Source organism: Rattus norvegicus, chromosome 2 (genome assembly GCF_036323735.1).
Source record: "Rattus norvegicus strain BN/NHsdMcwi chromosome 2, GRCr8, whole genome shotgun sequence".
Lineage (NCBI taxonomy): Eukaryota > Metazoa > Chordata > Mammalia > Rodentia > Muridae > Rattus > Rattus norvegicus.
Genome location: NC_086020.1, coordinates 223,236,139 through 223,380,317, shown reverse-complemented (window position 1 = coordinate 223,380,317; position 144,179 = coordinate 223,236,139). Strand labels below are relative to the sequence as shown.

At 40.1% G+C, this 144,179-nt stretch overlaps 1 protein-coding gene across 1 annotated transcript; it reads right to left on the bottom strand.

Annotated features, from left to right (window-relative positions):
• Positions 1-46,068: 46,068 nt before the first annotated feature.
• Positions 46,069-137,943, bottom strand: Dkk2 (dickkopf WNT signaling pathway inhibitor 2). The gene is made up of 4 exons (NM_001106472.1): positions 136,979-137,943; positions 51,699-51,849; positions 50,451-50,606; positions 46,069-47,883 (listed from the first exon to the last, which is right to left on the bottom strand). The coding sequence occupies exons 1-4, from the start codon at positions 137,198-137,200 to the stop codon at positions 47,633-47,635; spliced, it is 780 nt and encodes a 259-aa protein (NP_001099942.1). The 5' UTR covers positions 137,201-137,943; the 3' UTR covers positions 46,069-47,632.
• Positions 137,944-144,179: the final 6,236 nt, after the last annotated feature.

The window sequence follows — 144,179 nt, the reverse complement described above, 5'->3', positions numbered from 1 at the left end:
CCTTCGAAAACAAACTGGAGAAAGCGTACACTAGCAGGTTAACAGGACACCTGAAAGCTCTAAAACAGAAAGAATTAAATACATCTAAGAGGAGTAGATGGCAGGAAATAATCAAACTGAAGAGCTGATGTCAACCAAGTAGAAACAAAAAGAACTATACAGTAAATCAACAAAAGCAGGAGCTGCTTCTTTGAGAAAATCAACAAGATAGATAAACCCTTAGGGAGACTGACCAGAGGACACAGGGACTACAGTGCCCAAATTAACAAAATCAGAAATGAAAGGGAGACATAAAAACAGAAACTGAGGGAATTCAAAAAATCATCAGATGTTACTATAAAAGCCTATATTCAACAAAACTGGAAAATCTGGATGAAATGGACAATTTTCTAGACAGATACAAGGCACCAAGGTTAAATAAGGATCAGATAAACCATCTAAACAATCCCATAACTCCTAAAGAAATAGAAGAAGTTATTAAGTCTCCCAATCAAAAAAAGTCAAGGACTAGATGAGTTTAGTGGAGAATCCTATCAGACCTTCATAGAAGACCTCATATCAATACTGTCCAAACTATTCTACAAAATACAAACAGAACAAACACTGCCCAATTCCTTCTATGAAGCCACATTATGCTTATACCTAAATCACACAAAGATCCAACAAAGAAAGAGAACTTCAGACCAATTTCCCTTATGAATATTAATGTAAAAATACTCAATAAAATTCTTGCAAAGCTAATCCAAGAACACATCAAAACAATCATACATCATGATCAAGTTAGCTTCATCCCATGGATGCAGGGGTGGTTCAATATACAGAAATCCATTAACATAATCCACTATGTCCACAAACTCAAAAAAAGCACACGATCATCTCATTAGATCTTGAGAAAGCATTTGACAAAATTCAATGCCCCTTCATGATAAAAGTTCTGGAAAGATCAGGAATTCAAGGCCCATACCTAAACATAGTAAGAGCAATATACAGCAAACCAGTAGTTAACATTAATAAATGGAGAGAAACTTGAAGCAATCCTACTAAAATCAGGGACTAGACAAGGCTGTCCACTCTCTCCCTTCATATTTAATATAGTAAATTGAATCTCCTAGCCAGAGCAATTAGACAACAAAAGGAGGTCAAAGGGATACAAATTGGAAAGGAAGAAGTCAAAAGATCACTATTTACAGATGAAATGATATTATACTTAAGTGATTCCAAAAATTCCACCAGAGAACTCCTAAACCTGATAAACAACTTCAGCAAAATGACTGGATATAAAATTAACTCAAGTCAGTAGTAACTTTCCTCTACGCAAAGGATAAACAGACTGAGAAAGAAATTAAGGAAATAATACCCTTCAAAATAGTCACAAATAACCTAAAATACCTTGGTGTGACTGTAACCAAGGAAGAAAAAGATCTATATGACAAGAACTTTGAGTCTATGAAGAAAGAAATTGAAGAAGATTTCAGAAGACAGAAAGATCTCCTATGTTCATGAATTGGCAGGATTAATATTGCAAAAATGGCCATCTTGCCAAAAATAATCTACAGATTCAATGAAATCCTCATCAAAATTCCAACACAATTCTTCATAGAGTTAGAAAGCGCAATTTGCAAATTCATTTGGAATAACAAAAAAATCCAGGATGGGGAAAACTATCCTCAACAATAAAAGAACTTCTGGGGCAATCACCATTCCTGACCTCAAGCTGTATTACAGAGAAATCAGGATAAAAACAGTATGGTATTGGTACAGAGACAGGCAGTAGATCAGTGGAATAGAATTGAAAACCTAGAAATAAACCCTCATACCTGTGGTCACTTGATCTTTGACAAAGGAGCTAAAACCATCCAGTGGAAAAAGATAGCATTTTAAACAAATGGTGCTGGTTCAACTGGAGGTCAGCATGTACAAGAATGCAAATCAATCCACTCTTATTGCCCTAAACAATGCTCAAATCCAAGTGGATCAAAGACCTCCACATAAAACCATATACACTTAAAGTAATAGAAGAAAAAAGTGAAGAAGAACTTCAAACACATGGACACTGGGGAAAATTTCCTGAACAGAGCAGCAATGGTTTATGCTCTAAGATCAAGAATCAACAAATGTGACTTTATAAAATTGCAAAGCTTCTGTAAGGCAAAGGATACTGTCAATAGGACAAAACATCTACCAACAGAATGGGAAAAGATCTTTACCAATCCTACGTCTGATAGAGGGCTAATATCAAATATATACAAAGAACTTAAGAATTTAGACTCCAGAGAGCCAAATAACCCTATTAGAAATGGGATATAGAGCTAAAGGAAGAATTTTCAACTGAGGAATATCGAACATCTGAGAAACACCTAAAGAAATGTTCAACATCCTTAGTCATCAGGGAAATGCAAATCAAAACAACCCTGAGATTCCACTTCACACCAGTCAGAATGGCGAAGATCAAAAACTCAGGTGACAGCAGATGCTGGTGAGGATGTGGAGAAAGAGGAACACTCCTTCATTGTTGGTGGAATTGCAGACTGGTACAACCACTCTGGAAATCAGTCTGGAGGTTCCTTAGAAAATGGGACATGTACTACCTGAGGACCCAGCTATACCTTTCCTGGGCATATACCCAAAAGATGCTCCAACATATACCAAGGACAACACATGTTCCACTATGTTCATAGTAACCTTATTTATAATAGCCAGAATCTGGAAAGAACCCAGATGTCCTTCAACAGAGGAATGGATACAGAAAATGTGGTACATCTACAGAATAGAATACTATTCAGCTATTAAAAACGACTTCATGAAATTCTTAGGCAAATGGATGGAACTAGAAAATATCCTGAGGCAACCAAATCATAAAAGAGCACACATGGTATGCAATCACTGATAAGTGGGTGTTAGCTCAAAAGCTTGAAATACACAAGATAAAATTCACAGACCACATGAAGCTAAAGGAGAAGGAAGCCCAAAGTGTCAATGTTTCAGTCCTTCTTCAAAGGGGGAACAAAATGCTCACAGGATGAAATTTGGAGTCAAAGTGTGGAGCAGAGACTGAAGGACAGGCCATTAGACTGCCTCACCTGGGGATCCATCCCATACACTGCCAACAAACCCAGACAATGTTGCTGATGCCAAGAAGTGCATGCTGACAGCAGTCTGATACAGCTGTCTCCTGAGAGACTCTGCAAGAGCCTGACAAATACAGAGGTAGATGTTTGTAGCCACCCATTGATCTGAGAATGATGTCCCCAATGGAGGAGTTAGAGAAAAGACAGAAGGAGCTGAAGGGGTTTGCAACCCCATAAGAAGAACAAAAATCAACCAACCAGATACCCCAGAACTCCCAGGGACAAAACCACCACCCCAAGTGTACACAGGAATGGACCTATGTCTCTAGCAGAGGATGGCCTTGTCGGGCATCAATGGGAAAAGATACCCTTGGTCCTGTCTAGGCTCAATGCTCCAGTGTAGGGGAATGTTAGGGTGGGGATGTGGGAATGAATAGGTAGGTAGAGGAGCCCCCTTATTGAAGCAGGGAGAGGAGGGATGGCATAGCGATTTTCTGGATGGGAAACCAGGAAAGGGGATAGCATTTGAAATCTAAATTTAAAAAAAATTCAATAAAAGAAAAAAGAAAAAGTCATAAAAAAAGAAAAAGACAATGTTGGTTTATTTTACGTGTATGCTTGTGTGTCACATGTGCATGTGCCTTCACAGGCAAAAGTCAGGCACTAGATTCCCTAGAACTGACACTACAGGTGGTCATGAGCCACCTTGACAGTACTGAAAAGTGGTCCATCTCAACCCTGAGCAGTCTTTCAGGTCTTAGTATTTACTTCTCTCAATGTAGTCAGCAAATTCTCTAGAAAACCTGCCTAACTCACCTCGACCTAGGTAATTTAGGAGCTATCCATTGTTTTTTACTTTTTTATTTTTATGTTTTTGAAAACTCCCTGGAAAGGAACTTAAACCTTCACACAGAGACTCTACCCAACCATATCGATAACTCGGCCCCTTTCCTATTGTTCCTCAAGCGCTGTGTACATGTGTCTGTGAGCAAATGTAATTATTTGAAAAATTCTAAATCTAGTTAAGATTCAAGTAAACAATTAATGTTGGGAAACAGGAAGGTAAAGGGAGAAATGGACTGTTTGAGGACTGGAGTCTGAGGAAGGTTTTGGTGGATAATATTTCACAGAATGAAGTGGAAAATTAAGCCACAAGAATGGTCATTCCGTGGTAAAATGTGGCATGCCACCACACGGTTGCCACACTCTCTTCCTACCCGTTTTTTTCTAAAATGTTTGTCATTCATATTGGCATTATCCAGGAAAATGTTTATGATGCAGCAAGCTGAGATGGAGCTGACAGAGCCTATTAATCATGACAAATATATCAGGAAATAATTTTGCTTTCAAAATGAGGTTTTATTCCCAGATCGTTACAACTTTAATTCTTTTTGTTTTCGATCTGAGCATTATAAATGGTTGGGTTAATTTTCATTTTCTTGTGTTTTTTCTGTAGCGTTTAACGTCTGTAAAATGTATGACTGCTATTTGGAAATAACTATTTTGTCTCCTAGTTAGTTATGTTGTAAATAATACATTGATCATGTGTTTAGTAAATGTCAGCCATCTGAATTATTTCTCTTTTTCTTTCAACAACTTGTTGTGGTCAATGCTGCTGTTATTTCCCATCTTCCCTAAACAGGAAAATTCACTTGAGAAAAATGACAAATTCATTGTCATACTGTTAGAACATGGCAAGACCACAATTAAAACCCTGCGTTACTTGATTCCAAGCTTCATTATAAGCTACTAAGGAGAAGTCAAGCTTTCCTTTAACCCACTTAAGTGATTTCTCTGCAGGTAAAAGTGGCAATGGGTAGACTTCACTAATAAGAATCATGTAGCCACCAGCAAGCCCCACATGCCAGGAAAGCAAGAGGTTCCCAGGACCCAATGGGGATGAAATTACCTGAAATGCCCAACAAAGGGGAGGGAGACTGTAGAGACCATATCCAGAGGTTAGGCAAGACACCCAGATTGGGGGATTGGACTACCCACTCATCTCCAAATTCTTAACCCAGAAGGGCTCCTATCTAAAGAAAATAGTGGGACAAAGTGTGGAGCAGAGACTAAAGGAAAGGCCATCCAGACACTGCCCCACCTGGGGATCCATCCCATCTGCAGACACCAAACCCAGACACTGGCAGATACAAGAAGTTCTTGCTGACAGGAGCTTGTTATAGCTGTCTCCTGAGAGGCTTTGACAGAGCCTGACAAATACAGAGTTGGGGGCTCATAGCCAACCATTGGACTGAGCACGGAGACCCCAAAGGAGGAGTTAGAGAAAGGACTGAAGGAGCTGAAGGGGTTTGCAAACCCATAGAAAAAACAAGATATCAACCAACCAGACACCCCAGAGCTCCCAGGGACTAAACCACCATCCAAAGAGGGACCCATGGCTCAAGCTGGATATGTAGCAGAGGATGGCCTTGGTTGGCATCAGTGGGAGGGAAGGCCCTTGGTCCTGTGAAGGCTCAATTTCTCCAGTGTAGGGGAATACCAGGACAGTGAGAGGAGATGGGATAGGGGGTTTCTGGAGGAGAAACTGGGAAACGGGATAGATAACATTTGAAATATAAATACATGAAATATTCAATAAAAAATTACAAAAAAAGTCATGTTCTAGATATTAGGAATGAGTCCTATGGCTGAGGTTATTGGTTCACTGTGCCTGAGAGGAAGACTGCCCATGGCCATGTGTGCGGTTTAAGGTGAACTGTATCTGAAAAGTTGAGTGTCATCTAGTAAGCATATAGATATATTTCATATAAAATTGCCATGACATAGGAACCTTCAGAAGTAAAGACTAAAAGAAATGAAGAATATATTATGAAAAGTTGTACAGAAATATGATTGAAAGACAGGAGACACTATCTAAGAACAAATTTGAAGAATAGACAGCCTGTTCTCAACTGCCAAGAACCCTATTTTAGGACAACACATTTCTAACACTAGGACCTCGGAGCAAATAACCTTGTAACTTCAGAAAGTATATTATTGATCACACACTGAACATCATCTCCTCTCTTCTCCTGTTTCTATTATTTTTGCTCTTTCCTGTTTAGAATCAAAGACATCAACACTTCTATTTGACAATCTAATTGCTTTGCAGCTCAGTAGTAAGGACTGGGAGGTGTTTGGAAATGTACCTTTCTTAACAGCAATGTCATAAAAATTCCTCATAGGTAAATTTAAATATCCTAATACATATATTAAAGTTTAAGAAAGGAGTTGATCCTGCCAAGGCTCAATGTCCCAGTGTAGGGGAATGTCAGGGCAGGGAGATGGGAGGGAGTGGGTGGGTGGGTAACAGAGCACCTTCATAGAAACAGGGGACATGGGATAGTGGGTTTCTGGAGGGGAAACTGGGATAACATTTAGAATATAAATTAAGAAATGCAATTTAAATATGGCAAGAGAAACCAGCAAAGATAATACGCAATAAACTCTTAAAAGGGGGTGTATTAAAAACATATTTTATTTAGCTGAAAAAAATAAAAAGCATCATTTTAAATACTTAATAATTAGAAATAACTAGTAAGACATTGCATGTTCTATTTTCCACACTACATTTTCAAACTCTACTGTGTATTTTTTTTAATTATGAAGTGTTCCAACTCACAGCAAATATTCCATAATCCTGTGACACTTGGGCTTCTATACAGGAAAACATGGGTCTACATATATTTAGCTACAGTGGATGCTCTCAGGTGAATAACAGAAAAAAAATAGGGGTTCCTGGTATAACTTTTATGTGAAATTTCCCCTACAAATCCATCTGAATGCCTGGTCTCCCTACGGTGACGCTATCTTGAGAAGCTGGGGAACTTTTGAGAAGTGGGCCCTATCTGGGCTACCTGGGCGACAATTACTACTGGAAGCCAAGACTTAGCACTTACAGCCCAGTTATGCTTCTAGTCTCTCTGCTCTCTGTAAGAGATGTGAATGAATGGTGAAGAGCTGCAGATTCATCCTCTCCCTACTGCCATGGACTGTATGCCGGCAAATTATAAACCAAAACAGACCTTACCTACTTCACACGGATTGCATCAGGTTTTGTGTCACAGCAACAGTAGCAGTCGCTAGTCCTTACTTCAGATGTAATGAGAAAAGTCTTAGGAAAAAAGGGAGGTACATCCTAAGACTCTAGAAGAAAGAGAACATAGGGCTTGATGGGTCTTTGGATTGTCATTAGTTGCATTGCCTACTGGCTCCCCCTTTAAGGCTGGTAAAGTGATCTACATCCCTTAGGATTTCATAGATATTCCAGGCCATGCTGCCTCACAGCACGGAGCTGATGGGCACCATCACAATGAACAACTATGTGATAGAAAGATAGAAAAATGCAACAGAATGTGCATTCTGTTGAGAGGCAGAACTGGAGACACAACTACAATGGTGAGGATCAGGCAGATCTGAGTTACCTGCTCTGCCACCTGAGGACATAGAGATGCTAGGGTCTGTGCTCCCTCTGGGAACCATGTCTGGGTTTGAGGTTCTACTGCAACTGGAGTCCACCAGCTGAAGCCATGTAGATATCCATGAACCATGTGATCACAGAGTGGGGACAGGGGAAGGATTCTGATCTGAAGGGCCTGGGCAGCCACCTGAGCCCATAGTGATGTCAGAGCCCCTGCTGCCACTGAGGGCCATGTCTGGGTTTCAGGTCCTACTGCAACTGGGATATGTGTTGATGTCTATGGTTCACATTACCAACAAAGGTCATGTAGATGCCTGTGGGCTATGCTGCTGCTGGGCACCATATTGATGTGAGTGACTTGTGCTGCTACCCAAGGCTATGGTGATATCCATAGTCCAGGTTGCCCCTGACAGTTTCGACTAGGTCTGTGGTTCTATTGCCATCAGGGACTGCGTTCATGGTCTGCGCTATCATGACAAACCATGTGGATGTTCTGTGCTCATGATCTGTGTTCCTACTAACAAGAAAAGCAAGAAATACTTTTGCTGTATCATGGATGATTTCAGATACCTAGTTGGGAAAGAGAGACATGGAAGGCTTCTGTGACAACTCCTACATCCCATGCCCCCTCAAAGTAACAGCCTAAACAGAAGCCGTCAAAGGAAAGTGCAATAATTGATGGCTTTTGGCAGGGCATGGGGCATGGGGAATGACTTTGTTCTATTTAAGGGGCAGGCCACTGAGAGTTTGATCTTCCTCCAGTGGGTATATGTGTCAGCAGCCATTTGCTGCTTCTCTAAAGCAGAGAAAAAAAAACAAGAGAAAAGTCTGTCTGCAAGGGAGAGTCAGGGTGGGTCACCGTCTATTGGCAGGTTTCCTGACCTACTTACTAAGGCACGGACTGATAAGAGGAGGTATAATTGAGACTCAAGGCAAGGGGATGAAAGCCTGTTGATCTTGGTGGAAGGAATGGTGAGGCTTTTGGATTGGAACAAATGTCTTGCGTGTATACTTCGCCATTGTTTCCATTAACTTGTGGCTTTGCTTCCCACGGTACTGGGTAGTATAAAAAGGCTATGAAAAATCCACTCTCTATGGACAGGATATTAACCTACTGCCTCCCATATCTGTCTCTTGCATATTCTTTCTCCTTTTCTTGTTATTCCTCACTCCTCTCCTCAGAAGACTGTTCAACTTCAGACTGGTGGTGCCGGTACATATAATACTGGCCATGTAATATGTATATGTACATGTAATACATAAAATAAAGTGGACTTGTTCACTTTTTTATTTTTATGTTTTTCTGGGGAGCCCCAATATTTTCAGAATATTTATTTTTGCCAGTGAAGTATGTTTGTTTGCAGACAAGCCATGTGTGTGTGTGTGTGTGTGTGTGTGTGTGTTTGCGTGTGGTATGTTTGCGTGTGTGTGTGTATGTAGATAGATAGATTAGATAGAACACTCATATATGTATATACTTATACATGTATATTTGCATACATGTACATATATGTGTGTGTATATATACATATATGTGTATAGATGCACATATGTAATATGTGTATTATATATGTATAGCACTATATGTATATATACATACATGTATATATGTGTATATTAATACATATGTATACATAATACACACACACACATATATATATATAATAAAATCAACTAGTTTGTGTCTGCAATGAAGAATTAAAATCAATTATATTCAGGGTTACTATTAAAATACATATGCTAATTTTTGTCATTTTCTGTCTTTGCAATGTCTGTTCGTTTCCTGGTCCCCTATTTACTTACTGACTTGACTCTCTTGTCACTGTGACAAAATATCTGACAAGAAGATCTTGGAGGAGAAAGGGTTTATTTGGGCTCATGGTCTGAGGTTTGCTGTGTGACTGTTGCGGGGATGTGTGAACAAACTTCTATTCATCCCAGACTGTCACCCGAGGAGAGACTGAGAATTCAACCCAAGTCAAGCTTCTTGTAGCAGTGAGTTCATTAGTTACAAAGGGAGGATAGGGAGGGGCTCCTTAGAGCAGCTGCATCACTGACAAGCTCATCCTAGCATGGGTGGTGACTCATGTGATGATGGATAATCTTCATTGTCAACTTGACTATGTCCCGCCTTAACTAAGGTCCAAGCAGCTGAGCACAACTCTGACTGTTTTTTTTTCTTGGTTGGATTATTTGAGACTCACCCTATATCTGGATCACTTGAGGTCAGAAGTCCATCCTTAAATCTTGGCCACAGCTTCTGGAAGCAGTCCTCATAAAAGGACATGGAAGAAAGAATATTTTTGACTTTTTTTGTCTGCTTGCCCTTATTCTCACTGGAATGATCATCTATCCTGTTCCTGAGATAACCATTTGCTGATGTTAAAACTCACATTTTCAGGACTATGATATAGAGCAAAAACTGGCAGCTCGCTAAGACTTTCCCAAGGCTTCAGCACCACATTAGGAGGACTGAACCATCCAGTCTTGAGGACTGAATAACTACCAGATTCTCCTAAGGGATTCCACCAGGAGACAGCCAATGTTAGACTATGTTAGAACACACAAATGCACATGCACATGCGCGCACACACACATACACACACACACACACACACACATGTAACAGCTAATGAAAGCTTCATTCCTAGAGCACCCTAAACAACAGCAGAGATTTCCTTACAAAGACCTCTGACCTCACAAGTCACAGATGTTTTTCTAACTTACAGTAGTAGATACAATTCTTTCTGTGGATGGGCCTTAAATTCAAGTGGAAAGTTGCACATATAGCAATCATGGCACTATTACATCAGTAGGCACATGTTATATAGTCTGTTCATAGTATAGCACATGGCATATACATGGCATATATAAGCAAGATTGCCAGTGAAAAACTATCTCCAGAAACCATAGTGCCCATGGAACTAAGCTAGGCAACAGAGAAGGGGCTTCCAACACAGTCCAGAGCTGATTTCCCTATGTCTTATAGAAAAAGCAAGTGGTTTTTTTTCAATATGGATGTATCATCTAGATCTAGCAGGTGATTAGTAATTAGTAGCAATTGCCTTCATGGGTTTGGGGATTTCAGGAGTCTCTTTGGTCAATAACTCACCATGTAGCAGCCTGCTTTGTATACCAAAAGGTTTATTTAGTAATATTGTAATTTCTAGAAATGTTTTTGAAAAGTGTATGACTGCTTGTTTTTAGAATGTGGACAGGGTCTCTGAAAATTCTCTCCATCTGTTCTAAGTCAATGAGCATCAGTTAGTCTTGGACAGCTTAAAGAATTATAAACACTAAACATGACTGAGTTCCAATTTGTATCAATTCTTTCCTCAATGCTAGGTACAGTGGTATGAGTAGAGGATTCTGTCCCATCTAGCGCTCCATAATCCACAGCCATTTCCCATGATCCTCTAGTCTTTGCATTCTAAAGTACTTCCATTTCCATAGAGCCACTGTCTATCTTCTTAGCCCGCTTAGTCTCAGTGAGGCCAGCTTGTGGTGGTCAGCCCTAAGGGACAAGAAAACTAACTGGAGTAATAACTAAAAAGAAACAAACTACCTATTAGAATACAGAAGTAATCAATGGAAAATAACCACCCACAACTTCAGTATTTGAGGGGGAAAGAATGCAGATAATATCTAAAGAAAGAGCACTATATTTGTTAATAAAGCTAGGAACAAAACAAGGAGTGATAATACTACAGAGTAAGACCAAAAATAAGAGAAAGAATAAAAAGAAAAAAATAGATGAGAGGAAACAGAAAGAAACAAGACAGTTCAATAATATTTAAACAAAAAGCAAACTAAAACAAAGAAACAAGCAAACAAAAACAAAAAGGAAAAATGTTTAAAGTGAGAAATTAGAAAAAATAAGAAACACGAAAGAGAAAAAAAATGTTTCTAATTAGGGCAAAACGTGGACAAAGAAGAAAACAAAGATTAGAATTAAACATTAAAAGCTTGCCTTGGTTTAGACAGCTGTACCCTCAGTGCTTGTGAGCTTGAGGCAGGACCATGAACATGAGGTCAACCTTGGTCTCAACCACAAAATGCATCTCAAAACACATCTCAGAAACACCCACCCCAAAGGAATATGACACACATGCTTGTTGCTGTATGTTATACAGCAACTACAACGCTCGTCAGCGGACGGTCAGGTGAAGAAATATCTACTTACTCAAGAAGTAAAGCATGGAGAAATAAAGCTAGCCCTTACTGGAAGCTTCATGTTACCTGGTGAATGTTCATAGTGCTACAAGGTGGTATGCGTACTAATGGAGTTCAGTTTTTCCCAACTAGGAATCCTGTGTGCTACAATTAACAACTGGCCTGCCAAACTGCTCGCCGAAGCCAATAGTGGAACCAATGTTATGAGAGTAATCAGACCCTTTATGATTGGGTCTAAGGCCCCACACCATGATACTCAACACATACTTGGCACTGTTAACATGGCCAAGAACCTGTGGCCAGGCAGGTTATAGATCCTAGGGAATAACCTAATACTATTATCTTGCTCACTGGATATAGTATGAAGATAATTCCTAATGATTTATTGATAATGCCTGTGTATTTATGCTCTCTTACCTCTCTTTAGAGAAGCCTCTAGCAGTAAATGACAACTAACATGGAGACCCTCAACTGTTGGATATAAGTAGAATAAGAAACGAGTCCTCAAGTCCAAATGAGATACACATGCTACCCTTTCCCCCAAGGCTCAGGTATCTTCACAGAAAAGGGGCTGTAAATTCTGTTAAGGCCAGAGGTGGAGGTGCTTGTGTTTATAGGCTTGTGTGTGTACTTGTGGGTCTGCTTGTGTTTGTGTATGTGTACTTGTATGTGTGTGTTTGTGTGTTTGCTTGTGTTTGTGTATGTGTACTTGTATGTGTGTGCTTGTGTGTGTGTGCTTGTGTTATAAAAGCAAAAATAGGACCATGAAAGCAGAGTGGGGAATCTTAAAGTTGGGGGTTGGAGGCAATGTAATTCACCATCCAGTGATTTAAAAGCAGAAAGGAGGACTCTTTGCAGGCAGATGGAAGGGTAGTGGGGGGAGGGGTGGATAGGAGCAATGTATGGAAACAAAAATGCATGAAAACGGAATAATGAAACCTATCTTCTCACAAGCTGGGGAATTTAATTTCGAAAATACAGAAAAGTATTCCCAAACAATTCTTTCATTAGAGATTGAAAGAGTAAAAGGCAAAGAGTAAAAGTAGTTACAACATAGAAGAAAAATACATAGGGGTCATAGAGTTGGTTCAGTTGTTAAGAGAACTTGGTTTCCAGCATCCAGAGGACAGTTCACAACCAGTCACTTGTAACTTCCAGGGGTTCTGACACCCATGTCTGGCTTCCACAGGAGCATGGCACACACACATGCACACATGCCACAGACACACACATACACAACACATACACACACACATACACACACATACACACGCACACTAAATAAGTAAAACCTAAAAATTTTATATGTAAAAAAGTCTCCAAAGAAAAAGAAACAAATGAGCAACAAAAATTCTAATGCCAGGGAAAATCAAGCAAGCAAACACACACACACACAAAAGTGGATACTTGTTCTTCTGCATGAGCATCATTAGTGTGAGCAGTCAACTTTTTTTTTTGGTTCTTTTTTTCGGAGCTGGGGACCGAACCCAGGGCCTTGCGCTTCCTAGGTAAGCGCTCTACCACTGAGCTAAATCCCCAGCCCATGAGCAGTCAATTTTAAGCTCAGTCCACCGGAAACAGACTTCTGTCTACCATGGCTTCTGCTATGTATCCCTTTGTGAGAGTGAACGTTGCCTTTTCTTTCTCCTTTTATGTTTTTAAATTAAATTTCTTCTTTGAAATTTTCACTCTGAGTTTACAGGTTAAGAAAAAAAGAAGCAAAAAGAAACACATCTCCCCATGTTGCGAAGTCTCGACAGCATTAGGCCGTGGAATGGACTAGAAGACCGCGTTCTCCTTGACTGGTTCCAATACCACCAACTTAGGAACCATGGACGATCTGGGATTCCTTCTCTTCTCCTTCCATCCAGAAGCCTTGAGGATGTTTACAAGTTCTAACCAGATTGTGTTTAGTTTGTGCATAATCCTTGGAGCAGATCCTGGAGAATGCAGGGCTGCTGGTCGGAGCTGAGTTGAAAGCAGAACCATCGCCCTCTGCTGGATGAACATTTAGCGTCCCATTACTCGCAGGGCACGGTTACTCACTCTCCTGAGCTCTGAAGTTGAAGTGGTTTTATGACAAGCTGATAACACAATATCATCAATGCTAAATCCAAACGTCCAAATCAGAACTAAATCCCAAGTAGATTTATTTTAGAATGAGAAATAACTATGACATACAGTCACACGAATAGAGGGTTTCCTACAGCGGTGTGTGTGTGTGTGTGTGTCTGTGTGTCTGTGTGTCTGTGTGTGTGTGCATGTGTGTATGTACCGAGTTTTGCCTTGATTTGTCACACCTTCAGACGTTGCTCTTGTTTCCTTGAATTCGAAGTTTTGACATTGTCCTTTAAGAATGAATAAAAGCAACACCTACAGGGATTGAAACGTTAAGGTTAGTATTTATTTTTCCTATTTCATGATTTTAATGTGGTTAACATATTAGTTTCCTTATTCTTTCTCTTCATAAATCTAAGTATGTCCTTGATACTTGATACAAATAAATTGAGATTTATTTTCTATGGAAAAGGTAATTCCAGAAACAATAGTCATCATCCCTTAGGGCAGCTACTTCTAAGTTTCTTTGGGTTTTGTTAGTGACTCATCAAATACAGTCACAACTTCTCCAGCAGAGAAATGGTCAATACTAGCTGACAATTTGATGAATGTGAAATTATGACTCTTTAAAAAGATGTTATGAAGATCTTAAAGGTTAAACTTTAAAGGGATTTTAACAATAAGTACCCTTAATTTTCTAATTCATGGTAAGGACATTGAAAGCCTGACAAAACCTATCAGAACTGACTGAAAGTAGTTAATAGAACTTCTCTCTCTGAGGGGCACTAACTTGAGTCAGGTGTACAATTCTTCAAAGCTGTGCTTAAGGACTGGCTGCACCCTTAGTCTAGGTGTTAAAACCTGTGCCTGGTGAGTTTCCCTCACATAGGCACGGGGGGGGGGGTGGGGTGGGGGGGTGGGGGGGAGTGTCCTCTGGAATTTCACTGCTACTTCCCTTTCTAGATATAGTTGTTTAGTTCTCTTGGAAATGTATTATAATAAAAACTCAGTTCTTAGCTGGCAGACTAGTGCCATCAGAAGGTGAATGCCGGCCCTCAGTCACGATGCTCCACTCTCTGCAGAAGCTTCTACTGCCACAGTGGGAAGTGCCAAGAATCAAATCTCCCTGAAAAAAAAAGCTGAGTGGGGAGCATCAAGAATCCTGAGATCAGGAGCAAACTTGAGCCTCGGGACCACAGGTAAGACCAACTTTTCTGCTGCAAGAGACCTGCCTGGTGAACTCGGGACACACAGAGGCAGAATTCCTCTAGGACCGGGCACTTCTTGTGTTTACTGGGAGTCCCACACCCTCGGATCCTGGCCCGCAGCAGCTCTCTGCTCCCAGACACCGTGGGAGAGAGACCCAACCGCCTGGTCAGGTGGGCACTCCTGAGGCTGCAGAGCGGAAGAGACCACCAACACTGCCCACACCTGCCCACATCCCTGGCCCAAGAGGAAACTGTAAAAGGCCTCTGGGTTCCCGTGGGGGAAGGCCCAGGAGCAGCAGGACCCCTGCGCCTGAGACACCGCCTGAACCTGAAGGAACAGACCGGATAAACAGTTCTCTGTACCCAAATCCCATGGGAGGGAGAGCTAAACCTTCAGAGAAGCAGACATGCCTGGGAAACCAGAAGAGACTGCACTCTGCACACATCTCGGACGCCAGAGGAAAACACCAAACGCCATCTGGAACCCTGGTGCACTGAAGCTCCCGGAAATGGCGGCGCAAATCTTCCTGGTTGCTGCCACCGCAGAGAGCTCGAGGGCAGCACCCCGAGAGCGAACTTGAGCCTCGGGACCACAGGTAAGACCAACTTTTCTGCTGCAAGTGACCTGCCTGGTGAACTCAAGACACAGGCCCACAGGAACAGCTGAAGACCTGTAGAGAGGAGAAACTACACGCCCGAAAGCAGAACACTCTGTCCCCATAACTGGCTGAAAGAAAACAGGAAAATAGGTCTACAGCACTCCTGACACACAGGCTTATAGGACAGTCTAGCCACTGTCAGAAATAGCAGAACAAAGTAACACTAGAGATAATCTGATGGCGAGAGGCAAGCACAGGAACCCAAGCAACAGAAACCAAGACTACATAGCACCATCGGAGCCCAATTCTCCCATCAAAACAAACATGGAATATCCAAACACACCAGAAAAGCAAGATCTAGTTTCAAAATCATATTTGATCATGATGCTGGAGGACTTCAAGAAAGACGTGAAGAACTCCCTTAGAAAACAAGTAGAAGCCTACAGAGAGGAATCGCAAAAATCCCTGAAAGAATTCCAGGAAATCATAAATAAACAAGTAGAAGCCCATAGAGAGGAGTCACAAAAATCCCTGAAAGAATTCCAGGAAATCATAAATAAACAAGTAGAAGCCCATAGAAAGGAGTCACAAAAATCCCTGAAAGAATTCCAGGAAAACACAATCAAACAGTTGAAGGAATTAAAAATGGAAATAGAAGCAATCAAGAAAGAACACATGGAAACAACCCTTGGTATAGAAAACCAAAAGAAGAGACAAGAAGCTGTAGATACAAACTTCACCAACAGAATACAAGAGATGGAAGAGAGAATCTCAGGAGCAGAAGATTCCATAGAAATCATTGACTCAACTGTCAAAGATAATGTAAAGCAGAAAAAGCTACTGGTCCAAAACATACAGGAAATCCAGGACTCAATGAGAAGATCAAACCTAAGGATAATAGGTATAGAAGAGAGTGAAGACTCCCAGCTCAAAGGACCAGTAAATATCTTCAACAAAATCATAGAAGAAAACTTCCCTAATCTAAAAAAAGAGATACCCATAGGCATACAAGAAGCCTACAGAACTCCAAATAGATTGGACCAGAAAAGAAACACCTCCCGTCACATAATAGTCAAAACACCAAACGCACAAAATAAAGAAAGAATATTAAAAGCAGTAAGGGGAAAAGGTCAAGTAACATATAAAGGCAGACCTATCAGAATCACACCAGACTTTTCGCCAGAAACTATGAAGGCCAGAAGATCCTGGACTGATGTCATACAGACCCTAAGAGAACACAAATGCTAGCCCAGGTTAATGTATCCTGCAAAACTCTCAATTAACATAGATGGAGAAACCAAGATATTCCATGACAAAACCAAATTTACACAATATCTTTCTACAAATCCAGCACTACAAAGGATAATAAATGGTAAAGCCCAACATAAGGAGGCAAGCTATACCCTAGAAGAAGCAAGAAACTAATCGTCTTGGCAACAAAACAAAGAGAATGAAAGCACACAAACATAACCTCACATCCAAATATGAATATAACGGGAAGCAATAATCACTATTCCTTATTATCTCTCAACATCAATGGCCTCAACTCCCCAATAAAAAGACAGATTAACAAACTGGATACACAACGAGGACCCTGCATTCTGCTCCCTACAGGAAACACACCTCAGAGACAAAGACAGACACAAAGACAGACACTACCTCAGAGTGAAAGGCTGGAAAACAACTTTCCAAGCAAATGGTTGGAAGAAGCAAGCTGGAGTAGCCATTCTAATATCAAATAAAATCAATTTTCAACTAAAAGTCATCAAAAAAGATAAGGAAGGACACTTCATATTCATCAAAGGAAAAATCCACCAAGATGAACTCTCAATCCTAAATATCTATGCCCCAAATACAAGAGCACCTACATACATAAAAGAAACCTTACTAAAGCTCAAAACACACATTGCACCTCACACAATAATAGTAGGGGATTTCAACACCCCATTCTCATCAATGGACAGATCATGGAAACAGAAATTAAACAGAGACATAGACAGACTAAGAAAAGTCATGAGCCAAATGGACTTAACAGATATTTATAGAACATTCTATCCTAAAGCAAAAGGATATACCTTCTTCTCAGCTCCTCATGGTACTTTGTCCAAAATTGACCATATAATTGGTCAAAAAACGGGCCTCAACAGGTAAAGAAAGATAGAAATAATCCCATGCGTGCTATCAGACCACCACGGCCTAAAACTGGTCTTCAATAACAATAAGGGAAGAATGCCCACATATACGTGAAAATTGAACAATGCTCTACTCAATGATAACCTGGTCAAGGAAGAAATAAAGAAAGAAATTAAAGGCTTTTTAGAATTTAATGAAAATGAAGGTACAACATACCCAAACTTATGGGACACAATGAAAGCTGTGCTAAGAGGAAAACTCATAGCACTGAGTGTCTGCAGAAAGAAACAGGAAAGAGCATATGTCAGCAGCTTGACAGCACACCTAAAAGCTCTAGAACAAAAAGAAGCAAATACACCCAGGAGAAGTAGAAGGCAGGAAATAATCAAACTCAGAGCTGAAATCAACCAAGTAGAAACAAAAAGGACCATAGAAAGAATCAACAGAACCAAAAGTTGGTTCTTTGAGAAAATCAACAAGATAGATAAACCCTTAGCCAGACTAACGAGAGGACACAGAGAGTGTGTCCAAATTAACAAAATCAGAAATGAAAAGGGAGACATAACTACAGATTCAGAGGAAATTCAAAAAATCATCAGATCTTACTATAAAAGCCAATATTCAACAAAACTTGAAAATCTACAGGAAATGGACAATTTCCTAGACAGATACCAGGTACCGAAGTTAAATCAGGAACAGATAAACCAGTTAAACAACCCCATAACTCCTAAGGAAATAGAAGCAGTCATTAAAGGTCTCCCAACCAAAAAGAGCCCAGGTCCAGACGGGTTTAGTGCAGAATTCTATCAGACCTTCATAGAAGACCTCATACCAATACTATCCAAACTATTCCACAAAATTGAAACAGATGGAGCACTACCGAATTCCTTCTATGAAGCCACAATTACTCTTATACCTAAACCACACAAAGACCCAACAAAGAAAGAGAACTTCAGACCAATTTCCCTTATGAATATCGACGCAAAAATACTCAATAAAATTCTGGCAAACTGAATCCAAGAGCACATCAAAACAATCATCCACCATGATCAAGTAGGCTTCATCCCAGGCATGCAGGGATGGTTTAATATACGGAAAACCATCAACGTGATCCATTATATAAACAAACTGAAAGATAAAAACCACATGATCATTTCATTAGATGCTGAGAAAGCATTTGACAAAATTCAACACCCCTTCATGATAAAAGTCCTGGAAAGAATAGGAATTCAAGGCCTGTACCTAAACATAGTAAAAGCCATATACAGCAAACCAGTTGCTAACATTAAACTAAATGGAGAGAAACTTGAAGCAATCCCACTAAAATCAGGGACTAGACAAGGCTGCCCACTCTCTCCCTACTTATTCAATATAGTTCTTGAAGTTCTAACCAGAGCAATCAGACAACAAAAGGAGGTCAAGGGGATACAGATCAGAAAAGAAGAAGTCAAAATATCACTATTTGCGGATGATATGATAGTATATTTAAGTGATCCCAAAAGTTCCACCAGAGAACTACTAAAGCTGATAAACAACTTCAGCAAAGTGGCTGGGTATAAAATTAACTCAAATAAATCAGTGGCCTTCCTCTACACAAAAGAGAAACAAGCCGAGAAAGAAATTAGGGAAACGACACCCTTCATAATAGACCCAAATAATATAAAGTACCTCGGTGTGACTTTAACCAAGCAAGTAAAAGATTTGTACAATAAGAACTTCAAGACACTGAAGAAAGAAATTGAAGAAGACCTCAGAAGATGGAAAGATCTCCCATGCTCATGGATTGGCAGGATTAATATAGTAAAAATGGCCATTTTACCAAAAGCGATCTACAGATTCAATGCAATCCCCATCAAAATACCAATCCAATTCTTCAAAGAGTTAGACAGAACAATTTGCAAATTCATCTGGAATAACAAAAAACCCAGGATAGCTAAAACTATCCTCAACAATAAAAGGACTTCAGGGGGAATCACTATCCCTGAACTCAAGCAGTATTACAGAGCAATAGTGATAAAAACTGCATGGTATTGGTACAGAGACAGACAGATAGACCAATGGAATAGAATTGAAGACCCAGAAATGAACCCACACACCTATGGTCACTTGATTTTTGACAAAGGAGCCAAAACCATCCAATGGAAAAAAGATAGCATTTTCAGCAAATGGTGCTGGTTCAACTGGAGGTCAACATGTAGAAGAATGCAGATCGATCCATGCTTATCACCCTGTACAAAGCTTAAGTCCAAGTGGATCAAGGACCTCCACATCAAACCAGACACACTCAAACTAATAGAAGAAAAACTAGGGAAGCATCTGGAACACATGGGCACTGGAAAAAATTTCCTGAACAAAACACCAATGGCTTATGCTCTAAGATCAAGAATTGACAAATGGGATCTCATAAAACTGCAAAGCTTCTGTAAGGCAAAGGACACTGTGGTTAGGACAAAACGGCAACCAACAGATTGGGAAAAGATCTTTACCAATCCTACAACAGATAGAGGCCTTATATCCAAAATATACAAAGAACTCAAGAAGTTAGACCACAGGGAGACAAATAACCCTATTAAAAATGGGGTTCAGAGCTAAACAAAGAATTCACAGCTGAGGAATGCCGAATGGCTGAGAAACACCTAAAGAAATGTTCAACATCTTTAGTCATAAGGGAAATGCAAATCAAAACAACCCTGAGATTTCACCTCACACCAGTGAGAATGGGTAAGATCAAAAACTCAGGTGACAGCAGATGCTGGCGAGGATGCAGAGAAAGAGGAACACTCCTCCATTGTTGGTGGGGTTGCAGACTGGTACAACCATTCTGGAAATCAGTCTGGACGTTCCTCAGAAAATTGGACATTGAACTGCCTGAGAATCCAGCTATACCTCTCTTGGGCATATACCCAAAAGATGCCCCAACATATAAAAAAGACACGTGCTCCACTATGTTCATCGCAGCCTTATTTATAATAGCCAGAAGCTGGAAAGAACCCAGATGCCCTTCAACAGACGAATGGATACAGAAAATGTGGTACATCTACACAATGGAATATTACTCAGCTATCGAAAACAATGACTTTATGAAATTCGTGGGCAAATCGTTGGAACTGGAAAATATCATCCTGAGTGAGCTAACCCAATCACAGAAAGACATACATGGTATGCACTCATTGATAAGTGGCTATCAGCCCAAATGCTTGAATTACCCTAGATGCCTAGACCAAACGAAACTCAAGACAGATGATCAAAATGTGAATTCTTCACTCCTTCTTTAAAAGGGGAACAAGAATACCCTTGGCAGGGAAGAGAGAGGCAAAGATTAAAACAGAGACTGAAGGAACACCCATTCAGAGCCTGCCCCACATGTGGCCCATACATATACAGCCACCCAATTAGACAAGATGGATGAAGCAAAGAAGTGCAGACCGACAGGAGCTGGATGTAGATCGCTCCTGAGAGACACAGCCAGAATACAGCAAATACAGAGGCGAATGCCAGCAGCAAACCACTGAACTGAGAATAGAACCCCCTTGAAGGAATCAGAGAAAGAACTGGAAGAGCTTGAAGGGGCTCGAGACCCCATATGTACAACAATGCCAAGCAACCAGACCTTCCAGGGACTAAGCCACTACCTAAAGACTATACAGGGACTGACCCTGGACTCTGACCTCATAGGTAGCAATGAATATCCTAGTAAGAGCACCAATCGAAGGGGAAGCCCTGGGTCCTGCTAAAACTGAACCCCTCAGTGAACTAGACTGTTGGGGGGAGGGTGGCAATGGGGGGAGGGTTGGGAGGGGAACACCCATAATGAAGGGGAGGGGGGAGGGGGATGTTTGCCCGGAAACCGGGAAAGGGAATAACCCTTGAAATGTATATAAGAAATACTCAAGTTAATAAAAAAAAAAAAAGAATCCTGAGATCAAGGAAGGCAGAGATTAGAAGCAGCTTATTCGAAGGATATGGTATAGCAAATGAGAAGCCGCCTCCAGGGTAAGTCTCCAGGGAGTCAGGTGGGTAAGACAGAAGCTGGGCTCTCCCACTTATTTCGAATGACAAAGGTCAGCTTTGCATGGGTTTGGTAGCTAGGAAAGGACATAGAAGATGCAATAAAGTGGGAGGAAGACTTGAGTTTCTCAAAGGAATGACATGCATTTATCATGCAGAGAAGTGTGTAGAAAGGAAGTAACAGAACAGGAATCTGAAGGGTGAAAGGATATTAAAAATCCATGATTTTAAGAGTAAACTGGGGCTGACGAGATGGCTCAGTGGCTAAAGGGGCTTGCCTCCAAGCCTGATTAAACCCGAGTTCCATCCTTGGGTTGCACATGTTGGAAAGAGCGAACTGACTTCTACAAGTTATTTTCTGGCTTCCAGCATACCCAGTGCCACACACACACCAATGTGTGTCTGTTGCCCACACAAACATAAACTAATTAACCAGGGAAGAAAGAATAAATGGGTTGCCATTGCAACAGTAATCAAAGGCGTTATGCAAATGAACTGTGGGGAAGAAAAGCGCTCTTCTGTGACATGAGAAACCGATTGTAAGAAAAGTCTGACCACAGAGCACGGGATACTCTGCGGATCCTGCTTCAGACTAACAACCCTTCACAATCCACAGCACTTCATGGCTCAGTGAATTTTGAGGAGGAGAAATAAGCCATGCTTCCCAGAGTCTTTTGCTTTGATAAATAGGGGGATGCTGATGTAGAGAGAGAAAATAGAGTGTTGGCAGGGGAGAAGAAAAAGTTTCCTTGTTTGATGTTAGGCTAGCAGTGTTTGTGAGATATTCAAGAGACAGGATCCCAAGACACTTGGTACACAGTGAGATTTCTTAACAGGAGTCACAGCTTGTTGACCTGTGGTTGGTTAATACATGTTACAGTGGCCCACCTGACATTCCTTTTTTAATCTTCTGTGAGCCACTTAACCCCTTCTATTTGAGAAACTACTACTAATCCTGTGTTGTTTCACATCATGCATGGTTTCTGGTTAAATTCAATGGCTCCAAGACGAACACATGAAATTATGGAATTCAGAGATTAATGGAAGGTGCAGAAACTGGACGGAGCAGAATCATCCTGACTGAAGGAACCCAGACACAAAAGAAGCAAAAAGTACGCATTTTCTCTCACCAGTAGATGACTCTTTTGAATATTCTCTCTTGCACATGGGTATTAATTTTGAATCTACAGATAGGTGTGTTTCATTTGGAATACCCATAAAGGGCAGGACATTACTAAGCAACAGTTAGAGATGGGTGTTATAAGGATGAGAGAACACACTGGAATAAGGATGAAATAGGAAATAAAGGAACAGGAAGTGTTAAGCTAGGGATATGAAGCAAGGAATCATGTAAAGGAGGGAATATGGGGAGAGAAAGTAGCATTAAAGACATTTCAAAAAGACATATGGAAACCTACTATCACAGCAGCTATGTGCTCTCTCTCTCTCTCTCTCTCTCTCTCTCTCTCTCTCACACACACACACACACACACTCACAACAGAGAGAGAGAGAGAAAAGGAGGGAGAGGGAAGGGAGGGGAGGGAAAGAGAGTTAACAAATGGAGCTGACCTACAACTGGGCAATAATGTCCTTGTCAGACCCTAGAAGTTAACAAATAAAATGTCGGTGTCAGGAGTGGGTTACTTGTTTGGGTGTTGTTGGCCAGCGAGGTCTCATAGACCCAGAGATATTAAAGGCTTTGGCCATTTCTTCTGGTTATTCTCCAGTACTTAACGGTAAGATCTTATTGATGAAAACACCACATAATTGAGTTATAAATAGAAAAATCTCAGCCAAACACACACATAGAAGAGCGCTTGGCCAAGAATGAGGAATGATGGCATCCGATGACTTCAAAGTACCTGTGTGTTAAGATCTCATCTTGAGGCAATGTTCCAGTACACTAGTCTTCCTGATTCTAACTTTTCCCCACTAATTCTAGCCACAAGAATAATCTAATCAAGTTATGTTAAGCTATGACACTCTTTCTGCCAAACATAGTCACATCTCTTATTTCATTCAAAATAAAAGCAGTACACTTACAAAATTCTCATGTAGAATGCTGCCAGGTGCCTCACTCTTACAATCTAGAATACCCTGTAGTCATTTCTTGGGGAATAGGCCTGATCCTCTTTTTGTCTCCCTGTAACCTACTCTGACAATTTTGTTCACATACTTAAATCTTATATATGTATTTTATTGTAAACCACTTATAATGCCATCAGGAATAGTCCTTTTTATCTATTAATTCTTCTTTAAAATGAAAACCACTGAACAAATGAGTACAGTGCAAACCTCACTGTGCCTAAAACTAGATCTTTCTTCAAATTATAATCCAATCTGTATCTTATTTTGAAATCAAGTTGTTTTCATTTGAATTGGTGTCATTAGCTTCTGACATATCCCTGACCAGGCATATTCATCAAACAGATGCAATGTAAGGCAAAATTCCTTGAACTGGATTCCCTCTGAAAATCTGCAGAATTGGAAGAATAAAGATTTACAGGTTCTTCAGATACTTTGGGCTATGTTGAGAGAACAGAAGCCTAAATATGAGACCAAGTATTCAGGGGAAGAACTTCCTCTAAGATGCATCACCCCAAAATGCTGCAAACTATCCCAGGAAGTCAAATGAGATGCACTGAACTTCCAGCTCACAATTTGTTGTACAGTATACATTTCTTTTTAGATAATTTTAGTGGTCCTTTTCCATCTCTGATATATATGAAATTATGTGATTTGTTTCCTGACTAGTTACCTTTCCACACTAGTAATGGACCCCTTTACAGAACCTTTGAGATTTTTCACTATTGTTTTTATATAATGTGTTTGGGTTGGTACATAAATAGAACAATAGAGACCATTATCACTTTGCCGTAACCTAGCTTGAAATATGTGCAATATATTAGAGGCAGAGCGTGGAGAGGAGAGACTACAAATGATCAGGAATCATTCACGCTTGCCACCTTCAAAGACGTCAGGGAAGAGATTCTTCTTTCAGAATATTAATTTCCATAGTAACCACACGAGTATTCTGTAGATGGAATCCATGAATTAAAAGAAAAGAGAGCCCCAGCAGGGCAGGGGACACGATAATGGAAAGTGTTACTTTTTAAAAGATGAGCAGCTGGAATCTCCATATCAGGCCATTCGAGCTAAACCCCCATGTATTAATGCGCTAATACATTCTAAAGGTTTTCCGGAAGTGTTTTAAAGTGCAGTCACACAAACCCTTTCACTCTGTCTGGGAGCTTTCAGGTGCCTAACCTCTAATAAAGATGAGGATGGCTCCCTCTTCCCCACACCCAAGGGGATAGTTCTGCTGAATAAAATTTCTCAGCTTATCCATCACATCTCCTTGAGGACCCGAATGTGAAGGCTGCACATGCAATCAGTCTATCTTTCCAGGTGATAACTTTTATGTTTCAGTCTGCTTTCCAAAGATAGCACCAGGCCTTGCAAAGGACTTCTTCAAAGTCCAACTTCACAACCACCATGGTCAGAGTAAAACCAGGGTCCTGACCATCACTTCTCCAGAAGTGACCACCAGAGTCCCTTCCACTCATTCGGAGATGGGGCCTGTCAGTAAGAAGGAAAAATTGTGTCCCCATAGCCCATTTTCCGGGCTGAGGCTTTTTTTTTTTGACAGAACAAAGACTGCCATTTGGGCCAAAGTTGAGGTCTTTACTAATGCACCGGGAGCTTTAGTTCTCTGGGAATAGTGCCAAGACCACCAGACGTATTGAGCTCACAGAGTTTTACCATCACGTCATCAGAATGAGCTCCAGTCCCTCTGGCCAACATTGGATTCTGACCAACATGAGCCAGGTTAAAGGTTACCAACTTCAGGATTGCCTTGTTCCCCACCCCCTCTATATACTTCACATCGTTCCAGTAATTAAACTGTGTTTATCGTTGCTTAATGTGTACCAGATTTCAGGCTACTGACTGACAAATGGATGCTCTGCTCCATACAGTTATTTTACTTGAATTCTTACAATCTTATTTAAGAAGGCTTATTCATGGGACGCTTTGAAATTAGAATTAAGAAGTAACTCTAAAAGCAAATTCTCATGTTTCACTCTACTGAGCCTTGCCTTTCCGAAAAATGAAGTAGACATAGTGGCTTCATTACTTTTGTAAATTACAGTAAGGCTGATGGGAAGAAAATATATAATTGATTTAATGACACTCCAGTGTCAGTAATGGTATCTGTCTCTATGAGTATTAACACATCTCAGAAGTATTTTGTGTTGGTATAAAATTGTGGGCCTTAAAGGGGATAGGAACTCCACAGGAAGACCAACAGAGTCAACTCGCCTGGACCCTTAGACTCTCAGAGACTGAACCATTAACCAAAGACCATACATGGGCTGGACCTAGGTCTCTCCCAATTCCTATGTAGCAGATGTGCAGTTTGACCTTGATGTGGGTCCTGAATAACTGGAATGGAAGCTATCCCCCAAAGCTATTGCCTGTTTGTGGGATATGTCCTACCAGCTGGGCTGCCATGTCTGGACATAATAGGAAGTGCTTAGCTTTGCAGAGATTTGAGGTGACAGAGTAAGGATTACCCAGGGACATCTATTTTCTCAGAAGAAGTGGAGAGGTGATGTGGAAGGATTGTGGGAGGGGGCAATAATCTGGATGTAAAGTGAATAAATAAAATAATTAATTTAAAAAGTAATTCTAGTATCTCATGAAATGTAACTGCTCTGAACAATGTAGTTTTCTTATAAAATAGCTGTAGGAAATGAACATCCTCCATAGTCATGGATTTTACTAGCAATTTTTATTATAATAGGCAACAGATTTATTGAAAACCTATATCTTAATTGGAAATACAGATGGAAACCAAATAAACTGAGAATGTATGTCCAAGAACTGACAGAGAAGCTACACTCAAGATGTTTCAATATGGCAGCCTAAACAGAAAACAAACAATGATGGTAGCAGTTTGTACTAAGTAGCTAAGGAGGAAGAAGGGAAGTCTCAGAGGCTCCTACCCCAACAGAAAAATATCACAGGCAACTAGTGACTTCTACCTGTGGAAATTAGCCTCTCCCAGGATGAGCCCCATAATTGGCCACTCAATAAAAAAAATAATCATTCCTGAAATCATATATACACAAGCTTCACTAAACAAACTCAGAAGGCTATTTTTATGGATTTCTGCATATGCACAGACATATACTACACATGTAACAACAATAAGCAAAATTAGGTTATCCATTTAAGAGGGAGTGAGAGGAATTTTATGAAAGGGATTCGGGGAGGACAGGGAGTGGGGAAAGTGATATGAATATATTTTAATTCAAAAATAAAAGTAAAATAGATACTGGTAAAGATGAAAATAGGCAAATAATATTCTATTAAGAAAGTCAGATAAAACTATTTATTTAAGTAAAGTTAATTCCTGAAAGGTCAAAAAATAGATTTATTTTATTTTATGTGTATGAGTGTTTCATTTGCATGTAGGTATGTGTACCCAATGTGTGCCTAATACATGAAGAAATCAGAAGGGGGCTTGAGATTCACCCCAAACTGGAGTTACTAATAGTTGTGAGCTGCCATGTGGGGGCTGGGAACTTAACCTGGGCCTTCTGCAAGAGCAGACAGTGCTCTTAACTATGGAGCCAGTTCTACCCTCCCAATAATTGTTATATTTGCTGTTTTGTTCTCTCTCTCCCTCCCTCTCTCTCTCTCTCTCTCTCTCTCTCTCTCTCTCTCTCCCTCCCTCCCTCCCTCTCTCTCTCTCTCTCTCTCTCTCTCTCTCTCTCTCTCTCTCTCTCTGCTTTTTAAGTGAGGGAGTTTTTCTGGAATCTTCTAGACAGGGTAGGACTTTTCAAGCCTTTGCTATTCCTTTTTAGAGGTATGAATCTTGACATCTTATTTCTATTTTCAAACCACTGTGTGTGTTTCTGAAGGTATGGATGCTCGCACAGAGCTCCCCTCAGGAAAATCTCTCTTCTCAGAGAATGTCTCCTTCCCTGGGGGAACAAGTTAAGTGTTTTCTAACTAGAACACATTACTGAAGAGGTAGGGTCTCTGGCTTCTATTCCCAACTGCATCCTCAGACCATTGAGTGACCTTCCATAATTCAACTTCTCCATGACACGGAGGACATTGCTAACCAAAATCAGAAAAGAGATAGGACATCTGCTTAATGTTTAGTCCAAACATCTTGCCTGAAAGCTATAAGCTTGAAGAGAGAGAAAGAGATCAGCACGTGATGTCATTGCTTCCACCAAAATAACAGAAAAAAGAGGCTAACTAAAACAACTGTACTTCCTGGGGGGGCATTGTCAGGTACTGAGGAAGGCATGGACAAAGAAGTAGGTGTCAGGCTGCTTTCCCAACGTAAAATACAATGTGCGCATCTTGTTTTTCTGACAAAGTGAATTTATAAAAAAAAAAAAAAAGCCTTCTAGCAAGGTGTGATGTGCATTGGGAATGTTTGATGAAAGAATACGGGGAAGTGATTGGGGAACCTGGCAATATGGACTTGATTTGAATCCTTGGATGAAAATCCTCCTTTCTGGGCCATTTCCATGACTTGTAAGATTAAGGTGATGACATTTGCATTCTCCAGTCCAGGATTATCTAGAGGGGAAGGAGAGCTCAGTTGAATTGCTTTAGTGAATGCATAAACCATGACATTTCCGGAAAGATAATTCTGATTAAAGGATCATAAAGCCTAAGTCCATTCGCCTCTCAGCATGGGCAGCAGAATTATACACAAGTGTGACATTTGCCTGAGTTGAAAGAGGAAATTCTTCTTCATCATCATCTGCATCCTGGTTCTGGGTTGAGGGAAGCCATAATTTTCAGATGGTGATGTCACATCCATTCCCACAACAGAGATTAGACCATACCACAAACACAGATTTATGCTTTCATGGGAGAAAGCTTATGTTTTCAAACATTTGTCTTTAACAATGGGCTACTGGCAGGGAAGAAAGCTACCAGGCACACATAAAAGTATGTACTGTGTTCTCAGTTGATGGACAGCCCACAGACAAAGGTACTGATTACTTGGTGGATTCCATTTCTGTGATGTACATGCATTAACTATTCCATCCAAGTCATAACTCAGTTAGTGTCATAGCACATTTTAGTAGGATAATTACAAAACTGTTTACCACAGTGAATGGTAAAACTGTAATTAAATATCAATGGAATTTCTGTGTCAAGAACTTAGAGTTTCCATTTTTAAAATCCATATTTAATAATTGAGGAAATGGAAGCAAATACATTGTTATTTTACCCTCCTTCTCTGTAAAAATATAATTGACTTAAACATCAAAACTTTTAGCTTTGAAAGTATTGCATTACATATTTTTTACTGCTAAAAGTTATTAATGTTTTATAATATCATGACTTTGGACATAGTGGTTTCAAAACAAAGTACCTTAGGAAGTCATTGTCCCCATTTCAGTATCTGTTGATTCATCTGTGCTTTTTATTATTATTTCCTTTCCTTATTTTTTGGTATGAATGTATATGGTATGTATGTGTGTATGTCACTGAATATGTATGCAGATGTGATTGCACTTCTGTGTGGTACCCAGAGGTCAAAGTCAGGTATCTTCCTAGTTCTTCATTCTTTTTCTTCTTTTGAGACAGAATCTGCCATGGATCTTGGAGTTCACTTGTCTTAGACTTGCCTTGCTGGCCAGCAACACTCAGATTTCCTCCAGTACTGTCACACAAATCTGGTATTACACATTCATGTTAGAGAACTCATCTATTGATGTGGTTAGAATACTAAGAATCTAAATTGAGGTCCTAGTCTTGCATGGCAAACACTTTAGAGGATGGGTCATTTCCTCAGATTCTGCTTTCCAGAAATGAGGCTAACATTTGGTTCTCATCTTTCCAAAAGTCAGAAACAAATGAGAAAACAGTATCAATGACAAGATTTCACTGCTTCATTTAAACAAATATTTATAAATTTTCATCCTCTGCAAGATTAGGATGTGCTCTTAACCACTTTGCTGTCTTTCTAGCCTGATTTCTTTAACATCCCCGAGATGTGACTTGAGATTACATGAGTTTACTTTGGTCCTCCAGAGGTTGTAAAGTAGAAACCAATTTTTGCAAGATGACCATTAGTAGTGGGCTAAGGAAGAAATTTGGAAAAATATCCATCACGATAGCCACAAATAATATAAAATATGTTGGTATAACTCTAACCTAGCAAGGAAAGGATCTGTATGACAAGAACTTCAAGTCCCTAAAGAAAGACATCGAAGAAGCCTTCAGAATATGGAAAGATCCTCCATGCTCATGGATTGGTAGGATTAACATGTTGAACATGGCCATCTTACCCAACACAATCTACAGATTCAATATATTTCTGATCAAAATTTCAACACAATTTTCTATAGACATTGAAAGAGCAATTCTTAACATCATATAGAAAAACAAGCCCAAGCTAGCCAAAAAAATTCTGAATAATGAAAGAACTTCTGGAGTAATCACCATCCCTGACCTCAAGCTGTACTATAGAACAATAGTGATAAAAAATGCATGATATTAGTATAGGTTTAGGTTGATCAATGGAATAGAATCAAAGACCCACAAATAAAGCCACACACTTACAGACACTTGATTTTTTATAAAGAAACTAAAACTATACACTGGGGGGAAAAGCATGTTCAATAAATGGTGCTGGTCTAACTAGCAGTCTGCATGTGGAAGAATGCAAATTTATTAATATTCATCACCCTGCACAAAGCTCAAGTTCAAGTGGATCAAGGACCGCAACATAAAACCACATACATTGAATCTAATGAAAGAAAAATTGTGAGATAGTCTTTAATGCATTGGCATAGGTGAAAATTTCCTGAACAGAATTCCAGTGGTTCAGGCTCTAAGATCAACAATTAATGTGACCTCGTGAAACTGCAAAGCTTCTGTAAGGCAAAACAACAACAACAACAAAAACAAACAAACAAACAAACAAACAAACAAAAAACTGTCCAAAGGACAAAATGGCAACCTCTTGATTGGTAAAAGATCTTCACTAACTCTACATCCAGCAGAAGGCTAATTACAAAATTTATAAAGAACTCAAGAATTTAGACTCCAAAAAAACAAATAATCTGATTTTTAAAAATGGGAAACAGGGCTGGAGAGATGGCTCAGTGGTTAAGAGCACTGACTGCTCTTCCAGAGGTCCTGAGTTCAAATCCCAGCAACCACATGGTGGCTCACAACCATCTGTAATGGGATCTGATATCTTCTGGTGTGTCTGACAGCTACAGTGTACATATATATATATATATATATATTAAGTAAATCTTTAAAAATGCTTTTAAAAATGGGATACAGAGCTAAAAGGAGAATTTTCAACATAGGAATCTCAAATGGCAAAGAAGCATTTAAAGAAATGTTCAACATCCTTAGTCATCAAGGAAATGTAAATCCAAATGACCCTGAGATTTCACATTCCACCAATCAGAATGGCTAAGATCAAAACATTAAGTGACAAACATGCTGGCTAAGATGTAGAGAAAGAGAAACACGCCTCCATTGCTGGTAGGATTGCAAACTGTAAGACCACTCTGGAAATCAACCTGGTGGTTCCTCAGAAAATTGGAAATAATTCTACCTGAAGACCCAGCTATTACACTCTTGGGTATATACCCAAATGATGCCCCACCATGACATGAGACATGCTCTACCATGTTCATAGCAGCCTTATTTGTGATAGTCAGAAGCTAGAAACACCCCAGATGTCCTGTAACTGAGGAATGGATACAGAAAATGTGGTTCATTTACACATGGAATATTTTTCAGCTATTAAAAACAAGGGCATTATGAATATTTCCGGCAAATGGACGGAACTAGAAAATACCATCCCGAGTGAGGTAACCCAGACCCAAAAGGACATGCATTCTATGTACTCACTGATAAGTGGATATTAGCCCAAAAGTAAAGCATACCCTGATACACTCCACAGTCCTTAAGATGTTCAAGAAGTGGAAGGCCGAAGGAGGCTGCTTAAATCCCACTTATGAGGGGGAAAACAATCATGGGGGCAGAGGAAGGGAGTGACCTTTGTGGGACAGGGGAGTAGGAAGGGAAAGGGGGGCAGGATCAGTTTGGGGGGAGATAAGAGAGAGACCCACAGGACCAGGAGAATGAATGGAAATATGCAGTAGCTGGGACTAAGGAGTGGGAGGAACTTTAGAAAGTCCCATAGATCTAGTATTGGGGGAAACTCCCAGAATTCAATGTGGGTCACCTTTGCCGAAATGCACAAGAGTGAATGGATATGGAATCTGAAGGCACCACCTCCAGCAATCAGACAAAAACTCCAGCAGAGGGATGGGGAGAGTAACCCATCTACAATGTTCAACTTAAAATTGCCCCCATCTAAAAAATATACAGGGACAAAATGGGGCAGAAGCTGAAGGAATGGCTGAACAGAGACCTGCCCAACCTGGGATCCATCCCATGGGCTGGCACCAGTCCTTGACATTATTATAGATGCTATGCTGTGCCTGTCCCCTGAGAGGTTCCACTAACACCTAACTGAGACAGATGCAGACACTCACAGCCAAGCATTGAACTGAGACCCCTAAGAGGTGGGGGAAGGACTGAGAGAACTGAAAGGGATGGCAACCCCACAGAAAGATCAGCACTGTCAAGTAACCTGGACCCCTGGGAGCTCTCAGAGACTGAGCCACCAAACAAGGAGCGTATGTGGCCTAATCTTTGGCCCCAAGCACATATGTAACAGAGAGATGGCTTGTCTGACCTCAGTGGGAGAGGATGTTCCTATTTCTAAAGAGATTAAGCTTAACAAAGGACATACAGAATCTTAAAAAGAGTCCCATAATGTTTGCAATGATGTAGGGTCTGTTTGTTTGTGTTAGACATCTGAGATCTTCCCTGAGTAAAAGGAAAGTTACATGGGTAGCCTGGTCCGGGGAATAATTTGCTTAAATTCTAGTAAAACACAATTTTAATTATTCTGTATATTATAATGTAATTATATCATTCTTTCCTTCCTGTTTTTTCCTCCAAACCCTCCCATATTTCTCTCCTTGCTCTCCTTCAAATTCGTGGTTGCTTTTTTCTTTAATTGTTGTTACATGCATATATGTATATACATATATATTCCTAATTATAACCTGCTAGGCCTGTATAAATGTTACTTGTTTGCATGCTTTCCAGGCTGACTGTTATTTGATAGCAAATGGGTGTGCCTTTCACTGGGGAAGACGCTCAGCATTCCTTAGTTGGCTGTAGCTTTTTGTGTAGAGTTAAGGCCTCCTAGGCTTTCCTCCATCCACATAGGCATGTGCATTGTTGTTTTAAATAACTACATGGGTTAGGTATAGAGCAATGGACTAGGAGGGAGAGATAGAGCTCCCCAAGAAGAGAAATAGAATACAAAGTTATGGATAAAATTGGGTGGGTAGGGAGGTGGGGAGGAGCTGAGGGAGGAGAAACACACTTAAAATATATTGAAAACTATTTTCAATGAAGAAATAATATAAAATAAAAGTTTACAACACCGTAGGGTCCTGGAGAGATGACTCAGTGGCTACTAGAAGTCTCTTATAAGAGACCTGAGTTTGGGTTTCAGCATGCAAATGTCAACTCGCAACCATCACTGACCCCATTTCCAGGAAATGCAATGCCATTTTCTGATCTCTATATACTTCTGGATGTGCATGGTGAAAATACATATACTCAGGCACATACAAACATGTGAAATATTTTTAAGTATAAAGCAGCAACAAAACTCAACAAAACTTCTCCTTTATTATTACTTCTATTGGCATAAATTAAGGGAAACTATCTCATGTTATACTGTCGGTTAGTTATTCAATGATAGAAAGAATTGACAAGTTCAGTTTTCCTGTATTGGATCCTGAAAAGAATAATCTCCCTTGCATGCCATGATGTCATATGCTTGCGATACTCCTGTGACATAGAAATAGAAATGCAAATGTTTCACAGAGTAGGAAAACACAGCTCCTTTTAGTTTGGTGTACTAGTGTGCGGCAGTGGAAAGCTCTTGGGAAGGCTGTTCATTGACAACTGTATCTTCTGAGGTCACTAAGGAGGATTTACCGTTTTCTCGATTATAGACCAGAACACTGAGATGTGAGTGCAGGATGGCATTAGCCAGAGATTCAGTAGATTTATAAGGTTTTATTTATAAGCAGATTTATAAGGTATCATTGACAGGTGAACTAACCTTATCCGTACATGATTTGCAATGGGCTCATGTATTTAAGAAGCAAACGTGAGCTGCAAATATTATATCAAAATTTCACTTGGTAATGGAGAAAGATTAAAAGTTCAAAATGGGATTTCTACTGAATTCAGGTTGCTTTCATATCTTGGTAAAGCAAAAATAGCTAGAGTTACACAATGGTTACTGAGAAAAAGTGAGGTCAAGAACAATGTCAGTATGAGAAAGAACAGTGTAGGAACAGTGAAAGGAACGTCATACTCCAAGGGGGGAAACGTGTCCAGATTCAGAAGCCTGAGAGAGTACTCTCAGTGACTAATGTTGTTTCAGCAGATATTTAATTATTCTGTGAACTGTCAGGAGGAGGACTTCACACACATAGTCATTGTGGGAGTCAAATGAAAGTCTACCAATACAAAGCATGTCACAGATCAAGGGCTCAGCTAATGTCACTGCAGCAAGAGCTGCAGAGTGTGCTGTGCTGAGAAATGGAACCTGAAAGCAGAGAAGAAAAGGCTCACTGGGGTCAGCGTGGAATAGTTTGCAGGGGAGTTAAACCTGCATCTTTGGGACTACTAAGTGGAGTGGGAAGTTCTAATGTTCTTGGTGGACCATAGATTTGAAATCTAATGGATGAGGGAGGATCAGCCCCAATGTCTATATGCACAAGTGCCAGAAACACAGAAAGAACGCCCAGGTCTCCAGAGATGGACGTGGAAGTGCTAAAATGCAGGGAAGCAAGAAGGATAAAGGGCATGTGTAGGTTATTAAAGTGGCTAGAGAGGAGCTAAGCACCTCTCTCTACTTACGGGACCAATTTGCTCCATTCCCTCCTCCCAAATCAAATCTTACTTTCTCCCAGGGGAATCCTTTGAAAAGCAACATTTCAGAGGGATCTGTCTCTTGTTTTATTTATTTTCTCCTCAGAAAATATACATTATGCACATTGGAAATACATTGACTCTCTCTTTCGCTCTCTCACATTCACAGACCCCAATAATGAATGCTCCAAATTATGTCTACATGTTCTTGAAGACATTTACATTTTTTGCTTCCTCATCCAAAAAACTTGAAAAATAGAAGATTATGAAAGGGAAAGGCTCACAGGCACATTAGTGGAAATGAACGTTAGAAAACATTCAAGGATCGTCAAATGTAATGACTTTCCAATTCTTTGCATATTTTAATGGTCATAGTGGTATAGCCTCATTTTATTATTGTACTTTTCCTGCTTACAAAGCATCACTACTCTAATTTAAATAACATAGTCTGGCTTTCATAGTGCACTATAACTCTTATCCCCCTAATCCAAGGCACAACCACAGTCTGGACCATTTAGAGGTCATGCAGATTCAGTTCTCTTGGTGCTACATTTATAGATTTGCTGGATGATACAGGAAGACAGTGTTGTGGAAGTTTAGAAAATAATAATCAGATAGTAGAAAGTAGAAAGTAAAGCCAGAACAAGACACAGGAGTTGTATGCACACAGGTAAGAATCTTCTCTCATAATGCACAACATCAGAGTGCAAAGGACCACCATTTTACAGAGGTAATAATACCTGGTGATTCTTTGGGAGTAAGACATGGTCATAATGTTTGTTGCTCCTATCTAGGTAGAAATATCATGAGCAGAAAAGCTGAAGCAGGGAGAGTTTGAGGTTCTAAACATCAGAGAACTGAGCGTGGCTGGAGGGACAGGAGAACAACAGTGGTAGAAGCAAGGACAGGAAGATTGGCCAGAGTGTGCAACATTTAGAAGCCAATCAGGGGTGATGGAAGATATTGGAGAACTGGTAACAAAAATATAATATTACAACCTTTCCTTAATATTCAAAATGGGGAAAAGGCTGCATTCAACATTAGAAAAGAGAAAATCACTGTGTGTAATGGCACATGGTGGGTGAATGAAAGGGTGAGGGAGCGAGAGAACTCTGCTCTCTAAGCCCTACTAATGCCAAGCAGAAACTCAGGCATTTTTCTGCAGCACATGGTATTTCGTTTTGAATTTCTGCTTTGTTTTCCTTTGTTCTTTGGGCATATCTAAAAAAACAACAATATTTTATAGGAGAAACATGTAGTTGTCAAATGATACGAAGTTTTTTACAATTGGCATATAAGCCAGAACTCTGTAGACAAAATTGAAAATCCTTGGAAGTCAGACAGAGCCCTGGTTTTGAATATTTAATGACTTTATGATGCTATATCTCAACTTTCATAGATGGGGAAGAAGGACAATGAGAAAGTAAAAGTCAAGGGTCAGGATTCAGTGTGGCTGGTGTCAGGCAGGAAACTTATGAATGGCAGGGACTGAGTAAGTGCAGAGGGACAGACAAGAGAACTGTATGACAGCATCAGGATTGGGAACAGGAAGCAAGGGGGGCGTTGAATTATCGAGGAATGGAAACACAAGAGGTACAACCATTGGGCCCAGAGCAGCCCATGCTGATACTCAGTTGGTGCTGCACACCTAACAACTCCACCTAACTACACAGGTCAGGGCTAACTCAGAGGACGTGACTACTAAGTCCTCAGTTCTCACTGTTAGAGCTTCTATGGGCACCTCCTGTTAGCCAACATCTGTAAGGAGCTTGAGGAACAGGAAGTCCAGAGCATGAAGCAGATGCTTGTCAATCTTCCAGGATAGAGAAGACAAAGGTAGAAAATCCAGATACCTTTATTATTTCCACATTACTATTTATGTTTCAGGTATGAGTGATTTCAAAAATTCTGATACCTCTGAAAATGATAGCAAATTAATGAAAAAAAAAGAGTTTTATAGTTGGGCCATTTAAAAAACATACCCCAATTACAAACTGGCCAAAACCAGTTTAAAGTTTGACTCATTTAACATGCATATTGTTAGAAAATCATGTCAGACAAGCCTTTTCCTTTTGATTATTCACGTTATTCTTTTCCAAAATAAAACAACATCAAAGTCCAAGGGGGTCGCAGAGACTGAAGCAACAATCACAGAGCCTACACTAAGTTATTTACAGTCTGCTAGGTCCTCTACATATATGTCATGTTGTATAACTTGGTCCTCTTATGGGCTCCTAACAGTAGGAGTGGGGAATGTTTCTGGCCTTTTTCCTTTTCTTGAGACCTTCTGGATTGCCTTGTCTAGGCCTGATATGAGGGTTTGTACATAGTCATATTGTAACTTTTTATGCTGTTGTTCCATTAATATCCCTAGATGATCTACTCTTTCCTGAAAAAAAAGTGAGAAAAATGAAAAAGAAAGAAAGAACAAGAGAAAGAGGCACACATGTGTGTGTGCTCATACACACACACACACACACACACACACACACACACACAAAGAGAGAGAGAGAGAAAACAAAACAAAACAAAGCCAAAAACATAGAAACAGGACAAAAATGTATTCTTCTGTACACCTTTCAGATTTTCATGAAAAGTATTTTTCAAAGATATTACTTTTAATTTTTTTGTTTCTTAAATTATGTGCATATATTGTGACTGTGTGGGAGTATGTGCACATGAGAGTATGTGCTCACAGAGACCATCAGAGGGTGCCAGGCGCTCTGGAGTTGAAGCTTGATGAGGTTTCCAGCTGCCTGAGGTGAGTGAGGGGAATCTAACTTGGGTCCTCTGCAAGAGCAGCACATGCTCTTAATCACCCAGCCACCTTCCCAGGCCCCAGCCCATAATGTTGAGGGAAGTGGCATCTGAACTGAGGAACATGTCCTCACTTCCTTTTGTTACTGAACTGGCTTGGTGAGTGAGGAAATGAAGACAGCACAGTGCTGTTTCTGAGATAAGGAATCACCAGCCTCCCAGAACCCGGTGAGTTCTCTAAGTACAGTCCACAAAGAAACCAGAAACAGTAACTGAAAGACAGCCTCAGGTAAAGTGGGGCCAGAAGTCTTTACATCACTGGGTCTCCTGTGACCCCAGCTCTTGTAGCCAGTTCATTTGGCTTGTTGAAGTGTACTGAGACTTTGTATGAGAAAGTCTGCAAGTTTGAATAGTTTCTTGGAACACATTGATCTGCTCCTCTCTCCTAGGTGGTCAATCTCTTTGGCCTGTTCTACTGTTAACCTGAGTGGGTTTGCTACAAGGCTTCTTTCTGTACCAAGTACCTATTCTTTCTGTAACCTGAAAACAGCTCTTTTGTGTGATGTCATACTAGTTGAAGACATACTTCTGACCCACACTCTGTACAGCTCCCCTGACTCTGCCCCCAATCTCTCCATAGCTAAGGTTGATTTTTAATCCTCAAATGGAATCCCAGAATGTATTGGAGTGATTATTACCATAAGAATTCCAGATCCCTTGGAATATATAAAAGAAAGCCTCTCTGGGTTTTTTTTCTCAAACATCATAGAAGAATCTTGAAAAGTTGCAAGGAGGTGTGTTAAAGCAATAGAGTTTGAGACTCCAACAGACATTACTTGGTCATACTGATGTCTAAATCAGATTTAAAAATGGCACACCGCTGGGCATAGACTCAGCGTCTGTTGGAACAGAAAGAACACAGCTGGCAGGAATGATAGGCAAGGTAGAAAAAGAAACGGGGGACAAAGTGATCTCAATTTCAGTGTTTGTCTGAAACACTTAAGTAGGACTTAGAATATCTTACATGTGCTATGCTGATCTGATGGTCTCCATCTGTTATGAGGCTCCAGGGACCGACTGGCCATTAAACCACAGGACGAGGACTGCTGTAACAGGTGCAGTGACGCGGGAAGGTGTGCAGCAAATAAAACAAGCTCATGGCATCTGTAAGGAATGGTGACCCCCCAGGAAACTTTAAAAGCTTGTGTGCTGTGGTACTCATGACGTATGTGTGAGAGGCATGATGGCAAGTGCATTTCTCATGAAAGTACTTCAATTACTTGCATATTGTTATTTCTTTAGACTCCCTAGGCCCAGCTCTATACACTTACTTAATGCTCCAAGAGAGCTATGATGTGCTTTGACAAATTGGCTTTAATGCAAATCATTGGCCCGATGTCAATGGGAATGTTGCCTGAGCTACACCCTTTGCTAAAGTAATTTTCTAAACCTACCGCTGTGAGACAACTAGCTCTCCTCCTGAGTTTTCCCTGACACCCTTTGACATCTGTATCAAATTGAAATTCCTTATTAGCACCCTTTAGGATTTCCAGTCTTGCGTCAATGCATCTCTTTTTTATATCCACTTGAAACTCTGCTTGGTCCGTGCTCTAACTTGGGTTTCTTGATTTCCCTGTATCCTCTGGCCCCTCTTGCATGCCTCTGTTTTTCTGCAACCACTTCCCTCAGTGTACATAGCAAACTCTTTCTTGATAATGGGATCCATTTTGCATAGAATCTTTTAAGATACCATATGGCTGGTGAAAGATTTACTGAGGGCAACTTTCTAAACATTTACTTGTACTGAACTAAGGCAGTTATTGTTATATATAAAATATGTAGAATATTTATATACTAAATACACAGTAGAGATTTTTCTTAACTCCTCTTAAGAGCAGATCTTCTTCCTATGTTCTTTTTTTCCCTTTTCTTTTTTTTTCATCCTTATTAACTTGGGTATTTCTTATTTACATTTCAATTGTTATTCCCTCCCTATGTTCTTGATTATCAGACCTGACTCAGAAATTTCCTTCTTTCATCATTTGCTTTCAGCTAGCCTACAGCTAGTCCAGGAAATCTCCATATCTTAAGTCCAGCCATTTCTTGTGAACTCTGCCTTTCTTCAATCTTTCCAGCAACCTTTCCAGTGACCATAACCTCCTGCTTATGTGTCCTACCTTCCAGCCTTTGATCAGCAGTCTGATCCTTGTAAAACATGTCTGTTTATTTCCTCCCCTTCCAAAGCCTTTACCGGCTCCATCTCTTTCAAACTAAACCTGATGTTGCAACACAGCTTCCTGCCAATCTGACCCCAATCCAGCTCTCATTCATCTCATCCCAAGCCTGCTCCAGTCAACTGCATCCCACTGACAGGTGTATGCGATCACCCTTCTGCTGTCTCACTGGTCCTGTAGATCTTCAGTCAGTAGCCTGTCAGTAGTCAGTAAAGCACTCTTAGGCTTTGTAAAAACTGGATACTAAGAGGCATTCCTTGACTAGAGATTTTAAGATACAAAGACCAATCATTTTTCTTGTCTTCTCTCTCTGACTCTATTCACAGTGCTCATTGTTGTCTCCTAAAAATGTTAATATATTTATTATTTAGTTTGTTTCCCAATCCACCCTGATCAAATAGTCACTAAACTATACAGATGAGATCATTGACTTCTTTAGTTGTCATGGTGCCTGCTTCCCATGAGATCTGTTTAAAGATTTTATGGTAAAGGACAACTGGAGATAGCAGTGCCTTCATGAGTGAGTGAGGGTGAGTGGCCTCCAAAAAGCAGAGAACCTCACAGTACCTCCTTCAGGGCAAAACCTCAATGGCCTAAGGACTCTCAACTAAGACTCACCTGGTAATATTCCGTGCCACCACCTTAAAGATCAAATTCCCCAACATAATCCTCTTAGGAGCATCTAACCTATTAAACTCCAGAAAGAGGCTACTCTGGGACTGTTGGAATATGTGCTTCTGAAAATGGTTTTTCAAAGTAGTAGTTAACAATTTTAGTTCAGAAATTCATTGATTTGTGTTTATAATTAGAACAAATGTAGGGATACTGGAACACATGTTTCCATAGAATGAAGCACCGAAAATCACATAGAGGTACGGGACTGAAGATGCCAGCTTGCAACAGATTTTGAAGACTATGCCATTCAATCAAACTTATTCTCACATAAGCACGAATTGTACTTGAATATGTCAGGAATGGAAGAATTGAACACTAAGAAGGATATCCCCCATGGCAAATCTTTAAACTTGACTAGTCTGATATAATGGAAGGAATAAATCAAACACTACCCATTCTGTAGAAGGAAACAGAATCTACATAGAGATAGATTCTCTTCTCATCATACCATGTATTCAAATATAGAGCTATACTTCTGGTTTGGTAAAGTGGCAGCTGTAGATTCTTGTCCAAAATCCATAACTACACCAATCTGGAAAACCAATTGCTTTTCCAGTACCCAGCTTAATTTCCCTCATGGTGAGTGGGTCTTAAGTATAATTAGAGAGCTACTGATTCCTGACTGCCAAGACACATATGCCACTATTGCACCCTTAGTGTTACCATGACATGCTGGACATAATTATGATTCATATGTCTCACTGGAAGATAGGACTGTTGAGGCTTTCCTCCTTTGAAAGCTTACATGGCATCTTCTGGTACCATGAGAGCTACTTCTCATGAAGAAGGCTTTCAGGTCAGATTTACCTCAGAGACTACTAAGAAATTCTGTGAACAGGAGAAATAGACTTCTTTACCGAAAACCATGACAATTGGGTAGCCAATATTAAATGATCAGCCCTGAAAATATGTACATACATGTAACATACAGATTGAAGAGTTTGTGTTTATATGTTTAGCAATATGTTATATTTTATAAGCTATAAATGTATAAGTATAATATGTAATATATCATATTTTGTTAATATAATTATATATAAAGTATCTAAATATATTAACAATTTTGTTAGCTACACAAATATATACATATATAACAAAAATTAAAGAAAAAAGATACCATGAGTTTGAAAAAGAGCCATTGTTACATGGAAGGATTTTGAGGAAAAAAATGAAAATGGTAAATGATTCAATTATACTATAATCTCAAAAAATAAATATGTTTTTAAAAGTAAATAGGGAGCAAAGAAAGAGAGAAGAGAGGGAGAGAGAGAGAGAGAGAGAGAGAGAAGAGGGGAGGAGAGGAGAGGAGAGGAGAGGAGAGGAGAGGAGAGGAGAGGAGAGGAGAACCATATCTCTTGGTGGAACATATTCCCCCATAGATTTCAGATCAGAGATCATCGTTCCAAATACCATATTTAGATTGATGAGCAATTTTATGAAGCAAAAAGCAACTTATTGTTTATGATACAAATGAAGTAACTTCACTCAATTCCATGTACCTCTATTAGGGTCTTTGATAACTCTTACCCCTACATGTGCTGACTGGACTTTGCCAAAGATAGCGAGTCTACAAAGCAAAGATAACCTGTCTTCTAAATGTGGTGACACTTCTGTGTTAGTATTCCATATTTCCAGAATTTGTTAAACTTTGTTAAAGGATAGCTGTGTTAGAAAAATTGAATGAAAGAATCCTTGATGTCTTATTGAGTCTGCAGTCAGCTAACAGAGCATCTTGACCACAGCTGCTCGAGGAGTTCTAGTTCAGACACCAGGAACTCTTCAAAATACAGAATAATGAAGAGGAAAATTTTTGCTATTAACTTCAAGATTTTTGAAGTTTGGTTGTTTGGGACTCATTTTTAAGAGGAAGATAATGATTGCACAATTTCATTCCTCTGAACTTCAACTTGTTTTGACTTAGTTTAACATGCAAGATAATTTACTCTTTGAAGTCCAGTTTCTCTCTGAGGAATTTTAATGGATGAGGAGATGTAGTCAACTGTGGGGTTTCTCCACTGTATACTTTTATTATTACTGAAATATACTTGTGCATTCCATTATTGGATATTGGGTGTGGCCTTTATTTTTACTGCAAAATCTAAGATAGTTCATGTTAGATAGTACAACAGATGTGTTGATATGATAAAAATAATGGAGAGTTATTTTTGAGATGTGGAAACAGAGTAATTTTGGAATTGATTTAATTAACAACTTTGATTCATTTTGCAAGCTGTAAGTCTAAGAGTATTATACAAGCATATGGCCATGACTCTTTTCACTACTTTACCTCATAACATTGATGATAATGATGATGTACCTCTGGAAACAAGTTTTAATATATCAAACTAGAAGCAGTGAGAGATTTGGGTCCTGCTACTCTTCCTGAAAGCATGCTCCCAGTGACTCATGGGTATGATACTACAGAAATGGAAACTTCTAGTTCTTTGGAAAGTTAATTATATCAAATGATATTTTGCTGGGGCACACAGGTAAAAGGATGTAAGGATGTCTTACTAAAGCAAACACATGAAAGACTGTTTTCCTGAAGTAGTCATGGGTGAAAGGATGTTTGGATGTTTGCAAACACATGGAGGGTCTCTTGATGAAGGAGTATAAATATGACCCCACAGACAGTGAGGGACAAGCACTGAGCCTTGGTTTGGTTTGCTCTACCTCATTATTCTTTATTAACAAACACACATGTATTGGTCCACTTTGCTTATCAACTTGTGATAACACTGCCATTAAAAGAAACTCACTCAAGAACTGCTCATAAAGTTCCTGCAGCACCTTGCCACTTCTGCAGCCTCGCCTCAGGTCAGTTGGCTAGCCTGGTGGTTTCTTCAGGATGGAACTACAGCTGCCTGGTGTCTGCTTGCCGAAAGGACTGAACTGTGGCTGCTGGTTCGTGCCTGGTGTCTGCCTGCCTAGAGGACTGGTCTGCAGCTGCTAAGTCATATTTGGTGTTTGCTACGAGACTGAACTGCTGCCAAAGAATATCAAGCTCACCTCCAAAGAACCATTGCTGAATATGTCCACTTCCCTATATCCTAACAGCTTTTCTCTTTCACTACCTCTTGCTGGGTGATAGGCTCAGGGAGAGGTTGAATGTTTATTAAAAGTAGGTTGCAAAAAAATGTATTCCTACACACTATCCAGTCACTCATGGGTATTCCACTAGGCCCATTTCTTAAAAGACTCACACCACCATCTAATACTGCCCCTCAGGAATCAAGTTGCCTACACATGGATCTTGGCTGAGACCCAAGTCATACTCAAGCCAAGGTACTGCATTGGTAGATAACAGGTCACATTTTATTTTAAAAAACCACAATTTTCATAATATAGGTATGGCTTTGTACAATGAAGTGCAGCGGGGAATGGTGTGTTGGAGGGGAGAGTATTGTTTTATAACTTTAACACTCATTTAATACAGAGTCAAGTAATAATTTCATCCCTTATGCACTTTTGGGATAGGAGTTGTCCAGTTTGGAAGAAATTTGAATAAAATTCTAGAGTGGGAAATGTATAATATACTTTGACACTCCTTCACCTTTGATGATAATTCTGAAAGGGAGTGGCTCACTCTCTTCTGCTGGCCCATGTGGGATATAAGACATATGAAAGGAATGTTCACACAGCCCAGGACTGATGTAGTTCACTGCCTCATGTTCACAATTCCACACTAGTGCTTAGTTTATAGAAAGACCCTTCTCCATAGATGAAAGCTACAGTCTCTAATATTAATTTTATCTATAATAAGTAGTGGTTGGTCAGCAGGTCTTTCAAACAATTTTTGCTCTTAATTAGCCTGGATTTGAAGGAAGAAAAAAATTTAATTAAATAATTGTTCCCCACATAATAGAGGGCACAGGTAGGTACTTTTTGGTAAAAAGGGAGAAAAGAGGACATTTGTTCTTTCTCAAAGTGTTATTGCAAAGTTAGTGCAATGAAAAAGAAAAAATATCACTCGCACGATTGTTAGAGTCTAAAAATACGTTTTCACAAGGAAATACAAATGGTCTCAATTTGAGGTAGTAATGACTAGGAATACCCTAAGTGACTGATTAAAATGATGTGGAAATTTTCAGCCATGCATCAGGGATCTTTAACTCTTTCCCATAGCCTTGGGACTCTTCTGGCTTCGTTAAACTGCAATGGTTGCAGGTGATTCATCCCACCTTGTCACGGATGTCTGCTTCTTATATTTCTACACACAGTACCACACGGGGTTTTACACCAACCTGGTCTCATGCTAAGAATCGCCAGTTGAGCACTCCTGACCCTTAATGCTCAGAAAGGAAAAGAAAAACCAACTTGTCAAGAGGTAGATTGGGCTGATTCAGGTCCCCGAATGGATTCATTTCCCACCATAGTTATGACCACTTGTAGCTTAAATAAATAAATAAATAAATAAATAAATAAATAAATAAATAAATAAATAACTGCCCCTAGGTATGGGGGAGGAGAAAGTTTATTATAGATAGGTGGAAGAACATAGTCAGAGGCAATAACATCTGGAAGAGTCCAGAGTGGGCATGACCCTGAACCGCGTGGGGAGACGGAGAAGGGGAAATGAGAGGCTAGCAACCAGGAGGCCCAAAAGTACAAAAAGGACAAGTAATCAGAATGGTTGGTTGAATTATATAGGGAAAAGCAGCCCAGAACCCTGGGCTGAAGAGTCAGAGTATGAGGTGGAGTGGGTGGGGTATGCCAGCCAGGAGGACCTTGTAACAGGTAGGGGCAGAGGGATGCAGGAAAAATCTAGCTGCTGGTATCTGCTTCTGTATGTAAAATGGGCATCTCAGCCACTTGTCTGAGGTTTGAAACCCAACAGTAGTGATTTCACAAAATATGGAAATGAGCAAACCCACTAAAACTGCTGGGTCTACATTTTGGGAAATTTCTCCTAAGAGATAGCATCCTGGATAAGATAGTCCCACCTTCATGTGCTTCTGGAGATGTTTGTGGAGACCTCTTATTTCATGAGGCTCCTTAAGGCAAAGGAAGAATCAATGGATGAACATCAGAAGAGGGAACGTTTAACTTTATGAATAGCAATTACAACCATTCTGTCATACAATGAGTTGTCTTGGTAACAAGAATTCAGATGAGTCCCATTCAAGCTGAAGAGCAATACCAAATCCTTTGTAAAGTCAAAAAACTTAGGATTCTGGGAGCACCCTTTTTCCCCATAAGAAGACACAAGGCACTTTGCATTCAACTTTTCGAGAGAGAAAAATTTAATATATTTCATCTTATTATACATTTCCCCTAAATTACAAAGTCGACAGCTGCAAATATATTCTGCTACAAAGCTTTCTGTAAGAAACATCTCTATAAGAAAATACATCTCATTAACACTTCCTGTAAATAAATTATTTCAAATAATAATTTTTGAGAGGGTGAATATAAGGGGAATAATGTGAAAACTAGGTTGTAGGTGTCATTGCTATGTAGGAAATTCTGACCAAAATGTTCCATTTTCACATCACAAAGATTAAACTAGAGTTTGCTCTTGGGTAAATTAACTTATGAGTTTCGCTCTAGCAGACACATGCAGAGCACAAACCACAATCGTCCGACAAGACACGGGTCAGAAGCAGAAACTCTTAGTGTACTGGACTTTGACATTGCAGTGGTATGTAAGTGATGTGTGGTCTACAAGAGTTTAAGCAATAGCAGGATTAGCCTTCCTTTCTTTCTTTTGCTTTTTACTTTTGTCCTTTATGCTCCAGATATAGTGTTCAGAAATATGTTTAATCAGAAAATAGTGAAATGGTTTCAGGGCATTTCTACAGATTAGAGATATGTTATTACCTTCTAATTTTCAATAGTTTCAGAAAATAGGGACTATATCTTTGGTAATGAAATACCCACTCCATCAAGAGGTTAGGACACTACCTTCTGATGACATCATCATTCTAAGGCTTAGGGAGAAGATGGGTTCCTCTCCTATCACCTGGCATAAGGGAACCCACTCTGTAAGATCCCCTCATACTGAGATTATTTTACAGCCTCAAAACCGTGAAACATTTTGAGGCAGAGGAGGGCAAGCAGCATTGCACCGAACTCACCTGCCTGAGAGCAAATCTCATGGAGAGCTTCAACTTTGCTTCTGGAGCCTCTGATGGCCATCATGACAATCCAGCCTGCACTTCAGACATGTGACCTTAAAGCCTGGACAGATGACAAGCTTCCCTCTACTTCCCTGCTGTGCTCCACCATACTCCAGATTTCACTCAGGCCTCTAGTGCCAGCATCCATCACCCTACTGATCTCCAGCTGTGCGAGGGCAAATGTACTTATGAGTCTATCGAATGTCAAAGTAGTGGCAAGCAGTGCTCACTCCATGATTCCGTTCCCCTCATGGGTCAGACATCTTTAATGGTTTTGCAATCTGAAAATTCTGCGCTGTGCTTGTATTGCCCTAGACATGATTAACGGCTCCAGCTTGAGTGGACATCATACTGGCAATGCCATTCCTTCACGATGCAGAGTCTGCTTTTGTCTTACATCTGTCTTTAGCAATTCAGGTGAAATTAAGTTTTTGAAATAGAAATGAGTGGTCTAAAGAGACACATTTACCCTTTTCTAGTCCATTGCCTTAACCACTTGACCATGACTACTGGTTGTTTACCGTTTTCTAATGTCTAAATGACATCTCAGTATCTTGAAGTGATCTGGAAAATACTGACTGCCTTTTCCTCTGGTCTACCAAGGCCTTTATTTGAGAAAAATCAAAAGAACAGTTTCCCAATTAAAAGGTGATTTTTTTTTTGAGATGTGATTAATGATGCTGAATGTTTTCATTGCCTGTTCATCAGCTTTCCCCATGTTTTAGAGACTCTCTTTTGTCAAGGGAGAGTGAGAGTAATTTATTAAACTATAGCTTTGAGTAGAAATGTGGCTTTAAGTTATTTTATAGCCATTGCCAATCTGAAGGACATGTCCCCTCCAGCTCAAGTCAAACTCTTGGAAAATCACATGGTATTCATCAGTAATTTCCACGGTGTGCTTTCTTTTAATAATAGCATTTTCACAAATGTGTACATTATTTACACAGACGAGGTGCACAATGGAAACACTGGTAGTGCTTTGGCTGTCACTGTCTCTACTTATTTCAGTCCTGCCCTCTTCTGCTCCACATTCTTACCACATTCCTCATTCTTCCCCATTCCAATCCGGGTTTTCCATCACACCATAATGCATTAAATACACAAATTCACAGTCTGCTCGTGATGACTCTTCCAGTGTTTATCAGATCTTCTGGCACACATGGAGTCTGGCTTTGGAAGAGTAGGTAGCATCCTTCCACACTTTGCAGGACAGGCCCTTTGCACAGTCACACCTCTGGAAAATCTCCAGCCCATGTGAACCCTTCTTGCGTTGTTTGGTACAGACTTCCCCCTGATGGAGCACTGGTTTGCAGATTTTGGTCCAGAAGTGGCGAGCACAACAAAACCCATCAATGCAGTCTGATGACCGCAGACAGGGGTCTCCTTCATGTCCTACAGAAAACAAGGCCAAGGGGATTACAAGCGTTCTTGAAGCAATTCCTACTTTACAGTCAGAATCACAGAAAATACATGATCCTGCATTAAATTGCCACTGATGATGAAAAGTCTTAGATTTGTACCAGTGTGTTGTCTTTACTCTCGTATCTTTCTCCATTATCTACCATCTGAATATGAAATCCAATGAACTGTGTTCATCTTTAGTTCATCATAGCCTACCTTTTTCCTATTTCTCTCTGTGTGTTTATGTGCACATATATGTATGCTATTTTCCTTGAAGGGGAGTGTGTGTGTGTGTGTGTTCTTGCACATGCAAGAACATAGATATGAATGAATCTGAAAGACCACATTGTGTTGGAAATCATCCTCCATCATTGTCCCGCCTTATTCTTTGAGTCAGAATCAGTCAAACCCAGAGTTAACTGATATGGCTAGACTTGCTAGCCAGCTTTCTCTGGGGCATTTCCTTGTATCTGTCTTCTGAGGCTGAAGTCACAGATAAACTGCCATACTCCCCCCAGCATTTACAGAGTAAGGGGGATTGGTACTCCTGTCCTCATGTTTGCATGGCTAGCACTTTACCCATAGAGTCGATGCCCCAATCTATCAATCTGTAGTATAACTTTAGATAATTTCCTGATGATTTTTTTCCTCTATGGGGTGAATTGGAGATTTAAAAAAAGGCTGGCTTCAAACTCATAGTTGAACTAAAAATTATGAGAGTTTGATCAGCAGCAGGAATTCACTACCACATTTATGCCAAGAGACTCTCAAGGAACAGGTGATGCCAGCATCCAGGGCCTAGATTCACTAGCCAGAACCTAAGGCCCCACCTGACAGCACCTGAAGACAAAGGAAACATAGCCACGCCAAGATACCAATGGAGGCCATGAGAGTAGGAAGCTGTTTAAACTCAGCCAAATGCACGTGACAAAGAGTGCTGGGAAATACAGCCTACAAGGAGCCATGAGTCAGAACAGGACAGAGAGACGTTATCCAGCCTAGTGCAGGGCCATCAGACTCAGGAGTAACCAAGAACTTATTTCAAACTATGTGAGATCACGAATCTGGGTGTTGTATACACACACAATTAAGTCACCAAATAGAACCCTCTCACACACATCTTGGCTGCATTGACTTCTGTTTCAGTACAAGGCACGGGTTGTCAAATCATCCTAGCTGCCAGACTGCAAAGACATTAGGGTTCTGAGGTTCTTACAGCTCCTCACTTCCATTCTATCATAAAACTCAGCCATAGAAAAGCCATTAAACAACATATAAATCTGTGTTTTTATGAAGCATTTTTAGGTGATGCAGATGAGTCTCAAAGGTCATTGTGTGGCCACCTGTGGGCTCCATCATTCTAGATGTAACTATTTCCACTATAAGATTTTAGTGCAACTCACAAGCCATGCAACACAAGATTTCTTTCTATTTGTACCCAGAGCATTTCATACATAGTTAGACTGAAATAACAGAGAAGTTGATTAGTGCTGTGCCTTAGATTTCTATTGGAATGAGAAAAGACACTCATCGAATGCCAACTCTTTAGGAATTCGATGAAAAAGAAATAAAAGATACAGGACAAGTCTCAGGGTCCTGGTTGATACAGCAAAATAATAAATAAAGATACATTATTTGCTGACATCTTTAGCTTTATACAGGTGACCACTAGCGATCTAGGCTATAGCCATTAGGCAGACCTTCTCCTGGACATTGTCTCTTTAGAAGATAAAATATAGGGAAATAGTTTCCTGGTGAGACAAGCTATGGAAATAACATGAATAGAAAAGAAAAATAGGTTTTCACATCAGGACTTCCCAGAGCACTTCAGTGTATCAAAAACTCCAAAGAACAGGGAGATGCTTTATTCCAAATTCTTTAGAACACTGGGCATTTTAAATCATGTACATCTTGAAAGAGGAATATACAGATACACTTGGGAAAGGCCTCCTTTGGGTACACCTGTGCTTCATGCTTTCAGTTTTTTTGAGTTACTGTAAAATAATCTCACACTAATCGAAGTTTGTTATTGGTGGGTGGAAGAATTCTGAAATGTCTCCACAGGGAGAAGGGGACTTTATACTCATACATAATTCCGTAAACCGATAATAAACTAATGCTTCTTATAGATTGGTCTATGGACTACATGTCATCCGATTGTTCAGTGAAGTCAACTTATTGAATCTTCAAAGGTGAAAAAATGGCTGGCAATTTCATTGCCAGCAGCAATATTTCCTCATGTATTCTTCACAGTGCTTTACTCTTTGATAGATTTGGAGCAGACAATGTTTGTTTAGAAGATTTCTTAATAAGAGAGGGATGCTTAGAAAATAGAAAATAGCATGGCATGTCAGGCCTTTCCCATAATATATACTTTCGAGCAATTCTATGAAAGCTCTCTCATTTTTTGAAACTAAAAGTCAATACACTCAATTTAGATTGTGCATTGGTGAACATTTTAATAACAGATTCATAGAACCAGAATGAATAATCAATGCCTTCTTTAACTTCCTTATGAAAGAAAGGATAGAGAACCATGGAAATACAGGTGACCTTACCCTTTATATGAGGCATCTTGGAGTGTGGCCTTCCTAGATTCTGCCATCCCAGGTCATGGTTGGAATAGTGACCATGGTTGCGATCCCTATGCCGAGTGCCATCCAGAGCCGGGATATGTGGGGTCAGGATGCTCTCAGTGACTGGAATGCAGATGCCTGGAAATGAGGATGTAAACAGCTCAGTTTGACTCTACATCCGGTGATGTTCATCCTACCTGTGTCAGCAGGACCTCTGTGTGTCTGTGTGTCTGTGTGTCTGTGTGTCCGTATGTCTGTTTCCTAATCTACCTGCTATGTATCTCTATGGCTGCTGTTCATTTCTCATTCACTTACTGAGGATAGAATACTTTAGATCTGGAGTAACGCTTCCTAGATCTGAATTTGGCCTCTTTCAAGATCAAATGACACCATGCAAGCAGTAAAATAGGGATAAAAACAGAATTAATCTCATCGAATTATTGTAAATATAGTCAAAGAGCTTAGAATAGTGACATTGTGAAAAATTAAGTCAATGTCTGCTGTGTTTTTCTTTTCTTTTTTTTTAAGTCCTCTGGCAAGATACCTGGCCAGGGACCTTTTTTTTTTTTTTCATGAGTAAAACTATCTCTCAGTTTGGCCTACACAACTCTCAACCAGTGTGAGGCCTTTCATCCTCCCTTCAGTTCCTTTGTGGTTCTCACAACAGTTTTCTGCCTAGAGGCCAAAGCAGGCATGACAACGAGTTGGTTTTTATGAGTAGAGTTATGTTTCTACCCACTTTCTGCAGTTTCTTAAACAGAATGTTTGTCATTTCTCTATTAAGGCTGAATAAGAGTCTGAATGCCAATTCATTAGAGAGTCCTTTGTACTTGATGGGCCAGTCACCCTCCTCACCTTGAAAGGCTGCCCCAAGACATCTTGAATATAATAACACAAAACTCTTATAAACCAGGTCAGTGAACTCACAACTGAACTGCCTTTCTTGGCGTTCATATGTTTAGTAAACAACACATTCAGTGATTCTGCACATAACACTTCAATTTTTCAGTGGCATAAATCAATGTAGAACGTAGCCTAGAAAGTGGCCATTCACAAAGAAACCTAAGGTTTGGAAGCTGATTCTGGTATATCATAGTAGACAAACCAGGATCCCAACTCTCCCAAATACTAAAAGGTTCATATCTCAGGAGCCTGGAAAACATCATTAAACACCTTTCCATACAGGCTTTTAAGGAAGAAGGGCCTGTTAACACCTAGCAGGCCTCTTACCATTATTACAGCGGGTACCAGGGCAACACATCCCATCTCTATGGCATCGCTTCTTTTTCCTCCGACAGACCATGCAGGCTGAAGATCCTTGGTGGGGACTGTGGCAGTATCTTCCAACTTCGCATTCCTTATCGCTGCTGCAAGGGTAGGCCTGGTATCAGGACAGCACAGAAAGCAATGTGTGAGGCCTTGGGACAGTGAAAAGGCATTGAGGAACAAACCTGAAGGGAAATTAAGTCATGTTTGAGGTGCCTGAATAAAATACACCATTGTGTGTAGTTCTGAACATTGGTTCTCCAGGGTGACCCTTAGCTGATGGCTCAGTACTGGCTTTTGGTGGTGGCAAAGATGACTCTGATGATAAGCTTTAAAGTAGAAAAGCACCATGAAATTAACATTGCCCATACATTTCCATTGGCCTATGTTAGAGTTAGGATTTATACTTCATGCCAATAGGTCCCTGCGGTAAGAATAGCCCCAGAGGCTGTGGTATTGGTGACTAATGGCAGAGCACAAGAGCAGCTGCACCACTCCATTCTCACCTACTACTGAAGGGAGGGGGAAGAGGAAGGAACAGTAAAAGGGGCCAATGTTTGTGCTGGAAGTTAAAATGTGTTAGCTGCCCAATCTGATAAGAAAAATTTCTCACAATCTCTGCCTGTGGAAAGGGAAGGGGCAAGTCTTCCAGAATAATTTGAGAAACAACTTGTTGGGCACACAAAACGACATACCCCAAACAGAACAAAGGACCTTGCCCTCATCCGTACTTCCTCCAGAGAGCAACAGTGGGATCTGCATAACCAGAGATGCTGGAACTTGGTTTGCCACAGTTTTCACAAAGCCCAAAGGGTCTCTGCTCACACAACCTCCTCTCAGGAAATCACTGATTATTAATGTATTTCTTTACCCAGCAGTAAGTCTTGAAAGTTACCTATGATGCGTTTGATAGTAACTCAAAAGATAAAAGTAAAATATGGACTCTGGTTCTAGATGTCTTGCCTTTTGGAGCGCTTGGATCATTTGACATGTATCCATTCAAAGACTAATGTCACACAGAACAATTAGATTTAGAGCATTGAGACAGGCCCTCTGTTTTTAATTTTTTTGAAGCAAGGTCTTATTATGTAGCCTGTGCTTGCTGGAACTCACCACACAAACCAAACTGGTCTCGACTCTTAACCTTGTGACAATTCTCCTGCCTCTGTGTTGAACTGGAATTATGGGCAAGCGTTACCGGTCCTTTTGTTCTATTTTATTCTTTCATATTTTCAGAGCAATTCACTGAGTTTTAACTACAGATGCAAATCACATTTTTTAAAGCTCTGATCTTTGCTTTGAAGTGTGCATAAATGATACAAAAGTGAAGCTGAATAAAATGTTTGTGTCTCTAAAATAACTACTGTGATCTGGCTGCATTCATTATGAAATCCTACTTAATGTCCTGACCCCACCCATTGCTTATTTCCTTTCTCTTTTTCCCTTCTGTCTCTCTGTCTCTCTGTCTCTGTCTTGCCCCTCCCCCCTCCTCTCTCTCCTCTCTGCCACATGTTGGCCAGGTATGTCTCATACTCTTCAACTAAAAGGAGAAAGAACAGATGAAGTTTATGTGTGAGCCTGGGGGGGGGGGCAAATAGATTTTATCATCATTGCAGTGTCTTATTTAACCTTGAAAGAGGAAAGCGGATGCATCAGATGAATTGGTATTTTTTGTACACATTCCGATTTCATTAGTGGACTTTTGAGAATCTGAACGAAGCTGAATTCAGAGCAGTAGTCTGTTTTTCAGGAACCCAACACTGATGAAAACAAACCGAATGTCACTTCCCGCCTTGCCACACTCTTTCCCCCTTGAGCAGTTTACCCTCTTCCTATTTAAGCCCATTAATTTTAATTGAAACACAAATCACATGTTTCTGATTCATTTACATTCATTTCATCAAATTATTTTGCAAGAAGCATTTGATGTCTTACAAATCTTTCCTTCCTCAAAAATAGGACACGTTTTCTCAACAGAGACAAACATGTGCCACCTAAAACATCATGTGCTCCTAACAACACAGCAAATTCTCAATTCATTCTGAATAGAAGTGACATGGGGTTCCATCCCCGAAGAACAGACTCAATTGGAGCAATGAGTTGATTGCTAAATGTAGCTTATTTACACAGGAAATTGCCAAAAGGGCCCTGTTGTCTTCATCCTCAGTTAGTGGAATTTGAAGATAATGGGTGTAGCTGCTGTTAGACAAAAATATGGTTTATCTGAATGGCTATTCTAACTGTACAGAAGTTTATAGGGATGGGTCTGGTTAATAACATCGGTGTGTGATTTTTTTTTGATTTGCAAGTTATAGTAATGAAGTTTATTAAAAAATAAAAGTGGTATGTACAGTATTGCCATTTCAATATCTGAAGCTCATTTTTATCTAAAACAAACTACAGGATTGGACATATATTTCTATCATGAGTTCCTGTATGTTCTCTCCTTCCTTTAAAGTAGAAATGGCACAGGCAAAGACAGAGTATTTTTCTAACATGAAATATTATAAACATTGTGTGCTTGCAGCTCAATGCCCATATAAAAATTCCAGAAGGAGTAGTTTGGAGATGTGAAAGTAGAAATTAGTAATTTTAAATAAAACATGGCTTCTCATAAGCTTCTAAAACTCTTGGCTTCAGAAAACTACGTAAAGTCTAATGCATGAATATCAACATATATGTGCTCCGTGAATATTTTCAAGAAAGGACACAATAAATTGAATAAATTAAGTTTGAGAGAAGCAAGTGATATTTGGAGACATGTCTTGCCTTAAAAATAATTAGTGTCCTCGGCACAGAGTGAGGTATGAAGCCTAATCATCATCAAGTAAGCAAAGCAGAAAAATGCAGGCCCTGATTTATCAACAATGATTATCACTGACACGTCCCACCCACTTCAGTTACGAATCCGAGACGAGGTATTTTAACACTAACACGAGGACTTGACCACTTGCCATTTCATTAGTGTTCTTTTCTGTTTGTTTCCTATGATTAAATTGTGTCATAGTAGGAGAACAAGGAGAGAAACAGGCAGAGGGAGACCCTGAAGAAGTGATGGGCTTAGGATTGAACGAAGGGACATCTGGTCAGAAAATACACATACATAAAACAACCAATGAGCAACTTTCACCAGGAAGATCTTCATTTCCCAATTACCTTGGTCTCAAGAGGCCGTTACTTGGTTCTCACTTGACGAGTGCTTCATGGCAAACATAAAGTAAGTTGGAAAGACTTAGCCAAAATTTGAATCTAACATTAATAACATGCTCACCTAGTTGTGTTTTAGAGATTTAAAAGTGAAAGGCTGATGTGCTTCTTACTGCAATGGTTTATAGCGGGGATTTTTTTTTTATGGCTTTAATGACTTGGTCTTTGGAGAACAGATACCTGTGTGTGAGATGAGGGGCAGTCTACTGGAAAACCAGTGATCAAGTAAGAATTAGAGCGAGACCTATATTCTCTTCCAGAGCTGATTAAAAATCTCATTTTATCAACATCCACAATCATTCACTATCCAGACTCAGGCATGGTTATGGTGTAAATTATTTAGGGACACCTAATAAGAGGAGAAAATTAGCCATAAATTAGCTCAATTAGCTATAATTATAAGAGACTGTCCAGAATGCAGCTAAAAGAAGAAAAATAGACATTTGCCTTAACCCCACCCCTGCCTTCTAAAACTAGAGTTGTTTCTTTCTATCAATTACTAAAGTAGTGGTTGTTGTCACCATGACAGGAGTTACAAAGGAGAGAGGGGAGGAGAACACATTGAACGCAGCTTGAATCGAAGTCTATCAGAAATCAAATTTTCTTTATAGTACAAAGATTTGAAGTCCCGATGTGCCAGGGTGGGTTGGTACCTAGGAGGGGTTCTCTGGGGCGGGGTGGGGAGGTAGGGCTGTGAGGGAGGAAGGGATCTGCAATCAGGATATAAAGTGAAGAAAGCAAGAAGGAAGAAAGGAAGGAAAGAAGGAAGAAAGGCAGGCAGGCAGGCAGGCAGGCAGGCAGGCAGGAAGGAAGGAAGGAAGGAAGGAAGGAAGGAAGGAAGGAAGGAAGGAAGGAAAGAAGGAAGGAAGGAAGGCAGGCAGGAAGGAAGGAAGGAGGGAGGGAGGGAAGGAGGATGGGAGGGAGGGAGGGTGGGTGGGCCGGCCAGCCGGCAGGCAGGCAGGCAGGCAGGCAGGCAGGAAAACAGTGCAAAGTCCATTTCCACTGTGCTAGTTTAGAATGATTATTTACAGTTTTAGCAGTGAAATGAGGAAGAGACATCAAGTAGCTTTTCGAAATACGTAATGTAATCAGTGGCAGAGGATTTTGAGTGTACTGAGCAAGGTTGTTCACTGGTGACCTCTGTGCTGAATCCAGAGATTAGAAAAGTACACTTGCCCACATCTTTCTAATGCCAACAGCCTGTCCTGACATAGTCATGGAAAGACAGAAAACTGGCCAGAAACACAGCCACATCTATGACAAGGATTCCAGTTCACAACATCAGTTTTAGCTATAAATCAGAATTAGAAGCAGAATCCTGCCATGCAAATCATGACAACTAGAATTCTGAGGAGCAAAGCAGAATGAAATGCAGCCATTCCATTAGTTCCCTGAGATCATAAGGAATATTGCTTCAGGTTTCACTACAACACTAACCAAGAAATAGACCCTTTGGCCACAACCAAGCCTTCCACATTCTCAAAAGAATGCTATTTTTCCTCTTTGATGATGGAGGGAGAGAAAGAGACAGATTGTTCATGTGGGGTGACTGGCCACCCATCCAGATTCTTGCAAGATCAACCTACTTTTGTTGTTGTTTCAATCTAGACAATCCTTCGTCCCCTTGAGCACTGTTTGTAACAAGCACGGAAGTTGACTGGAGCCAGGAAAACCTCATCAGCTGGGCAGGCGGAAGACAGCCTGCGGGGGTGGGGGGGGGGCAAGCCAGCTGTGTGAATGAAAAAAAAAAACCTTTGGGTGGATAGAGGGTGTAACAGTGAAGGGTTGGGGAAAGGAGCATGTCTTGGGCTCTGCTGTCAAAGTGTGGCTGGCCATCACACTTGGGACACCACAGCCTTATCCTAATTCCTCAGAGGAGAGATTAATTTCCTAAGTTTTGATGCTCTACCTGGTAGACTCATATTTCCATGAGAGCATAAGGGGTGCTGCTTCAAAGGCATGCATGTCAAAACTGCACATAAACATTTCATCATGGGGATGCTTCGTGGATAACACCTCACTCTATGTGAGAATACTTATCCTCTCCTTTGTCCACAATGGCAAAGCATCTTTGAGGACTCATGGATATCAGGCTTGGGGGGAATAAGCTATATTAAATGTGAGAGAAAAGGCTCACAGTCTCATGGTGTGCATGATATGAACAGCTATTTGTCGATTGACTCAACAATCAGCAGACCAGAATCTACTGACATGGCCTTCGGGGACTGATTACAAGTTATCAACCAGGTACTTTTAAAAGCTAGATCTGTGAACTGCAAATGTTTTGCTGGCTACTCTAAGGGTGTTCTTGGCAAAAATATGCATGCCTTTTCACATTTAACATCTAAAATGCATAAACGTATTTGTCTGGTTAATACAATCCTTAATGTTAAATATGTTGTAATATCAACCTTATGGTAATTTAATATGGTGAAATAAACGCATACAAAACAGCATTTTCATCATGAGATTAATTTTGGTCTACTTTCCCATGAACATTTCTTCTTCAACTAATACTGTGGATTACAGTGAGTTAAATTTTGAAATACCAAAGTCATTATCGCAACTTTGAATGTTTTGCTTCCAGATTTTCCATGATTTCACTTAAGAATTATGGATAAGGGCCAGGAAGATGTTTCAGCCTGTGAGGGTACTTGCCACCAAGACTGATGACCTGGGCTCCATTCCTAATGGTAGGAGAACACAGACTCCCCCAGGGTGACCACTGACTGCCACATGTACATGTACAAAATGGCACATGAATACCCAGTCACACACACACAGGGAATACATAAATACATACATACATACATACATACATACATACATGCATGCATGCAAATTTTTACAAAATCAATGATAAAAGAAAGAAGATAAGATTTTAAGACAAAGACCAAAATTTTAGTCAAGTGCTATAAGTCTATAATTCTAGCAGTAAGGTGGCAAGACAAGAGGATTACAAGTTCAAGACCAGCCTTGACTACATAATGAGTTCAAAGCCAATGTCCAGACTATGGGATCCTCCCACACCCCCCACAAATATATAACATAAAAATGTTTAAGAATTTTGCCTATATTTTCATCTATAATGCATTAAAAGCTCATCAACTCAGATATAACCTTAGGCAATTTCAAGAAGAATATCCATGGAAGCTAACAAAACTAAAATAATTTGTGTTTCTGACATTACTATGACACACAAACACAGCAAATTCTCCCAGCCTCTGGCCCTTACAATCTCTTCTGCCACTCTTCCTCAATGTTCCCTGAGCACTGGGGTCAGGAGTTGTTCTGTAAGTAGGTATTCCTATTGAAACTGGGCCTCACAACTATGCAGTTTGGTTGGTAGTGGTCTGGTTGGTTGTGGTTTTATCTAATTCCCTCCATCTATTACGAAAAATGGTTTTCATGACTAGGGATAGGGTGAGGCCTATACTCATACCTGAGAATTTAGAGTTATACCCACAAAGTCTCACCAACATGGCTACCTAAATATGAGCTGAGCAATGACAATAGATTTGTGGAAGTATAAAGGAAAAAGACCATGAAGCTTCAACCTTACCCAAGGGTAACTACAGGCAACTAAAGGATGCACAGAGTAAGAGAAATAAGTCCTTCCCCAACTAACTACCTAATACCAAATGATCACCCCAGAAAACATGCAGTCAAGTAGCATTGTACAAACTAAGTATGCTATATTTATGGACATATATGCATATACATATACATATAGGCATGTAACAGTAACCAATAAAAAAGGTCATGAATTTGAAAGGCAGCAAGCAAGGGTCTATGGGGAGGTTTGGAAGGAGAAAAGGACATAGAGAAATGGTGTAATTATAATCTCAGTAAGAAAAGAGTGAAAAGCCAACCAACAACAAAACAGCCATGGAATCAACATGGCTGAATCAACATTAAGTTCAGTTTCCTAAGAAGAATAAAAAAATTACGTGTGTGTGAAGTTCAGAGGACAGCCTTATGGAGTTCCATCCACCTTACAGATTCCAGGGGCTGAACTTAGCTTGTCAGGCTTACACAGCAAGTGCCTTTACCTGCTGAGCTGTCTCGCTGTGGCTATGCCCCCAGCTTCTATCTTCTGAAATGATAAAAACCCAATGGCAGAGTCTATAAAAATTCAATTAAAATTCATATTATTATTAGATAACATTTTGCCTAAAAAATTCATTGAACTTGTGTGTGATGAGTCATGTGGCCTGCTTAACACATTTTCTCTTACTTCTTCACAACCAACCCTTTTGTTAATCTTGCTTTCCCAATCATATTCTACTCAACTTTTATTATGATTTTCTAAAATACTATGATTCCAATATAGTAAGCAATTCTCACTATTTAATGAATAAATCATTTTCCTAAAAATATGCCACTAGTGTGTTTCATGTTGTATTTCACTGTACAGCTTTCTTATCTAGTATAGGCTCTTTATGCCCATATTAATTTGCCTCTTGTCCTCAGTTCTGCAACCTCAAGGCTTAAATATAGAATCTGGGCGGGAGAAAATGCATGTCTTACTCACTACATATATACGGGTGAGTTTACATTTGCCCATTTTGTTAGTGTTCAAACAAGACCTCAACTCCAACTTCCTCAGAGCTGTTCACAACCATTGACTGAGGTAACTTGTACAAGAGCATTACATCTCCACACCCAAGCATGGTACAGCCACGGATGTGAACAACTCAAATTCAAAGTTACGCTTTTATTTACACCTCTTCCAAACAAGAACAGACATTGTTGATGTTATTCCCAACATAATATAGTATAACAATTGTTACAGAGAGCTTTGTAATAGCCAGTATAAGAAGTCTAGAAATGACTTAAAAAATAAGACTGCGAATACTTGTGCATTTTGTGCATAAACATTACTTCATTTCTAATAACTCCATCCCATTATCCTTGTTTAATTTAAAGAAAAGACAGGAAATGGAGTTCTGATGCAAAAGCTGAAAGGCAAGGGAACACCTGTTAATGCTGCCTTGGTTGTAAGTTAAGAATGATAGATTTCTTTCAGTAGCCAGAAATGCAGTAGTTCCTCCAGTTAATTCGGGAAGTCCCACCGAGTCCCAAGAGGAAATGTTAATTTTATACAAGAAAAGGTAGATATTCCCTGGCTTTGTGTGCTCTACTCGGTCCTTTTTCTAAGATTACTTTTATATATGAGATTGGAATAAAATTGTATCATTTTCTCCTTCCCTTCCCTTCCCCTCCCTCTCTCCAAAACCGTAAATATAACTCTCCCTGCCTTCTTTCAAATTCAGGCTTCTTTTCTTCTTGATTATTGTTTCATGGATATATGTATGTGTGTGTATACATACATATATTCATAAATACAACCTGTTCAGTCTGAATCATGTTACATCTTTTCAGGGTCAATTACCTGGCTTTGGATGACTGTGCTCTCCTCCTGGGGAAGGCTCTCCTCCAGCTCCAGCATTTCTTAGTTGATTGTTACTCTTTTAAGCATAAAGGAGATTCTAAGGAACGTTTTTTGAATGGTTTTCAAGCCCATGATCTAAGCTCTGGCTTACATTACCTACCATAGAGTGAATAGACTCTGCCATGTGGTCAGAACTTTTCCATGTGGTCAGAACTTATGGGAACCTAAGTAAGGGATGTGACTTACCTGGATCTTTACTGATTCTATATGATTATGATTGGCCATTTGACCTCTGTTAAAACACAGAGTGAAACTGCTCCTATATGTGGCCATAAGCAGTGCTTTAGCATGAGTCAGAAGAGTCCTATGAATTTGGCTGTTTTTACAGCAAGTCCTTTAAGACCTGGTGACTGACTGGGTATAATTATCTAAATTTAGAGGAGTAAACCACTCAACTTCATGTTTTATTCAAAATTTGGGGTTGATCTTTATTAAAATAAATCTCATTCCAGTCTTACAAATTTGCCCAATTTCATGTCTTTAGAAATATACTGTGGTAAGGCAGATTTTATAATTGCACTATTTGAATTATGCCTCCAGATCAATTTGTTTAATGGCTCTAGGATAAGTGAGTGAGTTTCATTAGTCCCTTGATAAAATGGGCATATTTCCCTACCTTCAGCAGTGCTTACCTGCTTACTTCCTCATAAACAGTCCATATATTCTCTTTAAAAATACTTATTTTCAGACTTCCCCCTAGACATTCTATTTCCATAAAATTGAATGTGGTCCAGAAATCTGTCTTTAAATAAATTCTGCTCTGGTGAGCACACAATAACGGAAGATAGAGAGGCATGGATTTACAGATGTTGCAAGGATTAAAGATGTATCTTTTGCAAGTATCACAAAGATGATGGCAAGCTAGAGAAGTTATGAACCCAATACCTTCTCCAGACAAGAGTCTAAGTGGAGACTCTTTTCATGGCACCAACTAAGCCTAAGAAACCAGCCTATTGGCAGCAGCTATTTCCAGAAAGGTTCATCCTCATTCCTAGTACTGATCCATTGTGCTTGAGGGAGAGCTTGAGAATTTCTAGAGCTCTATGAAGAGTAAAGGAAGAGAAGCACACACACCGTCATGCACTGGGAAGGATACAGGGTGGGCTCAGCTGTCACCACATCCATCACTGCTGCATCCTTCCATACCCTCATGTGGTATACACCTGTGTCATGTTGGCAACAGATACCAATGCATCTTCCTTTGTATTTTATATCCTGAAGGTATCCACAAAACAAATAGCTTTCATCCCCATACAATATGTGAAAGACAATGTGAGCTCCCATTAGTTTATGCTCTTAATATGTCCTCTGCTTTTCAACTCCCAATGAAAGGTACATTTATATTTACAAGTTGATATTTTGGTAGATGCAAAAAAACAAGTTCTTGTAGCTTACTGCTTTAAAAATACTTTTATGATTATAAAACAGCCAGACATTGATAAATATTTCTGTTTTCAAAGTACAAATACTTGGTAACTTAAATGTCATATGAGTTGGTGACCAAATACTTGTAATATTATCATGAATTTAGAAAACGATGGCATAATATTGCTGTGGTTGTGCATGTAATTATGTCCATGAACATGTGAGTGTGTCTAGGAATTTTATCAAGTTACCTCAGGAAATTTACCAAAGAAATATATATTTTACATGAGGAAAGGTAGAAAAGGTTATTAATGAGAATAGAAGAAAGAAGAAAATTTGAATTACATGTAATCCTTTAAAGATATTTTATAACTTTCACTAGATAATGCATATCTAATTAAAATTAATAAAATTTTTAAAGAGCTAATGTTTCAAGATTCAAAATAGAGTTTTTTTATTTGTTGTTAATGTATTCCTTATGTTTTTTGTTTTGTTTTAAGAAAGAACCAGTTTTCTTATTTTTTTTTTCAGTTTTCTTAATCCAAAGTTTACTGCAAGACTTCATGTGAATGCTTCCCAAGGAAAGTATTCTGAATAAGTTCATAAATTTCACCTTCTTGTAACAATAAGGCTGTCAATTAAACATTCAAAAGCATATTATCACATGCATACATACCCACACAATGCATTGCTCTAACAATTGCCTAACTGGGCTAATGTTTGTTATTATCTGGGATGACTTCACCTGATATAGGGCAGTCAAATGGTAACAGCTCTCTCCTCCTGTTGAATTCTCCTTCATTTCCTCCCGGAATAAGGCCAGACTAAGTAGCCACTGGCTACATTTTATTCTAATTTTAAGGAAACAGCTGATAAAAGCAGATAAAATTTGAAAGGCTGTTCATTTCTCGTCAAAGAGATGAAAAGAAAACCCAGCAAAATACCTATCTTAGTATTCATTCTGCAGCATGGAGCTTTCCACATCTGTTGAAGAATGCTATAAGTAAAGATTACTCAAAGATTATAAGCTGTTCCTATGAGAGCCAAGAGGGTGTGAATGAGAAGACATACAGTTTTCATCCTTTCAGTGTGGCAGTGTAGAGAGGTAGTAATATCAGAAAAAGCTGACCCAATATCTATATAGAGGGTTACAACAAGAACTACTCTGTAGCTATTATCGGACTGCACTGACTGAGAGACCTTTTATTACAGACATAGGGCAAGGCTGTGATGCACAATTACAGGGGAGTCTTGGAAAAGCAATTGGACCAGAACTATGATAATCCTAGCCAAAGTATGGAGCATGTAGATGCCTTGTTTGATCAGCCACAGAACGAAGGACTAGAATAAGTCGCTTGCTTATTCAGAAGTAAAAGAAACAGGAGCTCTCATGTGAGAAGAATTTTACCATCTTATTCTTTGCAAGTTCAACCTGATACCTGCATTTATGGTATCTACAGAACACAGCCTGTTTTCTCCAGTCTGTTCTGTGTAACTTGTTAACTAAGCCTCTGTGTCCTTGACCTATGTTTTGTTCTCTGCTGTTCAGATTGTCATGATGATAAGGCAGATCAGATCTCACATAGCAATGTATGCACAAGACATGCCAAGTACACTTATATAGTCAATTGAACCATTTCTGAGTTCCAAAATCTAAGACAACTAGGAATGTTTGAAGCAATTTCAAAGTGTCAACTTCGAGCTGGGGTAAAAGTCTCCCAGTGGAGGAGTACTTGACTTTCTGACAGATGAAATTTGACAGTGACCAGGGTCACTTCTTTATTTAAGACATTTTTAAGATTTCTGAGTGGAAACGCCTTAGATTGACGAATAGTTTTACTTTTAGTTTCTGATAATAACAATAATATCACCACATGTTATTTATTAAAATAAAGCACTTTTCCAAAAATAAAAATGAATAAGTATCTCAGTGTACATATGGACTTAGTTCTCAGCCTCGTATCCCACGAACCAATTTAAATTCTTACTGTGTAGAAAAATGAAAGAGGTCACCACACATGGGCCAAGAGATACTTGTCTCCAGAACAACACGGTATAGAGACATCACTCATTGAGTTAGCATCAATTTCTATCAAACTTTTCTTTCAAAAGCTTTGGGAAGGAAGGAAATTATAAGCCAGATGATGACTGTTTTGATTTTTGGTGACCCTGGTGGTCAAGTATCAGCCTCAGAAATGTGGTACATCTTGTGATGACATACTTAATGTGTTAGTAATCCCAAAGAGAACATACTGAAGACATTGGTCCCCCACACCACCCACAACCTAGTGCATCTGCTTTGGTGTGGTGACCCAGGCATTCTCAGTAGAGCAAAGGGGGACAGAACATTTGTTACCAGATTAAACCAAAAATATCATGTTTTGGATTCAAGTCATTTTCTTCTCATTCCATTGGCCCTTTCTGCCTGTGCAAAGGGTATGCACTCCTGTATTCTGGCTGCTTCTATTTGTGGGCCCCTGGGCATTTCTAAAGATTCCCAGATCTTTAGACTCTCTTTACTACCTCCATATTTAACCTTACATTCTAGCAGCCCTTGCAAATATATGGGCTTTTAAAATGTGAGTACAGGACAAGGCAGGAAAAGAGAAGCAGAGTGTAGCTAAGAAAACAAGAGTTCCTACAGGAATTAAGGTGGATCTGTATTGCCTGCACACAACCAGAATGCTAGTCTTATTAAAAATAGAGGTTCATGAAAAGGGGTAATGGCGTTTTTAAACAATGATCATTCTAAACAAGGGTCATTCTAAAGTCTTTCACTTACAAAAAAAAAATCTGCACCGCATGCCATATATTCAAATGTGTCCAGAAAATATTTAGAATGTTACACAAAATCTGCCTGGTGTTGTTTGATCATTTTAACCAAAGAAGAAAGAAGCTATCATACAAATAAGGTTACCAGAAAACATTTCTATTCTTGGCTTGGTGAGGAATCTATTTTCTAACTACAACTTTACCTTTTGTATCAGGAATGCCAGCCGAACTTGGCTACATGTAAATCCTCTAGCCAGCCCCAACCTATGACTCTGCATTTAGAAACATTTACCCTCTGTCAAGAATACTCTCCCCATCCCGATTCATCATAAAGGTATTTCTATCTCACGATTCAGAGATGGCATTGCCTTATTTCACTCTTGAGCAGCTCTCCAGGCTGACTAGCCACCACGGGCTGAGATAGAGTTGACATTTGTATCCCTGATATAGAGCACTTATCTGTATGCACTAACTCTCAAAGGACACAGAGCATGCTCCGTTGAGTCCTCCGTCTACCTTCTCTATATTCTCTGAGTAAGAACATATTTGGAATGCATTAACATTCCTTAACATGTCTTCTCCTGTGTTGTTTTTTTGTAACAATGGAATAAAATTTATGGATTTAAATCAACTAAACTACTTACAATCAAATAGGAATGATAATAAGATAAAGCTCAAAAGCTCAAAGATGGTTTTGTAAGTATTTTCATATTGGTTTTGAAAGCCAGTCACATACTACTAAAGCCATTATATAGGAAGCTGTTTTTTGAAGAAAGGAAGTTGGATAATGAGACATTTTATGGGTAGGAATTGGGCCACAAGTTTCTCTCCATATGACTAGACTCCCCTTTACCTTACCTTATATTCATCCTCTTTTCCATGTATACATTATCTACAATAGAAAGCAGGACCCTTCATTTCTAAGTAGCTGTGGATTGTCTGTGCCAGAGAGGCAATGATGCCCTGGTAGTTATCCACTGCAGGAGCTGTCTTTGATCTCTTTCCTAATTGTCCTCTGGAAATGCTTAAGAATTTTTGCTAGGTTGGAACACTCACAATGAGTAATTCTTGGATCAAGGATTTGATTACTGATTACTTCCCATTCCTAATACTTCTTTCCATAGCTTCTCTGCTTCTGCCTCTAAACACTGTCTTTAATTGTATATCACATGTGATAGTTTCCTAGTGAGCTACCAGGAATTGTATTGAGGATTGCTTTTGCAACAAAGAATTAATGCTATACCAACTTAGAAAATCTTAGTGGTGTTGAAACCCAATGTCACAAGGTACCTTAGTTACAACTCAGGTAATGAGTACAAAACAGAAGGACACTCTTCAGGTGTCCATTTTTGCAACCACCAGAATCTCCATGTGATGACTACTTACAATACTGAACCAATTGAGCTAAATAGGATTCTTTATCAAACACATTAAATTAGTTAAATATTACTTGTATGTCAGCTTTCAACCAAGAGAGAGTGTTTACAGGTTTTGAATAAAATGCTTTCAGATGTTGTCTATAATTCTTGTTCATATGCCCTCAGTTTCCATAATCACATCCATGATTATTGGAATTTTAGAAAAATTCACATTCACAAATTTGCAAAAGATTGTTTGTCTAAGTTCATATTTGATACTTGCACAATGATACTGTAAAACTGTTTGCTGGACAAAGGGACAAGAAATAAGGACTCTGCCTTCTAGGTTGAATGTTTCCTATGCTGGTCTATTTGGAAAAGGTTGCATGCTTGTAAGGATCCTTCCATTTTCATTGCCCAGAATAGACTGAAGTGTGGGATTCTTTTATTCTGTAGGAAGAGGATAGACACAGCCACACCTGGGCACAGCAGGTTTCAGACAGGATGGATTATGTTGGGCTATAACATTTCCTGGGTTTAAATGTGATCACCAGAACTTCATTCACACAAGCAAGTCAAGTGGTTTCCATACTAAGATTAGGTGAAATGAATTTTTTTTAATTATAAAACCCAACACTAGCCAGGCTCCTGTCTGAGAATAGATCAAAAGCATAACAATCTGCACATGGACTGCTTTTCATCTGCCCTCCTGGAGCACAGCACTATACAACACTGATCAAATGCTGCCTGGGGCAAGAAATCGAAATGCCAAGAGCAGGTCCTTGAAACAGACTGCTCATCCCATAGCAACAAGAGCTTTCCTTTCATTACTGACATATCAGAAATCTTTACACCTTGCAAATTGTGCTTCCCAGAAACATTCGGATGTCATTTTTACATAGAAGCATTAATAAATATTAACAAACCCACTTTTAAAAAAAGTCTGGTCTTGCTTTCTGGAAATTATTGCGGGACAAAAGGAGACTATTTCAAAACGGTCTCACAGAATGATCATTTCAAGGTGTAATCGGCCTGTTACTGATTATAAAACAATAATTAATATTTAATAGCAACTGTACATAGAGTTTTGTGTCTTCAGAGTTAATACCAACAAATTAATTATCTGTCACAAGCTACCAACACATGTTTGTAGAACTTCAAGAGCTTTAGTATCCATGTGTGTCATCTTATGTCTACAGTGGGACCCCTCCATGATTAGATATTAATAGACATTCTTGCATGTACACAGATGGGGTAGCAACATCCCCACACCCCAACATCTGGCTGACTCAGTGGTGAATCTCCAACTCAGATCCATTCTAAGGCAGAAAACATGTTTGGAGTGATAGACTGGTATGGTTTTCATTGAAGACAAGTTTAACTGAAAATAATAAATTGTCTGGGAATTTGGGTGCATAACCTGGGTGTGGTAGAAACGAGGTTTTCCTATTTCTAACTAGAGTTCCATAACACCACACGTAACCTCAGCCCAGCCACAGATCCTGAGATCCACCAACTAACAGGCCAAAAAGTCGCCTCCTGTTAACAGATTCCCCAGTCACAAAGCCTTATGCTCATATTTCCATGGGACCTTGACAATAGCAAGTCTTGGAGACTGCAGATATTTTGCAGATGTGCCTTCCACAAAATGATTTCACAACTTGCCCGGACATTTTATTGTGTTTGTTGATTTGTAGAAAAATAAATAATAATCTCTAGTTGTTATTAAAAGTTGCAAATGTTAATTGTAATCATTTTTCTTTTGTGATTTCCTAACTTGTGAAAACTTAAGTCCCTTTTCCAAGTGTAGAAGCCCATGAAAGAATTATTGATCTTAGTTATGACGGTGTTGTTTTGTTATCTTTTCAAAATTTGTTTCTGTTAAAGAAATGACTGAAGTGTTTGTGGAGGAAATAATATGATAGGTATAATGTATTTTATTTGTTACATTTGTTTTTCTCCTTGGGAAACAAGAGGCAGTTGGAAAATATGGATGAAAGAAGACTAGGTATGCACGAAAAATTGGTCAAAGATATAGGACCAATATGTGAGGCTTCATACATTTCATATCCTACACTTTTGTGCTTGATAGAAATTTCCATCAAAAACAAGAGATGTTTTGTAAATGTAGATAAAAATATAATATTAATCTAGAAGTGATCAATCCCATACATACCTCACATTACTTGAACCTTATACACAGCCTGGGCAGTGTTCTAGATGTGCAATCAGAATTGTCACTTGGCCTCATCTTCTACTTGGAGAGAAGGAAAGGTAACCTCAAACAGCCTGTGCCAGGCTAGAAAGATTTTGGATTTGATACAAGTAAGAGGTTCTACCCTCTGGCAAGTTCTACCCTCAACTGTGCACAGGTAACTATGAGTTAGCTGGGTGCAGATATTGATATTCTAAACTATTGATATCTGTACTATTGAGTATCTTAGTTACTCAAGGCCTCTAAGGAATGAGGATTACCTATTCAAAGCCTGCTTGGGATATAGACCAACTTTAAGGCCAGCCAGCCTGGACAACTTTCTGAGACTATGTCTCAAAAGAGAGACAGAGAATGACACAGAGAGACAGAGACAGAGGGACAGAGGGACAGAGAGAAAGAGAAAGAAAATGACAGATACACAGAGATAGAAACAGAAAGATAGAAAGAAGGAGAGATAGAGAGAGACTGAGATAGAGAGAGACAAGGAGACTTGACAGACTAGCATGATTTCTCAATCCTTTCAGATCAAATTCCCAGGCAGCCAAAGGGGAAACATATATATTCCCAGTCATGGGGATCCACTGATGACTTTTGTAAAGTCCTAATATAAGAAGCAGTAAAGATGATTAAAATAGGGTTAGTGCCCCCATAGGGACAAATAGAAAATGGGATACAATATACTGCACTTGTGGAGAGTCATAACCCAGGCACTACTGACACACCCTCAATACATCCTCTCATGTAATACATGAGAGACCTTGTCACCTTGGAGTAGAAAAAGGAAAAAAATGATATAACCAAGCTGAGTGTATGGAGTGACTTGACTGTTTTCAACTAATCTTTGGGTCCTGAGAATAACTGGGATATGTATGTGTAACATGTGATATAATCAGGATTATATATCAGGAAGATATAATGTGATATAATCAGGGAGAGGAAGAATAAGAATAAGAAAGAGAATGAGGAGGAGAAGGAAGAAGGAGGAGGAGGAGGTGGAGGAGGACGAGGAGGAGGAGGAGGAGGAAGAGGAAGAGGAAGAGGAAGAAGAAGAAGAAGAAGAAGAAGAAGAAGAAGAAGAAGAAGAAGAAGAAGAAGAAGAAGAAGCAGCAGCAGCTACGTATCTGTGTTCTTTGAGCAGCCATCCCCTGACATAACATCTGTAAAGCACCCTATGGGTGGCACATGCATTCTGTCAGAGAATTAGGAAATGGATTGTGTTGGGCTTTTAAAATGGTATTAATATACAAGTCGTGTAACATAAAATTAACCCCTTTAAGATGAATAGTTCCCTTGGACAATGTTGTCACACATTCACAGTTGTTTAACTGCCCCTTCTGGTTCCAACGTGTTTCATTGCTCAACAAAAAGCCCACTAAGCAGTTTGGTGATACACTAGAACTTTTGAGTGTCCAGGACAGGAGGCTTACTCAGATCTACTGATGACCTATGCTTAATTCATATAAAAGTAATAATGGAATTCAGCTTTTCAAACTAAATTTATTAGCCGATTAGAGGTTCTCAAATACATGCCTCCACCAGACAGCTAGGGAATGTATCAGACACAGGCTGATGGTTCCACCTTCTACATCTCTGAGTCAATAAGTCTGCAGTGGACAAGAAAATCACATTGCCAACAGATTCCCAAACAATGCTGATGTCACTGTCCCTACAGTGATCTATAATGAGCAATCTTAACCCCAATTTCCTAATTATAGATTTTTTTCTAAATTTAACCAGAAGTGTCTATATTCAAAGAAATAGTCATAGTGGAAGCACTATTTTCTCTGTGCATAATTTTTTTTGTTTCGTTTGTTTGCTTTTGGCTAAATCACCATCCAACAAAGGCCCTGTAGGTAACTATAGTTTGTCTGCTTAAAAATTGCCATGTAAATGAAAAGTTTGTTCCTTGCTGAAGTCTTAACTTCCCCTTAAGTAGTTGAGCATTTCTCTTTCAAATGTCGGGGAGAAATATTAAAACTATATGTTTGCAGGTCAGCACCAATCAGAGGTCATTTCCCATAATAATCTGACACAGTGTCTGGCATACAGTCGGCATTAACTATCAGGTAAATGAACTCATTTATGTAACAATTAAAGGTAAATTTCTTTTAGTATATTTGAAGTACTTCCAAGTACACGGCCACAGAACAAACTCTGTGTTTTGTATTACGGGCAGGGATTTCTATACTGGTTCACCCTCAGCCACGTTTCAGCTCAGCACTGTAGTCTAACAGCACCAAGAGGTTTCCTTCAAGGCACTAATTACACCTCCAGAGGCATTCCATCCCCTTGGATTTCTGTAGAAGTGAATGCCAATGTTTTAGCATCAACTTAAGACCACCACCCATGTGTGTGCATGTGAGTTGATGAAAATTCCAACATCTGTCCAGCAGATCTGCCTGTGCCCTTCTGGTGACTAAGCTTGAGGTTGGGTGAGGTGGAACATTGCAGGAGTCAAGAGTGGGGCTGACGATCTGACGATGTCTTGTTTCTAAAGTGCCTGGATCCTTTAATCTTTCTTCCTTTGATGTCTGAGATTTCCTTCTCTAGGCAGTGACACTGGGACCAAAGCAACACCAGGAAACCATTTTCCAGTAAAGGGTGTGTGCACTACGAACACCTGCAGCGCCCCTGGAAACAGGTGACTTGAATTACACACACATTTCTATATTTCTGCTTTGTATGTGGGTGGCAATTTCAACCTGAAAAAAAAAAACCTATTGGGTAAAAGATGATGGCTCTGGTCACAGCCGGTGACTTCTGTTTGTTTTTGCACAAGTATCAAATAAAATCACAAATGATCAGAGAGGAAGAAGAAACTTTGTGGTTCTTATGAGTATAAAAACATTAGCGTGCAAGCCAGTAGGACTTTTGTACAAGTGCTTTGTAGATTCAAACAAGAGAGAGAATAGCTTATGGTCAAACTCTCTATGCAACTGAAAGATAGAATTTGGGGTTCAGTCTTGATATGATCGTTATCGGCGAGTGTGCGAACTTTTTGCACCCTGCTTAACAACTGTGGGCTGCTGGCTTCTTTCTCATCTATAGAATCCAGGTCAGCTTCCAAAACGTTAGGACTGGGGGACCTTGTTTTGTTTTCTGTTTTGTTCTGTTCTGTTTTTGTTATAACAACCTGTCCCTTGCACTTGAGAAAGGAACTACCAAATTCTGGGAACTGGTCATTTTTCATTTGCATTGCTTTTCTATTACAAACATACTGTAAATTGATGCTGATTTGGGCATCAGAAAATGTTTTCCTCAGTCCTGCTTATATTTAACCTCTACCGGTTAAGTGTAGGGGGTTCCCTAGGATGATATCATTCTCTATTCTTTCTGTAAGATTTCCTTTACATACAACCATTTCCTCTTAGCTCTCAGTACAAAACCTTCTTGTCTCCTCCTGCCTCAGGTGAATCCTCCACTTCCTCTTGCCTTCCCAGAAGAATATTTCTCAACAGATCTAGCCTCAGGTTTCTTACTGTACTATAAAACCTTTCTCTTTAAAATTCTAGTGATGGCTTGTCCCTAAAGACTAAATATTCCCCTTTCACTGTTGAGTATCCTTTAGAGACCTTCCTGAGTTTCATGGGCCATGTACCCACATAAAAAAGATTAGGATAAACCATCTTCGCTTCATGACTTTCTAAACAGCCTTCAAGAAGTAAAAATTAGTGAGGTTTCCCAAAGTTTGATAAAAGAGCTACAAAGCAAGTGGGTTAGGAAGCAAGGGAGCTGAAAGGTAGAGAAGCCAAATCCAGAGTATTTTTAGTGAGAATGTTAAACATATTAACTTCTAAACATTTTGTTTTGAATAAGTATGACAGAATATTAGAAGTTATTATCAGAAATGAGAAACTTAGATGTTTATTTTAAAAATTACATTTAGAATCATTTTAAAATATGGCTTAAACAAATAGAGTTAATGTATCTGGCATTTTAGAAAATATTGTTATTAAATAAAAATAACACAGTCAATTAGTTCATCTTTTAAAAAATGCCATTAAAAACAAACAAAATGTTAATATGCTCAGTGACTCAACAAAGTAAAACCTTATTTAAAAAACAGCTTCAAAGCCTTAAAATATGACATCAGTATGCATAATTTCTTGCATTTAAATTAAAAAGTATTAATCATTTCTAGAGCAGAATCTGGATATTTTCTTATCCCCAAACACTTTCTCATGCATCGTTGGTAACTATAAAAGATCTGTACACATACAGAGTTACTACCTCTGATAGGATCTGATGCAATATCAAAATTTTTGATAGCCTAAATTTTCTAAAACTTGCTCACCTCCTTCTATAACATGTGTTGGTCAATTTGTTTACAAAAAGTAATCCAAACCATAAGAATAGACTCTTTACTTTATATTCTAGAGATAATTTTCTCTTTTATCTACTTTTATAGTCCTTGGTATACTTTTGCAAGTTTCATCTAATTTCCTGTTTTAGCTTAGTTGTTTCTTGGTATCCTTCCTAGGTAACCACTTCTATTTTGTGGTATTCCCATTTGTGTTTCAACTTCTTGTTTGCATTTTCTGTGGATAACCAGCTGTTAAGCTTAAGAATGCCAGATGTTAGTATAAGATTTGAGATGCTGTTTCCAGGGCAACCAGCATCAGAACACTGGGCCCTCTTCATCATTCTGCTTGCTAATCTAAAGAGAGAACTGAAGATTACCTTTCCCCATGGAAATGAAACAGATAAGATCACTCCAGTAATACAAAATAAAATGGCTATCACATCTTCTACTGCAGCTCGGTTTCTATCATCTTTAATTTTTCCACTCTATGTAAGGACAGAGTATTGAGAGCTGGATAAAGTGGAAAACAGAGAAGGCTTTAACCATCACTAATAGACAGATCCATTACATTTAGACAGTTTCAAGGTTGTGGGTCATTGCCTCCCTAGACAGATGTGAGGGGAGAACTTTGTGACTTCCTAGCCTTCTCTCTTTTTTCAGCATGCATAGGGACAGCTGTGAGATTCATGGTGTTCCCCAGAACAAGAGACTGCTATAGCCTTCTTCTGCCATTCTGCAGCCACAAATGATTGAACACATTACAAAAATATAGCTTGCAATGATATATAGCACATTTCATGGAACAAAAAAGTGTCTTTCAGGTAACGAAAATCAAATGTGTTAGCCTTTGGGCCTCTATTCATTTACATTATGATGCTAATCAAGTCTATGTGCTCTCGACATCTAGAATGGTTATCTTTTAATACCAAGGATTGAACATGTTAGCCTCAGGCCTCAAACATTTAGCCACAAAAACAAATAAACAAAAACCAAAAACCAAAAACCCTCCAACCTTCTTTGTTTATTTCTTATTTTTTAAATAAGATGCCACTAAATTATCCAGGTTAGCCTTGAGTTCACCTTATGACCCAGGCTGGCACTGAAATGTGTCTTAATCTCTCCAGTAGTAAGAATTCTAGGCTTATGCCACCAAGGACACACACAAACACACACACACACACACACACACACACACACACACACACACACACGCACACACACACACACACACATTATAAAAGTATAAAAGTCATGTTGTGCAATGTGGTCAGGAAAATCCATGTATTAATTCCAAATATCATCTATTGCAAATTACCAATAAACTTCAAATCTCCACAAACACAAAGTGTGTTCAATAATAACTACTCTTCTGTGTATTGTATTATCCAGTAATCAACTGAGCTACAATACTCATAGTATGCTGTAAAAGTATGATTTCAATGAATTTACAAGACTTACTATGCTCAAATTGGAGTGTAACATCCTTCCAGATGTTGTTATCATTGATGTACTGTCATAAATGTCACAAGCAAAACGGTTAAAAGAAAAGCAGGTATCTAAGAGTTCTAGGACTGTGTTTTAAGTTTTTTGTGGTACAGTGTTGTTTGTTGATTCATATTTTTTGGTCTAACATTATTGTCACTTTCCTTCCTTTATGCATTCTACCTGCTTATTCTATCACAGAAAGTCAAAGAGGCAAGGGAAATGGTTCTTAGTATTGCCTTTTAATCAAGAACTATCATTTAAACACCACTCTTACTATTTTGAATACCAGCTTAAACCAGATTTGAAATGTCCATTACTGTGTGTCAGAAGAATTGGTTCTTTGGCTGTTTGTAGTATGCACAGAGCTCCTACAGCCCCTACCAACATTTCGTCAGTAGAATGAAGAAGGCATTTCTGGACAGTATGGAAGGATTCTTCACTGTGGGCCGTGACCTCACACATTCATAATTAAGAACACTGCTCTGTTTCCATTGAAGAAGCCTGGGAAACTGTGCAGTGAGGCAACTTCACATGTCTTCTCAATGGAAATTTGGTTATTCATAAATCAAGTAATAAGAACAAGACACAGTGTACTAGATTTTAATACTAATTTTCTTAAAAATAACAACTTACTGGAAATGCGATGGGCTGTTATTTACTTCTCTAATCTTATACTGTTGTCCTCCAAAGAGTTGAAGGTTAATTAGCTTGTGAAGCCACTTCTTTATACATGTTCTCAACCTGCTCTCCTGGCTTTAGGTAAAGTGTGTCGTGCTACAGATTTTTCTCTCTTAAGCAGTCTGTTTGCTGGCTCCATTTGCTAGGCTAGAGCATGACCTGGGGCTGAGAGGCCAGAGGACTCCCCAAGGCTCACTCACTAGTGTGTCTAGGTAAATGTTTCCATCCAATGGACTCACACACCCAGTGGAGATCAACATACCACCCAGGAGTTTGCCACAATTAGTCTTTTCGCACCTAGTAGCACAAAAGAAGAGTAAAATTATTACTATTTCCCAACAATGCCCCCAAATACATGACAACACATGGAAGCCTTTGGAAAAATCGTGACTAAATCTTGATTTACTAATGGCTTTATTTTCCATAATTGGAAATGTAGAGATTAAATTGCAACATTTCTCAGTAGTGAGCTACTTTCCTAGAACGCTGATCAAGATGAAACACTCAATTTAAGCCACATCATGGCCAAGTGAAGCTTTAAGTAAATATCATGCATAGTTGACTGTCAGCTCAACAAGCCCCAGAGGCATCCAGGAAACAGATACCTGCACGTATCTGTGAAGTATTTTTCTAAATTGATTAACTGAGAGGGGTGGAGCCACCATGCCAGTGGACAGCATCATTCCTTGTACCAGAGTCTGAGAATGAATAGAAAGAAGGGAGCCTGCACCCCACTACCCATCTCTCTCTGCTTCCAGACTGAGCATGCAGTGAGCCTGGCTGCCTGGGATCCTGCTACCATGCCTCCTCTGCCATGACAGACTGTACCTCCAAACTATGAGTTGAAATAAAATAACTCTCTCTCTCTCTCTCTCTCTCTCTCTCTCTCTCTCTCTCTCTCTCCCTCTCCCTCTCCCTCTCTCTCTCTCTCTCTCTCTGATTCTTTCTCTGTCTCTCTGTCTGACTCTGTTTCTGTCTCTGTCTCTCTGTCTAACTCTCTCTCTCTCTCTCTCTCTCTCTCTCTCTCTCTCTCTCTCTCTCTCTCCTTTCTTTCTTGGCCATGACAACTAGAACACAGATACAATTAACCTTTTGTGGAATTCTCTCTTCTATGCCTTTTGTCCATTCTCCGGTCCTGGTAACAGGGTTCCTATCCATGTTTTCATCTGACCGCTTTCCCATTGCTATAGCATTTGGCACCTTGTAATGTAACAACTCAAACTTTCCCTGCCTAAGTGTTGGTCTCACCTCGGTCAGCACGTGCCCAACTCACTTCTCTGCTACTTGAGTGGCTCAGGACACCATCGTTGAATTTATTCAGCAGTATTGAACTTGAAAGATAGTTTGATTGAAGTTAGAGGCCTCGTATTTGTTACTAGCTCTTTGAAAATGTTCAGAGAATTTAGCTGACAATAAAAATCAAAGGTAATTTATTCAGTATCGTCTGCTTTACAAACATTTGTCCAACATCTTCTGACAAGGATAAAAATTGTTATTGATGTTACAGTGAGCATTAACAGGTACGTTACATACAGTTTTAACAGAAAGACTATGCTACAGGAACTTGAAGTGCATTGTTATTGCTGCTTTAGTAGCAAAACACTGACTCTTTGATGCTCAAATGCAAGCACAACCACATCCTTTTCTAGAAATATCAATCAAAAGTAGAAGCAACCCTGAGGCTTATGAAAATCTTCTTGCATCATCAACATCTATGCAATTTGAACCCGTATTTAACAAGCAGATCATAACATGATGATTAATCTCTATTCCTAGATATCATATAATAATCCTACCACACTGAACATGTGGCAAACACCATGAACTCTAAATGCATGGATGCATGGCTAGCAAGATTTTCAAAGGATATATAGTCAGTAAGACCTTAACAATGGAGGGCCAAACTTATGCACTTGAACACAGCTGCTTCTAATATTTGGTATCCAATTCGATCAATTATTTTGATTCCCGATACAGTCTATTTTGTTAGTTTTTGTTCTTATCCTTAAAATAAGTCGTAGTGAGAGACAAAGTCATTCAGAACCTAAGAGAGACCACAGAGATATCTCAGCTAACAAAATGCCGTTTTTGCAAGCCTGAGGACCTGTGTTTGAGTAAACAGGGCCCACATAAAATTCAAAGCTTAGAAAATTGTGTCCATAACCCCAGAACTGGGGAAGCGGATCCACAATTGATTCACGGAGCTCGCTGGTGTAGCTACAAATAGCAAACTCTGTGAGAGACCATGTCTCAGAAAGGTAGACAGTAAGAAAGGTAGACACTAATAAGTACCTCCGGCCTTGGCATGTGCATACAGGAGAGGGACATCTGTAACTCACACCACACAGAATGAAAAAAGAAGTAAAAGCCCCTAAGAGACAAAATGACATTAGCCATGAATAGAAACAACTCTTGAAGTGTCTTAATACTTAGATCTTACAAAGACCATACTTTGGAAAACTAAACTAGAACATAATCTTAGCTGCAGTCTCTGACCCTGAAATCACAAGATATTACAGAGATTTTATTCGCCTATATGGTAAAATATTTTAGACGTATAAAATGGTTTCCCTAGTGGGATGGGAATGAAATATTCCAAGTTTCCACATCACGAAAATTCCTCTTATTAAGCCACTTTTATGAGAGTCTGGTTGTCTCCCCTAAGTTTATGTTCGGATTGATCCCCTTCTTCCTTCTCGGGGACTTTAGAAAGCCAGTCTCCATCCCATCCACACAGTTGGCTGCCGTGCTCAACGCCAGGAAGTCATTCCTTTCCCTTCATGTGAATCTTTTCATTTATCTAAGAAATAAACTCGCTTCTTTTTATGCATTCATTTATTTTGTGTTTCTTAAGAGGCTATAGAGAGAAAGCAGGACTTAGACTTTCGGCTTTGAAAATTCCCACAAGTAAGTACATCTGGACCGAGCGAACAAACTTTAATAGAGAGTTCAAAAGTTTTATCTCTACTTTTAATATGGGCCGTGTTTGATAATGGGATGGAGCAAAAAGTTCGACATACAGAAAAGTAACTTTAGAAGTTTCCAAATTAAAGGATATTGAAAAAAATTAGAAATGGCAAAGGCTGCTTTCTCTCGTTTGTCCACTTGTTTGGTTACGACTTAACTCTCCTGACACCCTTTCCCCTGGGGAAGCCACTAGACTTCTACAGAAAACGGTGCTCTGTAACCCTAGTCAGCACTGGCTGCAGCGGGTTTTTAAGTCCCTGTCTGAATTTGCTCCACAGGTCATCAGCATTCTCACTGGCATCCTAACGGGAAGGCAAAAAAACCCCTAAAATCAACAAGAGGAAGAAACACTTGGATGACTAGATAAGCATCAGAACTTACTTCATTCTGAGCTCTGATTCGGGTCTCCCTAAATCACTGTTCTGCAAGCTCTGAGACAGTTCCTGGCATTTTAGGGCCTTTCCCATCACAGCCATGATGTTGCGAAACAAATAAACTTGCCTTTGTGGTAATTAGAGGAAATTATTGTAATTAATTAGATTCCCCTTCTCTGCTAATTCACTCTCTAACAACAGTTAGTAATTAAACCGTAAAAGAACAGCGAGTGGGTTGTCTCTCCTGCGTATGTCCTTCCTCACTGCCTCTTTATCACAGTATGACAGGCCTGTTCTGGTTGAGAACAGCTTTACGACACGTATGTCTACTCACTACATGTCTATTATTCACTCTAAGTCTAGGGGCATGTGCTGTTTGCATCTTATGTCATATAAGTAACCCATGAAAGAATTCATTTCTTAAAATAATTCATCTATTTCTTTCAAGTCTATTATGGTAAAGGAGAATGTTGATGTATCGATATTAGATACAAATTTTGATGTGACATGATAAAGAAATGGTCTAAATATCGTGTGCTCTTCCTTTTTCTACAAAGTCAAGAATCGCCAGTTTTCTATGTGCTCTAAAGTAGCAATTCTTCACTCATTAAATCTTTCAGTAGAAAAAAAAAGTGTTCTGACTCTGTTGAAAAGCTGGTACATTTTGTGGGTTGTGTATTCTGTTAAGTTTTTCGGAGCTGAACAATATTTAATATTTAATTATAGTAACCATGTCTTAACACCATGTTAATTTTTAATCTTATTTAAACTTCTAAAACCTTGACATTTTCACAACGAAATGGTATTATAATTCCAAAAGAGTCGACCAACCATCTGACAATAAATTTTAAAATGTTTTAGATTTATAAATTATTTCAAGTGCTCGCATTTGTAGCTATGAACAGACTGTTCCAAAAAAAAAAAAAAAAAAAAAAAAAACAGCAATTGTAAAGAGTCCTGGAATTCTTTTGCAAGCACGGGGTCGTAGGTTTTCCCCTTCTGGTGTTACTGACATTAACAATTCAGTTACAGCCATGCACTGTAGGTCAGCAGAGCGGTGGTTATTATGATTATAACCACATCATGTAAATTCATTGATATTCAAAATATACTTCATATCCTCGTCTACTAAAACTGTGCTCACACAATTCTCTTAGGTGTATCATATGCTGCACAAGTCAGACAAATCCAAGAAACCAGCTCTCAACTGTACAGGGGTAAGACCATCTACCATGCCTTCTTGTCTCTACTTCTTACAGACCTGTGTGGCCTTGAACTAGTTACTGCATCCATTCGGGCATCCCAAAGCCGTACTCAGTGAAGCTTCTTGGAGAGTGAGGTGATGTAATAGATGTGAACTGGTTTAAGCAATGGTCTTTACGAAGCCTGGTGTCAGCTCCTGCAGTTGTTACCACGGCCATGGCACCGGTGAGAAAAGAAACCTGCAGATGACCCTCAGGTCTCAGCTGAGCACAGCAAACCTCAGACCGGTCCTTGATCCAGAGCCTGTGAATCTGCCAGGATGTGACTGACATCTTTATTTTTGCTATCCTCTGGTTCCACAGGTTTGACTAGGGAGGATCCCTCATTCTTAGGTTTGAATATGCAGAACGAGTCACCGCTGTGTTAGAAATATCTGTGAGACCATCGTCAGCATCAAAGACAGTGAGTGTCTGCATCCATCGTATTAAAGATATTTCTGAATCTTTATTTTAGGCTGTCAAATCTTCTATGCATTTAGTTTATATATGCATAATAAAATATTGACAAAGCTTTCTCTATCAATTTAGCCCAGCCCCTATGTGAATCCCTGCATTAATTGTAATGCTTTGGCATTGGACGCACATACATCTAACCTTTTTCTTCCTGAGGATTATTCCTTTTAGCATTTAGGAATGACCTTTCTTTTTTTCACCTCACCGCCATTTCAAGTTGAGTTGTCCATTAGCCCTGCAGCTAGTTTCTTACTGGGTATTTTGCTGCATCAAATCTAATTATACTTTGTTTCCTATAATCCATTATGTCATGCAAATATTATAGCTCACACTGAGTCCCGGCTCCCCACTAGACTGCTGATCCACTGTACTTGACCTACTAACCTCTATTTGCTTTCTTCTCTAATCAATAAGACAACAGTAGACAACTAGGGGAAGAAAAGTTACAGTTATCACCAAGAATTAGAATTTTCTAAACCGTTCTGGCACAGAATTTTAATGAAGACTGTGATTTCAAGGGCCAACTGGGGACAGATCGTTTAAAAGGAAAAAAAATGAGGATTTTTGAGGATTTTCAACCAAAAAGGGTACCAGGGGAACTATCATTTGCTTTCTCTTTCCACATGTTATTGTTCTCACATTCTCATTTTATATCTTGTAAATATGTTTGTTTCATGTTTAAATAGGCCAAAGACTTAGGGGAAAATGAAATACTGTTGTTCTGGTAAAGGGGCATAGCAGTAAAATGACTCCTAAGGACATACTGCTATCCCCATGGATGGGTACCTTGTTCAGTCATCATCAGAGAAGCCTCCTCCTACAGCAGATGGGAACCAATAGAGACCTGAAGACTGATGTGCAGAGAGTGAAAGACCATGGGAAACTCAGTTCTATGCCTCCATGAAATGCCTCCCTCGGGGCTCAGGGACCACTACAGAGGCAGAAGCAGAAAGATAGTTAGAGCCAGCGAGGATGCAAGGCAGCAAGCAATCAAGGCCTTCTAGACACAACAGGGCTGGCACACATATAAACTCACAGAAACTGAGGCAGCATGCTCAAGGCCTCTACAGTTCTGCCCACGTGGGATCTTAGAACTGAAAAAAGTAGACACGTGCCCCTGTCCGTTACCCGGAAGCCATATCCATATAAAGGCCCCTTGCAAGTGAAAAATTAGTTTGCTCCATGGGAGTCTTGCTAGAGAAACAAACTACTCTTAAGGGTAGACTGCATGTCCAGCAATAGATGTCTAACAGAAAACAAACTCAGCTGAATCCTTGCATGTTCTTTGGATCATGATGATCACCCGGGACTTTTCTTTCTTCTTTAAACTCACAGGCACTTTGCATATATTATAGCTTCTGGTTTGGGGTTTTTGTGGTGTTTCTGTTGTTCAAATATATACCTTTGGCTCCACATGACTTTCATACGTTCTTGCTTTGACGATTGTTTGGTTGTTTTATCATATTCCAATTTTTTATTTTATTATATTTATTATTGTTATATAGATGCTTGTTCGAAGGTGTAGGGGACAGAAAGTCTTAATCAGAATATATTGTATGAAGAAAATAGTCTATTTTCTTTAAAGGAAAGAGGAAAGGAGCCAATTGCAACACAAGTCTTCTCAATTAAAAGCAGGAGAAATTGTAGCACTCCACCAAACGAAAAATTGAATGTGTATACCCTCGTCAATTGTTTTAACTTTTTATGGGATTTTTCAGTTTTCTTCCTCATGAAGTCATTATGTTGAGACAAAAAAAAAAAAAGCTTTGGTTGTTTTGGTGTCCAGTGAAATCCAAGCATATGTAGTAATATAAGATGCAAAATTAATTTAGGAATCTGTAAAGTATTTTAAGTTCATAATTTCAAATGAAGTTAAGATTTGACTTTCTGCACTACATCCTGGACAATTAATTTACACACACTAGGTGGCGGAGATTACTGGACAGTGGCCCAGCAGTAGCCAGTACATGCTTCTAGCAAAAAGTTGCCTTCTGTGAGTTACTATGTCTTCACTAAAGGGCCGACACATGTGTGTCACTTCAGAATCACACTCTGGCATTTAGAGAAAAGCATGCATCTGTGGATATGTTCTTGGACTTTTCACACAGTGAAACTTCTGCAAAGGTAAGCCTGATTAGTTGAGACCTATTTAGTATCCACTCTGGACTCTAATCACACACAAGGCTGCCGTCTGTGATGCAACTTGATCAATTTCCTGAGCATTTTCTCATTAACACAAACTCTCCATCCATTCTCAAATTTTAATAACTGTAATTTTTCCAAGAATGTACTTGTGTTTTTAATTTAAATCTCATCTGTTAGGAAGTGCAGGGATGTCTTGCCCATTGTTTGCAAATAGTCATGTTTGAGAGAGCAGATTGTAAGCCTCTGGGTCCTTCCTTTCTTTAAACAACATGCATCATAGGGCAGAGCCTGGAAATCATCATTCTCTGGAGGCAGCCACGCCTACCAGGCTTCGCAGTCACAGGTCTCTGGTTTATAACACAGTTCAAGCAGAAGGACAGTCACAAGGAACTGCCTTCAGACAGTTATCTTCGTTGTTATCATCTGTGTGTTACAGAAGCGTAATTTTTGGCTATTGTTTTTAAGATTTCAATTCAAAGGGAAGAACTGATTTACTGAAAGCAGCCTAACCACTGACCAGAAAAAGGAGCGAATGACAGCTAAGGTCCTCAGTGGTTCCATCATCCAACCAGTTATGTGTTTATTCACTAGTCAACTGACTGGGTGAGCTATGGACTACACAATACGGAGCAAGCATGTGTGCTTCTAAGGCAATCACTATTGTGATACACTTAGATAAGTGCTCTGGGTAAATCTGACCCTGCGCTGAGCCAGTACAGAGCAAAAGGATCAGCTGTAGGCAGCGTCAGAGAAAAGAAAACCTAAGTTAAACTAAAGCCAAGATCTGAAGGCTGCCTAGTAGTTGACTGGCTGAAGAACAGTGGAAGGAACTGGAAATGACATATGTGACATCCTCATGACTGATGCCCCCCTCCCAAAGAAACAGCAAAGTGATTGGGGGGAGATCAAGGTGTAGTGACTTGCTTGGTCATCATCATCTAGACCGTTACAAAAAGATTGTTTAGAGGACGGTCAGTGATCCTGTCCTGGGTCTGTCTTCTTCACTGGGAGTCTTGTCAAACCTGAAACCTAGCACACAATGTTGGACACAATGATTGATAAATATCTGTCAAAGTGGGGAGAAAGCAAGGAAAGAATGAATAGAGAAAGATGATAGGGAGGGAGGGATGAGGAAGGGAGGGAAGTGGGAGGGAGGGAGGGAAGGAGGGAGGGAGAGAAAAGGGTAAGTGACCTCTTTATTGAGGAGATGAAGAAGGGACCTAAGATCTGAAGAGGTCTTAATCAAATTCAGCTCTATCTCTGGCCTGGATGCGCAGACCTTTTGCAGAACTCCCAAGGTGATTTTATGTAAGTTACTACTGTTCTTTTATGCTTGGGAATAATAAACACAAGATAACTAGGGAGCTTGCTTAAGGTGGCAGTCAGTTCTCCTCCAGCGGACTATGTTGTAAGCACTCAGGAGCACATGCATAACACACACAGATGTCTCTTATCTCTCACTGTGGTTTGTGATTCAGACTTTTAAAGGAGACAAAATAACGAGACCCTGATTCATGCATCCTTAAAATGATCACAAATATTGTTCACTCTCAGCTAAGTTGCTGGGAAAGTGGATCTGAGAGATAGAGATTGTATCGATTCATAAAATGCCTGGCAGGGAAGTAACTGAGTCTTCATTTTCCTTATGGATTTCTGTGTGAATTTCTGTGCTGCTGGGGCTGGCTAAGAAGTGAAGAGCAGCAGATTTTTATGTCAGAAGAAGAAACGGGTCACTATTCCTGACTCCCCACAACAAGATCAAGTGAAAGGACACTGATTCAAGCCTATCATCCTCTTCTTCCTCCCCACGTGCCCCATGTGGATTTCACAGAAGCAATACTGCTCAACTTTGAGAAATGCCCAGATTCTAACAAAGTATTCAAGGAGACCTCTTCAAGTTTGACCTAAGGAAGTCCTGGTTCCTTTCTGGAATTATGTGTGTGGTTCCTGGAAACTGTGGCTGATTTATGTTTCCTCTTCATTTTTAATTTAGGAGTCAGTTGCCTCAACTAAGCAGTTTTATGGTCTCCACTCAGAATCAAACCTGGGATGCCTGCATCGTCTGCTTTTGCTCAAAGTTCAGGCTGAAGCTTGGGACTCTCGTGGTTTGTCCATCTCACGTGGCTTCTTGATCTGTAGCTGTTTTTCTAGGTTTTAAACCCATTGTCTAAAACCATCCCATGGCTGCCCATTGTCCTCTGTCTTCCTTGCTCTGTCACTTGTCATTCCCTCTGACCCTCCACCCAAAAATTCAGTGCCATTTCCACTCCAGAATTACATCGAATATTTTCTTCTGAAGTTATTCGAGCCAGAGGTCATGTTTAGATGGAGGAGATCAGAGCACATATGTGATACAAATAAAAGATCAGTTTTGTCCCTCCATATTCTTTCAGACACTCCCATGCTCCTTTTCTGCTCTCACCAGAGAAGCTTTGAAAGCTTTCATACTCACTTTGAGTGATTGTTTCAGATATGATTTCCCTCCCAGATTTCAGTAGCAGGAAGGAACAGTCATTGTGTAATTAGCTCGTATATGAGATGAAGAGAGCAGCCAAAAGGAAGACGTGGGATCCTCAAGGTGACAGAAAGACCCCAAGATTTACAACTGGTCACGTTCTCCTGTTCGAATACGAGGCTGAAAACCTGAAGAACGAGGTGAGGTGGTCGGAACAAAGGATGACAGAGAGTCTTCCTCTCAGTTTCAAGGCTTGGTGTGAGTCAAATAGACCTTTGTGAAACCCCAACTACTGGCTTTTTAAGATAGGATTTTACTACTCAGCCTTGAAGGGTATGTAAGTCTCTACACTCCTGCCTCAGTCTTCCTCATGCTAGCATTGCAGGCTCAGTTGCATCACTGTTGTTTGAATCAGGCATCTTGATCTTGAGTCAAAGGTAGTGCAATCAAACCAGAGAGCCTCGGTTTAACTCCCAATCCTACCACTTAGGAGATGTGCGATGTTCATCATCTATTAGACTTTGGTTTTCTACTGAAAAAAGACACTGGCCATCTACTTTGCAAGGCTATTGTGAAGGCCAAGTTAATTAATTAATGGGAAGAACTGAAAACATTTTCTAGCAATTATAGGTGATTGTCTAAGTAGAAAGGCAACACACTTTTGTAAGCTTTACGAATGGGTGTGTGTGTGTGTGTGTGTGTGTGTGTGTGTGTGTGTGTGTGTGTGTGAATTACAATCTGTCAATCTGTCCAGAAGTGAGTAACAACAATCTAGTTCCACCATAATTATTTTCCTCTGACTGGATGATGTGTCAGTAGTGACCTTCCCTGTTTGGCATAGAACAGACCTACAACCACAGCTGTAATTTCCAGTGTCATTACTCTGATGATCCTGTGATCCTGCATTCTCTTCATTAATGCCCAAGCATCCCCAACAGATTCCCCAAGGAAATTGCTTTGCTGTTACAGAGCCTCTCAAAGGATTGACCCAAGTGGGGCTCGTGGGCTTTGGTTGAAATCAAATCTTTCTACCACTACAGTGCCCTAGTATGTGAACTCCTCTTAGTGGATACAAATGGTTTATTTGATTCAACTTGTGGAACTGGAAAAATTCCAGTTGTTACTGGAACAATCCTCCAGGCAAGGCAGTTCTAAACTCTAGGTCCATACCTCAGATGTTTTTCTTGTTCCTAAAGAGATAGAGAGAAACCAGAAGCTACCAATCACTTTTATTCTGTTTCTTATGAAATTTTGCTATTAAATGCAATCAAACACATCTTTGAAAAGGACCAGAAGTAAAATTTTCAAATGTCAATGCAATTGTCTGGAAACAGAAAAGGGAATCAGCTGAGTGCTAATGTTTTGTTTTAAACTTCTCAAACACAACAAATTCGATTTTGTTTGTCTCTGTTTTGCTGTACTGATGTAAACATTTATTTGGTGGCCATCTTTCAATTGTTCCCAGGACTGATTCTGTAGCACAGAAATGTTTTGCTGCTTGATGTTCTCTCTGGGAAAATATACAGAGGATGGAATGAATGTATAGGATCTACTTTCAGGATAAACTCGGACACTAAGTTTTTAAGAATGATTTATTTAGTTTTATTTTTTTCATGTATGTCTGTGTGGAACTGAAGCTACAAACATTAACTGCCATGTTGGTGCTGGGAATTGAACCTGGGCACTCTGAAAGAACAGCCAGAACTCTCAACTTCTGACCAATTTCTCCAAGACAGTAACTTTCTGAATACTACTGAGTGGTTCCTTCTCAAATGCATATCTTTGTATTACACACTTAAGCTCTCCTAAGAAAAAGAATTGTTATATTCTTCATAGTCCATGTTTCATCAAAGACATGTTAGCCACCTAATTTCACTCAATGCATTTCAAGATGAATTATTGAGCATCTTACGTCTTTCCTCTGCTCATACTGGAAGGGTAGAAAACAACAGGATAAATGGTGCATTGATGTAATAGAACAGTTGAATATGCAGCTCTGAGATCACAAATCAGTGGCATCTACACCACTACCCATAACAGGCCAGACCGCTTAAAGTTCATACATCTGAAAAAACAATGCCTTAAACACACGGCCCTTCTCCGTGCATAGTGTTGCTAATACTAATCCTTTCTACTGTATTCCATCTATTTTTATAGCATTCTTGGATCCGTTCTTTTCATTCTTTTTGTCTGAGAGTAATATTCTTGATATACTTAATGAGAGACCCCCCTCCTGTGTTCCTAGATGCCTTGGCTGCTGATCAACAAAAGCCACGGACACACTCAATCCTCCAAGCTTGGCATCACATCAGTCTGGAAGTAGTTTGCATGCACAGAGCCCTTTGTAGTAAATACTCATTAGAGGTTCCGTTGGCTCACTTGGTCACCCACATTTTGCAGTGGGTGGCCCAGTTGGCATGCTCCTTGTTTTATTTTCCACCACTGCAAGTACTCCAGATGTAGTGACCTGCCCGCCTTTCCCTTGCTCCTCTTAATGTGTGGGTATGGGGAACCCACTTATCTCTAACACTGGTTAGTTAATTACCCCAGGTAAGTAGACACACAGACTATGATCGCTTTCTCTCTAAAGCACCTTTGGGGGGGAAACATATTGAAGTAAAATTGTACTGTTTCAAGGAGCACTCACAACTGATTTTTCACATTTGAAACTAAGAAGCGTTTTCTTCTCCCTTCTGCTTCCTCCATCCCACCCCTGCCCTCCCCACCCACAGCTTCAGCTTCTTACAAACAACTGGACCAATTCACAGAAAAGTTATTCATTTCCAAAGTTATTCAGGAGTGGCAAAGGGAACCGCTTGCCTTGGTTTATTACCTAAACACCAAGTATTGCTGAGTAATTTGATAAGAGTTGAGAAGCATCTACAGAATGCTGTTATTCTTCTAGGATTAGCAAAAAAACCTCAATCAGAGAGAGAAAGAGAGAGAGAGAGAGAGAGAGAGAGAGAGAGAGAGAGAGGAAAGAGAGAGAGAAGAGAGAGAGAGAGAGAGAGAGAGAGAGAGAGAACAAGAGCCCAATATTACTAGGCTGCCTATAAACTGCAAAGTTATCATAAAGTATAAGAACTCCAAGACAGCTCTTGCACAGGGCAAGCATTCTGATTAATGGGTTGTTATCAAGGAAGTACTAGTGAACTAAAACTTACTGACCCTCTTATTAGGCTATGTCTCTGCGAAATGCTTGTAGGAATTGTATTCACCAGTAGAATCCCTGTTAGTGCAAATATTATGATCACAGTATAAATGCACATTTCTTACAACAGTTTTTTTTTCTGTACTTGCTGGTTCATGTGAAGCTGTTGTGTGATGTGAATCACCACCAGTTTCTCATACCTTAGAATGTACATAACTCTAATTTTAATGTTCTTGGCCTCTCCATGCATGAACTGAGAAGAGATGCAGATGGATAGTGACAGAATGCAACCCTGTTATTATATTATATATTTATATTATATATTATATAATTACTTAAATTATATATTTACATCCACTATCTCATTTAATGCTCAAAGTGACCATGCGAGTACATGCTATTGACTTTGCTGAGTAAAACCTAACACATCCGCTTGCAAAAGTTTCAACAAGGAAAGCAGCATCAGAGAGCAGGTTCATCTGCTTCAAAGTGTGCATTCTTTTCGTTCCCCACATTCTGACCAGTCTAGTTAATATCATGTCCTTTTCCGACAGGAAGAGTGTAGGAAGCCCCCTGTCAGCTTGCAGAGAGTCGTTCTGCATCCTGGATTCTAACTGCCGCTAAGATTTAATAGCTGTGGGGGGAAAAACAGCAAGGTATCCTCCAGTGTGCTGTAAATAGGTCACTCCATGGTAAATTACACACTCACAACTCATCCTAAAAGGAGCCCCGCATCATGGCTGGACAGCAATGCTGACCAAGGCCAAAACCATGAGGGCCTGCACGTGCTCGGGATCATTGTCTAAGTGTGCAACCCACATGCAGATGTCAGCCTCACTACTGACTTCCTCCAACTCACTGCACTCGTGCACAAATCCAACCTCTGTCTTCCCTCATATATCACAGCACCAGGTGTTTGTTCGACCCTGACCTTTAGCCTCATAAGACTTTTGTCAAAAGCCCCATTGATCCGTCAAGAACAATTCATCACAATGGCCATGCATAATGGTTTACTATCATATGTCTTAAATTACTCATCCATAAACCTAGTCATAGAAAGTCCATTTTGGTGGATGGATTATAATTATCGATCCACCAATCTACAATATGGAAAGCGTCTCTCAATGATGCTTTGAAGGATCAGGAGGGGAACTTTCCTTTAAAGAAGGCAGTTTCTGCAGAATTAGCTATGGCTGTCGTTATATTTTGTTTTACTGGCGATGTTATTTGAAGCTCAACACCTTCTGAAGCCTATTAATATCAAATTAGTGTCTTAATTACAGCTGAAAATATGCAACTGCTTGTTCATCAGAAATGGACAGCTCTTCTCTTAGCCTTCCAACAGCGTTATGAAGTAATACCATTATTGTCTGCCAGGTAAAGGGGGCTTGTGACATGATCAAGCTAGAAGGACAGATATAAGGACACCAACAGCTGCACTGCAGGCTGGCTTACAAAAAAAGAACTTTCTCTTAAATCCATCCACTTGGCATTTGTGATGGTTCTAGCTTAAGCTGATCTGACTTGCCCCCATTCCATTTTACAATGTCACGAAGCATTCATGGCACTGTGGCACATTTGGAAGGGAGCAAACTGAGAAGGGCGATGCTTTTCTGGATCAATCATCCAGTGTGTAGGATAGAACCTTCTAGGGCTCGGCACCAGGAGTAAACAGCCACACTGCATTAGCTGTGCGATTCCCTCAAGGAAACAGAGGGTACTATGGGGGCACTGTGCAGTCATGCTATGCTGTTCAGGAAGTGAGCTGCAAGGTACACATTTTCTGCTCTCATAGTCTCAATGAACAGCGGACTAACAAGGGTGTAGCTATAATACAACTACAGGGATATCTGCTAAAATTAAAAAAAAATAAACCTTAAAACTTATTTGAAATACTGATTGTCTCCACTTGGTTAGCAGGGGCCATGCTATATGAAAAGAACAAAGGCAAAACTGTGACAAGGGACTCTTGAAGAAACCCATCTAAATTCAAAAAGAAAATAAATTTCAATAAATTCTTTGTGGTCATGCTGACATCTAATGGAAATAAGGTGTTTGGGGGAAATGATCTTACCAAAACGTGACATTTTATCTATTCTGCAGGCTAAGATTTTGGAAAGCAAGTACACACGGAGAAGTAGACATGAGGTTCCATGCCTAATGATGAAGCTACCTCCAAATGACAGCCACAGAGGAAAAAATAGCTTTCTCTCAGAGTTTGGTTTGTTCTATTATGGCTTGTTTGTTTATTTAGTTTTTTTTTTTCATTTGTCTCCTGTTTGCTTTCTAAAAAGACAGAGAAAGAAGGTATGGGATTGGGTGGGTGGGGAGATTCAGGGATCTGGGAGGAGATGAGGAAGAAGAAACTATGATCAAAATAGACTGTGTGAAAAATCTAGTTTGAGTAACAAAGAAGAAATCAAAGACACACCTACACCTGCACACGCACATGCACGTGCACACACATCCACGTCAACAGTGTATGGGACAGAAGTATTGCCTTCTCCTCTGTGAAGCCTGTGCTTTTGCTGACATGCTTTGGCAGGGTCAAGAAGAAATAAGGCTTCCCACGTGCCTTCCTTATCTCTGTCCATGAGAATTTCAGCCCATCCTTTTCACTCTCATGGCTGGTCATTATTCTTTCTCTCTCCCTGTACTCAGCACCACAGAACTCTCTTTCCCATCACTGTGATTTGCTTCCTCGGTAGCCTCTGCTTCCTTGAAATCCTCCCTTCTTTTGTAAGTTTGCTGAGAAGCACGTCTTTCAGATTTTGCTTAATTGTGACTTCATTGATCACTTCACCAGGGAGATATTTTAATCCTCGTTAGTGATTAATTCTAATTTTGCCATTTTTACCCTCAGATTCTAATGTGTTGCTTATATAATAAATATTTATTTGAGCATGATCTCTCTAGATAAATTCTAAATTCCTGAAGATGAAAAATTGCAAAACTGAAGATCCTGATGCTACATTTTACCATATTGAGTAATCATTAGAGAAATCTTTAAAAGAATTTCACTGGCTCCAATCAATATCACTCTAATAATCTGTTTTGTAATTCTGTTTTAATATATGTCCCCAACTAAGCAACACTTCCATGTATGCAACAATAAAACCATGCAAAACATGCTTACTCCACTCGGTGCTTGCTTCATTTGTATTTGTCTATTTTCTTTTTCTTTCATTAGCCTAATGTTTCTCTATTTTGCTTGATGTTTTATTCTCAGGTATTTTTTTTTTTTTTCATTTGGGAGAATGAAAGATGAAGACAGAGAGAGAAAGAATAATATAAGGGAAGGAAGAAAGAAACGAAGCGAGAAAGAAAGAAAAAAGAAAGAAACAAAGAAAGAAAACACAGCATTTGATTGCACAACTTACTCTCTCATCAACAGCTTTGCTAACTGCACTGTCACTCATGGTTTTAATCTCTAATTGCCAGGATTCTAGGAACAGAGAATGCAATTAAATTCTGGTGAACCAGGCTGCTGATCCCAAGTATATTTGTACAACAAAAAGAGGATAGAAAATATTTTATTTATTTCAATTTCTCTATTATCCGTCAATTAATGTGACAACCATGAAACTATGCAACTTGACCACCGAGATTCCAATTTAGTTGTTTTGAAAGCATAAGCAAAATTAATCAACAGCGCATATGGATACTAAGCACCAAGTCCCAGCATCAAGTATCTGAAACTGAACCATAGAAAGATAAAAGTAGGCTTGGTGTCTTAACTAAGGTTTTACTGCTGTGAACTGACACCATGGCCAAGGCAATTCTCATAAAGGACAGCACTTAATTAGGGCTGGCTTACAGGTTCAGAGGTTCAGTCCATTATCATCTAGGCCAGAGTACACTAGCTTCTGGGAAGGTCTGGTTCAAGAAGCTGGGAGTTCTACATCTTCACCTGAAGGCGACTAGAAGACTGGCTCCCACATGGTTAGGAGAAGCGTCACATTGCCCACTCCCACAGAGACACACTTCCTCCAGTAAGGCCACACCTACTCCAACAAGGCCACACCTCTTAATAATGTCACTCCCTGGGCCAATCATATTCAAACCAACACACTTAGTGAAGATAGTTTAGGATATGTAAAGCAATGAACAGAGAGAATGTTTACACAGAAGAAAGGATAATACTTTAGTATTATTTCCTTCAACTAAGTAGAAGCACAGTGTTTTCAATAAATTGATGTATATTAACAAAAATAATTTGATATAAAACTTAACTCAAATTTAGTAAGTGAATCATAGGCTATTAGGAATGTAAATATTCTGTCTCTTCAATGTAAATACCCTACTTGTTTATTGTTCTGTTGTTTTAGAAGGAGAAAACCAATAAAGGGTACATTGGTTTCTCCGTATTATTTATTGTAACTTCACACCAACTTTAAATCAAAATAAAATTTAAACAAGAAATAAAGAAGGAAGGAGGGAATGAATGAATGAATGGTAACTCTCATCAGATGTCTGTTTAGATCCCCAAACTGGTACGCAGCTTGTATATGTTCCTCTCATGGTGGCTCACATGGTTTTAATCTCTAATTGCCGGTATTCTAGGAACAGAGAACGCAATTAAATTCTGGTGAACCAGGGTGCTGATCCTGAGTACATTGTACAACAGTGCACCGTGTGCACAGTAAGCTGGTCACAGAATGGAAGGGGTGTTAGCTCACATTGACTTGAAGACCTACTGGGTACCATGTGAGGTGTGATTTCAGAACAGCACGGTATTCAGCTTCCTCACATTTATTGACAGAACTCCCTAGAGTTTGGACATTTACCCAATCTCTTTTGAAATACCATCTAGTGCTGGGAATCTCTCTGAGCTGAGATGAACTATGGAATCCAATTCTTGTTCCTAATTTTTATGGTGTATAAATAGTTTCTGTTTCATAAAAAAAAAGATCTCTGGGAGAAAGGATGACTTTGAGACTCAATTTGTCGGTTCGAAACTCGCTTTGGCAGTGTACATTGTTCAGTTTTGATGAAGACATGTTGATTGTGGACTGAAAGAAGAACACTTGGCGTTGTAGTCAGCCCCAAAGCGATTTCTGACAAAGCACTTGGTAGAATCTTTCTTTCCATCATTTGTTTGACATATGATGGTTTTCAGGATAAGTTGGAACTCTTCCTGTGGAATAAGTCTACCAAAGAACGAACTCCTCTATCAGCTAATGGCTTGGGAAACTAGACTAGGTTTTCTATTTACACACAACTCAGATAATTGCTCGCACACACACATCATTGTCATTGCCGTCAATTGACTCATGTCAGAAGCGTCTACAGTCTTCCTAATTGAAAGCAGCTGGCGCATTCTAAGTATGGAGAAACCCGCCTTTAAAACCATCATTGCACATCAGAATCCATGATTTAAAGGTTCCTTATCATTCTCCCCATAAAGGGAGTCAATTATTACATAGCTGTTAGCTCTCCCCCTATTATTCCCAGACAATTATGGATAAAGTCAAGAATACATTTCATTCATGCTCTAAAATTAAATCCGTTATCCCACAATTAGACATAATCATGACCACATATGACTGTGATTTACCATAACTAAAATAGATGGTGTGAGATTTACTGCTGGCTTATGTTTGAAATAGCAAAGGCAGATTTTTGAATTAAATAATTGCATGCTAACTGTGTGGAACGTAATCACTGCTCGTTCTCCTTCTCAGACACTCTCCCCTCGCAGTCGAATGGTTAAAAATGCTCCGTTAGGAACGTTTTAAGTTATATGTAAGATCACTCTCTGAAAATTAAAACTTTTCATGTCCATCCACACACGTGTGTGGATTAAGCTCTTTGAAAGTATGGTCAGTGTTAGAGAAGAGGAGACGGAATGGGAGCTTTCTAATGTATTCTAAGTTATCTTTGTTGGCAGCTTGGTCTTGTCACTGTGTGTGTCTAAGTCAATTATCCCATCTGAACATCTTAATAGCTCCAAGTCAGGAGTCTGGCAAACACTTCTGCTTCGCTCGTCCAGAGCTCCTTTTCTTGCTTATGTCACCTGATATTTTCTTTGAAAACTTGTCCCCAGCCCTGACTGAAATCTTGAATCATTATGGGTGGAGCATCCTATCTTTCCTTGCCATGAGCAAGGTGGCGCACAAAACCCCCCACTAGCCACTAGGACTCCAGAGAATTTGTGGGTTGAATAAATATGCAAGGGCTGTAACTGCACCCTAATGTCAATATATTTTTGGTGTCTCCTAAAGCTCCATGAATCGATGGACTTTCAAGGTGAAAATCTTGCTTACCCTCAATCCTTCTTGAAAAGAAAATATTGATCACTTAAGAGTTGACATCTCTTTCCTATATCTCAAAACATAATTGACGTGAAGCTACTACCTGCTTCTTGAAGGTAATTTACCCAATGTGTGGTACAGTCAAGAAAGTAGACCACAGTCACTGAGCTGAACTTAGATCAGTCTGACTTGAAGCTTTGACTTTGAACTTAGTGTGGCATTTTCTATTTCAGAGGAGTTCCAAAGTGAGCAGACCTAGGTTACTACGGAGGACACATTAGACTAGATGGGAAACCTAAAGTGTACACACTAAAAAGTATACCTTGCCTTGTGATAATGACACAGTCAGCATTTATTATATACATAAAGGATTCTTTGCAATAAATAAAGACTGCTAAACCATGACAAATTTTGCAATGACCCTGGAGGTTCCTGTCGCCCTTCTTTCACTGTTTAATGTCACACAGCTGCACATAGTTCCAGAATTAGCATGGGTTCAAGCGCAGAACCTACCTGCATTTTAAAATATTTTATCACCCACTCATCTAGCAAGGGATACACAAAGTCTAGGGTAAAGAATGTTAACACGTGTGTAAACATTTTTAAACTCCCATGAAAAGCCACACTGGTGGCAAGTCAGAGCCAAATGCAGGAGGATCAAATTATGTCTAGATTGAAAATAAGCATAGAAGCCACACTGGAGTCTTTAACTCCAGAGTCTAGGACCTCCATCCCACTTGTCACTTGGGTACTATTTTTATGCTTCAGCCGCCATTTTTATCCTTGACCAGTGACTTACAAGGAAAACAGTACTATCCAGTGGGATCAAAGGTAGAAGATGAGGTTGACTAAGATTTCAGTTGTGTTTGGGCCTAGCTCAGTTGCAGGCAGCATACTGCAGCTGTTGGATGGATTTCTGTCAGCTTTTGCCTCTCCCTTCCTGGAGGTGACCTGACGAGCCACCCTGGAATAACTTCTGATGGAAGTGTGGTGAGCTCTGGTCTTTTCTAGGTCTGTTTCAAAGTGGTTATGCCTGGAGCCAAAGAAGAAATAGAATGTGGTCTGAGGCACAGTGTAGAAGGGAGAAGCCAGGATGAAGACCACCTACTCTTCAAAATAGTTTTAGAATCAAAATCCAATAAATTCAACAAGTTTCCCCATAAATTTTGTGTAAAATGCCTTGGAGTAGAGATATTTATTGTGTAGTGTGCTAGAACGATCGTGGGCAATGAGGACAAGCAAGCCTGGTTTTGATTTGATTTTCTATGCTTACCAGCTGTGTGACTTCAGTCAGGCAGTTTCTCTCTGCCTCAGTTTCCTGGTTTGTAAAATGAAAAGTGTATCAAAACATTGGCCTCCTTCGGGACTATAGAGAAAGTTGACTCCAATAGTCAAAATTTATCTGATGTATGATAACTAATTTATTATACTAATATTTCCTGGCTAGTCTGAAAATATCTGAAAATATTCCATTATATCACACTGTAAAAATCCCACCAATTGTTTTTGAAATAGCACCAGAAACTAAGTGTTCCTGAGGTAATAGTACCCATTGAATAAGTCTCCTGGAGAATAAACACCCTTTTCTGTAAGAACACAGTGATGATTTAATTTAGTTCACAAAGAATAAAATGGCCTTGTTAAAGGAGATTGGTTTGTTTGGAGAGGATCTTTTGGTTGCTATTCCCTCCCCTGTCCTGTGTGTGTGAGTGTGTGTGTGTGTGTGTGTGTGTGTGCGCGCGCGCGCACGTGTGTGTGCACATGTCTGTCTGCTGTCTGTCTATCTGTCTGACACTAGGTCCTCAGAACAATACTGATAGCATGATCCAGCTATGTATCAGAGGGACACAGTAAAGTTAGCACACTTTGCAAGGAGTTAGTTACAGAGTTTAGGCAAAACTTAAAGCTAGGCTATTCCATAGTGGAAACACACACAGTAATTGGCGATTTTTCTAGTTTAAAGAAACAAGTTATTTTGATTTTAATAATAGATCTAGCTTAATCCAATATAACCCAAATATCAGTTAAATGGTAAGTGAACATGAAACATTTTTAGTAAGATGTTTTTCATTTTTTTCGCATTAACTTTTAGAAATCTGGTATGCATTTTGCATTTATAGTCCTCTTCAATTCAAATAATAAATCTTGAATACAAGGTTGTCCCGCCAATGAATTTTGTTAAATAAAATGAAGCCGTATCAAACAGAAAAATACTGTACGCATTTTGTAAAAGAAAATTGTGTTTGTTTTTATTTAAAAGTTGATTAGTGTAAATTAATTAATCTTAACTAAATCAAAGACAGAACTCAGCTCCTGATTCTACCGTGACGGCAGTCAACAGCCACATGCACTTCATAATTCCCCCATCAGCAGAGTCAGGGTTACAGGTACAACCCAGTTGGTACAGCAGTCCAAGGTAGGCAGGGCACAAACCCCTTTGTTTTTTCTGTAAACCCAAGCATTTGTGTGCAGTATTCTTACAGAATCTTGAAGAGTACAGCCTCAGTGCTAATGCCTTTGCCACTCACCTGTAGATCAGAAATTCATCTTAGACATCCAAAGAGAAGAAAACAAAGGGATAGGTGTCTACAACCAAGTCCCAAGTAGCATCTCACAATGTGAACTCATCCACCGTGGCTGGTTGGAAACTAGCAGCCTAGGAGAAGGCAGGAGATAGGAGTATACTGCTAGAAACTTGTCATTCCCTCAATGACTCTAGAAGGCTGGACTCCCAGAGCACTCACCTTGGCAGAGAAGGATCAAGGGAGAGAGATATTTGTGTTCTAAAGAATATCCATTTCTTTTTTGCTTTCTGCCCACTTTGAAGAAAATGTCTGCCAACAGGAAGCTGAAATTGGTGACACCCACTACAAAGGCGAGATTTTAACTGAAGCAGACATCAGACTTTTTACTTCCTTGATGAAAAGGGTTTTCTGTGTCCGCATAGAATGTACATAAAAGAAGGAACTTACTCCACCTCAGAATATTTGTGAAAAGAATTCTTTTTTTTTTTTTTGGTTCTTTTTTTCGGAGCTTGGGACCGAACCCAGGGCCTTGCGCTTCCTAGGCAAGCACTCTACCACTGAGCTAAATCCCCAACCCCGTGAAAAGAATTCTTGAAAGTATTGAACTTTACATGTATGAAACAAGGTCACTTATAGGAAGTGTCTGTATTTGGCACGGTGACAGAATTAAGAAACTACACATATAAAATCACATTTGTTTATCAAGCCCAACTCTGATTCTGGCTGTTTGAACACCTGAGTCCAAAAGCTGTCTCCCCTTCCAAACCATAGTCCTTCTGAAACTTCTTTTTTGTTCTATTTTACTACTGTAAGGGCCAAGCTTTTCACAAGCTGCCCAGCATGCTCATCCCCACCATGGAGTCCGCCATTTCCCCTGCCCTGTGGAATGTTCCCCTCAGTGTTTCTCTAAGACACTGTTTGTTATGTCATCTCACTCTCGTGAATCTTCCAGGACTCCCCTTCCTAATCCAAAACCAGTTAAGCTCTTAACCTGGCCTTCAGAAAATTCTGTGATTTGAGTTTAACTTATTTTTTTCTGAAAGATCAAATAAGTAACAGCCATGTAGTGAAGCCAGATTACAGCCACTTGCAGACCTCAGGCTCGGTTTGCTGTAAGACTTCATTTTATTTGTGGCCTTTCACACCCACACTTTTATGGGCACATATACAAAACATACTAACACACAGAGAGAGAGAGAGAAAGAGAGAGAGAGAGAGAGAGAGAGAGAGAGACAGAGACAGAGACAGAGACAGACAGAGACAGAGACAGAGAGACAGAGACAGAGAGAGATGCATGTGTACGTGCATACATGTATGCAAGATATAATTCTTACCTGTGATTTTCTAAACCCCCAAGATTATTGAGATTCAAACTCCTGCTCTCTGAATCTCATAAGCACAGGGCAACACGAAGCACCAGGTACACACTCAGATCAACAGGAAAAGCCAACCCCAGCTCACATTGCCAGTCAGAGTCTTTCTTGTTCTGTTTGTTTCTCGGTCTTCCCTGCCTCATTCTCTGGTTTCCATTCTGTCATGATGGTCTGTGTTATCTTAACATATTTAGAGTTTTGAAGGACAGTCACTTGCTTACGCCCTAAGGGAAGCATCAGGGCAGGAAATGGCATCACTTTAAAAGCTAACATACATGCTTCTGCCTGAATAGATTTATCCTGTCCTTAGAGGCCACATGTGTGGGTGGAGCTTCCATTCATATCTTCCGGAATCACCACATTAGAAGATGTTAAGTCTCTGAGTTTAGAAGGCTCAACCTATGCTAACATATTTCTCCCCCAATGCCTTTCGCCCTCCCCATCTCCTGACCATTGAAATTCAGCTTCTGGATTCAAGCTATTCATGAAGGTCTAGACTTCAATGTGTGTTCTTGGAGATGCGGACGAGTCCTAAGTAAAATAGATGCATATTGAAATACAAATAGTGGTTAGCATAAAGATAAGCTTATGTACTGCAGAACTTCTCAGAGCCTTTACTATGCTAATAAATGCAAATCATAAAAAGACAGTGTAGTCGGTAGCATTGCTTATTTGATAAAGAAAGTTTCCTGCAGTATACCTAGTGCCCAGAACATTAAACCGGATCCTGGAGGGATCTATAACGTCCGGTCCAGGTGAGTGATCATACAGAATGCACTGCAGGTCTAGAAGAAGGATGCTCTTTGGGCTATCATTATCACTAAGCAGATCTAACTGGTACACAGCATGTGTGTCCCTGTGTCCCCAGGGAGAGGACACACCCCTGTGTGAATTCAACGAGGATCTTTGAAGAGTGCACAGAGTGAGAATAAACCTTTCTAGAGTCATTTGTATCAGAATGTCGGTCAAGTGCCAACTGGGAAAAGGGTTCAGAGCATGACCTCTACTCCCTAGCGTGAGTCTTGGGGTTCCATGAATGGTCATACATCTTGGAGAAGAAGTCCCTAACTCTTTCAAATCTGAATACTTTTCTTAGCTCTCTGAGTTGCTCTCGGGAATTAAAGAGACCCTACATATTAAGGATTTATCTTCGTAGCTGGTGTGTGGTGAATGCTGAATGCTTCTGACAACCTCTCATTTATTTCTATGAAACGGTTGACTTTACCTAGGAAGGTCCTGTCACTCTCTCCTGGAAGACCAATCAACTTCAAAACTAATAAAAATTAATAACTATATTGGCCACATGGATGACTGAGTTAGGCCCTGGAGGGATGACATTCTGTGTAGCACTTATTCATAAGAAGAAGGATGTCATACACTCTCAGAGGGCACTCTTCTGGAAAGCCAAAATGAAAATTCGCAATTCTCACGAGGTGATCTCTAAAGGAACTTATATTCCTCTTTTTTTGAAACCTTTTAAAGATTTCTAATATTCTAATATACCACCTAAAACATGGGCTCCTGTTTAAAGTTAAAAGTCTTTCTGAGTTCATTGTCTTGTACATAAATGTTATTAATAATGCTGAAGTTATTTTCCATCCAAGGGTCGGATGCCGTGGGAAAGTAATCTAAGGTTTTGATGTTTCACACAACACTTCTGATGTTATCTATCTTGCTTGTGCAAGAAGAAAACGAACAGGAGTAATGAGATGGGGAATTTTTGTGAGTTAATGGAAATGTTGTGGCTGACCAACAAAGAAACTTCCCCAGCCAGAATCAAAACAATGATATTAACTGGGAGGGAGAGAAGCCGGCAGCATAATAATGTCACGCATTATAACCTTATCTAGTGGTTGAAGTAATTTAGTTTGAAGGACTTAAAAAGCATTTTGTGGTTTCTGTAAACTGCCAACAGAGAGTGTGTTTAGCAGGCCCTCCTTTGGCTAAGTCCTTTCCTCATTTCACTGGGGAGAGCATGATCTGTCTGTCTGTCTCTATTTCTCTGTGTCTCTATCATTTCTGTGTTTCTTTGTCTCTCTGTGTCTCTGTCTCTGTCTCTCTCTGTCTGTCTCTGTCTGTCTCTGTCTCTCTGTCTCTCTCTGTCTGTCTCTGTCTCTCTGTCTCTCTCTCTCTCTCTCTCTCTCTCTCTCTCTCTCTCTCTCTCTCTCTCTCTCTCTCTCTCAGCTGCTACCAACATTCAGAAGAGAAAATCCATGCTCCCAATATTTCCTCAGAATAGCCTCACACATTGATCTTAGACCCATCCCTTTCTCTACCAGGAAAGTCCATCAAAACCGATCACACACGGGCACAGCAGTACTCAAAACCAGCTCACAGCTTAAGTTTACAATTAAGGTCCATTAAAAACACCGAGCATGGTTACAAGTCGATTTCCTATTGAAGAAGACAGAAGTGAAGGGCTAATCCGTGTTTAGGATTCAGTGCCATGACTTTGACCAAGACAGTGACCAGGGAAGAACAGCTGCTGCTGGCCCCTCCTACTCTCTCAGAACCCTGAGGCTCAGGGAGGTGTCCCCTGTACAGCTGTACTATAGGAGAACTGACACACACCTACACAGGATGCGCCTACACCAACACCTTCTAGAACTCAGTGGAACTTACATCCTCACTCAATTTTCTACTAAGATCAACTGTCATCTACTTTCTTACTACAACACATGCTCTGTCAAATCTGTGTAGTGCTCTGTAAACATATAGTTCACAGCTTCTAGACAGCATCATAACCATGTCAATTTTATATATGTTATCAATTATATATATATGTGTGAACATATGTTAAAACTATTACTAAAAAGATTAACTTCCTATCATGAATACGCAGTTTTTAAATACTGTACCAGAGAAAACAAACCAGTCTTGTGTGCAGAATGAGGGGCATAGTTTAATTTTATTGAACACGTAAATAATAATCCTAAATTTTAATTCTGTGATACTAAGAGAGTTTATGGGGTGAAATTGTTACAAATTTTTTTATAAGACTTTTATTTTCAAGTGTGTCTGGGAGGAGTCAGTGTGCACATGACTCAGGTGCAGAAGCTGGGGCACTGGTTTCTCCCAAAGCTATAGTTTCAGGGTGTAGGGTGATGGCTGATAGGGGTTCTGAGCTTCAAACTTGGATCCACTGCAAAATCAATAACCTGGCCATAGCTCCAACCCAAGAATTTCTTTAAGTCTATTTTGGAAGGGTTTTATTTGTCATAAAAACCAAGGACAGTGCATATGTACTGATGTCTATTTGCCAGTTTTTTGCTTCTTTGGCGTCATGGGCTGTCCCATACGTGCAATATGTGTAATTCAGTTTCTAATGGTATAAGGTTTAATCTATGTAAAAATATACGGCTCAAAGGGGAAATGGTACACACTGTGAGATTCCTAGTACTGATTGTTCTGTTCAGGATCCCTTCTCTTTCCAGGAAGGTAGCCAAAGACTTCTAGTAGACAGAAGATTGTGAGATCACAAGGAATGGTTGCTGTATGAAACCCCTTTGATCCTGTAGTTCTAAGGTAAACCTTATGACATCACATAGATATTTTTTCAGTTTGACAGACCTTGGAAGTTACAGCCACTCTGGGCCCTAGACATCAAAGAAAGGGTGAAACCTGGTGACTAACCTCATGTACAAAACCACAGGGTCAGGCCACAGAGAGCTTTCCACAGTTCCTTTGGTGCTCCGTTTTCTTGCTTAAACTGGAAGAGGCAATAGCTGCATGAGATTGACTTTCTCTCTTTTCGGGTTTGGTTTCAGACGCTGCAAAGTGTCTGTCCTTTACCTGGCTTACCCCGTATCTGCAGTGTAAAGGTAACTCAGAAAATCTAACTTTCATTTTGCCCAAAATAAATGATTGAAAATAATTGTTGAAATGAGTGGAAGCAATGACTTTTTGCCCCAGCATTTTAACACACTACCGGAGCTCTCTGGGGATATAAAATAGTCCAGTTGTTTTTTGTGGAATCCGTGATATTTACAAATTTTATGCAAATACAAAGTTGAGTGTTGAATTTCTATAATGCTGACCACTGGTCATGGTTCTAGCTGTAGAGATTATTCTGCAGATTGTTTTATAACAATTCCAATCATCCTTTAAAGCAAAGCAAGGCCCTTTCTACAGCTTTAGCACCCAACAGATAACAGACTCTCGGTAAACGTTTATTCAGTAAGTTCTGGGTGACTAGTGACTTCCCATCAAGACTTTATTACTGCCAGACATTCTTTCCTGTTTCTAAGGTTTAATTGTTTGTACATCCTGTGAAATGAGTTTTTGACTCCTTATTAACTGAGTTCTGTGCGTAACTATAAAATAAAGACCAATTAGATATATGAATAGATCAAATCTCTCCCCAAATGTAGAAGCCTATCAACAAGATTGTTGTAGGCCACGCTGCTATATGGATGCCTAAGAGATGCATTTACACATTTCCTTACAGTTCAATGCTTCTTTTAACCAAAGCAGATGAAACCTTCTTTATAGTCTCATCTGAAAAAGAAATTAATAGGGATGGGAACCATAGAAAGTCCACAGCCAACAACACCCATGATAAAATTTGTGGTAACCCAAATCTAAGTTTTATTCCCAAAAACCTCCAAGACTCCAGGTATACTAAAATAAATACTTGGGTCCACAATTATGAATGAAATAAGTCAGTCCAAAATGTTTTAATTGGGCTTCCACTTGCATTTCTTGCTTTAAATAGCTTCTTCCTTTTCTCTTTTATGGTCTACCAAATTGCAACTGACTAAATGTACCTATTTAATGAAAGTTGATTCCATTAGAGTGTAATCTTACCCAACTATTGTTTTCTTCTGGAGGTTGTAATGGAGAACACGTGCGGATGTTTAGCAGGAGGCTCCTGTTTCTGGAGTTACAGTCTTAAAGCTGTCAGAACCGCTCAGGAACAAGAACGAGTCAGAGCTCGCCAGGCTTAGGAAACGCCCACTTGGTGAACATCTAAAGTGGAGGCTGGAGAATGGTGACCAACCAGCAGGGAGGGCAGAAAGCTATCTAAGCAAAGAAACTTTCTCTTCTCTTCTCTGGTGACCCAACACTTTGTCCACAAATTAAGTGGTTCATGTCCTAATACATTTTTGAAGGCATTGGATTTGAAATTCGTTTGGTTGCAACTTCAAAAAGAATGGCATCGCTTGGTGTATTCTGGGTAACATGGTGGGGTAGAAGCTGCCTTAATGTGAGCTGATTTAATAAATAAAAATGAGTGAGTGTATATGCCATGTAAGTGTGCCAGGACCTGTGTCCATAATAAGAAGAGAAAGGAAAGGCCAGGAGAGCAAGGAAAGAGACATTTCAAGAGGGGGAAAGGGAGAAAGATAGGGTTATGGAATTTATGGTGTATGAGGAAAAGATAAAAAAGAACCATTTGGGTAGAGAAAGGAACTCAGCAAGACAGCAACAGACGATGGGAGACCAACAAAGAGGGAGACACGTAAGAGCAACCCATGAAGGCACGGATGGAGGAGAAGGACCCACAGAGCTCATCACCTTGCACACCCCCTTAAACATTGTGGTGTCCCCAGATTCTGTCCCCCAAACAAGCAAGTTTACTTTAAATTCTTCTGGAGAGAAGAAAAAGAATATTTAACCTGAACTCTGACAATACCAGTTAATAGGCCAACAGGGATGGGTAAATCTCAAAAAATTCTTGCCCTAGGTGAAGAACTACAGGTAAATAATGGACGAGGTGTGTGTGTGTGTGTGTGTGTGTGTGTGTGTGTGTCTGTGTCTGTGTCTCTGTGTGTGTGTGTGTGTGTGTGTGTGTGTGTGTGTGTGTGTGTAAGAGAAGGAAGGAGGTAGAGAGGGAAGGAGGGAGGGAGGGACACAGAAAAAGACAGACACATAGACAGACTGACAGACACACAGAGACTGAGAGTCAGTCTTCAGGGACAAGTTTCCTCAGGTCTTAGCTTATTCAGTGTCATTCAGTCAGCACATACATATAAGTAACATACATATAAATAACAGTGTTTTTCAGTAAACACATATAAAAAGTGGTAAATGAATTCAGCAGGTTGTGTGTGTGTGTGTGTGTGTTTATCTGTGTGTGTCTGTGTGTATGTGTCTGTGGGGTGTGTGACAATAATAATTAAAGAAGAAAAAGTCATTAATTTGAGAGGTGTGTGGGGACAGGGAGGAATTAGATGACAGAGAAAGGGTGTACTCATATATAGAAATTTTAAAAGATTGATAAAAGATTTAACCAAAAAGTGTATCATGCCAGATGAGGTAGTACATGTCCTTTATCCCAGCATTTCAGAGGCAGAGGCAGGTAGATGTCTGTCTTTGAGGTGGTCTACGTAGAGTTTTGAGTCACCCATTGCTATATAGCGAGACCCCATTTAAAAAAGTGTATTCAAATTTTCTCAAAGTATTTATGACACCTCCCAAAAGTAAATGGTCAACCAATGTGTTGTCACAGTTTCTTAAGAAAGCCTATATTAGAATATATACAGATAGGCAGAAAAGAAAAGCACCTGGTATTTCTTTTTCCTTTTGGAAAAAAAAAGATACCTGTTTATTTGTTCAAATCCAGGAGACTATACTAAAAACTTCATATTTGAGGCAATGAACTTCCAACAATTTTATATATTCACAGATTGATCCTTTTATATGACTTTTATAACTGATAGAAATAATTTTCTGAGAATTCTTCAAAGTTTCTCTAAAGAACATCAGAAGCACTAAAAAAACGAGAGCCACAAAGTCGTGTTTTATCCTCAGCTCTCAGAAGCAGAAGTAGGAAAGGCTATGAGTTTGAGGACAGCCTGTGCTACATAATAATTCACTCTCAAAAAAACAGGGAAAACAGCAACTCCAAAAATATACATACTTATATTAGTACATACATTCATATACATATATATATAATATATATACACACATACATACATTCATACATACACACATACATATATATGTATATATATATATATATACACACACATACATATATACATACATTCGTATATATATATACACACACACATACATACATAGCATCACTGACTCAACCACTGCAACATGATAGGCATCTTCTTGGAATCATGTGCCCTAAGTTTCTTTCGGAAACTGAGCAAAAGTGATTGCTTACAGGAAAGTACATAGATCCTTGAATCTGGAACCCCTGGAGTCCTAGCCTAACTCTGCATCTTGGCTTTTGTGTTTGTTGACCATTGCTCCATCCCCTCATATCTCTATGCCCACCTTCTAAGACTCTACTGAACCTATCAAAGCATGAAGATAACCCAGAAAGTTCTGGATCATTATGTAATATACACATGATTCAGAATACAATACCAGTGCCATACTTCATAAAGGAAATTATATATAAAATTATATAAATGTGTGTGCATGAGTCTATCATTTTAAGTAAAGTTTATTTTTTATTTAATTTCGTTTTTAATTAAAAATTATAGTACTGTAAAAATAAGCAAATAGCTAATTAAAATATTCCAAGTCCATTTCTGCCCTCATCTTTTTAGACTGTTAGAATCTACAAACTCTGTTGTAATTTTTAGTACCCACTAGGCTACTTAAAATCTGTTAAAATTTCAACCCTTCAAGCAATCAGGGCGGGAATGATTGTGCTGTGTGAATGGAAGGAGGTTTTGTTTTGAGATCGTATCCTTATAGAAACGAATAAATGTGATAAGGCGATGTGTAGTGTGAAAAGAAATACAGAGATGATAAGAGTCCATTCAACTGGAGGAAAGTGTGTCCCAGTGATAAAAGCAGAGAGAGTGCCCACCCCAACACATCAAACAATGCAGTTTCACAGAGCCAGAATGAAAAGCCATTTTACACTACTTATTGACCTCAAGATTGGCCATACACCTAATACATTCCTACTTTAAAGAAACACAGGCACTGACTAATGGCAACTTTTTGGCTTTACTGTGGATTCTTCTCTGCTGGTATTATGGATTTAAAAACAAAGCTACTCGTTTTATATGATATTAATGATATTTTATAGGATATCAATGACTGGAGATTAAATTACAGTGTTTCTGTTTAATTCATTAATAGCGTGTCCTTTATTTAAATTAGAATAAAGAGTGTTGTTTGCAACAGTTGGGCAGAATGATTGTGAGTTTATAAACTAAACAAAACATGCCACCAGGCTCTGTTCAGTAGACCCTAAAGCACTCAGACCACGTGAAGTGTTAGTCATACTGGAACAATTACAGGGCAAAGCACAACTTAACCAGCATGGGTGAACTTGCCAGAGAACCTTAGTAACTGTTCGATACCTTTTTGGTCTGCTATATGCTTACTCTTTTCCATTTTCCTGCTTTTCCTGTCCTGTCTTTGTCTCGGGATTCCTAAATGGTGACCTCTTTGCAATGCAGCGCACCCTTCTAAACCAAAACACCAAGGAGACAGATTTCTAGGGCCCATGGTGTGCCAGGGATGACATCAGACCGTACACATCGTCTCATAAAAATTCACACAAGGTTTATATCTCAATTTTACACATGGGACTGAAATGCGAATAATGCTTCCCCGTAGCCACACAGCTGGGAAGTTTAGATCTCACTCCCTTCAAACCCTTGGGATGAGGTAAATATTCTCAACTCCACAGCTACAAGAACCATCCTAATGGTAACCAGCTATAATGTCATAGAAATGATACTTCCTGGGAAAATTAGGTGTAACTAGTTTCCAGCTCACTTGTGCGCTCTCTCTCTCTCTCTCCCTCTCTCTCTCTCTCTCTCTCTCTCTCTCCTTCATCTTCTCTCTCTCTCTCTCTCTCTCTCTCTCCTTCATCTCTTTTCCTCCCTATCTGTCTCTCTTTCTTTCTCTCTTCCTCCTTCCTCTCTTTTCCTCCCTACCTGTCTCTCTCTCTTTCTCTTTTCTCTCTCTCTCTCTCTCTCTCTCTCTCTCTCTCTCTCTCCTTCATCTCTTTTCCTCCCTATCTGTCTCTCTTTCTTTCTCTCTCCCTCCTTCCTCTCTTTTCCTCCCTACCTGTCTCTCTCTCTCTTTCTCTTTTCTCTCTCTCTCTCTCTCTCCTTCACCTCTTTTCCTCCCTATCTGTCTCTCTTTCTTTCTCTCTCCCTCCTTCCTCTCTTTTCCTCCCTACCTGTCTCTCTCTCTTTCTCTTTTCTCTCTCTCTCTCTCTCTCTCTCTCTCTCTCTCTCTCTCTCCTTCACCTCTTTTCCTCCCTATCTGTCTCTCTTTCTTTCTCTCTCCCTCCTTCCTCTCTTTTCCTCCCTACCTGTCTCTCTCTCTTTCTCTTTTCTCTCTCTCTCTCTCTCTCTCTCTCTCTCTCTCTCTCTCTCTCCTCTTCTCTTCTCTCCCTCCATCTCCTCTTCTCTCTTCTGTCTCCTTTCTTGCCTCCCATTCTCTCTCTTCCTCCTCCCTTCCCCTCACCCCTCTCTTTCTGGAATATTAAACCTCACTTAGGCCAGGCACCATGACTTCCTGCATCACAAACACACACAGCAGGAAAAAAAAAACATCAAACACCTACAGCTGTGAGAAGGTGGGCAGAGTCAAGCAAGGCTCATGTCCCATTACTTGAAGGGAGTACACGGTTCTGATGCCACGTTGCTGATGCCAGGTCTTTCTGCTCCGGACCAATAGGAGAATCCACACATTGGTTAATGAAACCACAAGTAATTTGTAGGAACTTGACTAATCCACAAGCTTCTTTTCTACAAGAGTTTCTTAATTGTTTTTCAGATTCATTTCTTTCCTTGTATATGTATGAATGTATAGCCTTCAGGCAAATGCCTCTTAGAGCCAGCTAGGTTGATTCCAAAACCTCTCAGAAAGTACCAGGACCTGGAGACCAAGGCTTCCAACAGAGACACCTGTGAAGTTGGACACTTTACACACAAACCACAGCCATGTTTATATCAATTAAACACTGACTGTTGGGCTATATAGGAAAGCATCTTTAATGCTCCTAGTAGTGATTCTGTCTGGGGTATAGTACAGAGCATACCATTTGTGCTTTCTGCCCATTGTGTCCTAGTTACAAGTTTTCCATTCACAAAAGACTAGACCATCAGTTACCATCCCCACACCATATAATATGCTACCTTATTTGCAGAAGATAATGGACATGGAATAATTTCTATGGGGAAAAATTGCATATAATAATGCCCAAAAAACATTTCTGAGATAATTAGGGGGAAAACAGTTATTCCAGAAGTAAAATATACATTAATCACGTCCCTTTAAAGGGAGATCTTCATCATTCCAGCTCCTCCATCCATCCAACTACTCTCTACTTCGGTCTTGGAAAACTCACTTGTCTTCATTGACAAGAAATACAGTCACTCCGTCAAAGTTAAGCAGGATGCAAAATATTGCATTCCATGAAAATCTTAGCCTGAATTTAATTTTTTGCACTTGGTACATAATGACTTTTCCATCTTTCTTCAAAGAAAAGAAATCTTCGATTTCAAAACCATGTGTTTGGGGGTAGGGTGGGGGGGAATCTGTCCTGAATTAGATCTTTCTGAACTAGTTGCAAGACATTCCCTTCACAGCACCCAGTTTCTCAGTGTGGAGATACGTGATCAAATTGCTCAACCCCGCTAAGTCCTCATTTTAGCGTTGCTGGACTCTTTAGTTCCATCCCATGGCTCTGCATTTAGCAAGCCTGCTGGTTGTCTCAACCACTTACTTGCTTTTTCCCATAAGCGGAAGCTGGATCTAATTTCCAAATGAAAGGCCTCTTGACTGAACATTTATTTTTACGAAGGAAGGAATGGCTTTACAGTGTTTGCCATTTAGGCTTTTTTTTTTAATTTGGCTTTTTTATTCTCTGAAAAATGTGAATGGAAAAATGTTTATCTGCTGGAGGGCTTCACATGCTTCTGCTTTACTGCCTTCATAAGTTCTCATGACAAAAAGAGAGAGGGGGAAGAAAAGGAGGGAAGGAGAGGAGAGAGACATAGGGAGAGAGGGAAAGAGAGAGAGAGGGAGAGAGAGAGAGGTAAACAACTAGTTTCTGAAGAAATGTTGAGTCAAGGCTAAATCGGTATAGCCTATGAAGAGCATAACAAATATTAAAACCATCTTATCATTCTACTCTACCTACTTTCCCATGGTTCTGGTTATACTTCCCATCTAAGTAACTAGCATCACCCAGTGATTAATGGTATAGATCCTGAAATACATAGTCATGTCCATACAGTCACGTCCATTCAGTTAGCACTTAATAAGTGTGTGATCTTAGATCATTGGGTTTCACCTTCACCTCCTTGTCTGGAAAACAGGAACAATGCTCACCCTTTGCTGCTACAATTGGACATTAAATTAGATAACATGCACAAAACATGTCAAAGAGCACCAGATAATCACATTCAATAGGGGTTGAGGACACCTAATTTGTGACCCTTATTTCATGATTATGAGTATACAAAAAGTCAGTGCATGCCCGCTATCTCAAGGGGTAAGAGAGAACTAGCTATAAAAGGCTCGGTTCTTAATCCAATACTCAGCTTCAATAACTGATCTTTCCATTAGGAGCATGAGAGATCTCTATCAGTTTCTTCCTGGTCCCACCACTCCCACCCCTGTCCAGGAGCAACTCACCATCTTTTTGGCTCTGATAGGTGCTTATACAATTACGTGTTTCTGTCTGAATTCCAATGTTTACTGTAAATCAACTTGTCTACTGCTCACACATTCACTGTACAGGCTAATTATTGTTCTGGTGATCTCCCCTGGATGATTATGCTGGTTATTAGTGATAAACAATAATGCTTTCCCAAGAAATGTTCAATGGTGATTTTGAATTCCAGCTAAGAGTGTTCACCACTTAAATGGCACACATAGTAGGCAGAATACTCCAAAGATGTTCATAACCTGATTTCTGAATATAAAGTATGGGTTGCCTTCAACAGCAAAATGAATTTTTGCTGGTCTGATTTGGTGACTTTCAAATGGGATAGATGTTCTGGAATGTTCGAATGGGTCTCATCTGATCACGATAGTCTTTAAAACTGGAAGAACTTTCCAAGCTAGAACCAAAAGGAGGTTTTATTAAGAAATAAAGTTGCAAAAATGGAGTTTGAAGAGACCTCAACCTGCTATTGCTGGCTTTGATGGTGAAGAGGTCCCCAAGGCCATCACTTCGAGAAGCCTTTTCCATTGAATAAGGCAATAAACTGGAGCACAGTCGTCCACATAACAGAAGAGTTCTAAGAAAGTTTATCCCTCACAGATTGTGCCCTGGTGGAAGGATTGTACTCAACCCCTCCTAAAACAATACTGTTTCTCTAGAGCAGTGGGTCCATGCCTGTCAAAAAATTCTCAAGAGAAGGCTAAAGCCTTATTTCAATACAATTTGTATTCAAAAGCAAGAATTGAGATGACATTGACAACAAAATCGATAGCGTCCTTGACTTCCACAATCAACAGCAACATTTTAAAAACGCATCAAAAATAAAAATTAAAGTCCTCGTGGGTATCCAAAGCCCCAAAGGGTAGATAATGAGTTAAAAGGTAACTGTTAGAAATCAGAATGAAAGCATCAGGAAATTGTAGTTTGAACCAGATTTATACTAAAATGGATTTTACTAAGACAAATAGGCTTTCCGGTATCATTAATGGTAATTGTAGTTTCATGGAGGGTTTTTGTAATACGGGCAGGCAGTGTGATTCAGAAGGAAGAATTTCAACATCGCAAAGAAAGTTCAAAACAGTTGGTTTTTCTGAGTGTTTGACAAAGGTCTGGAGAGGAAGCCCTCCCTGGCCTCTGGTCCTCTCTGTGTGCTTTGATATCCATAAAAGTTTATTTGTCTGCGTCAAATTTCGAGGAGCTGTTTGAAATCTTTGGTGACTCCAAGATCATGTTAATTGCATTCACTGGTCAACTTCAAATTCCATGAGTCACACAGTGGCTGAACGGAGTGCAGATGGGTTCCTGTATGCAACCCACAGACCTTGAGAAGTGTGACAAGTAGAAAGGCCCAAGTGAGGATGTTTTAATTCCACTTAGAAGGGGGAAGGAAATAATCACAGGAGGCAAAGGGAGGAGGGACCTGGGTGGAAGAAAGGAGGGGGAGGGAAAAGGGGAACAGGATCAGGTATGGGGGGTGGGGAAACAAGAGAGAAGCCCAGAGGGCCAAGACAATGACTGGAGATAAGCCCCCTCACATTAGGGGTTGGATGGCAGGTGAAGGGACCTCTAGAAAGTACTATAGTCTCTGGGGATAAGAGACTCTAAGGACTCAGAGGGGGTGACCTTAGCCAAAATACCCAACACTGGGGAGAGGGAACTTCAGTAGACAGACAGGGCCTCAAGTGGAGGGACAGGGTTACTAACTCACAGTCAAAATTCCTGACCTAGACCTGTTCCTGTCTAAAAGATCTACAGGGACAAAAATGGAGAGGAGACTGAAGGAAAGGCTGTCCAGTGACTGGCCCAACTTGGGATCCATCTCCTGGGAGCTCACCAAGGCCTGACACTATTACTGATGCTAAGATGTGCTTACAGATGTGAGACTGGCATGGCTGTCCACTGAGAGACCAGCTGGCTGATACAGAAGCAGATACTTACACCCAACCAGTGAAGTGAAGTCAGGGACCCCCTATGTTTGAATTGGGGGAAGGATTGAAGAAGCTTAAAGGAAGAGCAATCCCATAGGAACATCAGCAGTCTCAACCAACCCAGACCCCAGGGAGCTCCCAGGGACTGAGCCACCAACCAGGCAGCATTCATGGTCTGCTCTGAGGCCTCCGACACATATGTAGCAGAGGTCTGCCTGCTCTGGCCTGAGTGGGAGAAGATGAGCTTAATCCTGGAGAGACTCCAAGGAAGGCAAGGTCTGGTGGGGAGAGCACCTTCTCGAAGGCAAGGGGAAGGAGAAATGAGATGAAGAACTGTGGGGGAGAAACTAAGGAGAGCGGCAGTGACAGGAAAGTAAATAAATAAAAAAATAAAAATTGAAAAAAATCACTATATATGTATATATATGCATCTACATGTGTACATATGAACATGTTCTTGACATATATATTGGTATGTATATGATTATATGTCTATAAATTTAATTTTTTTTCTTCTCTCTCCTTGTCCACTACATTTCTCAATCATACTCAAGTGGCAGATAAAGGCAGCTGATAATTTTTGGCTAATGTCCTGTTTTGGTGCAAGACAATGCAATTCAAGGTTGAGGAAATTCAAACTATTAAGTGAGAATCAAAATTCTGTTACCAAATTTTGATTAGAGAGCACATCACCTTGCCTAAATACTGCTTATTTAAAAGCTTGCATTGCCTGGATGAGAAAATGCAGCGATTTTTAAGTGGGGTGGTCAAGTGAATTAGGGAATATTAATATGACAGTTATCAGGATTTCTATTCCTGCACAAAATATCATGACCAAGAAGCAAGGTGGGAAGGAAAAGGTTTCTTCAGCTTACACTTCCACATTGCTGTTCACCACCAAAGGAAGTCAGGACTGGAACTCAAGCAGGTCAGGAAGCAGGAGCTGATGCAGAGGCCATGGAGGGATGTTAGTTACTGGCTTGCTTCCCCTGGCTTGTTCAGCTTACTCTCTTATAGAACCCAAGACCGCCAGCCCAGGGACGGCACCACCCACAATGGGCTGGGCCCTCCCCGCCTTGATCACTAACTGAGAAAATGCCTTACAGCTGGGTCTCATGGAGGCATTTCCTCAAATGAGGCTCCTTTCTCTGTGATAACTCCAGCTTGTGTCAAGTTGACACACAAAACCAGCCAATACATATGTCAAACATGGATTAGTTGAGCAACCTTGGGGGCAGTTCAGTGTTTCAAATGTTCAAGAAGATGTTCTTTAAAATAGGGTTTTATTTTCCTCAGGACTTAGAGGTGGAATAGATAGATGTCTGCCTGTACCTTGAAGGAACAATTACCATAGCAACTTTGCTTTTCTTACATAAACTATATTTTTCTCCAATAAGTGATCGGGAATTTATTAAAAGAATTAGATGAAGGTCTGTGTCGGCTTTTAAGCTTTTGCTTAAGCTGAGACTTCTGCCAGAATATGTATGCCCTTCCGAGCCAAGGGACTTGGAAGCCACAGAAGCTGCGTTCTTTCTTGCTTCGATCATGAAAAACCTTAAATTATTTACAATAGCTTTTAAAATGTGGCATGAACGAAGTGGATTGCTTTAAAAATACAGATAATTTCTCTGTTGTTATGCTAAACTATGGAATGTTCTGAGATATGATACCTGCGATTTCAAACCAGCGGCTCTGCAGTCATCCTCATCTCATGGCAATGAAGTCTGGATCTGGTACAGAGACCTGGCCTTAAGCTCAACGTTAGGTTTGCAGGAGACGCCGTGTGATGCTTAGGTCTAGGAGCTGGTGCTGTGCAGTGAATGAATCCATGTTATGTGGTGGACATTCACATCGGATAGCACATGTGGTATTGCTAGGACTGGAGGCTAAGAGCCAGGACCAGAGGCTAAGAGCCACAGGTGATTCCCGGAGCTCCCTGTTGTGCGGGCGTGCTGGTTCTCTGGGACACATCAACTATCAGAAGAAGAAAGCTTCCCAAACCCGAGTCTGTAACTTCCCAACCAGCACTCCATTTCGCATAGCACGAGTCAACTCCAGTGCTCTACAAGTTATGCCCCTACTGATCTGGAAAACAAGGTCACAGTGAAAATAGTTAATGACAACCACTAATCAATCCTGAAGTAGAGTACGCCATTTAGGCTTCATAAATTCCACTTTCTGGTGCGTGAAAAGGGATTTGGGATTTGTAATTCAAAGTCCAGACATTTGCTATAGGGCTGCCACTGTGTGTACATGTGGGTGTACATGTAACATTGTGTCTGCTATGGTGCAAAAGATGGATGCGGTGTTATACCAAGGCCAAATGTTCAGGGTGGATACAAGGTAATGTTTGTACACCTAGAAGGGGATCTTGAAGCAAGACGGTAAGAAAGGCTTCTTAGGGCAAGTGTCACAGATTGTCAGACTGTAGGATAAGAAAGATTAACAATAATCAAGAAATCCGTAATGGGAAAAAGTAACCAGTATTTTTCTTAGTAAAGATAAGAAGTCTTGTAAATTATGGAGTTGGAACTAATCACACTAGGAGGCTATATCTGTATCTTAAAGGAAAGAGAAACAATAAATTTGAAATTTGAGTGTACTACCATAGCTACAATATGGAGGGTTGAAGGGAGAGGGCCTAGGCATCTTGAATGTTTTACACACACACACACACACACACACACACACACACACACACACACACAGTTCCTGTCATTCCACGGAAGGTTTTAATGTGCCCCTCTTTGGCTAGTGCTTATTTTGCCATGCTTGGGGGTCTGAAATGTCTAAAATTAAACAAAGGTGGGGTTCAGATGTAATACTGCCACTGAGGAGGGGCCTGAGTCTATTGTCACTGGCAGCTTTCTGTCAGGGACACTGAGAATTGGCGCCACGGTGTGGCCTTGGAAAGAGGGAAGGGAGAATCTGGACTGTTTGTGTGTTTTTGAAATATTATTGAAAAAAATCATTTTTTTAAAAAAAATTCCATTAAGAGCACTAGAAATGTGCAGCTGGGCGGAGAGAGGGGGAAAGCTGTGCTCTTATTTTAAGCATGTGTATTAATTATTGAACAAAGCTGAGTGGGAGCCTGCAGCTGGAAAGTGCAGGAAACTGAAATTCTAGTTCAGAGTAAATTCATGAAATTACACTTCAGCAAGGGAACTCGCAGCTGGGGGAGGGCAAAGGGGACAGTGATATTTTTTAACTGAAATAAAGCATGGAGCCCTCGCTTTGACACAGTATTGGAAGGGAAGTCCTGGGAGTTCGGATCAGAGTAGAATCAGGCGTCACTCTGTACAGCACGAAGGAATCTTTGGCTTCTTGGCTAAGTAGAGATAATTTTTTAAAAGATGATTCTTTGGTATCCATTTTGTAGATCTCTGTAATCTGCGAGACTTCTTCCAGAACTCCAGAGTAATAACATTTTATCCCATGAAGACTATTCCTTTATTCCTTAAATTTGTACTTCAGTGAGATTTATTTTTCTTGGGATTCCTAAAACAGCTTGCCACCTGTGAAATTTGCCATCAATTTACAAATCAAGTCATGTATATGTGCATATATATATAGTCATTTTTATTTAAATTACCTAATTTACCTACCATGAACCTGCTTTTTTAAAAGAGAGGACACAGTAATATTTAAATGTATATACCCAATGGATTAACTTTTTATCTAATTTACAATCATGATTCTTTAGTAAATCCCTGTCTAGCAAAGAAATATATATATATATATATATATATATATATATATATATATATATATATTATAGTGTCCCATGGTTCCTTTTCAAGGTACAGGTTAACCTTTAACAAAACAGTAAAGTATGAGAACCCTGATGCAATAAATTATTTTCGATGTTATTCTTCTAGATCAAAATACTCTCCTAAGTATAGACCAGTGTTTAGTTTTCTTATCTTTTAGACAGGGTCTCACAGTGTGATCCTAGCTGACCTGAGACTTGTGATGTCGTCCTCCCTGGCCTCAGATTTTCACAGAAATTCATCTGCTTCTTCTGCTCCCGAGTGCCGAGGCTCTACCACTGTTTGCATAAAAGCTTTCAATGTTATAAACTTAGAAAAGCACCATGTTCTGTTTGAACTTATTCAAGGAAATTTTGTTTATTTCTGTTACTGGTTCCTGGACAACCCTCATCCTGTCAGAAATTCTAAATAAATACTAAGAGTATAGATGAGAGGAAAATCTTATTTTTCACATTTCAGTATGATTTTTTTTGACGTCTGCCGATCACTCACAAATATTGGTTCATATAATTGTATAGACCCCAAAAGCCCAAATCAAGCAACCAGTACTACAAATTGTTTTCTTTAAAGTGGCAGACTTACTTTACTCATTTTTGAGAAACTATCCACTGAATATTCAGGTCTAGACATCCATAATGCACTTGACTGCCATTCTTTCAGGTAACATTCGCTGGCCACAAAGAAAGTATCAGTTCAGATGACCAATACTTTCTCCTGAGATACCTCATATGCTGTAGTGTAATGTTATATTTAAAATGTTTTAACTTCTTTTACTGCAACTTAAAAATTACTAGCCTTTATTAAAAAAAGAAAGGAAAGAAGGAAGGGGGAGGGAGAGAGAGACAGGTTTAGTAACATTTGCAGAAAAATAATTCAGGAGCATTACTTGTAGACGCATTTAATAGACTTCACATGTATTCAGTGTTGTGAGCTCGGAACTCCTCACTGCCTTCACTCCTTATAAGTAATTCCGTGTTTATATTGTTTCCTGGGAAACACTAGCAAAAGGGTAGTGATATGCCTTACAGAGACGTTGCTTCTGGGAACCATGAATGCTTTTCTGAAAAAAGAGAAAAAAAAGGCTGTTTCCAGGGTAGGTGGGAAATAGTCAGAGCATAATCTTGACCTGAGATGGTAGAGAATCAGGGGAAACGGGATTTATATGTTAGGGGGACGTCCCGGAGGGTGGTGTGTGGGAGAGTGGGACAGAGATTCATCACTAGCCAGGGAGGAGGCTTCTAAAAGCTCTAAGACCTGAGTTCTTTCATCCAACTTTCCCTAACAACGTTCAACATGATGCTTTCAACATATGGCCTCTAAAAATGCTTTTACAGCCATCTCACTTTTTAAAGGATGTGCTCAAAGATGTTTGTCTCTCTCTCTCTCACACTCATCCACGCTTACCTCACCTGAGTGGAAGGTGCCCATGTTGCCTAGTAATTCCCAATGGGGTCGCTCTGTCTCTGTCTGTCTCTGTCTCTCTCTCTCTCTCTGTCTCTGTCTCTGTGTGTGTGTGTCTGTGTGTCTGTCTCTCTCTGTCTCTGTCTCTGTCTCTGTCTCTCTCTGTGTGTGTGTGTCTGTGTGTGTCTCTCTCTCTGTCTCTTTCTGTCTCTCTGTCTCTCTGTGTGTGTGTCTGTCTGTCTGTCTCTCTGTGTGTGTATGTGTGTGTGTCTGTGTGTATGTGTATGTGTGTCTGTGTGTGTATGTGTGTGTGTCTGTGTGTGTGTGTAGAAGCATGCTTAAGTGTTTTGGTCAAATGTGACCATGAGCCTGACATTCAACCCAAGACCTAGAACATACTAATACTTGTTTCTATGTAGAAATATATTTCTACATAGAAATCCTCATTCAAACTCCCTTCACTCCTTCCAAAATTAGCACTGTTCTCCATATTAACTATTTTTAAAATAATTTGAAATATATACTATATATAATGCTTTAACCATTGTGCTTCTGATCCTCATTATAGTCCTTTCTCCCTGGAATTGACTGCTACGTCTTCACTCCGCCCTAACACAGCATGGTGAGACTCTACCATGACCTGTGCAGACATGCTCTCCCTGTAGGCAATGCTCTCCCTGTAGGCAATGCTCTCCCTGTAGGCAATGGACGTTTAGGCTGCTTCCTGCCTCGATAGTACAAGTCATGGCTTCTTGGCTTCTAAACATGTTTGGTCCTGGCTTCTAAACATGCTTAAGTTTTTCTCTGGGTTATTCCTAGAAGACCCCTGCCTAGATCACCAATATGCAGATAAGTACTTCAGTATTTAGAGTTACAAGGGGTGACCAAGTGATTGAAGAGATTTCATATTGAAGATTCACATGCACACACCCATGTACTTCACAGTGCCCAGCTTAGTTATTGAAAATGTTATAAGTTGAAGGATCTATATCTCAACTCCCATTTACTTTCTACACTAATAAGATGAGGACTCTATTCAAATCCTTACTAGTGACTTTTACTGGTTTGATGAATGCTTTTCCATGGGTTTCTTACTTTTGCTTTATTGACTTACAGAGGCTTGCTGTATACTCTGGACATGAATTTCTAGTCATGGAAAAGTCTAATAAACTGCGCTAAATACAACTCCAAGGCACTGCTTCTTTCTGGTTTTCTTCATGGTGCATTCTTATTTTTTAAAGGGAGCTAGGCTTAATTTTTATATGCAGTAAAATTATGTATAGTGTTCAAATGCAGTTTTTCTCACAAGGCTAGCCAATGTTTGCAAGATCATTTTTAAAATGGCGCCATACCATACTCCATTGGTGATTTATGTGTCAGTTTATGCAGAAGTCTGTTTTATTGGTCGGTGTTAATGATACAGTGCCCCCTGGTAAGCTGTGCTTTTTCTCACATGAGCCACACATCCTGGTTCCCTTAATTCAGATTGGAGACTGACTTGAGACTGAGATAAAAGGAGATGGTTTTAATCGTTCAAATGAGATACAATTTTCTTAAATATCTGTGAACTACTATAGTAGTTAAATTTTGGCAATATGAGCAAAATGAAAAGAGAGACAATACTTATAATGATGACTATCTATAATAGGGAATATAATAATGATGCCCTGACCCTTCTTAAGTGATACAATTTTCCTTTAGCCTAAACAAGGCTTGCTCACTAAATGAGTCAAACCAGAGCAAAGACAATTGAAAACTCTTGGTTAGGATCTGAGTCCTATATTACCTCCACACTGCATTCTGTTACTCTACCAATCTGCAACTAGCATTGTTTAGCTGTTAACATTACTGCATGCATGCCCTGGGTAGAGAGAAACTAAAACATATAAACACAAAAAAACTAAAGAATAATTTAGGGAAATGTCAAGAAAATGGTTGGGTATGAGTCTTGATATCGGTTTGCCTCTCGGGCAATGTTTCACACACTCCTTTCACAGTACCGCAAAGCACATGCCTTTCTTTTTATAGGGTATGGTTAACAAATGATATTTCAGTAATTTTTTTTCTCCTTTGCAGTGGTAGAGTTGATGATTTAATTGGTTTCTAGAATATCCATTTTTAAATGTTATAAATGTAAACAGAGAGAACAGATGCAGGACTGTAAAGTAAAGATGTTTCTCACATTTATACGGAGCTATTTTCTTAGAAAGATCTGCTTTGTCCTGGGTGCATCTCGTTGAGCCTAATTGAAGTCCCCGGGATATCTTCCTATGGCCTATTGCGAGTCGTTTGTTAGCAGATAGTGGCCTTTTAAAATCTAAGAATGCATTTTGACGTTACAGATAAGAGACTCAATTAACTCTTAGTAAAGGACTTTCCTAATGGGCTGACTATGAACGATGGGTACAGATGAATCTACAGCTTCATAGAACAGTTACCAATGTAGATGTTGAGACAGAGAGAACCGTGGGCACAGGACTGAAAAGGAGAAAGATGGATTTTGGATGTACTCAGAAGAATTATCTATTCCTGTAGCTGTTGTGTGGCTACTCGAACATAAGAAAGAGGAGCTATGCCCACGGACACAAGAGACACCAACAGGCATTTAAATCCAAATCATCACTAAGGCACAAGAATGTTGCCAACGAGTAAGTTTGTCCTCGTTTATTCTGAGCAAACCTGTGTTGTTTTGTGAGGCATCCCTTCCCCTTAGTATTCAAGTTTCTTCAATTTTTTATTGGTTATTTTATTTATTTCCATTTTAAATGTTATCCCCCTTCCCAGTTACCCCTCTGCAAACCTCCTATCCCATCCCTCCCTGCCCCCTGCTTCCATAAGGGTGCTCCCCACCCAAACACCCACTCCCACTCCCATTCCCCCACCATGGGGCATTCCCCCACCATGGGGCATTGAGCTTCCACATGACCAAGGGCCCCCCTCCCATTGATGTCAGATAAGGCCATCCTCTGCTACATATGTGGCTGGGGTCATGGGTCCCTTCATGTAAAGCTGTGCTCTGTACTGTGGTTCACAATGAATGCCAAGCTCATGTTCTATCCAATAGTCCATGCTTTTTGAGGAACAGGCTCACTCCTCAGCAGGAAATGATCCTTACAGCATGATGGCAAGAGTAGGAAGCAAGCGCTTAATAGATGATAACCTTTCTGTTCCTGTGCAGCTGATTATCTGCCTCTGTTAGTTTAAGGAGGATCGCTTGACTCTGTGTGGCAGACCTGAATGAAAAATAGGTAGGTTTAAGTGTATTTTTGAAATTTGTGATTTTGTGAAAGAGGAAGAAACAGAGGTAGGACATAAACACGGTCTGCACACCTGGGTTGTGGTCCACTGCCCCCAACTCCCTGTGCATCTCCAGAGTGTTTTGTCTTACTTGGCCATACTCCCTTTGAAAGAAAGAAAGAAAGAAAGAAAGAAAGAAAGAAAGAAAGAAAGAAAGAAAGAAAGAAAGAAAGAGAGAGAGAAAGAAAGAAAAAAAGAAGGAAGGAAGGAAAGAAAGAAAGAAAGAGAGAGAGAGAGAAAGACAAAGAGAGACAAAGAAAGAAAGAAAGAAAGAAAGAAAGAAAGGGAGAAAGAGAGAAAGAGAAAGAAAGACAAAGAAAGAAAGAAAGAAAGAAAGAGAAAGAAAGAAAGAAAGAAAGAAAGAAAGAAAGAAAGAAAGAAAGAAGGAAGGAAGGAGCCAAAGTTTAAAAACATCTGGGCTCTGCACTGGGAAATAGTTTTGGTGAGACTGAAGTGATTATGCAAAAGATTATGCAGAAGGAGCAGAGACTGTCTCTTTGTTGTCTTATTTATGAAACCTTTTACTTTCACAGTAGCTTTGGTCAAATGCTATGAAGTGTTTACCAAACCTGTCCTGTTTTCCACGTTTGAAAATGAGCCTTATTTGAAACCACTGAAGGCTTCCCATCTTGGGCATGCATTTGTTCAATCGTCACCCATGATTACAAAAGCCACCCACTCCAGTGCAATTTTTAGCTTTGTCTGTTGGCTGGCTTGTTTGTTTGAGTCCTGCAGTATTGTTCCTCTCAGCTGGACGGCACCACCCTTCTGAGAAGCACCCTAAATTCTGAGAGGTGAAAGGGTTAGCCAGCCACGAAGGACAAGACAGAATATAAACTAGGAAATCAAAACCAAACACTTGGCCCCGAGTCTTAAGACCAAACCATCTAAACCCTCTGTCCACGCTACATCTAAGTCAGAGAGGCTACATCATCACCTAGGTCTGTCCAAGTTGTTCTGGTGAGGGAGGTGAAGCTGTTGTCCCAGGAAAATAGCATCATCAGGCCATACTTCCCCATGGAAGTGTGGTGTCAGAATCGCAAGAAGGTCCAACTCAGGACACCTGTGTGCCAGATCCGCCCAGCTGCGCCCCAGGGCCGGCCAGCGCTGCCTGACGCCATCTGCCGAGCACATGAAATGCCAGTTCCTTGCTGAAGATGGGTTTGAAGGATGAGAGCCTTTAAAGAGAAAGCTCACAGCTCGGCTGTGACATCCCTTAAACTTTCTCACATTTTAAAATAAACAATTTTAGGAAGAGAGGATTAAAGGCTTATGTCTGAGAGATGACAAGGAGGGTATATTGTGAGCTCCAGCAAACACTGCCTCAGAAGTCCTCGTTCAGATCGGCATTTGGCTTTTCACTCTGGTGACGGATGAAGCATGACCCTACTCTTGGAAAATTCCAGGTGTTAAGCATGTGCACATTCCAGACGTGCTCTGTGTTCCTGGGGCTGGGTTTGCAACAATCAGACCAGCAAGGGAATCGCTTTTTTTCTCTAGTTCTTCAGACATTTAACAAGACTTTTGGCCCACACCTTCACTTCCTGTGCGGACAAGCCGGACTCTAGAATCCTTATACTTATTACCATTCTCACCACACATGACACTAACACCTAGGACAGTGTATTTCTTTGAATTTGAGGGTTAATTTCCTACAAACCATCAGCATATCCCTATTTGATAATCTGCCTTCCAGTAACTATGAGTAATTATACTGTGCTTAAAATATTGTATTTTCCCCTTAGTCTTTGTGGCCAGTTTTGTCCTGTTTATTCTAATTTTAATGGCGACTTAGAACACAAATACATTTTAGAATTGTCTGCAGGAAGACAAGACAGGAGCTTCAGTAATTTCTAATGTTTACAGGCAAAATTCTGTGAAGCTCTTGAAATTTCTAAATCAAATGAAAGCTCCAATATGTTGAAAATAACAGTTCTCATTTTTACAAAAATGAGAAACAAAGTGGTCTCCCCACTTAAGCCAAGAAGGCAAAGTTGTTATATTTTAACAGAAAAAAAATAGTAATTCCGTCCGGAAAGTTGAGTCTCCAGGAAAGCAAGGACAGCAAACCCTAAGCTTTTGTGTCACCTACAAGGTCCCTTTTTAATATACCTTTCACTCCTCCTCGGTCAGATCTACACTGAGTGCTTTGCAGGACCCCCAGAAGCTGATAAATACAGAGAGATTAATGCATATTTAAAGAAAAATCCTGGGAGAATGTAGGTACCCCACCAATATTAATCACGGATAACATCTAGACAAAGACACCACATACATCTCAGCTATCTGACAATGCTGGTGCTCAATGAAGGGTGTTGCTAAAAATATACGGGGTCTTTCTAGTGAAACCACATTTGATGCCAGGCTGCGTTATGCATGGATAAACAATTACTATGGTTCGCATTTATTCTATTTGATTTGTGTGTGCTTGAGTCACAAGCAGCTGTCCGTGGTTTCTTCCTTCTCCTTTCATGTATGCTAGCTGCAGACTATCACTCCTTCAGATCCCTGGGCTTGGCCCACTGTAATGATTACTATTGGCACTTTAGGGAACCTGATAACCGGGATTTGAAGTCAATCCTCTGCTCACAGCTTTGGCCGTGCACTTTCTTAAGATATTTAAAGCAACCTTCACATGTCCAGAATTTCCTCTTCCCACCATCAAAGCATCCTCTCCAGCCAGGCCTTTGGCTTTCCCAGAAATGAACTTTTGTTTTTTCCTAAATAGAATTACTGGCGTGGCTAAGCTACATTATTTTTTATTTTTTATTTTCTTCTTCTTTTTTCTTTTGTCCTTCATTTTTGTAAGCCCTGGACCATCAAATATAGTTGCTCTTTGGTGTTGAAAGCTCATATTTCCTAACAAGAAAAAGCTCAGTGTGTACGCCAATTTAATTTGTAATCAATCAGTGGGTGATTGTGCCCTAAGACCTGCACATGTACCGATTTAGCATTTAACGACCCACAGACACTGACATACCCTGGAGCTGCGGCGGCTAGGACTCCTCGGAAGTGTCACTTCAGGAAGATTTTTCTCCTTAAAAGACATTTCTTTCTAAAAACACATTGGAGCCAACAGGCAGGCAAGGAAGTGTCTGAGGTTCCCCAAAGTATGTTGGAAGCTGTGTATTAGTTTGAGCATTGCAAAGACATTTTTACAGTGTTAACAATTTTAGATTTTCTCTGAAATTTTAACTTGTTTGCATAAAAATAAGCCTTCGTATAGGCATTGTTTTCTTGTCGGAAGGCATGTGTTTTAACTAACAAGTTACACATGAAGTGGCCTGTGTATCCAGATTGGACTCCAGGGAGTTGGACTGGGTGTGGCCTATGCATGACATTTCTTTCAGGAAGAGTGGGCTTTGGGTGGAGAGTGCATTTCTAGCCTACACTGGACCATCGTGACTCTCTCAGAACTCTCTTAGAAGTAGGAAGCATCTTATAAAAACTCTCCCCAGGATTTCTAACAGAGACCGGTTCACAAGATAATACTAGAGATTCTTCTTTTTTTAATTTAAGATTTTATAAATCCAAGTGAGGTTTCCATGCTAAAACAAACTGTCATTGAAATGATTACAGGATGCTAATGCCTTGACCCAGAATAACTTATGGGTCGTATTGGAATTGTTTTAGGAAACAATACTAATTTTTGTTTGTCTGTCTGCTTTTGTTTGGGGCTTTTTTTTCCCTGCATCCTCACTGCACATGGTCACTGAGTTTGTGAAAACAGCAAAAGCCACCAGGTGCCCAGTATTTTGAATGTGACACACTAATCAATACGCAAGGCATTGGTTATAGTCACAGGTTAGGGCCAAGGAGAAATAGACATAAGGGTCACTTCTGAAGCCAGTCTCAGAGCAAGGGTCTACTACATTCTAACCTCAAAAGAAGGAAATTTCACAGTGATTGATTTAGGGATGTGTGAATATGCCTTTTAAAGTCTGTGGCAGAGCTTTAAAGATGTCTCTGATCGAGTTGAGTTCTCTACTGTGTTTCCGCCATGTTCTGCCCCACTGCTTCGCGGTGCTGAGATATCAGGCCCTTTGCTCTCCGTGGCTCCCATGACTCCATGCTGAGGTCCCAGCCAATCCCGCACCCCATCTTTGTCATTTCCTCCCACATTTCTAATTCCTTGTAAGCTGCCTCCTCCCGCTGATGTTTCTTTGGTGTTTTGTAAATTATAAAATTAGAATCAGACTTTCTGGGGAAGCAGCAAGAGATTTACAAAGAGGAAAATAATCAAAACTTTAACCCCTGCTGGAATACTAGGGAAATAGGAAGGTCTCCTTTCTTTACATTATTCAGATGTTTTAGTGGCTGTTTTTAGATACAGCCTTATTCCTACAGGTCATTCCGACTGTCCATCTATGTATCCATAACGCAGTCTGTCAAGACGTAAATGGCTTCATTGTCTGTTAAGATAGGGTGTTTTTACACAGTGGTTAATATCTAGACTTGTGCCATTCATGTATAATAGGAAAGATAATAGCTTTTGTTTTATATAATTGAAGTGAGCAAGATGACTAAAAGATTCAGTGTAAGTGTTCCTCCTTAGAAATCTTGATGAAAACTTATCAAGTCCTCCCGTCCCACTGCTATAGTACATGGACCTATGAGCCTCTGCTCAAACTCAACATTTCAACAGATTGTCTAGAACACTACACTGGCTACATTACTACATATACAAAGGACCCAGCATAGCATATGTGTCTAATAAATGCTGGTTAACTGGGATCATTATGTCTTATACACTTCAAAAGGAAGCAATTAACAAGTTGATTGATTCACCCCAATAATTTAATTACATCTGAATTTTCATGTATATCCAAGTAAAGATCTTTGGCTGGTTTCTCTGGCCTCCGATGTATACTAGGTGGCCTAATGTAGAGAGAAACAGTATAGACTCAAACAAGACTGTCTGTCTACGTTTTCTTTTGTTTAATTTTTGCAGTAGTGTGGACTGATCCACAGGACTTTTTGCAGGACACTGTGTATAAAAGGTAAGCACTCAGCTACTGAACTACATTCTCAGCCACAAGCCTGCCTGACTATTAACTCTGCTATTCATGTGCCATGTAATTTAAGGGACTAAATAGGGGAGCATAACCATCTCCTCTAGAAAGGGATGGATGATGGAAACTGGGCTAATCAGACTTTTACTTTAGAAAACTCACTTCAGAGAGAGCATGGAAGACATCTCGCAGAAGCATAAGACACTGATTTTATTTTATGGAGAGTGACAATGATGTCCTGTGAATCTAGGCAGCAACTGGATGACAATAACACAGCCAAACTGGTCAGTGACAAGACGGAGCAATCTTCATCAGAGAAGGGAAGATGGAAGGCGGAATCCCTAGTCTGTTTCTAGACTGAACATTTAGGTGACTATTGACCCTTGTGAATTTTGTAAGGAGTATAATATGCAAAGCAAGCTTTGGAGAAATAAATAATGTTTTGGTTTGAATATATTTGGTTTAGATCATCTTTCAACTGTTCAAACACATATACCTCCTGAGTAAATAAAGGCATAGGCCTGTGTCTGCAGATCTAAACATGGAGCCTAACAGCCTGTGTGGCTTTCATTGACTTGCACCACTGGAGCATCTCATTTTATAGATTTTCAGTAGATTACAGCCATCAAGTTTCCCTAATTTTATTGAAGAATAGTCACATATATAAAATTCATTACATGTTCTCATTTAACAAGAAAACCAGAGGTCATAAATTATGCTGAGAGTCAACTAAGTTAGAACAGTTTACTTACTTTGAAGAGCAATTTTAACTTACAAAAAAAAAGAACCACCATGAAAAGTCATGGGAAAAACTTAAATGTGCATCGAAATGTTTACCAACAATAAAGGCAGCACACTATCATTCGAACCCAGCAAGGTTCTGGGGTCCACAGAGTTATCACTAGTTAGCAGGGGACAGGAGGGATGAAAAATGCAATGACTTGGAAAGATCAGAGCCTAATGGCCAGCTGTCACCATTCCTGTCCTCTTATGATCTGCTCCATTTCCCTTTGACACTAAAATCATGCTGAAGGAAAGGCCTTTAAATTAATTGTGCCCTTTAAAAGAACTATAACGATTTTGTGAGAATAAGTTTTTCCCTGATATTCTTATATGTGTGTCCATTGTATCTATGTCTCTGAGATTATGTCAGTTATGCTACTGAAGAGAACGTTCCTCCATAACAGACGAACATAAATCTCAAAAACTTTGGAAAACGCCCCTTCTCCATCCACCCGCTTTTCCTCTGTCCTAGCTGATGGCTGTTTCACAATAATGAAGCTGGGCTTTCCTGGGAGTATTTCCCAGATTTAATTCATCCTCAGCCTTTTGATCTATTATGGGTCCAAAATACAGCACCCAGGGAGCACTTCTTAGGTCTTAGGTATGGCAGGAAGAAAAGGCACGGGTGTCTTCTTGACAGCCACGGGCAGAGCACTGTATTGGCAAGGAGAAAATGTGCTTGCAGAATACAATCATAAGAAGAGCTAAGTGTTTATCAGAAGTGCAGAAGTATTATCCTAGTGCTGAGGTTTCAAAAGAAAATGCAAGAAAATCAAAACGGACGGGCCATAATAAAAAATTAAAAACCTGAAGCTATTTTCCCAGTCTCAATCTCCTGCTTCTTGCACTTTGTTTCCATAGCAAACGTGTAAATCTACCAACAGGGAAACTATAGTCGTGCTTTTACAATCATAATTTACTCTTGGGTTGGTTGATTGTCTAACTCAGAGTTGACATTTATAAATTTAAGATGAGAAGGTCTTAACTTTTTCAATACAACGGTTTTTAATGATATAAGTGCCCAGACAATTACTGTAGATGTACTGATTAAAAGGCCCTGGGTGTTAACCGATTGCCTCAAGGTCTAACATAAATGACTAACTCTGTCTGCTGTGCCTGCATCTAATCTTCTCTCAGGTTCACCTGCTAGGATAGGTAGACATTTTAACCATCCTAACAGTGTCTGATAATATCGATGACGTGTGCGTGGAGATAAGGATGCTGATGCGAGGTTTACAGATGTCAGGAACTTTAAAAGGCCCATAGCTTTTGCTTACAATTCTAATAGTAGTGAGAAAGGAAGTGAAGTGATCCGGGCCCACAGCTGGTAGAGTCAGACAGTGGCACAAGTTCGCAGGTGGACGCCTCTCTTCACAAGGCCTTGTCCCTAACACCAGCAATGTGGATTCTGAACATCTTCAGAAAATGATGCTGATTGCCAAGAATGGGGCCCAGCGATCTCTGCTGAGCACAGCTCATAGTTCACTGGCTCAGCGTTATTCAAACTGTGAGTTTTAATCACTAGTTTAAGTAATAATGACTCGAATTTCTGAAGGAGGTGGATGAGGGAGGAAGAGGAGGAGAAGGAGAAAGAAAAGGAGAAAGAGATGCTGATAAAACAGGGCAGAGAAGGAAGGCACAGAAATTTTAGAAAGTGCTCCGTTGCCAATCATAATAGAATTTGTGCTTACAACATTGCTGGGGGCGTGACAGGAGAAGGCCATGCTAGATCACAATGTGAGATACATTTCTGACTCTGGCAGGAAAGTCTTAAAGCCACTGGCCCCTATCCTAGTGAGCCTTGGACCAATGTCAAGCAATCTGCAGCCTCTGTAGTCCCATCTTCCTCCCCCCCTTCGAGATGCACTGCAGCCTCAGCCAGGCTTCCCGCTAATCACATCACTGAAGTGTCGGGCCTGGGAAAGCAGCGAGGACAAAACAGTCACAGCCACTTCCCTTCATTAATTTTGTTTAAAGCCCACGGATACAGTTGTCATCGAGACACTGTAATCTTTGATAACACATCTGAACATGCACAGACTTCCAGCGGCTAAAAGAACCACGCACAATTTATCTCCGATTGGGTTTTTTTTTTTTCCCTTTAATCAATTCAAGACAATGAATTTAATTCTTACACAGAGCTCGGCTGACATCGGGTTTACTGAAAAACATGGCTTTGAGTTATTTAAAGGGCTTATATTAGGGTTGATGGAGCCAAGTCCTAGGGAGAATTCTAGGTACTATCTGGGCAGTATTGCTCTCTTTTGAGAATAGGCTCAAATACATACAAGATAAAGAAGTAAAACTAAATCAGTACCCATGTGCCTCTTGGGTACTAGCTCAGTCTCTTTATGAGTTCTTGATGCATTTAAATTTGTAGATGATAAGATGTCAGTCTTAACAACCATTATGCAGATAAGAATGATCTTGTTTTCTTATCAAATATTCAAGCATTTCTTAAGTCTTAAGACACTGTTCGAAAGGAGAGTAAGAGTGTCTTCACATTGAGCATAGCAAGGTTATAGCAATATATATATACATATATATATATCCTTTACTATCTAGTTCAATCTATGGAGAATAAATAATCTGTTAGTTATTTAAAGTATTATTGTACAACTTAGAATATGTAACACTTTATAAGCATAAATTGTTACTATATGTTCATTTTAACTAAACATAAGAGGCTTTAATACCATATGCACCACAGAGCAGGGTGAAAAATTCTTTAAGTTCCAAGATTTAGAAATAGCAAAGATTTAAAAACAAACAAAGAAACAAATCAAAAACCATACCTGCTTTAGTAGGGACCTAAATATCTTTCATCACCAGGAGGTGGTGAGACAGAATAGAAGAGGAGAGGCTCTCTGATCTGACACGCTTGAGTCTTACAGCCTATATCAGTCCAAAGGTTTTTCTGAGAGTTGTAAAAAGCCAGGCCCTTTTTTTTTTTTGCCTGAGTTCTGACGGTTTGACGTTAGATGTGAATGGTTTGTGTTTTGTTACTGAGGATTGCTGTTGTTTCTAGCATGCTTTCCAGAACTGTTATGGAAAAGATGGGACTCGAGGGGTTTATCATATTAAAGGGAGACACCTACATTCGTAGTAAACGGCTCTATAAAAGGGAAAATCCTCTCTGTCCTTGACTGAAATTAGGAGTCAGAGAGAAACAAGCAGACGAGCATGGGAGAAGGGCCCATGTTTGCAGGTAGGTGACAAGAGTCAGAGGAGGAAATAAATAAAACAGAAAGCACAAAATTAGAGAGATAGTGAAAACTTGGGTGTTCGAAGTTAACAACGGGCCACAGAGTGCTGGGGAACAAGGACTTTAAGTTTTATTACAACACCACAATTCAGGTCAAGCCCTCTTTAAAGGGTGTGCAAGAGAAACCACCGTTTGCATAAGACTGCAGTTTCCGATGATTTGAAACTGAAAATTCACTCTGTCTTCCCATTTGGATGAAAGCTTATACTTCATTCTTAACTGAATAGAAATACCATCAGCAGATACCATTGTTTCTCACATACCCTGTTAAAAAGAAATTTATTTGCACATTTCCGTGAGATGGATTTAATCCGCAACATTATGAGAATGTTTCTAATTTGTGGGGATTATAAAACCGTAATTCAGGGTGAAGTGTCAAAACTGGAGGGAAGGTGGAAATGCTGCATTTCCGGTTTATCACTGCATCTCAAACACAGTTGATATGCAAAGGGCAGTGTCCTGTCCTGAATTCTGAGCACAGCATGTAGGCCCGGACTCTGAAAAGCATTTGAATGTCCTGCTTTTGAGGAATTGTCTTAACTTTAAACGTCATCAGATTAATGTTCTTGGAGCAGACTGCCTGAGTACGCTCAATTACTTTGGTTCCTGTGGTTAAGCAAATAATATTGTCTTGGGTATTAAAACCCCAATTTGTTATGATTGTATCCTTGAAGTCTGAACTATTCTTGCTTCTGCACTCACTCCCTAATTTTTCCGGTTACCCAGTAATGTGCTAGCTTCCCTTCTACGGCAGTGACATGCCATCACTTTTAATGCTACCATTCAAAGAAAAATATGGAACGGTACCAAGTTCTTTAGCTGGTCTTATTTTGCGATTCTCAGCCTTGTGTGTGTTTGTGACTTTGCTTCAGGCATATCATATGGTCTAGTCACTTCTCCCTGTCTTGGTAAGGAGGATTAAACAGGCCATTCTTTGGTGCATGGACACAATAATGTATGTTTCTGTACAGGCTGAGGGAGTGATGTCAGCAAACTGAGAGGGTGTGCTTGTAAGATTTTTCTTATATGTTAGACTGTGTGATTCTCATTCTTGCCGTCCATGGTATTATTGTTATTGGGAAGTTGTTGTTATTTTGATGTTAATTTTACATATTTAAAAGAGCTAGAGACATTGAATGACAGTTCCAAAGATTTCCAGCTGGGCAATGGTGAGCTACTCTTCAAAACCAAAGAACCGGAAGGCCATTTGATAGCCTAACAAGCAGCTAGAAGAGAGAATGACAAAGAATTTTTAAAAGGCAATAAAAAGTCTAAATACAGACAGTTCCTCTGAACTATGAGAGTAAACTGTAGCAGACACACCATGGAGGAGGCCTGGTCTCACGGAAGTGTTCACATTCTGAGACATGTGTGTAGCAGGATATGCTGTTCACGTGAAAAATATCCCAAGAACATACCACTTTACTGATGACACCACTGTGTAATTAGATGCGAGAGGTGTGTGGATGTGTTCTCTCTCTCTCTCTCTCTCTCACTGGGTGTGTGTGTGTCTGTCCTCTGTCTCTGTCTCTCTCTCTGTGTGTCTCTGTGTCTCTGTGTCTCTGTCTCTCTCCGTCCTCTGTCTCTGTCTCTGTCTCTCTCTGTCTCTGTGTGTGTATGTCTGTCTCTCTGTCTCTCTGTCTGTCTATCTGTGTGTGTGTGTGTGTGTGTGTGTGTGTGTGTGTGTGTGTGTGACCTGCATGCAGGTACTAAAAGAGGCCAGCAGACGGCACCAGACCCCTGTAACTGATGCTGAAACCAAATGTGAACTACTTCATTTGGGTCCTAGGAGAAAACTCTAGGCTTTGAAACGCACCAATGACTCTTAACTACTGAACCATCTCTCCAGCCCATGTTTTCTTCACATACCAAATACCTCACTGTTTAGAAAACTAGGGGAATTAAGGCGAGTTTCACGAGCTGTCTGTAGGACCAGAAGAGGTAGAGCAGTGGAGGGCTAGGAGTCACGTCTGACACAAAGTGGATGGTCAATCAATAGTACTACTTAGTAACATTTAACATGTACTGTAAGTGCTTGCACGCTTGTTTAAGGAAATCAAACATTATGTCATAATAAGTTATTCTTCTCTCCAGGAGAAAGAATATATGCTTTACCTTATCCACACAATAACTCAAAATATTGAAAGTTACCACCTTTCCCTCTTGAGATGCTGATTGACCTTATCATTTAATGTAATTAATCACTCATGGATTTTTAAAATTTTTGTTTTATCCTGACCCTATATATACAGCCGTTTAATGTGTAGATTTGAGCTATTTGAACTTAAACTATTATGTGCACCAAATTATAATGTAACAACAAATTAATTGAATTAGATGCTGCTAAAGATTTGAAGGAATAACTGATTTATATTGGTCCCACTATTTTACTACGGGAACAAGTTAGCTAGCGATCTCTTAAAATGTCACTGCTTTCATGGGATCTTCCTGATTTGCTTTTCATATTTCTAATTCGTGGTTCACTGATGAATCCAAACCATTTTTAACATCTTACAAAAATTATCTGCTTTTCAGTGGTTGGTACAGTGCAAGCCAATTACTTAATGGTACAGTGACTTTAATATCAGATTGAAACTGTCAGTCTTAAAGATCTCTCTGATTCAATTTACCATTATCCAGAAAGTAATTCACGGCGTTAACTCTCAAGGAGGATTCTGACTAGATACTGGTGCTGTTCATGGCCTCCCTGTTATTAACTTGGAACCAGAGAAGGCAGTGACCCAAAGTTGTCATCATGAGACACTCATTGAGAAGCCATTATTTTAAATATTTGGATGGTGACTTTTCATCCTGTGGACAGATGTTCCTATTTAAAAAGAAAGAAAGAAAGAAAAAAAGAGAGAGAGAGAGAAAGAGAAAGACCTTCCCAAATTTTCTATCAACTGACCTTGTTGTTTGAGAGAATGGTTTAGATTTGTACTAAAATAAACAATTAGGGAAAACAAGACACCCTCCCCAGATTCTGGCCATAGTACATAGAAAAAAAAGAGCATTCCTTACTTACCTGATTACTTACCTGAAATAGCAATGCTAAAGTTTGTTATGCATTCTATCTTAAATCTTCCTATGCAAAATTAACATGCAATGACAAAGAATGGGAAATAAATCTCTTGGTCGTTACTAATATTACTTCTGATTTTTTGTTTCAGTTCATTTGGATTTTCAGACTATTGTTTTAGGGTAGTGTTGAGAAAGAGAGACAAAGAACACCAAGTTTCTGGGTAGGAAGTTGGGAGAATCTTGCAGGAATTGGAGAAAGAAAAAGAATATAATTAAAATATATGAAAAAATTTTAATGAAAACAACTAAGGGACTCATGCAGGCAGTATATGGCAGAAATCTTATCAATGATCAGATAAATAAGGTGATGGTTTATCTCTTTTTATACACCAATACAAGTACCTAGAATATAGTAAGGCAAATCAACGTAACACATTTTCGGAAAGAATAATATTGTAATTCACCTTGATATTGCCTTTATATTAAAGAATAATTGCAGGCTGACTTTAAATGATAAGTATATTAACTACTATAAATCTCTTCTAGAACTTCAGGGATGATTTTAACGTATATTTTAAATGGTCGCATACATAAAGAATCAGGGAAAATAGTGCCCTAAAATGGAATATAGCATTACCCTTCTATGACGTCGTTGCAACTTTAAACATAGATTTGGAAAGGAGGGAGCAGTGTAGAAATTTGTATCCAGGAGAATAATAATAATAAAAAAATCGTCATTCAGTCAGAGTCACAGCTGGAGTGAATTTAAGTCACCTTGTCCTTTTGCTCTCTCTGGTCTGGCACAAAAATAAAATGATGGATACTTATACTTAGAGCATCATTAAAATGCTTCTCCTGCTAGTCATAGTAAGCTTCCGCTTGTGTCGGTGGTCTGCTCCGTAGAAGCGACCAGGAAAGCAACAGAATATAAATTGTAGATTGTTTCCAAATATTCTCAACTGTTTTTCGAAAACTTAACTATAAAATGACCCACTCATTTTGTGATATCCAAGAAGTGTTGACCGGTTATTTATGTCCTAGCAGGGAGAAGTTGGGCTAAGGTTAAAATAAATCTTGAATAATTTTAGAAAGCAAGGCTAGTGGCTACAAAAAGAAAAAGAAAAGACAGAGTAATTCATTTCACCTGGTGTTTTTGGGAAATTTTCACAGGTACGGATAGAAATTGTAAATTTCTTCTTCAAAACGTAATCTTATGCTTTCCGAAAGAGAAAGCGAGCACTGAGAGAAAACACATTGCTGACCAGAGGTGCTGTAGGGGGATATAGCATTTTATTAAAGAAAATGAAATCCACCAATATCAGCGGTCTCTAAAAGAAGTCCCCCAAGTTCCAAGTTCAATGAGTCTCAATAATGCTTTGCTCAGAACTTGGTTTCCTCTGAGCAACTGTCCTTCAAGTAGCCAAACTGTATTAGAAAGTTATAGAATCGGGGTTGCATTAAACTAGCTGGAGATCCTCTCCACAGACGGGACTCCAAGCAGCTCGTCAGCATCTTAAATATAACTATTTGTCACCGATCAAATAGTGTCACCGATCACTTTTTAGATGTATTTGGCCTTTGTATAGCTTTCAAGTTCAACACAGCAACTAAAAGACCAAGTGTGATACAGAGAACAGATGAATGTGATCACAGATCCACAAATCTAGAAGGTTTTTCATTAATGCACAAAACACTGTGGAGTATAAAGATGAAAATGATTGTTTGATCGCTTTAGAATATTCCTAAGTTTGTTTGGAAGGTGCCCCATAACATCCAATATGCAAATCTCTAGAGACGCTATTGGGTGACGGCAAAAAAATACGTATTTATTCCCATGATTTTGAAGATGATATTTAAAATTACTTTTGGTTTCAAACATGTGAAATACCCCCCCTTAGGAACTGAAATACATAAATGTTACAGATATGTATCAGTTGCGAAACTTGATTTGTACTGTACACATTTACAGCAAGCACATTTTTTTAAAAACCCATTAGCAACGCCAGAAATGAAAGTTAACTTAAAAGAACAGAATAGCTCATTAAAAAATCATTTTTCCTAATTAATTTCATACCAACTACCTGTATATACTACTCTCGATTTTCTTGATCAGTTCCCACTCTAAGTTTTCATGGTGTCTTTGAAAGGAAACGTAAGTATTTTCTATGTCAGTTTCCACCATAAACCAAAATAGTCCCCTACAACACCTCTGGTCAGCAATGTGTTTTCTCTCAGCGATCACTCACTCTTTCTGAAAATGTAAGGGTGTGTTTTCGAGGAGTAATTTACAATGTACTCACCTTCCCTACAGAACAGGAAGAACCTATAAATTAAGAACACTTCCCTTTCCTGAAATTAAACTGCACCAATTCTGGGAAACCCTGGAGCTTACTTAGCCTTATTTTCACTTTTGTGAACCAACAGATAATTAAATTTCTTCCAAAAAATTTATTCTGTAACAGAAATAAAATTTGTATTTTGACTCCCTATTCTGAAAGTTTTAAATAGATAGGTGTTAAATTTCAGTTTACTAAAAGGAAGATTGAAGACTATGTTTCTAATCTCTCGATGGGAGGTCGGTCATATCCTCGAGATTCCCCCTTCTGTATCTTTAAGGACAGATATTTCGATGTCATCAGTCACAACGGAAGATGATGGACAGAGCTAAACTTCTTAGGCCTTGGGTGGTTCTCCAGAAACAGCTGCTTTCATCAATGGGCACTGTACTTTCAGTCCTCTCAACTGAAATTTGCTACATGATGGTCAAAACTGGGTACCAACACCGCTGTTCTAGATCTCTCTCTCTCTCTCTCTCTCTCTCTCTCTCTCTCTCTCTCTCTCTCTCTCTCTCTAGCATGCTAGCCCGCTTGGTCTTGCTCTCTAAAAAAAGCAAACCAGCAGACCAGCAGTGGATCATTTCGCTTGGGTGGATTTCCTAACTTACTCCCATTTGTGAAAATTAAGACTTTTGGAGACTATTTATCCAGTGGGATACAGAAGATAGAATAAGGGTTCAAATAATTAATTTCTCATCTTCAATAAACCATCTTGTTTTCATGAGAGTATATGCTTTAAACCAAACCACTAGTGAGAAGACAGAATAGATACAGTGTAGTCCTCCTAGATAGCAACTATCTTCCCGCTGCTCACCATGGCAGCTTGTTTTGCTTACTCTTAATTCCAGTGTATTAGATTCTTGAGAACCTATATTCTAAGAATCTCTTAATTATGCTTAAATACCTATAATGAAATATATTTTATATGCTAAGCTCTGTGAACATATCATGAGTTCAACTTACTTGCAAAATAAATAATTACATATTTAAATTGATTGGTTGAAGCAGTGGTTGCAAACTTAAAAAACACATACACACATAATTAAGGAGGTCTTTGAGGGACAGCAAAGATTATCTATAGCTATCAGTCTAAAGGTATATTAGCAAAATATTAAGGGTGAGTTAAATTTGGAGATTTCTTTAGTTCACTCTGTAAGGCCCTCATGGCTGCTAGGGTGACTGGTGGATTGACAGAATAACATTAGGAATAAGGACCCTCAGTGATGTCAGAAGTAAGGGCATGCTGCAGAAACTCCAGGGATGTATACATGGATAAGACAGAGACAATCCTGGAGAGACTGGTGATTTTCTGTTCTTGGGAGAACTATAGCTTTCTGAAAAGAAGAAGGTGAAATGAGAAGAGAGCGCTCTGCAGTAGAAAATCTGTAAATGTCCTTTCAGCCGAGGACCCTAGCTCATGATGGACCTCAAGGAGAAGGTTAAGTTAATTGCACTTGAAAATGTTTGGGTGTCTCCCCCGGAAACAGAAATGGTAAGAGGTTGCTATGTTAGTGTGGAGGTGTGTAAGAGAGGTAGTACATGCAAAACTCATGTATGTATGTATGTATGTATGTATGTATGTATGTACACATGTACATATATATAATTTCTTATTTTCCTTAAATTCTTTTAATGTCCTGGGATTGAAGCCTGTGTAGTCCTTTAAGAGAATAGCTGACATTTGGGGTATTTCAAAACACTGGGAAGCACTTTCATAATGCAAAAGCAGTGCGGGAGCGCGGGAGCGCACACACACACACACACACACACACACACACACACACACACACACACACACACACACACACCAGGCACTCAGGCCATGAGAGGGCAGTAGGGGGCCAGGCTCAGGCTGGAGTCTTCCCTGGCTGTCCAGCCTTCACTGCCAGCCTTGCCTCTGCCTCCTGGGCTGTGGGCAGCTGCAGCTGATGACAGCGCGCTGAAAGCGGGTGCAGCCTCAGCTCTGGGCGAACCAGAAAACCCCGCATCTGTTGAACGTGCAACTCCGCCCGTGGTTGACACGCGTGAAAGGTGCATGTGCTGTTTTGGCAAACAGGCTTCCCCCAAAAGAAGCGGAAGGTGGAGCTGTGGTGGTTCCCAGTGCCCACAGAGCCCCCTCTTCTGGCCACCGCGCACCGACCACACTTGGTACCCAGTGTGTTTGTGTGTGCGCGCGCCTGCGCGCCCGGGCCCGAGCTTCGCTTCAGTTCCCTCTGGGTGTCTGCATAACCCTTTGTAAATGACCACCAGTCTATCTCGCTGTGTGACAGACATCAAGACGCCCACGGGAAGTGCCCTCTCTCAAAACCGGCTTTGGTATGCCTACTGTGTTTCAGGCACTTAAGACATTGTCATCCTCACCTCATTATTTTCTTCCTGCCAACTGATTTCTTCTCAGTTCTACTTGACAGAGAGATGTGAATCTACCAGTGCTAAGAGTTAGGCAGAGAAAAATAGCGCCAAAGAGAAAGAGAGCGATGCCCCTTCTCAGCATTGTAAAATGCTTTGGGTGCCTGCGATCCAAATTCTCACTGCACTGTGACATCCCGCGCTGTCACTTATACTACTTACGAGTTTGGATCACACAGAAACTTTTCATTGGAGGACAACAGCAGGCCCTATCTTCCGGAGTTGTGAAGATTAAATAGGTAAACGCTTAGAATCAAGGCTAGCACATCCCAGTGGCTATGTCATCAGCTTCTGTTCACATCCATAGCATCCTCATGTCGGGTGGAAGGACCATTCTGGACACTTTGCCAAAGAAACGCACTAGATCTTAAAACGTACCCGTGTCTCAACACAAAGATGAGGCAGAACTCTAAACCTCCCGCTGTAAACAAACATCCCAGAGACCAGCAAAACACCCAGGTCCTGGCTCCTGTGCAGACCCAGCTTCAGCAACCCCCTCCCAAACAGCGCCACACCTGGCTTGACTTTTGCAGGGCTCAAAGGCAAACTGCTGAGGCACAAGCTCTGGTCCCTACCTCTCCTGGCTGAAGAGAGTGTTTGTGGGGGTTTCCTACCTGCCCCAGACTTTTGCCCTTCTTACTGCCGCCGAAAGCCAGTCCTTGGTTCATGCCCGCAGATCGATTGGCAGCCTGAGCAGGCGTCTCCCCACCTAGAGAGGACTTGATGGAGTTGAGTTTGGCCCGCGAGCTGCTTAGCTGTGAACTCTCCACCATCAGCACCGCGGCCAGTAGGAGAAGGCAGCGGGATGAATCCTTGACCCGCATCAGCGCGGCCATCTCCGGGTGAGGGGTTCCCGGAGTTGGGTGGAGCCCTGAAAGATGTGAAAGCCAGGAGAGTGAGGACGCCGAGACTCGGCCCCTCACGATGGGGCTGGTGGGCTCCTCACAGACACAGTTCCCCCAACCCTTCCTGGATCAGACACTCAGGACTCTTTAGAACTCGGTCTTAAGCCTTAAGCCTGGAGCAAGCGCGACCCCGGTGAGACCCGCTCCTCTGGCGGGCAGGAAGTTCTGCAGTCCCTGGAAGCAATCAAAGGCCAGACGCCTTCTCGCCAAGGAGGCGTGACCCAAGGTGCTGTTAGACCCAGCCCTGCAGATCGCCCCGCCGGCTTCTCTTGGTGTGCAACACCTTTGCTCTTTCGCCCGATTTTCCGCGGTGATGGAATCCTCCCTCTTAACCGCTCCTGGGTTCTCCCCCAGCTACTTCTTCTTTTTCTTTTTCTTCCTTTCTTTTTTCTTGTTTCCCCCGGCTTTGGTTGCTCCTCTGTCCTCCCCTGCGCTTAAGCTCTCAAACTTTGCACCACTCAAGTCCCTCTTTTCCAGGTCCGCAGGCTTTGTGACTGGTGATCAAGAAGCTCCCCCACCCCCTCCACCGGACTCCGGAGAGCTGAGGCAAGCTGAGGTCCCAGCAAGCGCGCTCCCACTGGTGCGGTTAAAAGTTGTCCCTTGGTTCACACGGGGCCACCAAGCCCTGAGAGCGAAGCAGTGATGTGCTGCGTGGAGGGCCAGTGCTCTCTTGCTGCTCTCCCCCGCCCTCTTAGCTTTTTATAGCTTTCCTTAGTGGGTTTTTCCTCCGCCCCCAATTCAAGAGTGACAAAGAGTGAAAATGCTTCTCCCCTCCACCCCACATTCCAGCCTCCCCTACCCCCAGAAGGCTCTCTTTCTGAGACTGTCTCTCCTGCTTCTCACCTTTCCTACCATCCCATCCCTCCTTCACTCTGAAACCAAACTTGGGGTTCACCCCCAGAAGAACAAGAGGGGAGCTCGTCCTGGCTGATCACAGCTCCGAGAGTGATTGGGAGTTTGGAAACAGAAGGGAATGAAGAGGAAAAGTTGTCCCTGTTTGTGGTGACTGCCACCAATCACTGCTTCTTGGTTTTCCCACCAGGCTCTAGCCTCCAGCTAGGAGAGCTGGAAAAGCCCTGTAGAACATTTGTAAGTTAAGTTAGCTTCGTGGATTGTGTACAACTTACTTAGATTTTAGCCTGTGCCTCTCGGTTAACGTGCTGTGCGAGGCTGCCCCACAGTAGATGCATCGTGGGGTTGCACTTCGAATGGGGGCGATGAACGAAGGGGGAGGCAAGAGAACAAAAGGAAGAGGGACTACAGAAAGGGGGCAAGAGGAGCAAAGAAAGAGGAGGAGGGGGGATAGGGGACCATTCTTTCCCCAGTTGAAGTGCTTGGATCTCCCCCCCCCCTCATTCCTCACCCACCCTCACATACGTAGCACACATTTATCCAATCAAGGAGTGAGGAAGGGGATAATATCCCGGGCTGTGGGACCTCGCGGCTTGAAGAGGCACTTTTAGGATGCCAAAACGTCCACTGCAAAGAGGAAATCCCAGGCAGGAATAAAAAGCCTAATGGGGAACCGGATGGGTGGCGAAGTGGGCAGAAACTTCTGGTCCTGCCTCTTGAGAGCTGCCCCGCTCCCCCACCCCACCCCGCCACCAGGCTTGAATAGTCTTTCAGGTCAATCTTTGAGGCTCAGAGTCCTGCACTCTTCCACAGAGGCACAGAGCTACCGAGCGAACCACCAGGAGCGGACGCGCTGGCTGGCTTGAGGCACTTGGGGGCGCCAGTAACAGCAATCAGCCAGAAGCACACACAGCAGAAACAAGCTTTGTGGGCAAGTTCTGGGTTAGGAGAGGTTTCCTCAACCAGGAGACCAGGAGCAAAGGTTGCTGCATGTTTCTTTAGCAGTCCAGTCATGCAGTGTCCTTGAGTCACAACTTGGAGTCAGACAGGGGACGCCCGCTGTGACGAACAGGCTCCGTATCACAATTTCGAATTTTTGAGTCGAAGTCTCCTCTTTCACATCTGATTCAGGCAGATAGCAGCCTGTCCAGGAGCCTAATTTAACATGTCGCTAAGGGGAAGGTTAAGGACATTTGTATTTTCCACCCGACATGCCAAGACTTAAGGTGTGCAACTAAAAGCTGGGATCTCCTGGGCTCCTCAACTAAGGTGGTGGCCTTGATTTTTTTTTTTAATACACAACCAAACAGGAAATAAAGCATGTTTTATCTCGATTGCCTTATTGCCTTAAAGTAAAACAAATGATTGATTTACTTTTTGATTTATTCCTGAGGGCATGTTCTAGTTATGTTGCCCAAACTGGCTCCAAGATAGTAATCCTCCTGTCTCCTCCCCTCCCCTTTTCCAATTCCATTTCTCCCTCCTCTTCCACCTTTTCCTCCTTAGTGCTGAGATTACAGACAACTGCCATCACCCTTGTCAGACCTTCATGGTTAATGGTTGTCTCCCTTTTTAAATGCATAAGAATAAAATGGATGACTCTTGAAGAAGAGATGACAGGGAAATGTGCGGGTCCTCCATACCTAAGGCAGTGGGGACTGCAGTTAACAAGGGCTAGGAGGAAGGAAGGGCACCACTGTTTCAACAGGCACCTTCTCAATACACCATGAAAAGTAAACCTGAGACATTTGCTAAATCACATCGTGTCTAGAGCAAATGATAATGAAATAAACACCCAACACTGTCTAAAGGGAAGATCTCATGGCAAACGTCTTTATATATGGATATATAATTTTATGCAGCAAAAGCTGTGTGTGTTTGTGTGTGTGCCTGCGTGAACCCAAGAACAAATTTGTTTGGTTTTAAGGCTAAGCAACGCTCTAATGGAACACAGGGGAGGAAAATGGTCTGCAGGTTGTAAATAAGCCCTTAGTCTTTACAACAGACAGTATCTTTTTGCTTTTGATTCAATTTGATTTGCCAATCAGAAACATTACAAAAATTCAGGAAATTAAGTGAGAAATTTGATGATTTGGATACTATATTATTTTTTCAACTTTGATTTCTTATTAGTGTATTGTGAGAGGAGTGGGTATAGCCTGGTCTGTGCAGGGGTCAGAGGGCATTTTTACAGAGTTGATTCACTCAATGTACCTTGGCATGAGCTTTGGTCATCAGACTTACACAAAAGGTTGTTTTATTAGCTGAGCCAGCCCTGACAAGTATTTTATAGGAAAAGAGGAGTCAAAAATATACTTAGATATATATGCACCAAACAATCATATAGCCATTTGAAAGGAAATAAAATCTGACCATATGTGGAAGACAAAAAAAGTTAATGAAGAAAAATAAAAGTTTTGACTGTTTTTGACACTTTATAATTTATATCTAATCAGAATTCTAACACACACACACTCACACACACACACATACACACACACTCACACATACACACATACACACACACTCACACATACACACACACTCACACACACTCACTCACACATACACATACACTCACACATACACACACACAAACACACACTCGCACATACACACACACTCACACACACTCACTCACACATACACATACACTCACACATACACACACACAAACACACACTCGCACATACACACTCATGCACACACTCACACACACTCACACATATACACACACTCACCATACTCACACACACTCACACATATACACACACACTCACACACTCACACATACACACACAAACACACACACACACTCACACACACATTCACACATACACACACACTTACACATACACATACACAAACACACAAACACACAAACACACATATACAATGCTCACATACTTGCCACCTGAATGCAATATGATCAGAAAATTAATTTCAATCATGATATACTTACTGCATAAATCCCTCTTATTGAAGGATTAAATATTAAATAACAATTTTAAATAATAAATAATTAATATTACATAACAATTAAATATAAACAACCCCACTTTAGACTGAAAAGGTAGCGAAAACTGGTTTCATTGATAACCCAAATGTTTTCTATATAACTATTTGGTGGACACATTTATTACATACACAGGAGATACACATATACAAAATTAATAGCTGAATAAACACATGCCTTGGGCTGCTGTCATGAGTTCACACATGTTTTCTCCTTGTGTGCTTACTTAAATAGGAAGAAACACCATCATATTTTACTTGGGAGGGTTGATTTCCAGATCTCTGGTAATAACGTAATTAGAGAACAAATGCATAAAAAGACGACTGTGCATAAGTCAAGTCAAATCTCTTCTGTTCAGAAGAAAGTGTGGACACTTTGTTCCTTGGCTGCACACTCCCTCCCCTCTCTCTTCCTCTAGCTCTGGGCCATTTTGGCCCCATTAAAAAAGAAACAACTCTCTCAGCCGTTGTTCCAAACCCAGATTTCCTTCTAATACTTAACCCTAAAACAGGATTTACCCTTTTTATTCCCATTACAGCCCCTTCCTAATTCACTCTATCATCATCCCTCCTGGATTAGTGTCTCCTGTAATAAATAGTTCCTTCAGCAGTTGCTTCTGAAATTGCTGCACATTTAGTAAGCGTGGGGCCCTGCGAACAAGGAGGTGAGTGGATGGAGTCTGTGAACTTAATGAGACGTACATCCCACTGTCAAACTCTTGACTCACAGACAGCTGCCTCTAGCCCATCAGGAGTAGCTACTCCAAGCCCTCTTCTCTTCTCTCCCACTGGGAATTTTTCAAATCTTCGAATTCAGTCTCTTCTAGGTTATCTGCAACTTGGAAGCTGGTGAGGTCAGGAGATTGTAGAAAGAAAGATGATTAAATACATCCCCTGGAATGCATATACATACAGCATACAATATGTGCCCCATATTTGAATTTGGATACAAACGGCCCCAGTAATGGTCACTAAAAATTAAAGTGCTATTTATTGGCCAACCTGGGAAGCAAGGATACAATTCTACAGGCCTCACAGGATTCCAGATAATCTTCCGTATACAGATGGCCATTAGAGATGAACCTGGGTGTTTATTAAGGATTTGGAAAGTACGGTTATGAGTCTCCTTACTGTGTGGTGAACCTGAAGACTACCAGATCCTGTTACCCTGTGGTTCTCACAATTTGGTTCTCAACACACAGGAATTAGAAGTTATTAATCCTGACTAAGGAACAACAACAACAAAATATGTTCCTATCAATTGTGTTTAAACTGGTTTTAACAGATATAATTGAGTACTAGCATTCTGGGGAGCAAATTCAGATATGAGAACAGAAACTTGCATCTCGTATGTGACGTTTGCCTTAGCTCACACTATTGACTGTGCCCTGCCTTCATCTATGATGAGCTAATAAAAGAGACCTCATCACATACATGCAAATCATTGACCCAGGCCTTCATACACACACACACACACACACACGCACACGCACATGCACATACACATACACAGACACACACACACATACACACACAGGCACACACACACTCACACACACACACTCACACACACACTCACACACTCACACACACATAAACACATACACACATACACACACACTCACACACACTCATACACACTCACACACACATACTCACACACACACACACACACACACACACAAAATTGAAATAGACGAGGAGATTTCACAATGAAAAAATTCAAAGAAAGAACTGCCTGGCCAGCGTCTGGTTTTCTTGAATGCTGGTTTATCAGTCATCCTCCTAGTGTTTTCCCTGAATCCAAATTTTAAAAAAAAAATTGCTATCAGTTTATTTCTTTGTAGTCTGAACACAAGACTTTTATAAAATCCAAATAGTACATCCTAGGACTGAAGTAGATAAACTTCTATTGGCTCTTGTGCATGGAAGCGACCGTAAGTGGGGTTGGAATCAGAAACAACACTACATACTCAAATCTTTATTTCTCCTTTTGATACACATTTTCTGTTGGTCATACAAACCATATGTTCTTCCTTGTAATCCATTTATCCTTACTGTGAAATTCTCAAAGATTAGTTTCAAGACCCGGCTTTGGAAACAATGCTACAGCTGAGTGAGGTGGCTTACACCTGTAAGCTTGGCCCTCAGGAGGCTGGGGTAGGATTGCTGTGAGGTCAAGGCAGGACTGGATTACAGAAAGAGTTTCCGATTAGTCCAGAGGATCCAATAGACCCTTGTCTCAAGCAACGGTGATAAGAAAACAGTATGGAGGTACGGAGGAAAATGTGACATAAAAGGGCAGAATGCTTTGTTCCTCATTGAAGTTCAGTCTAAGAAGTCTCATCCTGCTAAACAAAAACTTTTACGTAATCTGGACTAGAGATGTCTAGACTCGGTTCATTAGAATTCCAGGTACCCAAAACACCAGGAGCTGTCATCCTGTTGGTTTCCTGTGCTGTACAAGTACTGAACCCATGGGTCTAGTGCATGCCGGGAAGCACTGCCAACAAGATATATCTCCAATCTCACTTTTCTACGTCTTAGCTTGAGACAGGGTCTTGCTAAACTGCTTAAACTAACTTCAAATTTTATTCCAGGAAGACTTTGAACTTGATCCTCCTGCCTTGGCCTTCCAAATAACTGGGCTTACAGGCCTTCGTTGGTAGGATTGGATGAGAATTATAACTTTCTTTTAGGAAGAAAGAGGACACAGCAAAAATAAGTTTTAAATACTTGTGTTGTTATTTCTTTTGGAGGAGGACTACGTTTGTTGCATGGGCAGCTTTAATCGGAACCTGTTGATGGCTGAGTTCTGGGAACCATAGTGAGTATACAAACTCAGCTAGCCAACAGCAAGATGGATTGATATCTGCCTTGTATTATTAAAGATGTTTCCAAACACTGCATTACTCAAATGGAGAAACTATTCAAATTGAAATTTTATTCTGTCAGCAATTACCTGGTCATTTGTAGTAAGAAATACCAAAAGAGGAAGGAAGGAAAGGAGGGAGGGAAGGAGGAAGGAGGAAGGGAGGGAGGG

Bases quoted from the DNA above. Each gene is read 5' to 3' on its own strand.
- Dkk2 (NM_001106472.1), bottom strand. From the start codon at position 137,200: ATGGCCGCGCTGATGCGGGTCAAGGATTCATCCCGCTGCCTTCTCCTA. The intron at 51,850-136,978 runs GTAGGAAACCCC...TCCTGATACCAG, and splicing joins AGGGCAAAAGTCTGGGGCAG to GCCTACCCTTGCAGCAGCGA. The intron at 50,607-51,698 runs GTAAGAGGCCTG...CCTCATTTCCAG, and splicing joins TGGTACCCGCTGTAATAATG to GCATCTGCATTCCAGTCACT.